General features: G+C 38.8%; 1 protein-coding gene and 1 non-coding gene across 3 annotated transcripts; one reads left to right on the top strand and one right to left on the bottom strand.

The window, feature by feature from the left end:
- Positions 1–12,328: 12,328 nt before the first annotated feature.
- SMIM14 (small integral membrane protein 14) lies at positions 12,329–117,078 on the bottom strand. 2 transcript variants are annotated; one of them, XM_004475461.5, is made up of 5 exons: positions 116,730–117,078; positions 74,683–74,792; positions 36,219–36,267; positions 17,708–17,850; positions 12,329–15,669 (listed from the first exon to the last, which is right to left on the bottom strand). In XM_004475461.5, the coding sequence occupies exons 2-5, from the start codon at positions 74,755–74,757 to the stop codon at positions 15,637–15,639; spliced, it is 300 nt and encodes a 99-aa protein (XP_004475518.1). In that variant the 5' UTR covers positions 74,758–74,792; positions 116,730–117,078; the 3' UTR covers positions 12,329–15,636. The 2 variants fall into 2 exon arrangements, with proteins under 2 accessions (XP_004475518.1, XP_004475519.1); XM_004475462.5 differs by having other exon boundaries at positions 116,614–116,990.
- On the top strand, positions 33,066–33,195 carry LOC131279965 (small nucleolar RNA SNORA70). Its single transcript, XR_009187480.1, has one exon. It is a non-coding gene; the product is annotated as a small nucleolar RNA SNORA70 (small nucleolar RNA).
- Positions 117,079–123,239: the final 6,161 nt, after the last annotated feature.

Genomic DNA, 123,239 nt, shown 5'->3' with positions numbered 1-123,239 from the left:
TGAGGAGCCACCAAATTGTACCACTTTACATTCCCACTAACAGTACACTAGAATTCCAATTTCTTCGCATCCTCTCTGCCACTTATTATTATTTTTAAAGATTTATTTTTTATTTATTTATTTCCCCTTCCCTCCCCAGTTGTCTGCTCTCTGTGTCCATTCACTGTGTGTTCTTCTGTGACCGCTTCTATCCTTATCAGCGGCACCGGGAATCTGTGTTTCTTTTTGCTGTGTCATCTTGCTGCGTCAGCTCTCTGTGTATGTGGCGCCATTCTTGGGCAGGCTACTCTTTCTTTTGTGCTGGGCAGTTCTCCTTACAGGGCGCACTCCTTGCACGTGGGACTCCCCTACATGGGGGACACCCCTGTGTGGCATGGCACTCCTTGTACACATCAGAACTGCACATGGGCCAGCTCCACACGGGTAAAGGAGGCCTGGGGTTTGAACTGTGGACCTCCCATGTGGTAGGCGGACGCCCTATCCATTGGGTCAAGTCCGCTTCCCTCTGCCACTTATTAATTTTAATAATAACCATCCTAGTGGGTATAAAGTGGTATCTCATTATAGTTTTGATAAGCATTTCTCTGATGGCTAATTATAATAAACATCTTTTCATATTCTTATTGGCCATGTGTATATCTTTGGAGAAATGTCTATTCAAATCTTTGGCCCATTTTTCAATGGGTTTTTTTTTTTACACTTTATTTAAAAAAATGTATGGGGGGAGGCGGACTTGGCTCAATGGATAGAGTGTCTGCCTGCCACATGGGAGGTCTGTGGTTCAAATCCAGGACCTCTTTGACCCATGTGGAGCTAACCCATACGCAGTGCTGATGTGTACAAGGAGTGTATGCCATGCAGGGGTGTCCCCCACGTAGGGGAGCTCCACGTGCAAGGAGTGCGCCCCATAAGGAGAGCCGCCCAGCATGAAAGAAAGTCCAGCCTGCCCAGGAGTGGCCCTGCACACACGGAGAGCTGATGCAGCAAGATGACACAACAAAAAGAGACTCAGATTCCCGGTGCCACTGACAAGAATAGAAGCGGACCCAGAACAACACACAGGGAATGGACACAGAGAACAGACAACTGGGGGGGGGGGCGGGGAGAGAAAACAATAAGAAAATAAATCTTAAAAAAAAATTTATGGGGAAGTTGTAGGTTTACAGAAAACCCATGCGTAACAGAATTCTCATATGCTACCCCATTATCACTACCTTTCATTAGCATGCTGCATTTGACAAAAGAACATTTTTATAATTGTCCTATCAACTATAGTCCATGGTTTACTCTTGGGTTCATTGTGTTGTGCAATCTTATGCATATTATTATTTTTTAAAATTTATTGAACTTTTTCAGTCATACATAAACATACATAAACAATAAGTGTATAGTAATAGTTGTGAACTTACTAAACAAACATAAATAACATCATAAAGGGCTCTCATAGCTCACCCTACCACCAATACTTTGCATTGTTGTGAAACATTTTTAACTAATTATGAAAGTGCATCCTCAAAATATTACTGCTAACCAAATCACATTATTATTATTATTATTATTATTATTGTTTTCCTATCTGGTTGCATCATCATCTTTTTGGTGCATTGCTTTGCCATGTGGGGCCTGTGCCTCTCTGTGCTGCGTGGGGGCCTATGCCTCATCATGCAGGTCTGGGACACCTTTTTTCTTTTTTCACCAGGAGGTCCTGAAGATCAAAACCAGGTCCTCCATATGGTAATTTATTTATTTAATTTACTTCTCCCTCACTTCCTTTCCCCCCATTGTTTGCTCTCTGTGTCCATTCACTGTGTGTTCTTCTCTGTCTGCTTGTGTTCTCCTTAGGCGGCTCTGGGAACTGATCCCAGGACCTTCCAGAGTGGGAGAGAGGTGATTACTGTCTTGCACCACATCAACTCCCCTGCTCCATATGGTAATTGGGAACTCTATTGCTTGAGCCACAGCTGCTTCTGTATAATTCTTTTATATAATTTATACACGAACATACATAAACAATAAGTGTATAATAAGAGTTGTGAACTTACAAAGCAAACATGAATAACATCATACAGGGGTCCCATACATCAACCCACTACCAACACCTTGCATTGTTGTGAGGCATTTATTACAAATTATGAAAAAATATTGTCAAAATCTTACTACTAACTATAGTCCTTATCTTAAATTTGGTGTATTTCTCCCCCAATCCACCCTATTATTATTATTTTAAATATATTTATGACAGAAGTTGTAAACTTACAAAACAATCATGCACATATGCAAAATTCCCATACAACACCACTCTATCAACACAGCACACCATGGTAGAACATTTGTTACAGATTATGAGATAATATCATCAGATTATTACCAGGTCCATAGTGTACATTTGGCACAATTTTTCCATACTGCCCCATTATCAACACAGTACATCTTTGACATAGATGCATGAATATTACATTATTACTGTTAACAACAGTCCATAGGTCATTCCAGTTGTATTTTTTCCCATGTTTCTGCACATTCCCAACACTCTGCAATAGTGATGTACATCTACTCTAGCTCACAAAGGACACTCTTGAATCTGTACCATCAACCACAATTCTCATCCACCTCTGGGTTTACTGTGCTATTCAGTTTCCTAGATTATTCTCTAGCTTTCTGTCAATTGGCATTTAAATCACTAGACTACCATTTTCAGCCACATCCCATTTATAAACCAGCTGTTACTCACTATAATATGTTATCCTCCACTCTGTACATCTCTACACTTTTACAGTAAAGCTAATTAAAACTTTTACTCTATTAAACGTCAGTAGTCCATCTCAAATCCTTCAAGAATCCACCACCTACTATCAGGTCTTGAAAATATTTTCGTACATTTTCTTCTGGAAGCTTTATGCTTCTTGCTTTTATACTTAGGTTTTTGTTACATTTTGAGTTAATTTTTGGCTAAGGTGTGAGATAGGGTCCTCTTTCCTTCTTTTGGCTATGGATATCCAGTTCTATCAGCACGATTTGTTGAATGGAATGTTCTGCCTAAGCTGGGTGGGTTTGACAGGCTAGTCAAAAATCACTTGACCATACTTGTGAGGGTCTGTTTCTGAACTATCAATTTTGTTCCATTGGTCTATGTGTCTTTCTTTATGCCAGTACCATGCTGTTTTTACTACTGTAGCTAGGTATTATGATTTAAAGTCTGGAAATCAGAGTCCTCCAACTTTGCTTTTTCCTTTTTAAGATGTTTCTGGCTATTCAGGACCCCTTACATTTCCAAATAAATTTGATAATCATGTTTTCCATTTATTTTTAAAATGCTAATGGAATTTTTATTGGGATTGCATTGAATCTGTATTTTTGAGTAGAATTGACTTCTTAATGATACTTAGTCTTCCAAACCATGGGCATGGAATTTTTTTCCAATTATTTAGGTCTTTTTAAATTTCTTTTAACAATGAGTTGTAATTTCCTGAATACAAGTGCTTTACATCATTAAGTTTATTCCTGAATATTTGGGTTTTATCTATCATATTTTATTTTCACCACTCGTTTGACACTTTCAGTTATTTTTATTGATATAATCTTCCTTTCTACACTCTCTTCCAGGGCTCTCTTTCCTGTCTTTTCTTTTCAGGCTATAGCACACCCTTTAATATTTTCGGCAAAGCTGGTCTCTTGGTTACAGACTCTCTCAGTTTCTGTTTATCTGTGCATATTCTAAACTTGCTCTCATTTTTGAAAGACAGTCTTGCTGGATATAAGATTCTTGGCTGGAAATTTTCTCTTGCAGTTTCTTAAATATATGATACCACTGTCTTCTTGCCTCCATGGTTTCTGATGAGAATTCGGCACTTAATTTTATTGGTTATCCCTAATATGTTATGTAATGCTTTTCTCCTGCTGCTCTCAGAATTCTCTCTTTGTCTTTGGTATTTGACATTCTGATTAGTATGTGTCTTGGAGTTGGTCTATTCAGATTTATTTGAATATGTTGTGCTTCTTGGACATGGATATCTATGTCTTTCAATAGGGTTGGGAAATTTTCTACCATTCCTTCTGCCCCTTTTCTATTCTCTTCTTCTTCTGGGACACCCATGACACATATGTTTGCACATCTCTTGGTTCATTCAGTTCCAAGACCTTGTTCAATTTTTTCCATTCTTTTCTTCATCTGTTCTTTTCCATGTCTGCTTTCAGAGGTCATTTCTTCAATTTCACCATTCCTTTTTTCTGCCTCCTCAAGTATTTTTATTTATTGCATCTTTCATGCCCATAAGATCTGCTATTTTTCTACATATGGTTTCAAATTCTTCTTTGTGCTCATCTAATGTCTTCTTAAAATGCTTAATCTCTTCAGCCATCTCATTGAATTTATTAAGATTTGTTTGAACATTTCTGGTTAGTTGTCTCAACTCCTTTATGTCAACTGGGGCCTTATCTTGTTCCTTTAATTGGGCCATATCTTCCTGTTTCTTGGTGTGGACCATAATTTTTGGTTGGTGTCTTGGCATCTGGCTTAATAGAGTATTTAATAGAGTATTTATTCTGTGTGCAGTTTCTCTCTTTAGTTTGGGGCTTTCTTGCCCTTTCTCCCTTGCTGGTTGTGTGTAGGAGCCAAGGATGTTGTTGGTGCTTAAGTTGTGGAGGCGCAAGCTGTCTGCATTGCCCCAGGGGCTGATGACGCTTCTTCCAACTTTCTTCTTTGCAAGAGGTCTGGACAGAGCCACAGCTGTGTGTAATAATCCAAGTTGTGCTGGCCTAGACTGTAGTTGCCCAGAGACTGATGAAGCTTCACACCCTTTTCTTCCCTGCCTAGGGCCTGAATGGAGCTGCTGGTGTGAGAGGTAGTCTATTCTGTGCAGGCCCAATGTGACCACAGTTGCCCAGGTAGACTTCCAACTATTCAGTCTGTGCCATCTGAATGTACCTGCAGTTACCCAGAGAGGCTGGTGCAGGGCCCACCTGCCTCCTCCCTGCTAGACGTGGGGCTGAATCCTAGGTGAGGGCTGCAGGCTGATCTGGGTGGAAGAAACCGGTCCCCATTGACACTGTGATTTTCAGTCAGCCCAGCTTCCCCTCATGAGGGGGGTGAAGTTAAAATGGCAGTTACTGGCCTCTTTCTAACTTGGACAGATTCGAACTTCACCTGTTCTTAGGGTTATACCGTAGCCAGCCAAATTTACCAATCAGTAGCTGAAATCAGTGGCCAACTGTCTTTTCCTCCCGTTTTTGGGAAATGGAGCTTTCAATATCAGCCACAGAATAGCTCCTGGGGCGGCTTGTGCCACCAAAAATAGGATGATCACTGGCCTATGTGGTGTGTTGTGTATATTCCCAGAGATGCTGGTGCTGGTTCTCCCAGCTTCCTGCCAGAGATTGGGCTTGGGCTTATGCTAGAGCTGCAATCAGATCTGGATGGAACGAAGCCAGTCCCCACAGCACTATGATTTTCAGTCCACTCCCTCCCTTTGTGCCAGGGGCAGAGTTAAAATGGCAGCCATCAGCCTCTTTCTGTATTGAACAGGTTCAAACTTTAGCTGTTCTTATGATTACACTTTAGCCCACCAAATTTACTAATCAGTAGCTGAAGTTGATGCTCAACTGTCTCTTCCTTTCCCATTTTTGGGAAGTGGAGCTTCCAACTCCAGCTGTGGAATAGCTCCCAAGGCAGCTTGTGCCATTAGCAGAGGATAGGCACTGACCTCTGGGGGGTGGAGTGCTCTACTTAAGAATATTCTCTACAGTTGGGCAGTCTCCTTCTATTCTTTCAGGGTTATTGCAGGATGCTCTTCTGGCTTCCTGGAGTCCCAAAACAGGTGCTTTAGTTAGCTCTGGGTGTTACTAACTGCCCTGTAGCACAAGCTGACTCTAGGAGCTCCTTACTCTGTTGCCTTCTTGCTGGTTGTCTCTCAATTGTTTTTTTTGTCTTTCTGTTTCAAATCATATAATGAGCTATACTTCCCACTCTAGTGTTCATCTTATAAAATGTTTAATATTTTCTATTTTTCCTTAACAAAATTAAACTTACTTAGGAACATTTTAAATGTCAACTTAAAATGTACCAGGCATTGGCTGAAGTCAGAGTCATTCTCTAAATTTTCCATATTTTGGAACTTTGGACTGCAGGTGGACTTGTAGAAATCTTTATGATTTTAACTATCAAGTTTTGATAGTTTCATAGTCTCTGACTTTTGATATTGCCATCACTAGTGGCTTTATCCAAAGACTATATTAAAACAAATGGAGTTTTGAATCTGGAGTAGAGATTTCACTTGTTTGCTCACAGATCAAGCCAAGTAAGTTCAGGTGGAAAGGTAAGAGTCAAGGCTTTGCACTTATAAAAGGAAAAAACAATGTGCAAGGCAGTATGGAACTTTAAAAATTATTTTATTCATGTGACAGCAAAATACATTTGAAATTACAGGTCTAGAATAGACTAGTAAATCAAAGATTGCATTTGCATAAAGGACAAGATCATGAGAAAAAAGTAGGTCAAGGAACTGAATTTGGAAGGATTGTTTACTTGGATATTGGTATCATCAAGAGCCATGATAGGAAGAGTGTTGAGAGGCAGAGTCCAGTGCTAAAATCTCCATGGAATGTGGGGAGTAACCATGGGTCTATAGATAACTGTCAAAAGATAGGGTATCATGTTGAATACTCTGATTGCATGAGCTTCAAAAGATTTTGAGGATTTTAGGGAAGAGAGAGGAATAAATGGAGACTGGAGACCAAACTGAGAAACTGGGCCGATGCACATTCTACCTCTATGCTCTTTGATTATAGGGCCTGGAAAATAAAACAGCTCCCATTTGAAAGGACAACAGGGGGAGTCAGTGCCTTCAGGAAATGCCAGATTTGAGAGGAAGTAATGTTCAGAGAACAGGTTGAAGATATGAAGCTTTTATTAATGATGGCCCATGACTCTAGGAGGTTTAGGGCAATGGGGAGAAGTGTGAGATTGAATCAGTTTAGGACCTTATGGAAAGGCTGAGTGAAGAGTAATGACCTAGATTTGGACTTTCAGTGGATTGTGATATAAACAAGGGTATAGGATGTGATAGGATTAATCCTGATAAGCCTCTATATCAGACTGTCAGTGAGGTCTTATGTATAGGGGGAAGGTAGGAGTGTGAGCATGAGGGAGCCTTGGCAAGACATACAGATCTCAGTGGGTCTTCCCCTCAGACATGATGGTGGTTGTTCTGAGCCCATCACTGTGGGCAACAGGGGAGGGCACTGGCAGACACTCTTACCTTCCTTCCATCTTAATAAAACAAAAACTTCTCCCTATCTCCCTAGACCTGACATCCCACTCAAGTTACTACCCCATTACTTGGCTCCCAATTACTCGAATTGCTTGTGCTGTCTCTTCTTCCTTACCCCAATTCTTTCCTTATCTATTTCAGCTGGGCTTTCATACCCTTTACTCCAGTAACACATCTCAACTTCACCAGTGGATCTCTCTCTCTCTCTGTACTGGGGCCAGGGATTGAACCCAGGACCTTGTATGTATGAAGTTGGTGCTCAATCACTGAGCCATATTGGCTCCCAAGAGTTGGCTTTTTCATTTGTTTGCTTGTTGTTCAAAGCCAGGGCCTCCCATGTGGGAAGCAGGCACTCAATTGCTTGAGCCACATCCGCTCCCCTTACTCTCTTAAGTGATTTCATCCCATCCCATCCCAAAGTCTCAAATACCATCTATAGTCTTTTCACGCTCAATTTATTTCACTTTATACAAATCTTAACTCCCCACATCTCTATCCAATTTCTTATTCACAATCTCCACTTTTTTGTCTAGCAGGTACATCAAAATCATCATAGCCAATACTGAATTAATGCATTTCTCCTCTGTGGCAGTGACTGACACTTGTCCCCAATAAGCACACTGTCCATTAGTAGTAGAATCTTCAAATTTTAGCTTCATTTAGCCAGAATGAAGACCACAATTGACCAGCCTGCTTTGGGTATGGTCATGTGACTAAGTTCTGGTCAAGGGGATATGAGTGGAAGTGATTGTACAACTTCCAGGACAAACAGTTAATCAAGACATAGGCCCACCTTATGCTTCCTCCCCAATGGCTGGAAAGCTGACCCAATGGATGTTGTGGTATGTCTTCTTTGACTATGCAGAGAAGGGCAACACTGGGTGGGTCCAAGACCAACAGTCTGAGAAGCACTGTTCTAGGGGTCAGTGGAGCAAAAAGAAATAGTCTGGTCTACGGCCATACCACCGTGAACGTGCCGGATCTCGTCTGATCTCGGAAGCTAAGCAGGGTGGGGCCTGGTTAGTACTTGGATGGGAGAAATAGTCTGGGTTCTAACTACCTGAAGCCAGCATTTCAGTCCTACACTTCTAATATGCGGGACTATTACCTAAAGGAGAACTTAACATGTATCTTGTTTAAGCCACTGGGGTCTCTTTGTTCTAGCAACCTAAGCTGTATCCTAACTAATATTTACTCCCAATCTTCTCCTTCTCACTCATTATTCCTCTTACCATAAACTTTTCCCATCTCAATTTGTATCATTCATGTTTTCTCTCTTCCTTCTCATTCATATCCAAGCCATCACTGTGGCCTATTGGCTCTACCTCCAAAATACACCCCAAAATTGATCTCTTTTTGTAAGTCACACATAGCACACATAGCAGCCAGAGACAGAGGCTGTAAATCATAATTCAGATCATATAACTACTGCCTCCCCCCAAATAACTTTCTATTATACTCAAGAATAAAATTTAAAGGCTTTATTTTGACTTCCAAGATCCTACAGGATCTAGACCTTACCTCTCAACTTGGCTTATACCAGTCAGTCATTTGACCTTATTCTACTCCTGTGAAAATGTCAAGTATAGAACTACCATGTGACCTGGCAATCCCACTAGTAGGTATATACCCTGAAGAACTGAAAGCAGGAACCCAAACAGATATTTGCACACCAATGTTCATAGTGGCTTCATCCATAATTGCCAAAAAGATGGGAGCAATACAAGTGTCCATCAACCAATGAATGGATAAATAAAACGTGGTTTTATTTACAATATGGAATATTATTCAGCTGTAAAAAGAAAGTCCTGATACATGCAACATGAATAAACCTTGAAGACATCACGTTGAGTGAAATAAGCCATACACAAAAGGACAATTGTTGTATGATCTCACTGATACGAAAGAATTAGAATAAACACACTCTTCGTGTCAGAATCTAGAATATAGGTTATCAGGGGATAGGTTGGGGATAGGGAATGGGAAATTAAGGCTTAAAATGTACAGGATTCCTATTTGGAATGATGAGTAATGTTCTGGTAATGGATGGTGGTTTTGTGAACAACACTGAATACAATTAGCATTGAAATATGTACCTTGGGGAGTGGGTATAGCTCAGTGGTTGAGTACTTGCTTCCCATGTACAAGGTCCTAGGTTTAATCCCCGGTACCTCCTAAAAAAAAAAAAAAAGAAAAAAAGAAAAAAAATCTTGAAATATGTACCTGAATATGATTAAAAGGGGAAATGTTAGATTTTCTATATATGATCACCAAATAACACTTAAAAAAAAATACATGGAACTACACTACACAAACAGGGGACCCTAAGCTAAATAGTTCAATTATAAAACTGTGCTATCATCAATTGTAACAAATGTTCCTTATCAATGCAAGGTGTTAATAACAGGGAGGTATATGGGAAATCTGTATTTTATGCATGATTTTTCTGTAAACCTATAACTTGACTAATGAAGAAAAAAGTATTTTAAAATGTATTCAGTTTAACTTTTGAGATGCTATGAAAATTTCAGCATAATTGATAAAAAATATCAATCATTAACCATATTTCTTCAAAAAAAAAAAACCCCTTTGAATATCTTTGTTTCCTGAGATTGGCATTAGTAACTATTGCTACAACAGGGCAAAAGGAATAAAACCTTAACTGTTGCTGGTTGACACTGTAGATGCCTATCTATGTGAATCAGAGTTTTTGAAATATTGTAACACAGTGAACAGGTCCTTGGATGTTGTGGAGAGAGAAAACTTTAAGTGCTATCCATCTTTAATTGAGCAATGATAATTTTCTGTATTATTTTGTTTAGTTCGAGATTTGCTTAAGTCCTGTCTGTCCTGATTTTAGCTCTGATTAATAGAATCATGCTTGAAGCCTGACATTTCAAAAGGCAGTTGCTGGTGATACATCTCTGAAAAGATAGAAGGATGTTGACACAGGTGCAAAGTGAGACAAAAAGTAAAATATAGCCTTTTAGAAAGGCTTGTTAGATAAAAATGAAGGCTAAAAACATTTGTAGGATATAAATCTTAACCCATTTAGGCTCATGTTAAATTTACACCTATTCTATATCTTGTAAACATGAAATTGTCCTTGCTGGATTAATTGTAAAGAATCTGCTTTAATATATCCAGACCTCCAAGTTCAATATTTACATACTAATTAGTTGTCATGGAAAGCTGCATTCAGACAGGGGTCTGTGATGGCTTTCATAGAAATCATCTCTCCCTTTGGCACTGACTGAATTAATGAATGACTATAGAACAGATTCAATTCTTTAAAACCAATGAGAGTATTTTCAAAGCCAGTAGAAACAATGAAATTCAAACCCATGATCATCAAGATACAGCCAGAGTGTGGAAGGCTATAAATAGTATAGTACTAGACATTTAAGAGGCAAAGCCTCTGAGATCACAGGGACTTGACTGCAATTTTTTCTAAATCCTAAATTTCCTAGAAAAAATTTTGTTCAAGAGAATGATACCCCTCCTTTTAAATGTACTGATATTCTTCTTAAAACTACACATACTGTTTTTCACATCTACAAATTTCCTGCCTCCCAGACATTGTACCTTCCCCTCCTGCCTTTTGGTTTTAACTCTTTGATGGCTTAAAATAGCTTCTGTAATGTAATCCTTAATAACACCCATTTAAAAGCATAAATAAAGTTAAATAAGCAAATACAAAAACTCGTTGAAATGTTTACTGAACACAGTTCATTTGTTTGGGAAAAGATATGCAAACTAAAATTCCCTCCAATAAGCTAATGGGAAAAGATTGTACTGATAAATCTAGTTTATAAAATATTTGAGCGTGAGAGATATTAATAGTTGGCGCTTTGGGAACTGTTTTGTGGAAAAAATAAGCTACAAATTGAGAACCTGAACTGAGAAAACCACGAGATGAAATGGGCAGGAAGCAAAGAAACTTATTAGAATTCCTAATTCTGGGAGGAAACTAGAATTGCAGATCTATTTAATGAAAACTTGTGGTTTCACTGGGTATTAAGCTATCCATACACATGTACATAGCATATCACAAACTTTAGATTGAAATCCTTAATTTGTCTCCAAGAAATTACGTTTTTCACAAACTCTATTTTGAATAATACTTAAGTATTACACAGATATTGACATCATGATCACACCAGAGAAACTTTACCAGTTTTACACATATGGGTATAATGAACTTGAGTGTCGGGATGGATATATTCCAGGTCATAGAGCAAAAGCAAATATCCACTTTTATATATTTTCAGTACAGTTTCCAGGTTCAGCTCCTTTTGGGTAATATATGTCTGCTCAAATAAATTAACATTAATGGATCTGATTTCCTCAAAACAAATGTCTGTTTGCCCCCCATATTCTAGAGAGGAAAAAAAGGAATAAACAAAGAAGTGTAATTACAATCTAATTTCCTAAGGTTTACAATCTCTATTTTTGAAAATCTGGTTCCATGCTTGATTATACAAATGTTTTTTTCTTACAACTTAAAGTTTTCTTTATGGAATCGCTTTAGTAAAGGCTAAGAAATCTTACAAGGAAACAGCTAAAAAAAGAATGTTTGCATTTTACTAAGCGAAAGATGTTTGCTTCTCGGGAAGAAGATGTGGCTCAAATGACTAGGCTCCTATCCACCAAATGGAGGTCCAGGGTTTGATTACTGGGGCCTCCTGGTGAAGGCAAGCTGGCCCTTGCAGTGAGCTGGCCCACCCAGGAGTCCCGGCTCATGTGGCAAGCTGGCCTGAGTGGAGAACTGGCGCAGCAAGATGACACAACAAAAAGAGACACAGAGGAGAGACAACATAGAGACACAACAGACCAGGGAGCTGAAGTGGTGCAAGAGATTGAGCACCTCTCTCCCACTCCGGAACGTCCCAGGATTGGTTCCCAGTGCCTCCTAAAGAGAAGACAAGCAGACACAGAAGAACGCCCAGTGAATGGACACAGAGCAAACAATGGGGATGGGAATAAATAAACAAATCTTTAAAAAATAAAAATAAAAAAAGATGTTTGCTTCTCTTCCCACAAAAGCCAAATAGAAAACAAAGTGTTACTAACATTTTCTATTTATTTCATTAATAAAAAGTGCATAGTACAAGCCCTTTATCCCAATCCAAGTACTCAGTAAAAGATTAACAATAAACCCTGGATGGCACAGACATGATTTGTTTGGCATGATTTAAACATTTAAAAACAGCAATTAACATTTAGTACATCACATGACCACTTTTGCTTTTAACAAAGTAATCATCAGACATAGTAACAAATACTTTGTTTTTCATTTAGAAATATTATAATGTTAAGACTAAACCTACTATTGCAAAAAAAATTTAATTCTTTAACCGCAAACTCTCTTCATTTTTCTTTCTTCAAGTTACTGTGTTGTATAGTAAGCTGAACTAGTCAAATTTTAGCACAATATTCATTTAGAGTGAGAGACTTTCATTTAGATTGATAGACTTCCACAGTTCCTTTGAAAATGTAAGATATCTATAATTTCATAAACACTATCACATCACATACCATAAAGATACTAAAAGTAATCATGGAATAAAACTGTACTAAAAAATATGACCTACTGACCATAGGATCATGGTTGGATAGATACATGATAAAATAGTTTACTATAAACATATCCAATGTTAACTTTTTCCATATAGAAAGCAAAAAAGAAAAGTTATTTTGCATAAAAGAACATTAAATGACTCAAAAGCATAGTAAACTCTAAATGGCATTTGTGCAATGTTTAAGAGCCATGATGAGTTTTAAAATGTGGAGCTTTATTTTTTCCAGATTATCTTCAAAGGATTTAGCACAGTTCAGGTGAATGTTTACAAAGCCAAGTAATGATTTAATAGAGTTCTCAATAAAAAGGCCACATGTAGAAGCTTTAAGAATTAAATAGAATAATATAAATTACTAGTTAGATTAACAAGAATATTTTATGAGCAGCATACCATCTTTTCAGAAACACAGAAATTTTACAAACACAAAAAAAACAACACTCTGATAATAACTTTTATTACTAATTAAGTAGATGGTCCATAAAATTAAGGGGATTCTAAAATCCTAGAATACCAATTAAGTATATGTGACAGAGATGAAGGACTAGAAATAAGTGTGCAGATTTCCAAGTCTCTAGCTAACACTACACATTCTGTTTCCACATTATAGTCATTTCTTAAACCAAAATCAATTCTCAATTATTTGTGAGCCATACAGTCAGTGTATACATTGGTATATTGGTCAAAGATTTGGCTTTCAGGCCGTTTAGAGAACAGACTGTTAAAATAAAGGGGCAAGCCTTCAAAGTTCAGGGGATAAGGCAGAAAAAGGGAATGCTATTGGATTTTGCTCCATTATAAGCTATTTCTACCTTTTCTGCCTTAAATACTTTACCAGCTCCAGAGCTGGGAAGGCTTCCAGTAGGTCTTAGCAAGAGGAAAAACCTTTTATCTTGGGAAAAGACAGACAACAAACACCTCCATTTTGCCAAGATTAAATGATGATTTAAAAAGCTTGCCACACTGTATAGAAATCAACATTCCCATAATTCTGTGCATCTGGGACTATAGAAATGTCTCCTGTGCCCCCAGATCTTCAAATTAATATTCTCAGGTCACAACAATAAGTCTTCCCAAAGGGGACTTTCCAAAAAAACAATTTCCTCGGCTCATATTTCCTTCTTTTTCTTATACAGGATTTGACTTACCTGTGTTATGGCACCCTTCTATTAGTACAAATAATTAAGAGTGGGTTATTTCAAGAAGTTCAGCACAAAGCCAAGATGCACAAGGAGGAATGCAAGCAGTTAATATTGAAGTATGTAATGAAATGATGTCATTACAATGTTTTTGGTCTATAGTGTAATCATAGTAAAGGAAAAAAAAACCCTCCATGAGTGTCACACAACTGTATTAGAGACTATTGAACAGTACAATGATATAGAGAACTTTATTCAATTCATAAAAGTAATTTTTCAGACCTATACAATGAAAAGCTAGACTGATCTAGGGGGAAAAATCCTTATATCGATAGCAAAATATCTTTTACCCCCATAACTCACCTGCAATCACTAGCTAGGAAAAAATTCCATAACCATATAGGTCGTGCAGGCATATTTTTTCAAACTGAGCAAAATAATGCAACTTTCACTATTTCTTATATTTCAAAACTATTTATATTAATTCTCCTTCCCACCCTAATCCATCCCATTATCAAGACAGGAATGAGATAAGGGAATGAGAAAAAGAACCTTGATTGTTTCTCATTTTCCTCCTTCGCTATTGGAGTAAATTAAGAATTCATTTCAAAAAATTTTTAAGTCAGAAAGGTAACAAGAGACTCAAATTTTTTTCTGCAAAATAAAGAGAGTAAATAAGTAAATAGACACTTAGATGTCAGTAATCAAGCAGCCCCATACAGTTTCTTTTTTCCCCCATATAGTTTTAACATAATTTCATTTTAACAGGGAAGTATAAGAATAGAAAAGCAGCTTCCTGAGAGGCACTCATTTTAAACAATAAATTATAGCTTAAATTATTGTATTGAATATACCCAGCAAAGGCAGAGTTAGTTTTTTCTTCATTTCATGAACCCTTGTAAGGCTAAAATACAGTGGCTTATAAATGTCATATAATGGACTGGTAAACATCCACCATATCAATCAATCATGTTTATTTAAAGGTTTCTTAACATTAGACATTTTTAAATGGGTATAAAAAAACTTAGTAAACAACCATTTCATTTCTTCTCTCCTCCTATCCTAATCACATAAGCCAGTTCTAATAGATGATACAGACTTCACCTGTAATTTATAAAATATTCAAGGGTTGCCACAGTCCCAAAAATAAGAGAAAACTTGCACCCACAAATAAACTATCAAGGTAAATGTAAATACATTGCGGTTCTAATTTTCATTCATACAATCTCAGACAAGTCCAAATCACTTTATAAACATCTTATGCGAAAAAGCAAGTTTTAAACCTACCAAAACTATTTGAAATATTTAATTGCAAAGATTTCAAATTTCCTTCAATCAGGCCAGAAATCATCCCAAAAATTATGATCACAGTTACAAATAGAATGAATGGAATGTTTCAGTTTAGGACAACCAAAAAAAGCCCCATGTAACTTTTTTTAATATCATTTACTCAAATATACTGTAAATAGGAATGGTGATAACACAGGAAGCAAAAATAAGCTTGCAAGTGAAATTTCTAGAAGCTCATGGAAACAATACCATCCCATATTGCAGATGCAAAAGGAAAAAGAGTTATAATGGGGTTAAGAGTACTCTGGTCATCTTCGTTCATTTGGTCGTGCAAGGTATATTTTCACTTCCCATATCACAAAGTTAGTCCACAGGAGGGGCTGGTGGATCTTGTTCCTGGCGTTAAAAAGAGATAAATGATTGAAACTAATTTCTTAAATCCCAATGCAACCAATCTACCATATATATGAGCAGAAAAATACATGAAGAGCAATGCCCTCTGTGCTCCCATCTGAAAGCATATACTTATTTGGACTTTTCATACGTTTTTACACAGAGGAACGGTGGATTAACACCATGATTCTCTAACTTTTGTCCCATTCCTACCTGTGGTATAGAAAAAAAGGTCACTGTGATATGACCTGGGTGAGACTACTTTCTCTGACAGCTCTAGGGATGGTCTTTAAACCAATAAAGGTATTTCATTCCCCTTGCTAAAATGAATGAATCCTTGACCACAGACCAATCTCAGTGAAGCTAGGGACTTTTGTTTTTCACTACAAAATGTGGATGAGGAAGCATGTGGCTCCAGTAAGAACTAATTTCTTAGGTTTTACCACCATACTGAAGTTACAAGGGGAGAATAAAACTGATAGTGTGAGGAAAGAAACTGGGTCTTTGATGACACTGTTAAACTTACTGAACCAATAATTTCATACAACTACCCTACACCTCTGGATTTTTTGATTGCATAAACTAATATAATAAAGCCACTTATTGTTTAAATGTTTTGAGTTGATTTCTGTTGTTTGTGATAGAAAGCATCTGAACTATAAAGGAAAAAGATCAGACTATATCGGAATCTTCTGGAAGATTCCATTTATTTACCTTCACATTCTATATGTTGCTCTAGTAGAGGGTGATCAATTTTTCTACTTGGAATTAGAGTCTATAAATTTTCTTGCCTATTCCTAAAGCCTTGGGTCTACTATTTCTAGAACCGCTGGCCAATAATGAACTAAGTTATGGTCTAGGAAACTGTTAATTTGCATTTCTGTCATCTAGAAGAGTTTCTAAGTCAGTTTAAGTTTAGCTCCAAACACTGGAGAAGATGCTCTTTGATATGAAAATAATAAAGCTGCACAAAGCAAGTAAGAGAAAAGGCTAAGGAAGAAACACTTTATCAAGACAAGTTCTGTCAAGTGCCTGGACAGAACTTTTTAGGAGTAATGCTCCTATAATTTGTTGAGCTGCCTTTTTCTGCTATTTGTTTTGAATTTGTTTTTTAAAAAAGAAATTAATCTAACTTTCTATACCAACAACACAAGGTTGGGTAAAGGAAGCAATTACTTAAAAAATTCGACATGAAGAAGGTTGTCAAGAGAATTAGTGGGATAATTTTGAATTCAACAAGTTAATCTATCATGGAAAGATTTTTAAAGAGAAGATATCCAAATCAATGGAAAAGAAAAAAATATAAATAAATACTGGCTATGAAAGGACTAAAATGACTCATTTAACAGCTGTTTCATTAAAAATGGTACTAAAAACTCCCTGTGGGATTGTTTTATTATGTTCTATTTAGAAGGTTCTAAAAATGGTTATAATCTTGATTATCAAGATTTATCAACATGAATAATTCCTTCTGCCAGCTCAGCTGATCTACAGAGAATACAGAACTTAAAGAAATGGTGTGAAAGAAATAAGATGGGAAATACAAGAAGAAAACAGGATTTATCCCAGACAGGCTTTGTGGCTCTATTGTATTTAAAAATAGCTGGGACAAGAAGGGAAAGAAAAGAGGGGAAAAAAAACCACATTTGAGCTAGTGCTTAATTAAGAGAGTTTAGGGGATTGGAGGCATAAGAGGCAAGGCTCAACTGTGAGGTAGACAGCACTAGGGAGAAGATAACTGGGATTTGAAATATATTGTTGTGGATTATGAACAGGATCATTTTTTATATTTCTCATTTGAGTAAAGACTGGAATTCATTTTAAAATTATTTTGAGCTTCTGGTCTGTGCATCTACATATAACTTCATGCAGACTAAGCCACTGGAGGCTCCAAGATTTACTAGGGACTGCACAGGGAAAGCTTCTTTCATGAGTTAAATCTTCTGCTAATTTTGATATTTTTATCAAAACAAACTCCTTCCTCTCCCCAAGCCACAACACTCTCCCCATCCAGAAAGGATTTATAAACCACAACACTTACATTATGAGGACTGGTTGGTTTTCCAGGTAGGTTGGATCCTCTTAGATTTGGAGGTCTCAGTAAGAACAAGATCACTGCAATAACCATCCAGGCCATCAAGATCATAGTAATACTGATGCCATTATCACCAGAAGGTCCTGGTACTAAAGGCAAACAAAATGTCTTTATAATAAAAACTGTAGCATGATTATAATAGTGTTCAGTAACATAAAAATAAATTACAATGTTTAAAATGTCTACTTGAAAAACTGTATTAATAATTTAAAGTAGTACACTTATGAAGTATTACATCTTCAATTTCCCTTTCCTCCAGTAAGAAAACCTAAACGGTAAATGATGTTAAGCAGTCATAAACTAGAATAAGCCCAAGTCTATTAAATGAAAATTTTCATAGTATAGTAGTTCTTAATATTTTTTGGGTATGTAACATAACGTTTTGAGAATCTAATAAAAATTACGGACTCTTCTCAATATAAGAATCCATGTATACACATTCACGAAATTTTGTGGAACGTTCATGAATCCACAAAGCCATCGATCAATCCAGAGATTTACTAAGATCTACAAAACCCGGTTAAGATCCCCTGAAATACAGTAAAGGTGCTTTTCTTCAGAAAAAAATTCTGTACCTTAATAATAGAAGTAGTAAGAACAAATATAAAAGGATGTAAGGAAAAAAGAACATTTGGGTTGTACAAGATATAAATGAAAAGATTTCTTTAGTGATATTTTCAGTCAAGGTGATATTAATTTGGTTTTGTCTTTTACAAAAAAAGGTAGATTCAGATCTAGGTATTTTTAAAGTCTTTGTATTTACCAAGAGAAAAAAAGTCAGGGGTGTATGTGTGTGTCTGTGTCTATACACACATGTGTATGCAAGGAGGTATTAGTTTTTCTCAAGCTTCTGGAGGCAGCCATGTCTTATTTAATTTTGAATAACAAGTTCCTGGGCCTGGCCCATGACATAAGCTTACAAACATCTAATAAATAAAACACAGGTTTTGTTTTATGTTTATTGGACAACTCAATTGTCAGAAATGAAAATCATAGAAGATGAGATTTCTAGAGAAAAACATAGTATCTCTAGGTGGTTACTAAAACAGCCTGTCAGGAAGCAGACTTGGTCCAGTGGTTAGGGCGTCCGTCTACCACATGGGAGGTCTGCGGTTCAAGCCCTGGGCCTCCTTGACCCATGTGGAGCTGGCCCATGAGCGATGCTGATGCACGCAAGGGGTGCCCTGCCACGCAGGGGTGTCCCCCGCGTGGGGGAGCCCCATGCGCAGAGAGTATGCCCCGTACTCTCTGAGAGAGCCGCCCAGTGTGAGGGAAAGTGCAGCCTGCCCAGGAATGGCGCCGCCCATGCAGAGAGCTGACACAAGATGACGCAGTCAAAAGAGGCACGGATTCCCATGCCGCTGACAACAGAAGTGCAAAGAAGAGGGCTCAGCAAGTAGACACAGAGAGCAGACAACTGGGGCGGCGGGGGTGGGGGAAGGGGAGAGGGAAGAGAAATAAATAAATAAATAAATCTTAAAAAAAAAAAAAAGAACTTGAAATTAAAGAAAAAAAAAACAATTCACACACACACACAAACTAAAACAACCTGTCAAGACAACAGCTATTTGAAACTGGGAAATGTTATGCTGTCTATTATGTTACCACAATAAAACTTTAAACAAAAATAAAAAATAAGCGTATGGAGGTCAAAAGGTAAAATATCAATGAATATATACGAGTGAATTCCAGGGTCTTTCAAAAACAATTTAAAAAAAATTTTTTTTAGGAGGTACCAGGATTGAACGTAGGACTTCATGTATGGAAGCAGGCACTTAACCAGTGAGCTATAGCCACACCCCAATGAAAGCTGTTTTTTTTTTTTTTTGGAAGTATTGGGGATTGAACCCAGGACCTCAGACATGAAAAGTGGGCTCTCAACTACTTGAGTGACACCCATTCCCCTGAATTCTTTTTTGTAAAGATTTATTTTATTTCTCTCTCCCTACCCCTCCCTTTCTTGTTTGTACTTGCTGTGTCTGCTCGTCTTCCCTGTCTCTTTAGGAGGGGCTGGGAACCGAACCTAGGACCTCAGATGTGGGAGGGAGGTGCCTAATCACTTAAGCCACCTCCATTCCCTGCTTTGTTGTGTCTCTGGTTATGTTTCTCTTCGTGTGTCTCTTGTTATGTCATCATGCCACCTCGCCGTCCTGCTCATCTTCTTTACGAGGCACTGGGAACCTCTGCTCCCTGTTTTGTTGTGTTTCTCATGTTCATCTTCTTGTTCTCATTTGTGTCATCTTGTTGTGTCAGCTTGCTGTCTTCTTTAGGCGGCCCCGGGAACCGAACCATGGACCTCCTGTGTGGTAGGTAGGATCCCAATCACTTGAGCCACATCTGCTTCCCTCCCGTAAATTTTTAAAAAGTACTTATTGTTTCAAAATTTAAATAAAGTATATTTTTCCTTTTTACAAATTATCAAATTTTACTGTCTTTACAATGATCAATGGAATAAAGTGTTTTCTAAAGGCACTTTAGGTAGCTATTCTTAAAATATATTTCTACTACAGTGAATATCATTTACACTATCTACCCTGAGAGCACTGATGTAATTTTTCAATTGGCTTTCCTTTAAAGAAAATATTCTGCATGATATTTTGTATTAATAGAAATTCCTAAGTGTGTGAACTGGATTAACTACTGCCAAAATAATTATAAAATTGACGATTATTCACATAATAAGCTAAATTGTGAAATATAATTAGAAACTTAAGAGATTGACGGGCCAAAAAGAATTCCTAAAGTTAATGAATAAGGATTTGATTATTAAAGAAGAAATACAGTATAATTAAATTTTAAATTTTCATTCAAATACTAATATTGCTCATGTTTTCTTGAAACTTTTTTTTTTTAAAGATTTATTTTATTTATTTATGCCCCTTGCCCCCCCGCACCTTGCTGCTTGTGCTTGCTGTCTGCTGTACGTTCTTTTGTGTCTACTTGTCTTCTCTTTAGGAGGTACTGGGAACTGATTCCGGGACCTTCTGATTGGGAGAGAGGCGCTCAATCGCTTGGGCCACCCCAGCTCCCTGGTTTGATGTATCTCTCATTGTCTTCCTCTGTGTCTCTCTCTTTCTGTTTTTGTTTGGTGCGTCATCTTGTTGCATCAGCTCTCCACATGAGCCCCAGGAATCAAACCCTGGACCTCCGATACGGTAGATGGGAGCCCAATTGCTTGAGCCACATCTGCTTCCCTTGAAACTTGTGAATAGGAAATTTTTGGATAATTATGGACAAAACAAAGAAAAAAAATATACGGAAAATTTGCTATTTTTGCCTTTAAAAGATAACAAAGTGTGACTATATTCAACAGACGAAAAAACACAAAAGACTATACAACTATTTGGTTTTTGGTCTCCATACCTCAAGAAAAAGTAATAGAAAATCCAGATAAGATGTTGAAAATAAGATGATGCCTTGCACTGGGGTCTATGGACCCATGGCTCATTCCCAAAAGAAGGAAGGGATAGGTGGCATTGCTTGGGCCAACGGGCTAGTGAACAAAGGAGACAAAATCAAATTAAGAGCTGAGCTGGCCCAAGAGTAGGCTAGATAAGAATGCAGTCTCTATTCCAAAACCAGTCACTTCCCCATTAATAGTTAAAGCAGTACTTAGGAGGACTCAAATTGCATTACATAGAGCACCAGTGCATCAACATTCCATTTTCTCTATATCCATTATACATCCTTTCTTTGTTCCCTCCTGTTATAAGAAATGCTCTCCCTTTTGTAATTAAGAACAGTTTTTCCACTTGAATTTTGGATTTCATCACTCTTGCAGGCATGCTATCCATTATCCTCTCTCCTATTGCTGAACTTCCCCTTCTCCATTGGAATCATTCCATAAGTATTTAAACATGATCGAGTTTCTCCTATTTTTGAAAAAACAAAAATCCTTCCCTCAATTCCATTCCCTCATCTGTTTACTCATTGTTTGTGCTCATTGCTTGTTGTCTGTGTTTTTTCTTTAGGAGGCACTGGGAACTGAATCCAGGACCTCCCACGTGGGAGATGGGTACTCAACTGCTTGAGCCACATCCACTCCCTGCTTGTTTTTGCTCATTGTCTCTTTGATGATCTTGCTTGTGGTCTGCTTGTTGTTTGTCTTATTTAGGAGACACCGGATCCTACACTCTGGTTTACTGGACTTACCCCACTCAGCTAACATGGAGTTGAAGAAGGTCAACCACCACACCATGGAACCAAGAGTGCCTACAACTGAAAGCAGGAGGATTGCATCCAGCATCCATGTGGAATCTAAGGCCCCTCTTGATATAGATGTGGAGTGGACACAACCATTCTAAGGTCCACAGGATGGAGGAATGGAGTATGGATTAGAGTGGACTTACTGATAATCTATTCATGAACAATTGTGATTAGTAATCGAAGAAAATGTGGCATTGGTGTGGAGAAAGTGGCCGTGGGGGCTGCTGGGGGTAGGGAATGGGAGGAAAAGATGAGATGTGGAGGCGTTTTCGGGACTTGGAGTTGTCCTGGGTAATGCTGCAGGGACAGTTACTGGACATTGTATGTCCTCCCATGGACCACTGGGTGGGACGTGGGACAGTGTGGGCTATGATGTGGACCATTGACCATGAGGTGCAGCAGTGCTCAGAGATGTATTCACAAATGCAATGAATGTCTCATGATGATGGAGGAGACTGTTGTTATGGAGGGAGGAGTGGGGTGAAGAGGGTGGGGGTATATAGGGACCTCATATTTTTTGAATGTAATATTAAAAAAATAAAGACAAAAAAAAGAGAGATTTTGAATACACACACAAAAGTATATTTCACTGATGTAAAAACACTTTCAAAAATTAGCAAATTGAATCTAACTGTGCAATAAAATACATTATTGCCATGTTGACTTTATTTCAGGAATGCACAATTAATACATTCAATTGGTCAATACTCTTTAAAAGTTTCAAGATCATTGTGTTGCTTAACTTCATAAGTAATCTTGGCTAGGTTGTGGTGTCCAGTTGTTTGGTCAAGCAAGCATCCGCTTGATTGTTACTGTGTGGGTATTTCATGGACTTAAACTATTGGTCAGTTAATTTTATCTATGGCTCATTATATCTGCAAATAAACAAGGTAAATTGCCTTCAACAATTAAATGAGCCATCTCATTCAATAAGCATAAGATAAGGACTATGATTACTGGTAAGATTTTGACAATATTCTTTCATAATTTTTAACAAATATCTCATGACAATGCAAGTCGTTGCTGGAGGGTTGATGTATGGAACCCCTGTATGATGTTATGAATGTTTGCTTTGTAAGTTCACAACTTTTACTATACACTTAATTGTTTATGTATATTCATATATAAATAATATAAAAATAATAGGGTTTGTTGGGGGAAAATACTTTGTTTGGTAGTAATATTTTGACAATGCTCTTTAATCATTAGTTAAAAAGGTTCAACAACAATGCAAGTTAATGGTGGCAGGGTGAGTTATGAAAGTCCTGTATGATGTTATATATGTTTGTCTTGTAAGTTTGTAACCTATTATTATACACTTATTGCTTACGTATGTTTATGTATGAGTGATATACTTCAATAAATTAATTAAAAAAAAAAAGAATCGAGGAGTTGTGTTCTTTTAAAATATATGTTCCAGATTAAAGAGGCTAAAGAGACATGACAATTGAATGGAATACCTTACTCTATACTTGTTCCTATATTGTAGGAGGAAAAATGTTATATAGGATATTACTGGGTCGAATGGCAAAATAGAATATGAGTGATAGACTATATAAAGTATTGTATCAAAGATAAATTTACTGAAGTTGATAGCTGTACTGTGGTTGTGTGAGAGAATCTCCCTATTCTTAGGGAAAAGACACTGAGTTATTTATTGGTAGGGCCATGGTGTACATAAATTATCCCCAAATGGTTGAGAAAGAGAGCATACAAGCAAATGATAAAGCACATGTGGTCCAATGTTAATAACGGGTGAATCTGTATAATGGATAAACATTCCTTGTATTAGTTTTATTTTGCACCATCTTCTGTGGATTTGAAATAATTTCCAAATAAATTTTTTTGAAAAAACTCCAAAAAAAAAAAAAAAAAAAAAAAAAAAGGAGGCACTGGAAACTGAACTTGGGACCTCTGATGTGAGAGGTGGGTGCTCAACTGCTTGAACCACATCTGCTCCAAATGGGTAATTTTTAGTTCTTGTTTTCCATGACCATTCTCTTTTGAAACACTTTCTTTTGTCTATGACATTCACATTGCCTGGCTTTCTTTCAAACACTTGGCCTTTGCATGCTCACTTTCCTCTTCCTGGCCTTTAAATTCTGGAATTCCTCATGGTCAATTTTAGGTTCCCTTCTCTTTTTGCTCTATGTACTCTTATCCTCACCTGAGGTTTAAAATACCTTCTGATGAAGCGGACTTGGCCCAGTGGATAGGGTGTCCGTCTACCACATGGGAGGTCCGCAGTTCAAACCCCGGGCCTCCTTGACCTGTGTGGAGCTGGCCCATGCACAGTGCTGATGCGTGCAAGGAGTGCCATGCCACGCAGGGGTGTCCGCTGCGTAGGGGAGCCCCACGCGCAAGGAGTGCGCCCCATAAGGAGAGCTGCCCAGCACGAAAGAAAGTGCAGCCTGCCCAGGAATGGCGCCACACAGACGGAGAGTTGACGCAGCAAGATGATGCAACAAAAAGAAACAAAGATTCCTGTGCTGCTGACAACAGAAGTGGACAAAAAGAGGAACACGCAACAAATGGACACAGAGAACAGACAACTGCGGGGGGGGGGGGGAGAAATAAATAAAATAAATCTGTATGTAGACTTCACCTACATTAATACCTACCCCAGAGTCCTCTGAACTTTAGACTCAAATATCTAACTGTGACTACATCAATAGTTCTCTTTTTTTCCCCTTGATGTTAATAATTCTTAAAATATGATGTGCATCAGTCATTTGGCAGCTTCTTAAAAATGCAAATGCCTAAAACCCACCTCAAACTTAAAAGAAATAATCTTGAACAGTGGCCCCAATCAAGATAGTGGAGTAGATGCTCTAAGGCTTGCCACCTCCCCACCCAGAAAATTTTAATAACTAGCAAGAACTAGCAGAAACATCTTCTCAAAGCTCCAGAAAACAATAAAAAGATTTAAGTGACAAGGCAAGTGTCTAATCAAGGGCAACTTAAAAATGGTATGACTGAGTGGACAACAGTCCCAATCAAGATGGTAGGGTGAGAAGCTTCAGGACTCCATCCCTGCATAGAAGCTTTGAACAACCAGCAAGACTTGGCAGAAACATCTTTCTCAAAGCTCCAGAAAACAGTTGACGGACTGCAGGAATAGGATGCACCCAAAATCAAGAAAATCGCTACTTAAAAGTGGTAGAATTTTGTAGAGTCCTGGATGACCCCTCCTCCACCCCCACCAGCAAGGCCAGGGGCAACCCACACTCCCAGTGAAGATTCCTGGTCTTGGTTCTGGAGGGAGGGGAATAATCGAGTACCGTACTGGCATCATATATGTTTGGTCCAAACTGTCTGATAGTGGCCTAAAGAACCCGCCCTTGTAGAACTTGCCCTGTGTTTAGAAGGCAGCACACAGAATTCACCTACAGAACACTGTGGGAGAGCAGTCAAGTCATTCTGCCTGACAAGGGATTGCTGGCAGGGATTGCCTGACCTGGGACCGGAGGAAACTGTTTCCTGGGGAAGAGGGGATATTCTAATCTAAGGAAGAGGGGATATTCTAATCTGCGTGATGAATCTGGGATTCTGGGGAGGTGGGGTATGTTGGAGTTTTCTGCATGGGGTTAGTATTATTTTCATAAATGTCTTCTAAGTTTTTTTTTTTTTTTTTTCAAAAGAGGAAGGGGGAGGAGAAGGAGAAGGGAGGGGAGAGAAGAGAAAGAGGTAGAAGGGGAATGTGGGAGAAGGGGGAGAGAAAAAGTTAAAATTAGAAAATACAGATTTAAAAAGGATTTTTGATAAACAAAACTAGTTGTTAAATAAAACTAGGTTACTTAAAATTTGACAAAGAAAGATAGCTGTGTCTTCTACATACTATCAAACCTATATATAGTACCCCCTCTCTCAGAAATAAAATGATTTATTAGCTGTAAAGACCAGAAGTGTAACCCCAACATCAAATCTTAGGATACTCAATTTGGAGAGTGAATCCCTTATTTTTTGATACTCTGTGCAAATAAAAGATTCTTAAGCTTCAGAGAGCCAAACTTCTGAAGTTCCCAGATTTACTAACTCATATTTCTAGACAAAGCAACCCTGACAAAATGCCCATTCTTTTTTAAAAGTTTCATAGTGATAATATGACTCCATTCCCTGCAGCTGTCTCCAAGCTTGGTTCCTTTTGCAACCTTTCCTTTGCATTTTGCTGCCAGAAGAGAGCTCACCTAAAACGTTACTCTCTTAACACATCTATCTGCTGGGCAACCTGGTGACTCGCTCTCCACTGCCCACTGCTTCAGCTCTGAACTCCTTAGTCTGGCTCTTCCACTCATCTAATCTTAGTTCTTACACTTATCAGAAAATGCATCCTCTACTTTAATCACACCCAACATCCTCCTCCTTTAGCCAATAATGGCTCCCTGACATGGTTGAGCATCAAAGTAGCCTAAAACAAGATCAACAACACAGAATCTAAAGCCCTACTTCAGACCATGTAAAAAAAGGAGCTTAGCAGTGGGGTTAGGAATCACCAATATTTGTTAAAGCTTTCCAAATAAATCTGATGCAGTAGTTAACTACTAGCTGAGTTGGCAGCATTTGCCAACTACTCAAACTTAGTCCTTTTTCTGGGATACTCATTATATTCCCCGGTCTGAAATGCTCTTACACCACTTATTCATTATATCCTACTTCCTTCTCTCTTCTATTAAAATCTTCTCCATCCTCCAGGTCAACCTTTCCTTCTCTGGACTAGTGCAACATTTCTAGCTTGAAGGAATGGTTTCCTCTCTCTTCTAAATAGGTCATTAATTTGTCCAGAACAGGGACCATTTGCATAGCTGTTTTACTCTACCACTTCTTAGCTGTAACATCTCTGTGCCTCAATTTCCATAGCTATGAAATGGAAATATTACCATCTTCTCACAGAGTTGCTGTGGGGATTAAAATAGTCATTACATAAAAAGCAGTTACACGATGCAAGTGTAGCAGTTTGAAATTGCTTATGAATTCCAAAAAAAGATATTGGATGATATTTGTGAACTGGTCTGGGCATATTAGATTGTATTGGATTCAGAGGTTTCACTTTTACTTGATCAAATAATTACCGGGGCTTTGATTGGGCCATGTCAATAGGATGTTGAGTTCCTGTCCGCTTGGTGGGTGATGATTCACAGAGAAAATGACAAGGTCCTGGAGTTTGTTAAGTTTTGAGTTGGAGCATGGGAAGTAAGCACACAGAGGAGAAAGCAGCTGACCCAGAGAGAAAAAAGCCCCAGGAAGAGAGGAACCCAGGAAGCCTGAACTCTTGGCAGATGTTGGCAGCCATCTTGCTCCAATGCATGGCAACAGACTTTGGTGAGGGAAGTAAATTATGGTTTATGGCCTGGTAACTGTAAGCTTCTAGTCCAAATAAATATCTGTTGTAAGAGTCAGCCAAAGGGGTGCTGATGCAAGATATCAGAAATTGGTTGGTTTTTATAAAGGGTATTTATTTGGGGTAGGAGCTTACAGATACCAGGCCATAAAGCATAAGTTACTTCCCTCACCAAAGTCTATTTTCATGTTTGGAGCAAGATGGCTGCCGACATCTGTGAGGGTTCATGTTTCCTGGGGTCCTCTGGGCTTAGCGCCTCTGTTTTCTCCACAAGGTCAGCTGTAGACTATAAGGCTTTCTAGGCTTTCCCTCTCTCCATAGGGTCAGCTGTAGACTATCAGGTGAATGGCTCTGTCTTTCTCTTCCTGGGGCTCCAGCTTCAGCATCAAACTCCAACATCAAAAGTCCAACATTAAAAGCCCTCAACTCTGTCCTTTGCCATGCCTTTTATCTGTGAGTCCCCATCCTTTTGTGGGGACTACCAGCCCTACTAGCACAAGAGGTTTACATGATTACATAAACAAGGAAACTTATGAATTCAATATAATCAAATATGCCCAGAGAAAAAGATCAGTTTACAAACATAATCCAATATTTCTTTTTGGATTCATCAATAATATCAAACTGCTACACTCCACCCTCTGAATTTCAAAAAGACATCACAATATTAAAAAAAAAAAAAAAAAAAAAAAAAAAACCCTTAAATCAGTTATAATGCAAGGACTAAATTGTACCACAATAAATTTAAAGAAATACAGTTTGTCCTGGGGCAAAGTTCTGTCTGCTAAACACCTCTGAAATTACAAAACAATTTACCTGCTTCCAATACACAAATGGGCAGACAAAGAATAAACATTTTCATTACAATAAAGAGAAATTGGGAGGGAAACATGAATAATGGGTCCTCTACATTTCAGTAAACCTGCAGAACATCCTCCATTCGATTATTCGATTTTAATCTGAGACTCATTCTTAAGATGATGGTTTCTTCTTCCTGGGGCCATATGGGGACCCACCCTTTCCACTGGTTGCCCAACAGTCATTTTCTTGGCTTCATTCCCATCAAGCATCTGGGTGTCAACCAAGCTCCAGACCTCTCCCTCTAAGAATGTTGGGGTGATTGCCACATCTTACCCAGTCTTTGGGTTAGAGTCTTAACCCCCATAGTACAGTGATGTGAAGACAGTATTCACCTAAACTTTGGCATACAAGCTCAACCCTCTCAGAGCAGTGAATTGACCACCGACCTTCCCTGACCTTTGGGGGCAGGTCCACCCCTCTCAGACCTGTGGGGTGCTGACCTTAACCGCCCTAATTCTTGAGGAATGTGCTCCACCCTCTCTGTACCCTGGGGCAGCAAAACTCTCCCAGAACATCAGACAGGAGCAGCCACACTCTTCAACTGCTGGGGCAAACTCACCCTTTCTGTACACATGGGTGGGGTTCCTCTCTTAGCCCAAGGTGATGTCCTAATTCCAGATCTCAGCTGCCATGGTTTTCCTCTTGAAGTTGTTTCCCCTTCAATTTCTCCTTTCCATGTCCCTTTTATTCCAAGTTGACAGTGGTTTTGCTCATACAGCTCTCTCAAAAACCTTGTTGGTTTAGCACACAGGAAGCAGGGGTCCAAGTCATTAGACAGTAAGACTTTCCACAAGTCTTTCTGAGAGAACTGAATTTTCAATCCTGATTTGCAAGTCCCAAGTTTAGTCAAGTCCTCCAATGGGGCACTTTTATCTGGGAGCTTGATTTCCAGAGGTTTGGAATTTCCAGAATCAATTTCTGTTTTCTTTGTGCCACACAGTTCAGTCCTCAGCATCTCTCTCTCATGTGGCATTTTGCTATAAGCTGCAAGCAGCAGAAGCCAAGCTGCATTCTCCGGGTTTACTTTGAAATTTCTTCAGCTAAATGCTCAGGCTCACCATTTTCAAATTCTGCCTTTCATAAAACACCAGAAGTTAATCTTGCTAAGTTGTCTGTAACTTTAAAACATGGATTATCTTTCCTCCAGTTTCCAATAATAGTTTCATCATTAACTTCTAAGGCATCATAAAAAGTCTCTTTAGCATGTATCTCACAATTATTTTCTTCTAAGGCCTTATCAAAAATAACTTTAGGCTCCATAGTGCTACCAATATTCCCTGCAAAGCAATTTAGGCCTTTCCCATCAAGCATCTCACAATTCCTCCAATAAATATCCCTTACCCATTTCTGAAACTATTCCAGCATTTCGGTAATTGCAAAAGCACTACCCCACTCCTGGTACCAAGCTGTATTAGTCAGGGTTCTCTAGGGAAACAGAATCAACAAGAGATATCTGTCAATAGTATATAATTTTATGAGTCTCTCATGTGACTTTGGGGATGCACAAGTCCAGGTTCCACAGCAGGCTGCAACCAGGGGCTCCAATGAAAGTCCAATGAAGGTTCTCGCCAAGTTCTGGAAGATGTTAGCTGTCCAAAGATGAGATGGGAAATTCTCACTCAATGCTGCAATCACGTCCTCTTTTAAGGCATTCAACTGATTGGATAAAGCATCACTCATTGCTGATGGCAATCTCCCTGATTGATATAATTGTAATCAGCTATTATTTGCCACTGCAGTAAAGTCAATGGTGATTAAAGTCCATAAATGCCCTTGTATTACAGTTAGCCCAGTGCTTGCTTGAGCAAACAATTGGGCACAGTTACCTACCTGGCCGAGTTGACACAATAGCCTAACCATCACAATACCCTTTACAAAAGCCAACAGATTTCTGGTATTTTGCATCAGCAAATACAGCAAGGCACCCAGTAAAATATTCAATAAACATTAGCCATTACCAGTATTAGGATCAATTAGAGGAAAGAAAAGTCTGAGTATGGAAAGGTTCTGTTGAAAATAGCTAGGTTAGATAAGACAGTGAAGTAGGAATGCAAAAGGGACAAATATAAATAGCAGCAAAGATGGAAGAAGCATAATACTTAGTGACTAAGTAGACTGGTAGTGGGAGGAGGAAGAAAAATGAGTTAAAGATGCCTCTAAAAGTTCTGAATGCTGTAGAATTTCTCTACTTAAAAGGCTAAATGGACAGCTTTCCTGACCTTGAACATTTGACAAGATCATTTCTCCCTTAATCTCCAACAATTTAAGGCCCATCTTAGAATAAAGGGTAAAAGAGGAACCAATGAAAGCTGAACCTCTTGGTAGAGGCCACGAAATTACAACTCTCTATAATGTATGATCACATATGCAAACTTATTTTAACAAAAAAACAAACAAACTGGAAACAAACTTAAATGTCTATCAACAGTACCTGATTAATAAATTACGATATATCTGTACAATAGAATACTATGAAGCTATAAACATTTTGAGCAAAGACTCTATGAGGTATACTTTTTTTTTTTGACAGAAAAAAAAAACCAGTTGAACAGTATGTAAAAAGAAAGGGGACATAAATTATATATTTATATTTGCTTGTACATGAGTATCTGGAAAGATACACAGAAACCTAATAATACTGGGTAGGCAGGGGAACATGAGTAGGAAAACTACTTTTCACTGTATACTGTGATGGTAAAGTTCATGTGTCAATTTGACCATGTTATGGTATCTAGCTGTTTGGTCAAGGAATCACTGGCCTCACTGTTACTGTGGGGATATTTCATGGACTTAAATCCTCAGTAAGTTGAGTGCATCTATGGCTGATTATATCTGCAATCAACTGAGGAGACTGCCTTCAGCAATGGAGAAGTCTCATCCAATCAGCTGAAGGCTTTAAAAAGGAGAAGTGGTGAGTTCAGTCATGTGAGACAATTCTTATAAAAATCTCTTAATATTTACATATATGTCCTGTCAGTTTTGTTTCCCTTGAGAACCCTGACTATAACTTACACTGATTAACTTCTTTTTTTTTCTTGAATCTGCACAAGAATAGATACTCGAGCAATTAAAAAAAAAAGTTATTTCTTTCTCCACCCCCTCCTTGTCTGCTCTCTGTATCCATTTGCTGTGTGTTCCTCTTCATCCACTTGTATTCTTGTCAGCGGCAATGGGAATCTGTGTCTCTTTTTGTTGCATCATCTTGCTGCGGCAGTTCTCTGAGTGTGCGGTGCCACTCCTAGGTGGGCTGTGCTTTTTTTGCATGGGGCAGCTCTCCTTGCAGGGTGCACTCCTTGCATGTGGGGCTCCCTTACACAGGGGACACCCCTGCGTGGCAGGCATGGCACTCCTTGCATGCATTAGCACTGCGCGTGGGCCAGCTCACTACACGGGTTAGGAGGCCCTGGGTTTGAACCATGGACCTCCCATATGGTAGGCGGACGCTCTATCAGTTGAGCCAAATCCACTTTCCAACTTCTTGATTTTGAACCATATATTAAATAAATATATTGAATTAAACAATAAAAAAATTAGCTGTAAGATATCTTCAGGTTGAAGATACTGGGGTATCCAAACTGACATACACTCCTCAAAATATTTAGGAACAGGGATGAGTGGGGTCACTGTGGGCTTTCTATTATCACTTGCAGTCCCTACGACATGAGTCCTTACTCATGAAGTCTCAGGACAAAGGAAAACCAGAGTTGGACTGGCCTTGGGAAGTATGCTACTCAACCTCTCTGAATTGCGAACAGTTAATAAATACAAATATTAGTAGTAGCCATTTTAAAGTCAGTATAGAGAAATGAATGGATCTTTTAAAGACCTCATCACTAAATTCTTAAAAATTTATTTTTTCATTAGAGAAGTTGTGAACTTACAAAACAATCATGCATAATGTAGAGAATTCTCATAAAGCACTCCTCTAGCAATACCCTATATTGTTGTGGAACATTCACTACAGATTATGAAAGAACATGATCAGACTACTACCACTATCTATAGTCCATAGCATACACTTCATATATTTTTTTCCATATACCCCCTATAATTAACACTATGTATTCGTATTGTACATTTGTTACAGTTCTTGAGAGAATACTGTCATATTTGTACTGTTAACCACAGTCCATCTTCTACCACATGGTTTACTGCATTATAGTCCTGTGTCTTGTATATTCCACCCAAACCACCAACGAATTTTTCATTGTGATAGCTTTTTGGCACTTAAAAACAACAAAAATACTTGGGGATATAAAATCTGTTCCCTTACCAGGAACTATCTGGAAATTATTTGACTTAAGAAGCTAAGTACTTTAAACTCTATGGTCTGGAAAGATGCCAAATCTTAAAAATGAAAAAGGACTATGAGTATCAAAATACAGTGTTCTCTGTTTTGCTTAAGGATTAAGTCTTTGGTTACAAGCAAATGTGAGTAGAGTTGATGGTGAGGACGTTATAATAAGGTGCCAAATGGATTCACAATGAAGCTTCGTACAGAGCTGTTAACTTAGCTGGACACCAGGAAAATCGAAGAGTAGGAGGCTCTAAGACCTGGCAGATTCGGAGAGATTATATCTATTAATAAAAACTTTTAACACAGGTTTCCAGTGGGAAATGCAAAAATAGAACAGTATTGAAAGTGGACACTGCACCAGTAGGCTTTTTACTGTAATTTTTATCATGCATAGAAATTACATTATCCTCAGTAGAGCTACTGATTTTCAAGCTTATTTATTTCAAAATTAACTTAGCCATAGATTTGGTTTCTATACAATTCTTTATCAGCCAGGCAGTATTTTCAGAAGAGTGAGCAGACCTGCTCTATACTGCTCCAGAGAGCAAAAAATCCCAAATCACAATGAAGTGGGATTTAGCTCAATATAAAAAATAATGCATCTGAAGCCAATTTAACTATCTTTCTTTCCCCATGGGAGCCCAGAATGCAACTGCTGCAGACAACAGCCTTCTTAGTAGTATATGCAGCCTATTGTTATATGGGATGCCCAAAGGGATCCTGGAGACAGCCTTTCCTAGCTGATGTTCATGTCTGACTTTGTGCTGTCCCCAGTCTAGGCTCCAGACACATATGCGAGGTGTCTTTGCAAAGCCCCAGGGAATGGTAGCTAGGATCCACATTGGCCAGGTCATCATGTCCATTTTCACTAAGCTTCAAAAAAAGGAGCATGTTATGGAGGGGCTAGGCAGGACCAAGTTCAATTTCCTTGGTTGCCAGAAGATCCATATCTCCAAGAAGTTGGGCTTTACCAAGTTTAATGCTGATGGATTTGAAGACAAGGTGGCTGAGAAGCACCTCATCCTGGATGGTTGTGGGGTCAAATATGTCCCCAATCATGGCCACCTGGACAAGTGGAAGGTCCTGCACCTGTGAGGACTTTGCCAGTAATGCCCTCACCTGACTTGTGCCCACCAATAAACTAATTTCTGACCATCTAAAAGCAAAACAAAACAAAACAAACCATGCAACAGTGGTGGAACTGCTACCACATGAAGTAATGAGTGCCACATTTAATTAAATAATTTCAAAAGTATTTAATGTACCATAGCAGGCATGATGGGTACAAAGACAAATGCAGGTGAGTCCTCACCTTGAACAAATTCATGGTCTGGAAGGCAGTGATTACAAATGATTGTAACATAATCTGAGCAACGAGCAGAGTCTTGAAGAGCAATTAGGCATTGGTCAGAAAATGTTCAGGGTGGCAGGTTAGATGCGGTGAGGGAAAAGCCATGAGGAAAGGCCTGGGAGCATGGCATATTATGAGAAATGTCAAAAGTACACAGGGTAGATGTGAGAAGCCACAGAGATGAGGATGGGCTGTTAAAGGCTTTAAATGTCATGTTAAATTAAAGTTACCTATACAGGGGCTGGCAGAAGAGGATGACATCAAACATTTTTAACTGAGGAAAGGTCATCCATCATTTGGTCTGAATTTTAGGGAGATAACTATGGTGTCATTGTAGAGAAATGAATTTGGAAGGTAGGAGACCAAGTAAGAGTTTATAATCAAAGCTAAGACAACAGATGAAGAGGACATAAAGTATAACCAGTAGAAGCAGAGACAGAGAGAAAAGTAAAATAGAGATATTATAAACATAAACTTAAAAGGATTTGAAGAATGAGGAGTCAAGGATGATCCCATGGTTCCTTAATGTATGCCTGCTATTTTGCTACTTTCAAATTGTGTTCTTTGGGGGTGACCGAGAGTTTAATGTCAATTTGGTGTTTTTTTATTTTGTTTTGTTTTTTAGGGAAAAAAACAGCCTAAATGAACAGAATGCACTCTTTTGTTTAAAGGGTTCTATTGCACACACACATACAAAAAAGTCTGACTATACTACCAAAGTCTCTTCCAACTTTAAGGTTGTGGAACCCTAAGAGTGCATTTCATATTTACATCACTACAGAGATTTGTGTGGTTAAAGTTTACATATTGCTTATCAAATAAGATACTCGAAATTAATATTGATCCCTACTTGTTTCAATACTTATATATATTTTTAAATAGAAATTATTAATAGAATTTCTAAGCTTATAATTAAGAATTTTAATTTCAGTCTTCTTCTTAAGCCAGTTTTCTGGTCATTACAAAAAATGCTGCTAGGAAGCGAACTTGGCCCAATGGATAGGGCGTCCGCCTACCACATGGGAGGTCCGCGGTTCAAACCCCAGGCCTCCCTGACCCGTGTGGAGCTGGACCATGCACAGTGCTGATGTGCACAAGGAGTGCCCTGCCAAACAGGTGTGTCCCCCGCATAGGGGAGCCCCACGCGCAAGGAGTGCGCCCCATAAGGAGAGCTGCCCAGCATGAAAGAAAGTGCAGCCCGCCCAAGAATGGCACCGCATACACGGAGAGCTGACACAACAAAAAGAAACACAGGTTCCTGGTGCTGCTGCTAAGGATAGAAGCGGTCACAGAAGAACACACAGCGAATGGACACAGAGAGCGGACAACTGGGGTGGGGGTGGGGGAGAGAAATAAATAAATCTTAAAAAAAAATTTATTAAAAACAAAAGATGTTTGTTTCAAGCACTGTTTATAACAGCAAAAATATATTAGCAACCATAGACTCCAACAAAAAGGAATCATTTAAACAATAGTGCATCTCCACAACGGAATATTATTTAGTCATTAAATAGTTTAAAGATAAATATATATAAACACATTCATAATACAGTAGGCAAAATACATATGAAGGATCCCATTTCTGTAAGTGAATATGAGTCTAATTGTGCCAGGCCTCACCATTCTGTGAATGTCATACTTCTCTTCTTACAGTCCAATTAGTATGGCACAAGACTGAACTGGCTTAAATGCTAGTTATTAGTTTCCCTCGAATCTCCCTTGTGTTACTTCTGGGTGTCTTGAAAAAGGGTTCCTCACCTAATGGCCACCAAGTCTGTCAGCTATACTCACCATGCAGGTTCCTTCTTCTTGCTCTAGTTCTCACTTTACCATTACCATTGCTAATAAATCCATGTGAAGAAAACTCCCCACTGCCCTGCCCTCATGGGAATGCTAATGTCAGAACCACAGGAACATCAGAGGTTCCCAAAGCCTTCAAACTTTGGGAAAGAATGACCTTCTCCACCCTCTCAGAAGTCCCTGAACCTGTCAATGGATGCAAACAGATGCCTGAGAAAGGGTGAGAGGTTTGTGCTTGCCACCTTGGTGCTCCAGTGCAGCCAGCCAAAAGTACACTTTTACATATATATTTGCCAAGAAAAAGGCCTCAACAGGGTATACACCAAGTTGTTAACACTAGTTATTTTCACATAATAGTATTCTGGACATTTCTTTTTTCTTATCTGTGATTTTACAATTTTCTTCAAAGAATCATTTATGAGGCAAGACAAAAATTTTTATAATTGAAAAATGAAATATTTATGTGGCAAATACATTACATATATTACTGAGAAACATTTCCAGAAAGAGCAAAATATAAGAATAATTTCTGACAAAGGTTCACAGTTATCTGGCCTAGAATTCTGCCCCTAATATTAAGTTCTCCTGTTCCATCATTACTTACATTCCTGAAGACATTCTGTGTCTGTGCAGTAGGACTGGGACTGTCTCAACTACAATGAATAAGAATAAAGGAAAGTTAGCCATTGGACTTAACCAAAAATGGACAATATTAGATTCATGTTTTGTTTTTTAATAAATGCTACCACAGTATATATATCTTCAAAATCAAATATAGAGTACATCAAGGGGCAGGTCAGTTTGAGGGGACCTTTCTCTACTCAGAATAATTTTGAAATATACTGTATTCTGGTGTAACTCATCCATACAGATTAAGGAATTAAAAAAAAAAAAATCACCAGTGAGAGAAAGTTCCATTGTAAAATATAATTAGGTTTCCCAAAGGAAAAGCATTAAATTATAGAGAAGAGCTACTAGAAAAATAATAAACTTTGTTAGTAAGATTTTCTTCTTGTTGAAAATCAGAGAGAGAAGAAACTAATGCTATTTATAGAAAAAGCACTTTGAAAGGGAGAACTTTTTTCTTACTTTTTTTGGTGGCATATATCTGTATAAAGAAACACTGGTTAGATAAATGACAAACTAACAAAAGTGGTCACCATAGGAGGAGGTGGGGGTAAGATGGAGTGGAGTGGACTCCAGCAGGGGTAGGAGCTAAATTTCTCAATGTAGGAAAGTGGTTGTGGCTCAACTGATAGAGCATCCACCTGCCATATAGGAGGCCCAGGGTTCAGTACCGAGAGCCTCCTGACCCATGTGGTGACCTGGCCCACATATAGTGCTGCTGCGCTTAAGGAGTGCCATGCCATGCAAGGGTGTCCCCTGTGTAGGGGAGCCCCACGTGCAAGTAGTGCACCCCACAAGGAAAGCCACCTCATGTGAAAAAAGCGCACCCTGCCCAGGAGTGGCACCACACACAGAGAGCTGATGTAGCAAGATGACGCAACCAAAAAAGTGACACAGTTTTCTGGTACTGCATGACAAGAATGCAAGCAGACACAGAAGAACACACAGTGAATGGACACAGAGAGCAGACAATGTGGGGAGGGGAGAGAAATAAAATAAATCTTTAAAAAAAATTCTCAACGTATATCTTTTTATATAAATTGATTTTGAAACCATGTGATTATCAACTTTTATTAATAAAATAAAAAGAGAAAAGAAAAACCTATCAATGAACATATGTCATCCTTTTATGAATGTGTACCCCATACTGGGCTGAATGACTGAGGATCATGCAGCCTGTCAAGTCAGTCTCATTACTTTATAATCATACCATCTCTCCTTTAAAGACATAACACATAATTTACAATTCTTTGGGAGAAGCAACTATAGAACAGTAGTACTTAGATAGTTAAGCATGGGTTCTGCAGGAAGACAGACTTAGATGGAAAATCTGGTTCTGCAACTTTTTAGTTTTAAGATGTGGGCAAGTTACTTAATACCTATAAACTTTAGTTTTTTTCATCTGATTAAATGGAGATAATACTATTTCCTATACCTCAGAGTATTAGCGAGGATTAGATTAAAATGCAGAGCATGTGGGGAGCAGAGGTAGCTCAAGTGATTAGGCCCCTCCCTCTCAAGCAGGAGGTCCTGGGTGCCTCCTAAAAAGAAAATGAGCAGACAGGCCAGCGCAAACGACAGGACGACAGGGGTGGGGGTTGGTGGGGAGGAGAGAATAAATAAAATAAATCTTAAAAAAAAACAACATAGCATAGGAAACATCGTAATGACAATAATATCTGTGATTTAAATAACTAACAAATAATCAGTTCTTTGCATAGTTCTTTATGTGATTAAAATACAACTCATAACTTTTGGCTATAGCTCTAAAAAATGTTATTATGTTAGCTAGTATTATCATGTCAAGCAAACTATGACCTCCTCTAAACAATTATTGGAATTAGCAACTAAACCAATCATTTTGTAAATTATACTTTAAGAAGATCAGGTTTGCTTTGGTGTATACCCATAAAAGCAGTTGTCTAGTCTTTTAGATTAGAATGGGAAAGAGACCTATATAATATACAATGTCTGAATATGACAGGACTCAATACAAAAATTCTTACTAAAATTACACAGTTTAAAGAAATTTTAAAAGTGTTATTCACAGACCCATATACCTCTCAATCTGCATATATTTTAAGTTTCATTTATTTGCTTTCTATTACATAGAGGACAAAACTCAAAAGTCCAAAAGGATATCTCCAACTCTATTCTACTCTTCAGCATCTACAGCACTCAGTTTTTTTTTGTGAATCTCTTCTAGAGATGTCCTTACATTTTCATAAACATGTATCTTTTCCTTCCCACTACCTTCTCACCTTCACATAGCATTGTGTATAATGTAAAATAAAAAGGGACTCATTAGTAAAAAGTCCTTGGATCAAACAAGATCTAATCACCTAGATATCAAATAAGGAGTAAAAGTAATTTTTCTGCTTAACTGATTATCCTGGATTTAATCTTTAGGAATGACACATAGCATACTCCAAAATCTACAGCTATGATCTAAATGACCAACAAATTATTAGTTCTTTTGCACATTAAGTGACTGAAATACCAGCCTTGGCTTTTGGCTGTAGCTCTGTTTGAAGTGCTTCCCTTATCTTGAGTGCTTACTTGCTTCAAGTCAGTAGCTCAATCAGATCTATAAATAACATGATTTTCATGTGAAAAGCCCAAGAATCTTTTAGACATCCATTTCCTCACAAATCTACTTCCTTATGCAGTGGTGTCACCAGCTGTAGGTTCTTTCCTAAGGCCTCCTTTAGTCCTATCATCCTTTCCCTGTGTGAATAGAAGTAGGGACCCCTGGGTTTACCAGGTGCTCACTGTGCTCTTTTTCCTCTCTCCTGTGACTATGTAAAGCTTTATTTTAAACCCCCCACCCCCCCACACATACTGTCTGCTCTCTGTGTCCATTTGCTATGTGGTCCTCGGTGTCCGCTTGCATTCTTATCAGAGGCATTGGGAACCTGTGTCTCTTTTGGTCGCGTCATCTTGCTGTGTCAGCTCTCTGTGCGTGCAGCACCACTCCTGGGTGGACTGTATTTCTTTTCACGTGGGGTGGCTCTCCTTGAGGGGCGCACTCCTTGTGCATGGGGCTCCCCTACGTGGGGGACACCCCTGCATGGCACACCACTCCTTGGGCTCATCAGCACTGCGCTGGGCCAGCTCACCACACAGGTCAGGAGGCCCTGGGTTTGAACCCTGCACCTCCCAGGTGGTAGGCAGACACTCTATCAGTTGAGCCAAATCCGCTTCCCATACTGTGACTATCTAGATGTGGGTTTGGCCCCATACTCTTGTAGTTAGTGGCTTTGTGGTCTGCAGCAGGGATCAGAAAACTACAGCCTGAAGACTGGAGACCTGTTTTGGTAAATTAAGTTTTACTGAAGCAGTTATCCCTATTTACTTACATGCTATCTGTAGCTACTTTCACTATAATAGCAGAGTTGAGTAGTTGTGAGAGAAACTGATTGAATGGTCCTCAAATCTAATATATTATTTATTATCTAGCCCTTAAATAAGTGAACACTGCTGACAAATACTGGTTAAAGATAATGAGGATCCTTACCCCTGTGGAATAAGGGGAAAACCATAAATATTTTTGTGTACCTATAGAAAATTTTTCATTTGGAAATGTGAGATGATCATTAATTATGTCTAATTATAATGCAACAATCATTTATTCACTTATTCATTAAAAATATTTGAATGGCAAATATAGTTCTAGGTGCAGGCAAAATAGTATGTACAAGACAAGATTCCGCTATGGTGGAGGAAATCAGACAATTAACAATACCAGTGCCAAACAGACAATGAAAATAGGATGGCATGATAGAGGACAGTCAGTAAACATTTTAAATTAAGGCAGACAGAAGTAGTAACATTTAAGTGGAACTATCTAGATGAAGGTAAAGATCAAGGGGATGACAATTCACAGCCAGTGATCCAGGTACAGGAAACAACTAGCAAAGACCCGAGTTAAAAGGCACCTGGGATTTAATGTTGAAGAACCAAAAAAAGCCAGTGTGGCAGGGGCATATGAATCATATTACTTAGCTGTTGTATTTAGTTAATTTCAAAACCAAATGCTCTATCTATATGCTCAAATTATCACAATTTTCTGTTAATGTCATCTGTCGGAATGCCTTCCACTCTGAGACATACCAATATATAACATGTTTTATCACTGTGGAATAGGAATAATTTCTCACTATATAATATTTGAGATATATTTAAATACAAATGTTCATGCTTAGAAAACAATGTGGATTTACATGCTACCCTAATAAATTATTGTTGCATATTCTTTTATAGCCTTAAAATATACACACTTGAAAGCATTTATTAAAATAGCAAATATTTATTGGGAACTTACTATTGGCAAATATTTGCCAAAATATTGGCAAAATAGCAAATATTACTATTGGGAACTGTACTAAGAAATCATTGTCTAATTTACTCCTCATAACCACCAGCAGAAAGTAGGTACTGTTATTCCTACTTTACTGAATGAAACTGAGTTTAGCTAATTTAAGTCCAGTCTAACTCCCAAGTGTAGGTTCTTAACCAATTTCATTCTGCCTTACAATGTATAAAATTTCTTAAAACATAATTTTAGTTAACTTATTAACATGACATATTCTTGCAACTACAACTTTTGAATGTTTACAAAATATTTCAGTGAGTTGATGTATCATACAACTGAACTGAAATGATTTATAAATTAAGAGTAGGGAAACGGACTTGGTCCAGTGGTTAGGGCATCTGGCTACCACATAGGAGGTCCGCGGTTCAAACCCTGGGCCTCCTTGATCCGTATGGAGCTGGCCCACGCTCAGTGCTGATGTGCGCAAGGAGTGCCGTGCCTCGCAGGGGTGTCCCAGCATAGGGGAGTCCCACGCGCAAGCAGTGCGCCCGTGAGGAGAGCCGCCCAGCGCGAAAGAAAGTGCAGCCTGCCCAGGAATGGCGCCGCACACACGGAGAGCTGACAACAAGATGACACAACAAAAAGAAACACAGATTCCTGTGCTGCTGACAACAGAAGCAGACAAAGAGCACACAGCAAATAGGCACAGAGAACAGACAACTGGGGTAGTGTGGGGGGGAAGGGATAGAAATAAATAAATAAATAAATCTTAAAAAAAAAAAAGAGTAAAGTGAAAATTACTCTGAAGTCATATATAAAGTATAGTTACTCTACAGTCTCTCACTAAGATCAACAAAGCCAGTGTTTTTCTTCAGTACAAAAAGACTTTAGATGCCATCAGAAGGAACAGAAGGCTTCCCTTTTTGGGACTATGCTGGGGAAAAAAAAGTATTGTACAATTTGTCCTGCTACACAAGTGTCTATAAAACCAATAAACTCATACACGATTTGTAACAAGAAATCATGTTCACTTAATGTGGAAGTTGTGTTGGTTCATAAGTGATTTTTTCCTATGGAAGGGGAAAGGAGAGAGAGAATAGTGGGAACCATATGTGGGCTATCTACAGTCAATAGTTGCCAGTCAGGTAAACTTTCATGTTAAAGCTGATTTCAGTAAAGAACTAACAGGGGAATGCAAGACAGATCTCCCTACCTAAAAACCCAGAGTAGTCAGGATAGATTCTTGGAATGAATTAGCTTCAAAATCACAGTAACAGCATAGAATGAGTAGAATAACTATTTCTTCATTTGGGGGAAAGGCAAAAAAGAAAAAGAGCTTAAAAGAATGGAAGAGACTTGGCACAGAGGAATTATGTTAGGAAAAACTGCAGAACCTAAAAGAGTGCATTAGGATATCCAGGACGCATAAGCATAGAATACCCATAATCTTGGCAGCCAGAAGCTTATGGGGAAAATAGATAAAAGGGAAGATTCTACCAACAAAAGTGAATAAATATAGCTTTCATGAGGAAACTTACACCTTAGAGAAATTCTATGGGGAAAAAAATTATGAAGAACAAAAAGATGAACGGATAAACAAACTAGTCTATTCACACAATGGAGTATTATGCAGCTTTAAGAAGAACTGAAGTTGTAAAGCATATGACAACATGGATGAACCTAGGAACATTATGTTGACTAAAGCAAGCCAAGCATAAAAGGACACATACTGTATGATTGCATTACTATGAACCAAAAACATTGTGTAACATACCGTATGATTTTTAAAAAATGTATAGGTATCTAGTACATTTAATTGAGAAATGTATGTTTTTATTCAACTATGCTTTCTTTTTAGTTTTTAATTGTTTATATTTTCAATTATTAAATGTACAAAAATAAATAAGAAAAAGAGTCTATCTGGGGCTATCAAAATGTGCTTAAACAAGACATTGTTATTCTATGTCTTCTCAAGAGCCTCATGTATCATGGAGGTCCCATTTTCCCCATGCATAGGAGCTTCCTATGGATTGGTAAACTGTCATACAGAAGAGTGGTTAAAGAGAGAGACTAAAAAGTCAGTGGTACCTGGGGTTCAAATCCTGTCTGTTACCCTCTGAGGTACAGTCTTTTTTTTTTTTTTTTTTTTTAAAGATTTATTTATTTATTTAATTTCCCCCCCTCCCCTGGTTGTCTGTTCTTGGTGTCTATTTGCTGCGTCTTGTTTCTTTGTCCACTTCTGTTGTCGTCAGCGGCACGGGAAGTGTGGGCGGTGCCATTCCTGGGCAGGCTGCTCTTTCTTTTCACGCTGGGCAGCTCTCCTCACGGGCGCACTCCTTGCGCGTGGGGCCCCACGCGGGGGACACCCTTGCGTGGCACGGCACTCCTTGCGCGCATCAGCACTGCGCATGGCCAGCTCCACACGGGTCAAGGAGGCCCGGGGTTTGAACCGCGGACCTCCCATATGGTAGACGGACGCCCTAACCACTGGGCCAAAGTCCGTTTCCCTGAGGTACAGTCTTAAACGATAAAAGAGATAACCTTAAGATTATAGTGAAGTTTAAATGATATACAGGGAAACGGACTTGGCCCAGTGGTTAGGGCGTCCGTCTACCACATGGGAGGTCCGCGGTTCAAACCCCGGGCCTCCTTGACCCGTGTGGAGCTGGCCCATGAGCAGTGCTGATGCGCACAAGGAGTGCCGTGCCACACAGGGGTGTCCCCCGCGTAGGGGAGCCCCACGCGCAAGGACTGCGCCCCATAAGGAGAGCTGCCCAGCGCAAAAGAAAGTGCAGCCTGCCCAGGAATGGCGCTGCCCACACTTCCCGTGCCACTGACAACAACAGAAGCGGACAAAGAAACAAGACGCAGCAAAAAGACACAGAGAACAGACAACCGGGGGAGGGGGGAAATTAAATAAAAATAAATAAATATTTTTAAAAATAAAATAAATAAATAAATGATATACAGTTTAAATATATACACATACATACACACACATATAAAAATATATATAATGATGGTACATGACAGCATAGGATAAAGTTTTCAGATTAGCAATATTGTAGCTATTATTATGTGCCTAATTAAGAGAGTGTCTTAACAGAAGAACTCCAGTGCTTTCTTTAAAAAATATTTATTTTTATTTCTCTCCCCTTCCCCCCCCCCCCCGTTGTCTGCTCTCTGTGTCCTTTTGTTGTGTGTTCTTCTTTGTCCGCTTCTGTTGTTGACAGTGACATGGGAATCTGTGTTTCTTTTTGTTGCATCATCTTGCGTCATCAGTTCTCCATGTGTATGGCGCCATTCCTGGGCAGGCTGCACTTTCTTTTCCTTACGGGGCACACTCCTTGCACGTGGGCCAGCTCCACACTGGTCAAGGAGGCCCAGGGTTTGAACCACGGACCTCCCATGTGGTAGACGGATGCCCTATCCACTGGGCCAAGTCCGCTTCCCATCCAGTGCTTTCTAATGAACACAATTAACACCCTTCCAAAACTCATCCTTTGATCTTTCTGCTTAGAAGATAAGGCCTTAGGAGGACTTCAGTCCTTTCTATTTTGGATTGTTACCTATATTATAGCATTTTTCTCTCTAGATTATACTATACAATGGGTTTCTAGTGTTTTCATCTCTAATTTTTATGTTCTGCCTCTAAAATTCAAATGTTTAAGCTTTTTTTCCCTATTTAATCAACAGATTTGCCTGTTTAACAAAGGAGTTTAATAAAATTTCTCCCTTCTGTTTTAAACCAAAACCTGAATTAGAGACCTTGGTTTTTTAATATAAAAAAAAAAATTTGCACACTGCTTCATTATCATAATCTTTTATGGTTACCTTTTAGAATATGAAGGTAGGGAAAGACTGGTGACCTCCAAGTTACAATGATCACTCAGAATTTAAAGATGCCACACATACCCCATAAGGTATGCGAGAAGAACAGTAGCCTCTGAGATCTAACGGTTACTCTTATTTTTGCCTACAGTGTCTAGATTGTTCTTGCTTGCCCCAACACTTGCATTTAACTGGCTCCTTCCTTTGCAGCAAAAGTTCATAAAGAACAGAAAAAAAAGGGGGGGGGTGTTTACTTCTCAATATGAAAGGGTCTTATTGACCTGCTATATATTACTGTCATATGTGGTAATGGTCTATCAGTAGATAAATTCTACTTCAATATTCATTTAAATGCTGTTTGTATTTCACTTAAAATTTTTTTTTTTTAACCTCAAAAGAAAAAAAAATCATGAACAATAAAGAATGATTTCATGGCTTCAGTAGGGTTGACTAAATGATTACATTTATTCATCCATATATGAAACATTTTCTTTCTATGGATAGAAAACAAGTCCCAAATGGACTAGATACAGGAAAGAGGGAAACAAAGACACTCTTTCAATATTAAACAGGGTTGCTTGTTTGTGCAAATAAACCTGCTCAAACTTATCACCACTTTTTAAAAAAAAAATGAAATGCCAAACCCAGGAACCAAAAGGACTCTTGATAACCTCTGGACAAACCTCACACTGCTCCTGGTGATAGGCTGGCCTGAACACTTCTGAATGATAAAATTCCTGAGGCTTTGATCAGAACACAAATACAGAAAAGTATTGATTTGACAAATATTTAATGAGTGCTTCTTATGTCCATTTTATTAAAATAAGTTTTTCAAATTTTAGAAGGCAATTTATTTTCTACATTCTTTGTATTGAACTGTATCAACTTGTTTGCAACAGTTTCCTTGCTAGCAGAGAACAAGATCCTGAGAAAAATGAAGTTGGGAAGTTAAGTAGGTTCAGTTTTAAGCATTCTAAGTGATTGTCAGGGTTAGGTTATGGGTTTCAGCTGGAATTTGGAAAACATAGTTACAAAAATAGTGAGGCAATATTATTAATCTGAAAAGCCAGAAAATAGCTGGTGGCAGTTTGAAATTATTTTATGAATCCAAAAAAAGAGAAAGATTATGTTTGCAATCTATTCCTCTGGGTGTGGTTCCCTTTGATTGCATTAAATTAGACTCAGAAGTCTTTAATTAGATTACCTGATAAGATAGATTTAGGGATTTTGATTGGACTCAGGTTGAATCTCTACTCCCTTGGCAGGCCTGCTAAAAATGGAAACACGAAGGAAGATTCACTAAGACAGGCACAGGGAAAAAGAGCTCTACCATTTTTTATCTTCCATGTGACAGAAAGGAGAAGGCCTGGGGAGAGATGAGCCATTTGTCTGATAGCTAGCAGCTGAAATCAGGAGAAAAGCACAGCAAAAGCCCTATGCCTGGTTGCCCTCAGCTGAGCTCCGGGAGATGATACAGCTCAGTGGGGAAGGCAGAGACCAGGCACCACGTGGCAATTGACTTGGATGAGAAAGTGCCTCTTATGGAGCCTTGAGCTGGATTTTTCACAGCCTTGGAACTGTAAGCTTTTACCCCAAATGAATACCCTTTATAAAAAGCCAACATATTTCTGGTATTTTGCACCAGCAGCCCTTTGGCAAACTAAAACATAGCCTAACATAGAAAATATGAGGGTTTACTGGCCCTTCTCTAAAAACAATAAAAACATTACCTGATCAGGACTGTTCTAGCTATTGGGGACAAAGCAGTGAACAAACTGGACAAAATCCAATCATCCTATTAAATGTAACCATTCTATTAACATTTGCCAATATCTTAGTGCGTATATTCCAGAGATACATTTTTGGAATATATATGTATACATAAACTAGGATACTTTCCATGTTATGTGCTATCTTTTTGTCACACTCAACAATTAGTCTCAAATCTTTCAATGCAAAAAAAGAGCTCTATGTAACTTCTAATGCTACACAGTATACCATCTAATTCCATCATTCTGAAATTTTTCTATGAAAGGCAATACTGTGGTAAATGTTCCTATAACTGTTTTTGCACACTTAATTAATGATCTCTTTAGGATAAAGAGTAGAAGAGTCCTAAAATAAAGGAATGCATACTTTCAGTTTTGATCCATATTGCCAGTCCAGGAGGGGAAATTTAAAGAAACACTAAAGTACAAATGTAGTACATTCAGTACAAGTATTACTGTGAATCACACCACTGCAGAATCCAGTATTTCGACTGGAAATTCAAGCTAGAAACTAATACTTTTGATAACATTTAGTCTGTACTGATTAAGTAGCATTACCATGTATTTTCCTACAACAAAAACTTAATTTTGAAGGGCTACTATAATCCATGCACATTAAAACCTCAGTATTGCATACAATTAGGTTAAAGGCAAGTGTTAATATTTTTTTAAAATATATTTTTAAAGTACCGAACACCAATATTTTAGGCTACTTTGCCCAAAAGATATGCTGAGAGTAATTACTCCTCATTTTCTCAAATACTTTCCCTAATCCTACAGAACACCTTCTGAATTTGAGTTTACTTTAATGAATCAAAAGTTATCACACCATTTATGGCCATTAAAGACATGATATTAAAATTTAGATGCAATTTCTTTATAGTACAGTCTATTCTGGTTGTGAGGAACAGTACATAAATGCATAGAAATATGACAGGAAGCCTGCAAACTTAATGTGACTTCTGGCAAGGTGAGCAATGGTGACCATGAGGTGAGATGGATGGGTGGGAAGCAATAAGGATGAGGACTTTTACATTTTGATCTATATGTCTACATTATTCCAAGCTTTCATACTTTAGATATCCACAAATTAACGTTGTCATTAAGAGAAAGACAACATTCCAACACATAATACTGTTAAAAATGAGGTAGACCTTGTTTTGCTAAAAGGAAAAGATGTAGGAAATGAAAAAAAAGTTGAAGAAATTATAAATAATATGATCTTATATAAAACAAAAGGTAAACTATATACATAGATATATGCATGTAAAATTCTTAGAGAGATAAAGGGGGCAGGCTGTATTTTCCCAAATTGGCCATAACAATATTTCTGGTCTCACATACGCTTCCAGAATCTTGCCACTTCCCATGAAGAGCTATAAGCAAGAGTAGAGTGGGGGAAGTGGCTGTGGGAGCTCAAGTAATTGAGTTCTCATCTACCATATGGAGGACCCAGGTTTGATCCCCAGGACCTCCTGGTAAAAAAAGAAAAAAGGTGTCCCAGACCTGAGTGGTGCAGAGAGGCACAGGCCCCCGTGCGGCGAAGAAACATACCAAAAAGATGATGATGCAACCAGAATAGGAAAAAAAAAGTATAGTGGGGAGCAGATGTGGTTCCTTCTGAAGAAGAGCAGTTGCAATGAGCTGTTGCAACAAGCTGACACAATGAACAGGGAGTGGAGTGGCTCAAGTGGTTGGGCACCTGCCTCCCACACTGGAGGTTTGATTCCCAGTACCTCCTAAAGAAGAGCAGCAGACACAATGTGCAGGGAGTGATGTAGCTCAAGCAGCTGGGCACCCACCTCCCATATAGGAGGTCCCACGTTCGGTTCCCAGTGCCTCCTAAAGAAGGTGAGGGAAAGGGATGCGGCTCAAGAAGTTGGGCTCCCATCTACCATATGGGAGGTACAGGGTTTGATACCCAGGATCTCCTGGTGGGGCAAGCTGGCTTGTGCAGTGAGTTGGCTCACATGAAATGCCAGCCCATGTGGAAGTGCTGCCTGGTGCGGGAGTGCCACTCTGTGCAGGAATGCTGCCCTGTGCAGGAGTGTCGGCTGACACGGAGAGCTGGCTCAGCAATAAAAAGATACACAGAGGAGAGACAATAAGAGACGTAGCAGAACAGGGAGCTGAGGTGGCACAAGAGAATGATTGCCTCTCTCCCACTCTGGAAGGTCCCAGGATTGGTTCCCAGAGCTACCTAATGAGAATACAAGCAGACACAGAAGAACACACAGTAAATGGACACAGAGAGCAGAAAATGGGAGGGGGGAAATAAATAAATAAATCTTTTTTTAAAAAAGAGAGGGTAAGCAGATAAGCAGACACAACAAACAAGGTCAACAAGCAGACAATGAGCATACAACAAGCAGTCAGACAAGGGAGTATTGGGTTGGGGGGAATATTAAAAAAAAAAAAAAAGAGTATAGTAGAAGTATTATAGATGACTTCCTAGGCTAGGTCATAAGATGGATATAGTTTCTTCCTGATTCTCTTCCAAACCCCTCTCTTGGGATGAATGTTTGCCCTTGGAAGCTAGCCACCATGCTTGGAGGATGCTCAAGCAGTTACATGAAAAGGCCATATATAGGTGTTCTCGCTGAAAGTACTAGGTAAGGTTTCAGCCATCTGCTAACATCAACCACTGGACAGTGAGTGAATGAACCTTTAGATGCTTCTGCCTCTCTCCTCTTTATTATCTTCCAGCTAAGAGCCCAGACATTTGGAGCAGCCAAGCCGTCCCCATTGTCCCTTGTATGAATTCCTGATACATGGAGATTGTGAGCTTAATAAATGGTTGTTTTAAATTACTAAGATTTGGGGTGTTTGTTACAAGTCATAATAACTGGAACAATACACAAGAAACTTAATAATTCAGTCAAATGGCAGTGAGGGGTTGGAGAACTGGGGAGAGGGGTTAATTTTGCCTTTCTACACCTGATACTGTACATTTCATGCCATGAGGACATGCAATAGTTATTCATCTTTTAAATGAAACATCACCTCACTTTCTAAATATACAGCTCAAAATCACTAACCATAGAAAAGTTTTCTACTCTTCCAGTTTTTGGATGATATTGATAAAAAGCATTAAGAGTTGAAAGAAAGAAGTCCACCAAAATTTTCTTTATTGACTAAAATAAAGCCAAAAGGTTAATCACAGGACTATAAAGTCTTCATAGCAACATGGAAAAATATCAAGTATTATCATTAAATTGGAGAATATATATGTATACCATTATACAAAAAAACAAATTTATTAAGAAAATTTGGAGAAAAAAAAAGAAAATTTGGGAAGATACAGAGCAGATTCATCTAGGGAAGTAGGGAATAAGCCAGGTATGGAAAAGTGAGTGGGGAGTTTAATCTTTTTTTTTTTTAAATGTACTGATTGTTTTAAAAAATGTACTCATGTATTATTTATATAAATAATCAAATATTTTGTGAAAATAAAATAATACATAGGAAGATAAACAGCAGAATATACAATTGCTGGGCAGAAATTTTTCAAGCACACAATTTTTTCTTCCAGGGTAGGGCTAAAAGATCCTTCCCCCCGCACTCCTATCTTTCGAGGTACTGGGAGCTGGGATTGAACCTTGGACATTCAACCATTAAGCCACATTGGCTCCCCTGAGTTGGTTCCCCCCACCCCCATTTGCTTTGCTGCTTGTTGTTGTTGTTTTTTCCCTTTTAGGAGGCATCAGAAATGAACCCAGGACCTCCCATGTGGGAAGCAGGCACTCAGCTGCTTGAGCCACATCCCCTCCCCTCAATAGGTCTTAAAAAAAAAATTTTTTTTTTGAATTATTCTTTTATTTTTTAAAAGATACTTAGAGTACATAAATGTTACATAAAAAATGTAGGGGATTCCCATATGCCCCACTCCCTACCCCTCCCACACGTACCCACATTAATGACATCCTTCATTAGTGTGGTACATTTGTTACAATTGATGAACACATATTGGAGCATTGCCACTAAGTGGTTTATAGTTGACATGACATTACAGTTTAAACATTCTCCCACAAATTTTTGTACCAATAGGTCTTAATGTGACTTATTTAAGTACAGGAGACAACAGTTAAAATTTATAGGATCTTCAAGTCTAAAAAGAGGAATCTGACCAAGGATCTCCCACCTCACATTCTTATCGTACTTTAACACAAAAGCAAATTCAAGTAAATTAAAGATGTAAAAGCTTCAGTTACACTGTTCAGATTAAGAATGAAATACAAAGCTTAACAAAACAATAAAAAAGTAGAATTACCTGCATTCCAAATATTAGATTACAAAAGAGAACAGGAAAAAAATCATAGTTCAAGGTCATTTCTAAACCCATCTGTTCTCTTTTTGGAATTCATATTATTATAGCAAAAACTATATACCAAGAGACAACTATTCAAGGAGGAGCAGCAAGAGAAAGTAGGTGGGGACAGGGACACGGGGTGACGCCAGAATAATTCTGCAACCCACTTAAATGGAAATGGAAAAAAGATCAAAACCTTCCCTAGACTATTATTATGGATGCAAGGAAAGACTGATTTTATAAAAGGAATACTAGATAGCTGTAAGGAAATACCTATGAGTTGGTTTTTATTTTCTGTAAAGAATACCAGATAAATTTAAAAATTTATAATTAGATTGCAATTTTATGCTGGCATTTTTTACAAATGTAGTAGTACTCTGTTACTTTATCACTAAAAATTCACATTTATCACTGGGTATAGTCCCATATTAAATCAAATAATAAAACACAGAGCTCTATGTAACATGATAAAGATTGATCTGATTTTTTTTTTTTAAGATTTATTTATTTATTTATTTAATTCCCCTCCCCTCCCCCGGTTGTCTGTTTTCTGTGTCTTTTTGCTGCGTCTTGTTTCTTTGTCCGCTTCTGTTGTCGTCAGCAGCACGGGAAGTGTGGGCAGCGCCATTCCTCAGCAGGCTGCTCCCTCCTTCGCGCTGGGTGGCTCTCCTTACGGGTGCACTCCTTGCGCGTGGGGTTCCCCTACGCGGGGGACACCCCTGTGTAGCAGGGCACTCCTTGCGCGCATCAGCACTGCGCATGGGCCAGCTGCACCCGGGTCAAGGAGGCCCGGGGCTTGAACCGCGGACCTCCCATGTGGTAGACGGACGCCCTAACCACTGGGCCAAAGTCCGTTTCCCTGATCTGATTTTTAACTGAAAGGGACTCATTGTATATCTATTCACCATCTCGAGCCTTGTTAGCCAATATTTAACAAGTAAACCATTAAATCAATATTTGACTGGGAGAGAAAAATGTCTGGGGATAATACCTCCATTTTTTAATGTTTCTGAAAGTTCCTGAGACATACAGAAACATATATACATCTGGCAAAATACAACTGAATTAAGAAGTCTGATAATACTTGTAGGCTGAGTTATGTACCCTAACAAAGACATGTTCTTAATCTTAATTGGAGAATTGTACTCTGTGTTCTTGTGGGAGTGAATCCGTTTGTGAATAGGACTCTTTGAAGATGTATTATCAGTTAAAATGTGGACTCATTTCTGAATCAGATCTGCTAAAATCTCTATTTAGGAAAGCGGATGTGCCTCAACCAGTTGGGTCCTGCCTACCACATGGGAAGTCCTGGGTTTGGGTTCTGGTGCCTCCTAAAGGTGAGCAGACACCTGCAACAATGGGTGCCTAAATGAGCAGATGCCACAAACCAGCAAATGCCGCAGCCTGCAAGGAACAGATGTGGCTCAAGCAGTTGGGTATTTGCCTTCCATGTGGGAGGTCCCAGGTTCAATTCCCTGTGCCTCCTGGAGAAAGCATGCAAACAATGAGCAGACAGATGAGAGAATGATCTGGGAGACAGAGGGGATAAATAAAGTAAATAAATAATATTATTTTTAAAAATCCTATTTAGGTGTGGCCCAACTGAATCAGGATGTACCTTAATCAGATTACTGGTGATTTTATAAAGAGAATGTTTCAGGGAGGAGCCAGAAGCAGAAAGTCAGTGGAAACAACAAGCCACTGGAAGAAACCAAGGGCATTGCCATAGGATGGAAGCCAAGCTAAGGAACCCCAAGGATTGTAGCAAGTCAGCACCAGAACGCTATAGACTCAGGGTGAAAACATGGATTTGCCAATACCATTATTTTGGATTTCTAACCTCTGAAACCATGAACTTATTCATGTTTGTTATTTAAGCCAACTCCTTGTATGGTGTATGTTATAGAAGCTTGGCAAACTAAGACACCTGTGTGTAACTTGATGATGTAACTAAATCATAGGAAGGAGATGTGCCAAGAGTAGGGAAGGCTTTGTCATGAGCACCCCAAAATGGGCATTCTTTGTACTGCAACCATATCAGCCTCGAATGTAAACATTATTTTATGGTCAGAGAGACAGTCATTTGCTTCACATTCCACATGACAGAGAGACAATAAAATGAACAAGACTCAGATTTAAAATTTTGTAATGGTATGGCTTAGCAATTATGCAATCAAAACTTATATAACCACTGATGAGGCAGTAGTTTGAATTGCTGTTTGTGTCCTCTGGAGACATACAAGTATTTCCCATTTTCATGTATTTTTAAAATCCAAATGAACAAAATCCCACCAATTTAGAAATCAAAGAGGATGAGAAGAAAGTCTTGTTAGAATTAATGAAAAGCTAAAAATTATAAAATCTATTTTCTTTTCCAATCACACAACTCCAGTACATGAAAAAAATTTTTTTTCAGTGGATAGTTTTCTGTATTTACTAAGGTTTGTATTTATCTGTATTGCTTATACTACCTTTGAAAATGCTTATAAACTTTTGTTTTTAAGTTAATGATTTGAGTATGTAATGGAGTTGTCCTGGGTGGTACTGTAGGGACAGATGCTGGACATTGTATGTCCTGCCATGGCCCACTGGGTGGACTGGTGGAGTGTAAACTACAATGTAAACCATTATCCATATGGTGCAGCAATGCTCCAAAATGTATTCACCAAATGCAATGAATGTCCCACGATGATGAAAGAGGTTGTTCATGTGGGAGGAGTGGGGTGAGGGGCGTGGGGGGTATATGGGGACCTCATATTTTTTAATGTAACATTAAAAAAAAAATAAAGAGAGGAAAAAAAATGTAAGAAATACAGTGAAAAGTCTCCTTCCCTTCTTCCCTTGATCATGCACAGCATGTTTGTGATGTTTTTTAAGGTCCTTAAGGAAGACATCAGCAGGTGGAGCACAGGGCCTGGAGCTAGTATGCCAGGGTCAAATGTGCCTCTGCCACTTACTTTTCAGCTCTAATGCCTGGGAAAAGTGATTTAACTTCTCTGTACCTAGTCTCCTCATCTGTAAAATGGAAATCCTAGTACCTTAATCAGTGTCATTCTATTGACTTGAAATAATGCTTAGGCCCCCTTCAAAGTCACCATCATGCATCCACTGTTATGAATCTGAGGCATATTCCTTCAAACCTCTTCTATGTATGTACAAACATCACATGGACCTACCTATAAACACTAACCCACAAAGGCATCTCTATGACTTTCATTAGCACTTTTCTCATTACTGATGAAATATCAGTTTCTCCTTATAGTTTCAATAGGTTTTGCATTCTCTGTTGTGTTCAGGGTGTGAAGGTTCTTATCTTCTTGACAGAGTCTATTTTTTTGTCAATATTTTCCTGTGTTTCATATAATTGTTTTGGTTTTGAATTTTATTTTGTCTGAGACTAAGGATGTCATATTCTTCTAGATAGCTTTTGCCCCATCTCTTATTGATCATTTTTCTATGATATTTTGTTTTCAGTGTCTGTCTCCCTTGGAGAAAGCATTTAAAAACTCCAACCTGTCTCTTTTGATAGGGAAGTATAGTCTGCTCACATGTGCCATCTTACTTTATGATATTAGCCATGCTTTTCTTTCTTCTTCCTTGTCTTATTTTGGTTTCCTTTATTTAGCCCTAATTCTCCTCCATAAAAGGTTCCCAGATGGGTGGTACTACCCACTAGAGCATTCTGGATATCTGAGAGGGAGATTTTGGTTGTTGTGATTGGCTTGCATCCCAAGACTTGCAAATGTCCTGCCACAAATTCCTATATGTAAAAAATCTAAGCCTGCAATCTAACTCCATTACAGAGATAAAATATTTTTTAAATGGTTTTATTCTTCAATGAATTTTCTAGAAATTTAACTGGACTTAAAACAAATCAAGGGAAGACTGAACATAGTTTTTGTTTACAATTTTATCAAAATTATCTGTCTTTTCAGAAAATCATGCCACTCATGGTATCTGAGACCAACACAACATAGTTGTATGAGCCTGCATTTGTCACCATAATATTCATCATTTTTCATAACAATTTCATTTTGTCTTCTAGTGCAGTTGTTCCTAACCACATCTGGATCCTGTTTTATCTTGTTTCCAACAGCCTTGCTTGCTTTTAAGTTCATATTTATTAATGAAGGGCTAGGTCAGTGGGCTGTTAGGGTATACACACAAAACACAGCTTCGCTTGTCAAGGGTACACGGCCAGGGGGCAAACAAGCAAGCAGGCTTGAGAACCTCTTAAATCTCAAAGTAAAGAAGGCTTCATTCTAAGGCTTTATAGTATAACTCATTCCTGAACGAAGAATTCTTTCTTTTCCTTCCTACTTTAAATCCACTGTATAGGTTTGGGGTTGCCTTGGCTTCCTTCTTAACATCCAACTAAAAGCCTTCATTAAGCATATCTACCACTTTTCTTAGAAATCAGATTTTAATAAATCCCGGCTTTAGCTTGGTAGCAAAGGCCCCAGCCAGTACTTTATATGCCATGAGTGATATAGATATATAACAGATCCGACTATTCAACAGACTTACACATCTTCTTATACTCACTCAACTTTGGAGGGCTTTTGCTTTTTGCTTGGTTTGGTTTTTTAGTTTTGATTTTATTAATTATTTGTGTACTCAGTTAAGTCTAGTAGTTGGATTTTTGGGAAGATGGTGGTTGATGAAAACACAGGACTCTTCTCTCCTAAAAAGAATACCTAGATGACAGGATGAAATGTCCTGGAAAAAAATCTTCTAGGGTTTAGGACACCAGGGGAAGGCTGGATAATGCCCAGAAATGAGAGAGGGACAAAGGAAAGTAAAGGTGACGGCAAAACTGTGAGTTAAAGCAGCATCTGCAACTGCTGGCATCCTCCCCCTACTCTAGAGACACTTTGGTTTTTTAAAAAAATATTTATATAAGGCATATAATCATTGTGGCAGTTTGAAGCTGCATGACCCCAGAAAAACATGTTCTTAAATCTAATCCATTCTTGTCAGATCCCCTGAGTTGGTTCTTTTGCCTGCTTGCCTGTTGTTTGTTTTTTTTAAACGCCACCAGGGACGGACCCTGGTATCTCCCATGTGGGAAGCTGGTGCTCAACTGCTTGACCCATATCTGCTCCCCTCTATAGACACTTTTTTTTTTTAAAAAAAGATTTATTTATTTATTTAATTTCCCCCCCTCTCCCGGTTGTCTGTTCTTGGTGTCTATTTGCTGCGTCTTGTTTCTTTGTCCGCTTCTGTTGTCGTCAGCCGCACGGGAAGTGTGGGCGGCGCCATTCCTGGGCAGGCTGCTCTTTCTTTTCACCCTGGGCGGCTTTCCTCACGGGCGCACTCCTTGCGCGTGGGGCTCCCCCACGCGGGGGACACCCTTGCGTGGCACGGCACTCCTTGCGCGCATCAGCACTGCGCATGGCCAGCTCCACACGGGTCAAGGAGGCCCGGGGTTTGAACCGCGGACCTCCCATGTGGTAGACGGACGCCCTAACCACTGGGCCAAAGTCCGTTTCCCCTCTATAGACACTTTTTAAGCCTCAGGTCCACTGTAGACAAAGGGGGCCTCCAAGGATTCACCTCCCCAGGAAATGGGAGAAAAAGGGACACAGGCTAAAGCTGACTCAACTTTTAACCCACAAATTTGGTCTGCTGTATCCCACAAGCCCTTCCAAGCCAGGTGGGGCTGTGCCATTTTTTGCCTTGGGAGCCAGAAAAGGACTAAACAGATCCAATCATCTCAATCTCCCCCTCTACTGATGGAGACTGGTGGTTGAAAACGCTGAGGGGGGTGGAATTATTTCCCACCTGGCAAAATGGAGGGGACTGCCAGCAAAGTTTGAGAACTGCCTCAAAGAGTGTAAATTACAAAGCTCTTAGCCTCAAGGCAGGCCTCCTCTATAACAATGATCTGGCACTGTTGCAGCAAACACTCTGACCTAGCTTTCTTCTGAGAGAACTGCCAAAGAGAGCCATCTGTGGGCTGACCAGAGAAGTACATGTGAGGAAATTTAAAGTAAATAAGTAAGATAGGCTTTTTCCCGGCCTTTACAGCCTCCTTCCCAAGGCCCTAGGAAGCAGCTCTGCAACCCATTACTGGGTCCAGGGCTCAGATTTGAGCAACTAACAGGGACAATCCTAAAGAGCCAGAACAGGTTGAACCAAGAATCAAAGAGTAGCAGTAACACATAGCCTCCTGCCACTAAAACCCTACAAAAGGGAGAGAAATCAGGCATCTGAGTAAATTTACCACCCTAATCAGGTGCCTAGACAGCGATAAAAAATTACAAGCCATACTAAAAAAATGGAAGAAATGGCTCAAGAAAAGGAACATATCAAAGCCCTAGATAAGACATAAGATTTGAAACAACTAACGGAGAGCCACACAAATTTCCAAAATCAAATTAATGAGTTGAAAGACAATATGGCTAAAGAGATAAAGGACATCAAGAAGATAAAGCATGAGCATAAAGAAGAATTTGAAAACCTGAATTGAAAAGTAACAGAGCTCATGGGAATGAAAAACATGATTGGTGAGACAAAAACAAAACAAAACAAATTAAAAGTATACAACAGCAGACTTGAAATGACAGAATAAAGCATAAGTGATATCAGAGACAGAACAGTTAAAATTGAAAAGAGAAAAGGAGAGCATTTTAAAGAATGGAAAAAATTGAGCAGAGGCTCAGGGAGTTGAATGGTAATTCAATAATATATGTGTCATGGGAATTCCAGAAGGAGAAGTGTACTAGTCAGCCAAAGGGGTGCTGATGCAAAATACCAGAAATTGGTTGTTTTTTTATAAAGGGTATTTGGGGTAGGAGCTTACAGATATCAGGCCATAAAGCATAAGTTACTTCCCTCACCAAAGTCTATTTTCACATGTTGGAGCAAGATGGCTGCCAACATCTGTGAGAGTTCAGGCTTCCTAGGTTCCTCCCTTCTTGGGCTTGCCTCTCTTTCCTCTGTGTGCTTACTTTCTGGGGTTCCAGCTTAGGGCTTCAAAATCAAACTCTAACATAAAAACCCTCAACTCTGTCCTTTGCCATGCCTTTTATCTCTGAGTTCCCACCCACCAAAGGGTGGGGACTCAACACCCTACTGGCACAAAAAGGTTTACATAATTACTTAATCAAGGGAACATATGAATCCAATATAATCTAATACACCTAGAGGAAAAGATCAATTTACAAACATAATCCAATATTTGTTTTTGGAATTTATCAATAATATCAAACTGCTACAAGAAGAGAAGGGAAAAGGGACAGAAAGAGTATTTGAGCAAATAATGGCTGAGGATCTCCTAACTCCCATGAAAGAAATGGACTAGGGAGGACTAATGCCATCAAAAAAGAGGGAACTGTATCTCTCGAGAGAAAGGATGGCTCCCAGGGCATTAGAGCAGTTGAGCAAGTCAGGCTCTGAACACTGTTGCAAGTATCTCTGGACGTGGCTCCTCGGGAAATGGAGATTGGCTGTCGCTGGGCCCAAGGGGAGGGGAAAATGGATGTTAAATGGATGGAACCAAGGTAAACGTGGGGGTAAGAGAGGAGTTTCGCGAGAGTACACAAGGATGGATATAAAACATGTAATATTACACCAAACATACAGGGGATGACAGACTAATAATGCAAACCATAACGTAAAACATAGGATAACTAAAAATTTAGAAAACTGTATATCCTAAAGTATGGACCACAATGTAAGCACAGATGTCACCTTGTTTGAAAGCTATTGTCTCAGAGTCTGTATATCAGTTTAAGTAAATATGATATGAATAAGTTATAAGAATATCGCTGTGGAAGGGAAAAGGTTTTATGGTGGATGTGTGGGAGTACTGTATATTGTATATATGAATTAATGTGATCTAGGGCTCTTGTGAAGAGAAGCTCAATAATTAGGAAAAAAGAAAAGAAAAAGATAGGATGTAGAATTTTTCCAAATCAATACATATTCTATATCTAACCTTTAAACCCATCGTTATATTCCATTTTACTAGTAAGGGATCCTGATATTATATTGGGCTTCACTTTTCAGGAAGTTTTGGATCACAGAGTGGTTCAACAATGGCAGCAGAGGAATACTGGTATGGGATGTTATGGCTGACAGGGAGTTATACAGGGCATATGTCCAGGGTGCATGGTAATGTTTGGATATACTCATAGCGACAACAATTAAAAACAACAGCTGGGGGGGGGTACTGGGTTCCTGGCCGGGGGGGGCTCTGTCATGGTCCCTAGGGGAGCAGCGGCAGTCCCCCAGGTGCAACGGTAAGGACCAGGAAGGAATGAGGGTCCAACGGTGAGCCCCTGATACTAATGACTATGCTTGTGAGCCTATACACCTGAAATAAGAACAAGGCCTAGAGCAGCACTGTGCCTAGGAGTTTCCTCCTGATAGCCTTCATGTTACTCAAATGAGGCCAGTCTCAAAGCCAAACTCAGCATATAAATGCAATGCATTCCCCACAGCGTGGGACATGACACCCGGGGATGAGCCTCCCTGGCACCGAGGGATCACTACCAAGTACCAGTTGATGATGCAACTAGAAAATGACCTTGAATTAAAGGTTCAACGTGGACCAGCAGAATATCCCTGTCTACATATAATAACAGGAGTTTAAAATGCTGTTTGACCTAATGTAAGGGAGAAATGGAAAGGAGAAATGAGTTTATATGGCTATGAGTCTCTAAAAAAAGAGTCTGGAGGATGTCAGAAGGATTGCCCTTCTGCACACCTGAGCAGAGTCTCAGAGACAGATAAAGTAGATATAACCCCAGGTATTGGTTCTTTTGAGGGCTAAAGAGACCCACGGGTTCTATGGTCATGGCAGATGCGATTCACTGCCATGTCAGTTGGCCCTTCTTGAAGCTGGTGTTTCTGCATGATGGAGCTGGACACAGATGGGATCTCTTTTCACAAGACTTTCATGCTACTTTACTGGAATTGTAGTTGGTGCTGGGATTTAAGATATATCTAGGGGATTTGAATCTCTGGACTGACAATATGATAGCCAGGCCCTGAGCCTCAACAGACTTCAACTCCTATACTCTGATTTATTGGACTTACCCCACTCAGCTAACATGGAGTTGAGGAATGTCAACCACCACACCATGGAGCTTAGAGTGCCTACAACTGAAAGCAAGAGGATTGCATCCAGTATCCATGTGGAATCTAAGCCTCCTCTTGACAAAGATGTGCAATGGACACAACCAATCCAAGGTCCACAGAGAAAATGTGGCATTGGTGTGGGAAAAGTGGCCATGGTGGCTGCTGGGTACGGGGAATGGGAGGAAGAGATGAGATGCTGAGGTGTTTTCGGGACTTGGAGTTGTCCTGGGTGGTGCTTCAGGGACAATTACCGGACATTGTAGATCCTCCCAGGGCCCACTGGATGGAACGTGGGAGAGTATGGGCTATGATGTGGACCACTGACCACGAGGTGCAGCGATGCCCAGAGATATACTTACCAAATGCAATGGATATGTCATGATGATGGGAGAGAGTGTTGCTGTGGGGGGAGTGGTGGGATGGGGGCGGTGGGGTTGAATGGGACCTCATATTTTTTGAATGTAATATTTTTTAAAAATGAATTAAAAAATTAAAAAAAAAAAAGAAAGAAACGGACCTACATGTCCAAGAAGTGAAGCATACCCCAATCCAAAAAATTCAAATAGATTTATTACATAACACATATTGCTCAGAATGTCAAATATCAAAGATAAAGAAAAATTCTTAAAGCAGCAAGGGAAAAGCAAACCATCATGTACAAGGGATGCCTAGTAAGACTTAGTGTGGATTTCTCATCAGAAACCATGGAGTTGAGAAGACAAAGGTATGATACAATTAGAATACTGAAAGAAAAACTGCCAGCCAACAATTCTTTATCCAGCAAAATTGTCCTTCAAATATGAAGGTGAAGTATTCACAAATGAACAGAAACTAAGAGAATTCATAAAAAAGAATACACCTTTGCAGGAAATATTAAAGGGAACCTTACAGTCTGAAAAAAAAAGACAGTAGAGAGACTTGGTGGAGAATAGAGAAGATAATAGCAGAAGGGATAGCCAAAAGAGTGAAAAGACAGATGGAAATGAGATATGTCATATGAAAACCAAAGAATAAAATGGTGGAAGTAAATAATGCATTTAAAGTAATATCATTGTGAATGGATTAAACTCCCCAATCAAAAAATATAGGCTGACACAATGAATAAAAAACACATGAGCCAGGGAAGCAGATGTGTCTCAAGTGATAAGAGCTTCCGCCTACCATATGGGAGGACGTGGGTTCGATCCCTGGGGCCTCCTGGTGAAAAAGAAGAGAAAAAGCATGTCTGTGTGGCAAGCCAGTGCCTGTACAAGTGCCTACATGGTGAGCCAGTGCCCATGCAAGTGAATCATGCAGCAAGATGATGATGATGCAACAAAAGAGAGACAGGGGAAGAGTGAAGGTGATGTGCAGCAGAAACCAGGAACTGAGCTGGCTCAATTGATAGGGAACCTCTCTCCCCATCAGAGGTCTCCAGGATCAAATCCCGGTGAATCCTAGAGGAGAGAAAATGAGAAGACAACACAGATAGCAAAAATAGCAGCGCAGGAGGAGGGGAAGGGGGGAAATAAATAAATCTTTAAAACAAACAAACAAACAAACAAAAAGAACCCATGAGTCATCCATATGCTGCCTACAAAAGTCTCACCTTTGACCCAGGAATACAAACCAGCTGAAAGTGAAAGATTAGAAATTGATACTCCACACAAACAGAAACCAAAAAAAAGGAGGGGTAGCTACATTAATATTATATTAATTGCAAAAAAGTTATGAGATATAAAAGGTTATTATATATTAATAACAGAGACAATCCACTAGGAAGAAATAGTCATAAATATCAGTGCACCTATCCAGGGTGTCAAAATATACATGACGCAAACTCTGGCAAAACTGAAGGGAGACACAGACATCTCTACAGTAATCCTTGGAGACGTCAACTCACCACTCGAATCATTAGACAGAATAACTACACAGAAGAACAACAAGGAAACAAAGAACTTGAACAGTATGATAAACGAGCTAGACCTAACAGACATACATAGAACATAGTACACAAACTCAGTGGGTTATACATTCTTCTCAAGCACTCATGGATCTTTCTCCTGGAGAGAATAAATGTTAGGCAGATCTCAACAAACATAAAAAGATAGAAATTATACAAAGCACCTTCTCAGATCATAATGGAATGAAATTGGAAATCAATAACAGATGGAAGGAGGTAAAATCGCAAATGTTTGGAGGCTGAACAACACACTCCTTAATAATCTGTGGGTCAAAGAAGAAATTGTAAGTGAAATTAGCAAATATATTGAGACAAATGAAAGCAAGAATGCCAACTTATCAAAACTTACAGGATACAGCAAAGGCACTGCTGAGAGGGAAATTTACAACCCTAAACACCTATATTAAAAAAGAAGGAAGTTAAAATCAAAGATCTAACTGAGGAACTGGAGAAATGAGAAACAGAATTGAAACGATTCCCAAAGCAAGCAGAAAGAAAGAAATAATATACATTAGAGCAGAAATAAATGAAATTGAGAACAAAAAAAAAAAAAAGAAAAAAATCAATGAAAGCAAAAGCTGTTCTTTCGACGATCCATAAAATTGACAAACCCTAAGCTAGACTAACAAAGAAAAAAGAGAAAAGATGTACATAAAATAAAATAAGAAGTAAAAGCGGGAAGTTACAACTGACGCCACAGAAATTATAAGGATCCTAAGAGGCTATTATGAGAAACTGCATACCAACAAACTAGAAAAATTCCTAGAAATGCACAAACGACCTACATTTCTGCTACAAGAAATACCAGAACCTAACTAACCAATCACATTTAAAGAAATGGAATCAATCATCAAAAATCTCAAAAACAAAGTAAAATCCAGGAAAAGATGGCTCCACGGGTGAATTCTACCAAGCATTTCAAGAATTAACACAAATCCTGTTTAAACTGCTCCAAAAAATTGAAGAGGGAAAATGACCTAACACATTTTATGAAGTCAACATCACCCTAATATCAAAACCAGATAAAGATATTACAAGAAAAGAAAATCACTGGCCAATCTCTCTAATGAATATAGATGCAAAAATTCTCAACAAAATACTTGCAAATCCAACAACATATCAAAAAAGCCTTAAACACCAAGACCAAGTGGGATTTATTCCTGGTATGCAAGGGTGGTTCAACATAAGAAAATCAATCACGTTAATACAACACATTAACAAACTGAAGGGGAAAAAAACACAACACGGTCATCTTGATGGATGCAGAAAAGGCATTCAACAAAATCCAGCATCCTTTCTTGATAAAAACACTTCAAAAGATAAAAATAGAAGTAAAATTCCTCAATATGATAAAGGGCATACATGAAAAACCCACAGCCAACATCATACTCAATGGGGAGAGATTGAAAGCTTTTCCTTTAAGATTGGGAAAAAGACAAGGACTGTCACCACTGTTATTCAACGTTACTCAACATTGTGCTGGAAGTTCTAGCTAGAGCAATTAGACAAGGAAAAAAAAGAGCATCCAAATAGGAAAAGAGGAAGTAAAAGTCTCACTATTCATAGATGACATGATCATATATTTAGAAAATTCTGCAATGTCTACAACAAAGCCACTTAGGCTAATAAATGAGTTCAGCAAAGTGGGAGGATACAACATCAACATGCAAAAATCAGTAATGTTTCTGTACACCAGTACTGAACAAACTGAGGAGGAAATCAGGAAAAAAATTCCATTTATAACAGCAACAAAAAGACTCAAATACCTAGGAATCAATTTAGCCAAAGCAGTATAGGATCTATATGTAGAAAACTATAAAATAATGCTAAAAGAAACCAATGAAAGGGAAGCAGACGTGGCTCAACTGATAGAGTGTCAGTCTACAATAAGGAGGGTCCAGGGTTTGATCCCCAGGGCCTCCTGACCCATGTGGTAAGCTGGCCCACGTGCAGTGCTGCCCTGCGCTAGGAGCGTCATGTGATGCAGCGGTGCCCCCGTGTAGGGATGCCCCATGCTCAAGGAGTATGCACCACAAGGAGAGCCGCCCCATGTGAAAAAAGTGCAGCCAGTCCAGGAGTGGCACCACACACACGGAGTGCTGATGCAGCAAGATGAAGCAACAAAAAAGAGATGCAGTTTCCCAGTGCCACTGGATAATGCAAACAAATGCAGAAGAACACACAGCAAATGAATACAGAGAGCAGACAATGGGGGGAAGGGGAGAGGAATAAAAAAAAAATAATTCTAAAAAAAAAAAGGCAGAAAAAAGAGAAATCAATGAAATTAACTAAAAAAAAAAAACAAATGAATGAAAAAAAGAAAAAAACCAAATCAATGAAGACCTAAACAAATGGAAAGACATTCCGTGTTCATGGATTAGAAGAACATGTCAATCCTACCCAAACTGATTTATAGATTCAATGCAATATCAATCAAAATTCCAACAGCTTACTTTACAGAAATAGAAAAGGCAGTTTCCAAATTCATTTGGATGGGAAACTGCACCTGAATAGCCAAAAGCATTCTAAAAAAGAAGAGTGATGTGGGAGGATCTTGAAACATATTACAAACCTACAGTGGTTAAAACAGGATGGTACTGACATAAAGATAAACACATCGATCAGGGGAATAGAACTGAGAGTCCCGAAATAAACCCTTCCCTCTATGGCCAACTGGTTTTGTTTTTGTTTTAAAATTTTATTTATTTCTCCCCACCCTCTTGTTGTTTTGAACTTGCTGTGTCTGTTTGTCTTCCTTGTTCCTTTGAGAGGCACTGGGAACAGAAATTGGGACCTCTGATGTGGGAGAGAGGCGCCTAATTGCTTGAGCCACCTCTACTCCCTGCTTTGTTGTGTCTTTCATCATGTTTCTCTCCATGTATCTCTTGTTGCATCATCTTGTTCCATCAGCCTGCTGCTCCTGCCTGTTGCACCAACTCGCTGTCTTCTTTAGGAGGCACCAGTAACTGAACCAAGGACCTCCATGTGGTAGGCAAGTTCAATTGCTTGAGCCACATCCACTTCCCCCAACTGGTTTTTTTTTTTTAAAGATATTTATTTATTTACTCCCCCCACCCCTTGCTGTCTGCTCTCTGCGTTCATTTGCTGTGCATTCTTCTGTGTCTGCTTTTCTCCTCTTTAGGCAGCACTGGAATGGATCCTGGGGCTTTCCGGAGTGGGAGAGAGGTGCTCAATCTCTTTTACCATCTCAGCTCCCTGGTCTGCTGCATCTCTTACTGTCTCTCCTCTGTGTCTCTTTTTTTGGGGGGTCATTTTGCTGTGCCAGCTCTCTGCTCAGGCCAGCTCGCTGCGTGGGCAAGGGTGTCTTTACCAGAAGGCCCTGGGAATCGAAACCTGGACTTCCCATATGGTAGACAAGAGCCCAATCGCTTAAGCCACACCCACTTCCCCCAACAGTTTTTTTTTAAAGATTTATCTATCTATCTATCTATCTATCTATCTATCTATCTATCTATCTATCTATCTATCCTCTCTCACCCCCCTGCTTGCTTGCTGTCTGCCCTCTGTGTCCATTTGCCTCACATTCTTCTGTGTCTGCTTCTCTCCCTTTGTTGTGTCATCTTGCTGTGCCAGCTCTCCTCGGGCGTGGGACAGCTTGTCTTCACATGGAGGCCCTGGGATGCAAACCCAGGGCCTCCCATATGGTAGACGGGAGCCCAATCTATTGAGCCACATCTGCCTCCCCGCCCCAACTGGTTTTTGAGAAACCTACCAAGTCCATGCTGATGGGACAAAACAGTTTCTTCAACAAATAGTGCTGGGAAAACGCCTATCTATAAGCAAAAGAATGAAAGAGGAGCCCTATATTACTCCCTATACAAAATCAACTCAAAAAGTTTCAAAATCCTAAATATAAAATCTAGGACCATAAAACTACCAGAAGAAAATGTAGGGAAACATAAAGACCTGGTGGTAGGTGGTGGTTTCTTGGACCTTACAGTCAAAGCATGAACAACATAGATAAATGGTACCGCCTCAAAATTAAACACTTTTGCATCCCACAGGACTTTGTCAAAAGGGTGGAAAGGCAGCCAACTCAATGGAAGTACATATTTGGAAATCACATATCCAATAAGGGTTTAGTATCCATGATATATAAAGAGATGCTACTACTATTCAGCAATAAAAAGAAAAATAACTGAATCAAAAAAAAAATGGGCAAAAAAATAGACATTTGTCCAAAGAAGAAATACAAATGGCAAAGAATGTATGGGATTGAATCCTCTCTCTCAAATAAAGGTGGAGTGGGTATCACTACCCCAGATTCCTCAGGACTGGGAAATAAACTATGGACTAAAGTAGATTTACTAGTATTCTACTACAGACGTATAGTGATTCTAACAATGGAAAAAATATCATTGATGTGGAGGCAGTGGCCACTGGAGGTTCTGAGGGTAGAGAGAGGGAAAAACAGGTAAAACACGAGGGAATTTTCAGAACTTGGGAATCATCCTAAATGACATTACAGCAAAAGTACAGGGCACTACATATCTTGCCATAACCTACAGAACTGAGTGGGAGAGATTGTAAACAACAATGTAAACTATAATCCATGCTTAGTGGCAATGCTCCAAAATGTGTTTATCAATTGCAATGAATGTACCACAATAATGAAAGATATTGCTAATGTTGGGAAACGTTGGAGATGTGGGGAATGCGGGCATATGGGAATCCCCTATATGTTCTCTCTAACATTTATGTAATCTTTTGAAAACAAAAAAACAAATGGCAAAGAAAACACATGAAAAATGTTCAATATCCCTAGCAATTAGAGAAATACAAATCAAAGCTACAAGGAAATAGCAAATCTATTAGAATGGCCATTATTAAAAAGACAGAGAACTACAAGTGTTGGATAGGATGTGGAGAGATAGAAAGAGTTTTTCACTGTTGGGAATGTAGAATGGTACAGCCACTGTGGAGGACTGTTTGGCAGTTCCTAAGTTGAATATAGATTTCTCACATGACCTGGCAATACCCCTACTGGGTATATACCCAGAAGAACTGAGAGCAGTGACATGAATAGACATCTTCACCATGATTTTCACAGCAGTGTTATTCAGGATTGCCAAAAGATGGAAACTACCAGGCGTCCTCAACCGATGACACTGTATACAAACTGTGGTATAAACACATGATGAAATATTATGCAGCTATAAGAAGAAATGAAGTTGTAAAATCATATGACACGGATGAACCCAATGGACACTATGCTGAGTGAAGCAAGCCAGACACCAAAGGACTGTGTTACTATGAACTGATTATATTATCTAATCTCATAGAGTTAATCACTTGACAGAAAATAGAATGAGGTTAGAGAATGGAAAGCTGAGGATTAACTCGTTAGAACTGGTAAAAGGATGTGTGTTAATCTTTGAAAATGAACAGAAAAGATGAAAACACAACATAATGTTTGTAACTAGCAGTACTATTATATGGGTTTGATGGCTGTTTAAAGGGAAAGTCTAAGGTCATGTGTATTACTAAAAGGAAAGCTAAAAAATGTAACATGGGAATATAGTGCATAATAATACCGCAAGTGAAATATGAATTTGGGTAAAAACGCATATATAAGTCTGTTTTTCTTTGAAACTGAACTAATATATGTAATACCACAAGATGTTAATGAGACAAAAAAAATGTTAAGTGAAAGAAACCAGACACAAAGTACTACTTATATTATGATTCTATTTATATAAAATGTAAATATAAATCAATTTAAAAGATTAAATTAGATCAGTGTAAGGCTGGGGAGGATAGAGGGATAGAGAGGTGACTGCCAAAGAGGTGGGGTTTTCTTCATGAAGTAATGAAATTGTTCTAAAATCTTTTATGGTGATGAATGCACAACACTGTGATTATACTAAAAGCCACTGATATACACTTTGGATAGATCATATGGCACATGAATATATCTCAATAAAATTGCTTAAATGTGCAAGAAGAGCCAGAAATAGCAGTTATGTATGGGAGGGGAACAGAGAGAGACTGAAAGATGAGAATTTTTTTGTCTTTTTTTTGGTCTGTTGTTTATTATTATTGAAATAACGAAAATGCTCTAACAATGACTGAAGTGATGAATGCAATTATGTGTGATTATACCAAATACCACTGATTGTACAGTTTAGATGAACTGTATGCTTTATTAATATGTATCAATAAAATTGATCTGTTTAAAAAACAAGCAAACACAGAGACACACACAGAGTCTAATAGTTTTGCAAGGTTTGTTCCAAAATATATTCATTCCTCATCCCTTCTCACCCATTTCCCCCTCCACTGAGACAGCCATCTTCATCTCTTGGCTTATTATTTTAGTATTTATCTCCATGTGTTTAGAAATGTGCATTATTGCTACTTTTTGATTTTTCAATTTTAGGCAATAACCATCTCTTCACCAGGATGGAATATAAGGACCTAGCTTTTTTTCCTTTCCTGACCCTCCCTCACAAGTACTCTTCTCATCTCTTACTAGCAATATCATCAATTTGTTCAGTTCAGTACTAAGTTTTCAGAGTAATCCAACTATACAAATGCTCTTCACAGTTGAGCCTTGTAGTAAACTAATTATTTTCTCTTTTCTTTAATATTTTCTATGTTTCCTTAAAGTTAGTAATATTCTATTAACTTGTTTATCTTTGACTTTTCACAACTTGTTTCCAGTTATCTAGATCATAAAAGGTCTAGACTTATCAGGTAGCTTATCAGTTCATTTCCCTGAAAAGACCTCTCCCAGAACTATGTGACACCCTCCCAAGTAAGTCAGCTGCCCTGTAGTTTAGGTACAGAACTATCACCCTGAGTTCTCCCTTCACCATTAACCTGGGATTATTACTTTTGCCTCTCTCCTGATTTCTATACCCCAAATCTTAGTCATCTTCTTTCTTAGGTTATGTGTTCATTTTGGTGGGAAACACTTTACCCTCTAATAACTTCCTAAGAAAGGGTACATAAGGTAAACTTTTTTGAAGAACCTCCTACTTGAATCATAGTTTAGACACAGAATGCTAGACTAGTAATAATTTTCCTTCATAATTTTGAAGTCATTGTGCCAATGCCTTCTAGTTTCCAGTTTTGTTGTTCAGAAGTTGAAAGTAATTTGGACGCTTGATTGTATATGATCTGTATTTTCCAGCAAAAGTAGAGCTAGAACTGTTAGAATAAAGTAAGCAAAGTTGAAAAGTGGAATGGACAAGGACAAGATCATGTAAAAGACATGTAAGTTTTGTTTTTGCACTTTGAGTATCATGAGGAGCTACTGTAGGATTTTGAGCAAAGGAGTAACATTATCTGACTTAGTTGCAGTGGACCACTTCAGCTGCTGTGGTGTGACTACACTTGAAGAGAGTAGGGCATCGCATGAGAGTAGAAGCAAGGAGAGTCATAAGAAGGCTAACTGTAGTGATCCAGGCAAGAGATCGTGGCAGATTAGACCACAATGTTATTGCACTAGAGGCATGAGAAATGGTTGGATTTGGGGTATATTATTAAGGCAGAGTCAAAATTATTTGTTTCTGCAATAGATGTGGGGTTTCAAGAATACAGTTAAAGATGACCCAGAAGTTTTTGCCTGAGCAACCATAATAAGGGAGTGAATAGGGAAGACTGAGAGAAGCCTACACTTGAGGGGCAAGATCAGAAGTTCAGTTATGCACATGTCAAGTTTGAGATGCTAAGTTGTCCAAATGGAAATAGTACATCAACAGCTGGATATACGAAAGTCTAGAGTTCAGGAATAGTAGTATCTTGGCTGGATTAATTTTGGGGAATGAAATTAGCTCCTGTTTTGGCCACTTATCCTCCCTATGATCTTAACCATTTTCCATGCCAGGTTCTCTATTGCAAGCTACATATCCTTTTAATAGGTCCTTTTCTCCTTCTTTTTAAATTTTTTTTTTAAAGATTTATTTATTTCTCTCTCCTCCCCCTCCCATCCCTGTTGTCTGTTCTCTGTGTCTATTTGCTGCGTTTTCGTCTTTTTCCGCTTCTGTTGTTGTCAGCGGCACAGGAATCTGTGTTTCTTTTTGTTGTGTCATCTTGTTGTGTCAGCTCTCCATGTGTGCGGCACAATTCCTGGGCAGGCTGCACTTTCTTTTGCGCTGGGCGGCTCTCCTTATGGGGCAAACTCCTTGCGCGTGGGGCTCCCCTACGCGGCACGGCACTCCTGTGCCCATCAGCACTGTGCATGGGCCAGCTCCACACAGGTCAAGGAGGCCTGGGGTTTGAACTGCAGACCTCCCATGTGGTAGATGGACGCCCTAACCACTGGGCCAAGTCCACTTTCCCCTTTTCTTCATAAATCAGTTAGAACTTCTATTTCTTATAATGAAGAATCTTAACTGATATCTTTACTAAATCAAGAAGCTACTTTTTAAGTGTGAATGAACACAGCTTTACTAAAATGAAAAAGAACTAAGGATAAACATCTTAACTGTGCCTAAGTTGTATCCCTTAGCAAAGCCTATCCATTTCTACAGAAAAGGCAAAGCTAAACTGCAGCCCGACATACAACTAATGAGCTAACCACAAAAAATCTTTAAAACCCCTGATATTCTGACCTCTAAGAAAATCCAATTTTTTTTTGCATGAGATGAAAAATAACAAAAATTCCAAATATTACATGAAAATTAATGAAATGTTACTCTATCACAAGGATGAAATAAATATGTACTTTTAGAAAAAGTTTCTGTTCTTTCATCAAACTCAGTGGAACAATCATTAATACATGTATGTATTTCCTTAGCATGTAGCCACCTAAATTCTGGCAGGTATAACTAATATAGAAAAACTATACCCTCAGATAAATTCATTTTAAAATATAAGTTGGAGAGTTAGATTAAGAGTTCCACAGAAGAACAACAGGTACTGAGAAAAAAGGTCCTCTGAAGTGAAAGAGTAGAAGATAATAGATACATAAGAGCTAGAAAAGCCCTATTATAAAAGAATATTGATTGCTAACATTAAATGAAAAAAAATTGAGTTTTTATTAAATAACCTTTTTCTGATTATAAAGTGATCACAAAAACCAAGAAATTATATGAGAGAGCTCTCCCTCCAAATTCTACCATCAAGAACTAAGTACTGTTAATAATTTGGTATGTTTTCTTCCAGTCTTTTTTCCTATATATGATATATACATGTGTGTGTATGTACATACAAAAGCAAGACCATACTAAAATGCCATTTTTATAGCTTGCTTTTTCATTTCACATAATATATGCATTTCACTTCCTCAAAGACATGATATTTAAAAACACCTGTATAAAATTCCATCATATGAAGGTGTTGCCCTAGTGGTGGCATTTGGGTTCTTTGTATTTAGAGATCCTATTTCAAAATACATATTCTGAGAAAAAAATGTTCAGAAAGCACTGAAATATCAGCAAAGCACAGATGGCTCAATCATGCTGTTTGATTATGAATTTAAATAAAATAAGAAGAAATATGCATGAAATGAAAATTACAACGCCCAATTCAATTCAAACAAATGTTTATCAATGCTAATCAACAATTTTCCTTAATTAATTAAATGAGTTTCTTGTCCCTTCTGGAAATACTTATCAGCATGTTATACAAGCTTATCAGCTTGTTATACAAGAAGGGAATACCCATCAGTAATCTATATTGTACATTGTTAAGTGTGAAAATATCCAACACAGATTGAAAAGTATGGATTTTTAAACAATAAAGTCTAAAATCTATATTCCTATCATTACAAATTACTTCAAACCAGGATTGACATAAAAAATGCATCAAATGTGAAGTAATGCAAATTGCTGTGCCCATTAAAAAAACAAAAGAAAGCAAGCTAAACATGGCTTTCCTGACAGTCTACTAAAGAGAAGAGAGGGAAGGGGATATGGCTCTAGCGACTGGGCTCCCATCTACCATAGAGGAGGCCCAGGATTTGATTCCCAGAGCCTCCTGGAGAAAGGCAAGCTGGCCTGCGGGGCAAGCTGGCCTGCATAGAGTGCTGGCCCGCACAGCACGCTGGCCCATGAGGGAGTGCTGGCTGGCACAGAGAGCAGGCGCAGCAAGATGACACAACAAAAAGAGACACAGAGGAGAGAAAATAAGAGATGGAGCAGACGAGGGAGATGAGGTTGCACAAGAGATTTAGCACCTCTCTCCCGCTCTGGAAGGTCCAAGGATCAGTTCCCAGTGCTGCCTAAAGACAAGACAAGCAGACACAGAAGAACACACAGTGAATGAACACAGAGAGCAGAAAGTGAGTAAAACAACTGGGGTGGGGGGTGGGGGGTGGGGGTGGAGGGTGGGGATAAATAAATTAATCTTTACAAAAATAAATAAAAATAAAGAAAATAGAAATGTATGTGGGGCTTAGTTTTAACCATGCAGCAGAGCTAACAGAAAAAAAGCACAACACTATACTTAAGATGAAAAGAACACCAAGACAAAAAAGAGGCAGTTATTAAAACTGATCCCCTAAGTTTATAACAGTTAAATTATAAGATTTTTTTGTTCCCAATCTCCAAAGTAATATGAAAAAATTGGGGGCCTTATCTTGATTAAACTTAGACATAAAACTATCAACTCTTTACTTCATAAGTAGGAGAAAAAAGTTTTAAAAACAGTCCCTCCTTGACAGAATGAGGGGTGAAAAGGGGCAGGTGATGCTTAATGTATGTAGAAGTTTTAATAAGGTTGGTTGTAAAGGTATGGAAATGGATAGAGTTGATGGTAACACATTATAGTGACTAAAACATGCTGATTTATAAATGTGAATGTGACGGAAAGGGTAGTCTAGGGATATAAATGTCAATTGAAAGAAAGCTAAAGGATAATCTAGGGACTATACAACATAGTGAACCCTTTGGTGGGTAAGGATTGTTGTTAATAGTACAAATACAAGAACGTTCTTCTATGAACTAGAACAAGTGTATATCACTATTACAAAATGGTAAGAATATGGTGATTCATGGGAAAAATAAAACCAACGTAACTTATGGATGACAGTTAACAGTAATATTGTAATATTTTTTGCATCAATAGCAAGTAAGGTACTATATATCAATGCTAAGAGTCAACAATAGGGGGGTATATGGGTGTATGGGATTTTTTCCTTTTGGAACTAGAAAACATTATAAAAGTGATGAAGGGAAGCAGACTTGGCCCGGTGAATAAGTTGTCCATCTACACATGGGAGTTCCACAGTTCAAACCCTTTGCGCACTCCTTGCATGTGGGGCTCCCCTACACAGGGGACACCCCTGCGTGGCACAGCACTCCTTGCGCGCAACAGCACTGCGCATGGGCCAGCTCCACACGGGTCAAGGAGGCCCGGGGTTTGAACCCCGGATCTCCCATGTGGTAGGCGGATGCCCTATCCACTGGGCCAAGTTCGCTTCCCACGATTGTTTTTTATTTTTTATTTTTTTAATTTATTTTTTTAAAGATTTATTATTTATTTATTTAATTCCCCTCCCCTCCCCCGGTTGTCTGTTTTCTGTGTCTTTTTGTTGCGTCTTGTTTCTTTGTCCGCTTCTGTTGTCGTCAGCGGCACGGGAAGTGTGGGTGGCGCCATTCCTCGGCAGGCTGCTCCCTCCTTCGCACTGGGCGGCTCTCCTTATGGGTGCACTCCTTGCAGGTGGGGCTCCCCTACGCGGGGGACACCCCTGTGTAGCAGGGCACTCCTTGCGCGCATCAGCACTGCACTTGGGCCAGCTCCACACGGGTCAAGGAGGCCCGGGGCTTGAACCGCGGACCTCCCATATGGTAGACGGACGCCCTAACCACTGGGCCAAAGTCCGTTTCCCGCCCCCACGATTGTTTTTTAAACTCACAACTTTCCTAATTAAAAAAAAATTTCCGCCTGGGCTCTGATTTTACATCAAGTTATAAGAGATAAGGCATTCCCAATATGTTTCTATACCCACAAGAGTCTGATTTAATTTGAAGTTCTTATTTCTTTTCCTCTCAGGCATACTGAAGGATCATAAGTTCTAGCACATGCTGACCTTAAAAGGTATGTCGTTCACAAGAAAAACATTTCTAATCACTATACAGAGACACCAAATCAGTATATAAAACCTGCTTATTAACTACCAATTCAAATATTTGAGCAAGTATTTCTATCTGTCTTTATTACTGGCCCATGAGAATATACCCCTGTACAAGATATTTAAAAAGAACAAAATATTTGTACTTTTTATGCATGGATGGAGAAATCTGACCATTACTGATGAAGAAGTATAATATCAACATCCGAAGATTATAGACTAGGAAAGTCTTTAAAACCCTCCAATTCAAAGTTCACTAAAGTCAAATCCATGAGACTACACAAATCCCATTATTTAGAAATCTGCCTCTATCAAATAATTGAGATTTGGAAATGTTTTATATAAGGACTTTTATTGCTACATCATATATATGTTGAAACAGAATCTGAACTATATCATAATAGGAACTGTGACTTCTAAGCAGTTTATTTATTTATTTTTAAATATTTATTTATTTATTTCTCTCCCCTTCCCCCCCACCTCGGTTGTCTGTTCTCTGTGTCTATTTGCTGTGTCTTCTTTGTCCACTTCTGTTGTTTCTTTTTGTTGTGTCATCTTGTTGTGTCAGTTCTCCGTGTGTGCGGTGCCATTCCCGGGCAGGCTGCACTTTCTTTCACGCTGGGTGGCTCTCCTTACAGGGCGCACTCCTTGCACGTGGGGCTCCCCTACATGAGGACACCCCTGCGTGGCAGGGCACTCCTTGCGCGCATCAGCACTGTGCGTGGGCCAGCTCCACATGGGTCAAGGAGGCCCAGGGTTTGAACCACTGACCTCCCATGTGGTAGACGGACACCCTAACCACTGGGCCAAGTCCTCTTCCCTCTAAGCAGTTTAACAGGCAAACAAGCCACGTGTTAATACAAAGCAGGAAATGCTACATACACTAATGTTTGATGATGATGATCAATTTCACCAGTTTAAGTCTACAAGAAATGAAGACAGTAATCTGGTTTTGGGGTTTTTTTCTGTAATAAAAGAATTGCAAGCAAACATTTTAACCATTATGACTTAAAACACTGTGGAATTTCAATTTTGAAATAGTTTTTAGTGACCACCAGATGAAAATCCCATGATAACCAATATTCTCACAAAAACAGGATAGAAGGAGTACAGTTCAGTACTGTATAGGACTGTCCTGTTCATCTCACCAGATTGATCAGCCTTCTCATTGCATGTTCATGAGAGCAAACACATTCACAGGGATCGAATCCACCTTCTGCCATGATTAGTCAGCTTGATTTAACTTGACTGTTTAAATCTAAAAGGAAGGAAAAAATATTATAAGACTACTATTCTGAGTTACTCTTTTCTCGTTATATGAATTATGAATCTATACAAGTAATTGGCTGCCCCTTCTGCCATCAGACTGATTCTCTACAAATGAGAAGGTATTTAGGTGCTCCACATTGGCCCCACCTCTGGAACTGCTGTTGCTAAACTACTTAATTTTTTTTTCTTCCAGTACCGGGGTTCATGAACTGAACCTACAACTTTGTATTTTGGAAGCCAGCACTCAACTACTGAGCTACACCTGGCAATCCTGAATTGGCTTTTCATTTTGTTTTTGCTTTTTTTTCCTTCCAGGAGGGACCAGGAAGCAAACCAAGGACCTCTCATGTGCAGGTGCTCAACTGCCTGAGCCATATCCACTCCCAGCTAATTGCTCAATTAATTCTTTAAGTTCATTAACTCCAATATGTGAACTCTTTTGTTTTTTCATTTTAAAAACAATTTGTTGAAGTATATCATTCATACATGAACATACAGAAACAATAAATATATAGTGAAAGTTGTTAACTTACAAGCAAACATGCATAATATCATACAGGGCTTCAATATATCACCCTGTCACATATACTTTGTATTGTTGTGAAACATTTGTAACAAATTATGAAAAAGCACCATCAAAGTATTACTAACTACAGTCTGTATCTTACATTGGGTATATTTTTCCTCCAACCAACCCTATTTTTTTTTTGCTCATGAAATATATAATTCATCTGAAGTGTACAATCAATAGCATTTGGTATAATCACCAAGTTGCAAATTCATCTCTTCAATCAATAGTAGAGCATTTTCATTACTCAAAAAAAAACAAAAAAAACCACTATCTTACCCATATGTTAGCACTACTAATAATTATAAATCCTATGATGTACTTTCACTAATTCTATTCATTTCCAAACAACTTTTTATCATTTCTGCACAGATTAGACCTGAGCTTTCCATCTCTAACCACATTCTTTTCTCTGGTGACTTATATTCTAGCTATTACCTTCATGTGCAATACTCAAAACTCTTTAAGCAGCCACTCCACCAGTGAGAAAGCCATCTGAAAAGCAAATGTGATATCTAAAATGATATTAAGTTTATCTGGGAAAATTAACATGACAACAACCAGGAAAAAGCAAGAGTAGAGTCTGAAAAATAGAGATCAATGTGGAGTTAGCAGTGACCAGATCTATCTTTTTGCCTAAAACAACTCAAAAAACAGCACAAAATACATAAAACAATGTTTTTTCCAGACATTGGACATCAAGCAGTAGAAACTGCCATCCCTGACAGATGAAAAACAAATGAGTAGGGAAGCGGAGGTGGCTCAAGCAGTTGCCACCTGCCCACCACATGGGAGGTCCCGGATTTGGTTTCCGGTAGCTCCTAAAGAAGCTCCGAAAGCAAGACTGAGATGACACGACAGGCTGAGGTGGCAAGATGATGCAACAAGATGATGCAATGAAGAGACCCAATAAGCAGGGAGCAGAGGTGGCTCAAGTGACTGGGCATCTCCCTCCCACATGGGAGGTCCCGAGTTTGGTTTCCAATTACTCCTAATAAAAGAACACGCACAGAAAGTGAAAACAGTGTGTGTGTGTGTGTGTGTGTGTGTGTGTGTGTAGAAATAAATAAATCTTTTAAAAAACAGCAACAACAAAAAACAAATGAGGAGCCCTATGATTGCCCAGTATATTACCTGGAGGTAGTTTTCAGGTCACACTGCAGGGAGGTGAAAGGAACCAGCCAGAACTCTGTGCTATTCCTGAGTTTGGGAGAAGGAGCTCAAGGATTGATTATCTTAAGTAGAGAAATGAAAGACGTAAAAACACAGAAATTGAACTCAGAGATAAATACTAAAATGCCCGAGACAAACAGTTCATTAGGGGAAGTGGACTTGGCCCAATGGATAGGGCGTCCGCCTACCACTTGGGAGGTCCACGGTTCAAACCCTGGGCCTCTTTGACCCATGCAGAGCTGGCCCACGCGCAGTGCTGATGCACGCATGAAAGGAGTGACATGCCACGCAAGGGTGTCCCCCGTGTAGGGGAGCCCCATATGCAAGGAGTGCACCCTGTAAGGAGAGCCGCCCAGCGCAAAAGGAAGTGCAGCCTACCCAAGAATGGCGCTGCACACTCAGAGAGTTGACACAACAAGATGACACAACAAAAAGAAACACAGATTCCCGGTGCCGCTGATAAGGATAGAAGCAGTCACAGAAGAACACAGCAAATGGACATAGAGAGCAGACAACTGGGGGAGAGGGGAGAGAAATAAATAAATAAATCTTTTTTTTAAAAAAAGTACATTAGATGGGCATAACAGCAATTAGATATTTGAGAAGAAAAGATTACTGAATTTCAAGACATAACAATAAAAACTATCCAAAACAAAATAATACAAGGGAAAAACACCAATTTAAAAAATGAACAGATGGGAAGCAGATTTAGCCCAATGGATAGGGCATCCGCCTACCACAGGGGAGGCCCAAGGTTCAAACCCAGAGCCTTCTGACCGCTGTGGTGAGCTGGCCCACGCACAATGCTGATGTGCGCTAGGAGTGCTATGCCACGCAGGGGTGTCCCCTGTGTAGGGGAGCCCTTCGCGCTAGGAGTGTGCCCCGTAAGGAGAGCCACCCAGCACGAAAAAGTGCAGCATGCCCAGGAATGGTGCCGTACACACAGAGAGATGACACAGCAAGATGATGCAACAAAACGAGACACAGATTCCGGGTGCTGCTGACAAGAATACAAGTGGACACGAGATCACACAGCGAATGGACACAGAAAGCAGACAACTGGTGGGGGTGGGGGGGAAAGAAAAAAAATAAAAATAAAAAATGAAGAGAGGAGCAGATGTAGCCCAAGTGCTTGAGCACTGCTTCCCATGTATGAGGCCCCAGGTTTCAGCCCTGGTGCCTCCTAAAACCAACCAACCATCTGAACAAACAAACTAAAAAACCAACACTCCTTGAGAAGCAGATGCAGCTCAGTGGTAGAGTGCCTGCTACCCATATACAAGGTCCTGGGTTCAATCCCTGGTACCTTCTTCAAAGAAGAAAGGAAAAAGCACTAGTAATGAGCAATCTGAGGAGGAAGTCAGGGAAAAAATTCCATTTACAATAGCAACTGAAAGAATAAAACTGTTAAGAATAAACTTAACCAATGATGTAAAAGACCTATATTAAGAAATCTACAATGCATTCATTCTTAAAAAAAATCAAGGAAGACCTAAATAAATTGAAGAACATTCTATGTTCATGGATTGCAAGACTATCATTAAGATATCAATTCTACTCAAACTGATATACAGATTCACTACAATACCAATAAAAATTCCAACAGCCTTTTTAAAAAGTAATGGAAAAGCCAATTCTCAAATTTACTTGGAAGGGTAAGGGGTCCCAAAGAGCCAGAAACATCTTCAAAAGAATGAAGTTGGAGTACTCTCAGTTCTGGACTATAAACTATATTACTTAGCTACAGTGTTAAAAACAGCACGTAACTGGCATAAAGACAGTCAGACAGACCAATGGAACTGAACCGATAGTTCACAACAGACCCTCACACATCTATAGTTAGGTGATTTTTGACAAGGCTGTCAAGCCCACCCTCTGGGGCAGAACAGTCTACTCAACAAATGGTACTGGGAGAACTGAATATCCACAGCTAAAAGAATGAAAGAAGACTTCTATCTCAAACCCTTATACAAAAATTAATTCAAAATGGATCAAAGACCTAAATATAAAGAACCATAAAACTCTCGGAAGAAAATATGTAAACAGCTTCAAGACCTGGTGGTAGGTGGTGGTTTCTTAAGTCTTACACAGAAAGCACAAGCAACAAAAGAAAACATGGATAAATGGGACCCTTTCAAACGTAAACACTTTTGTGTGTCAAAGGACTTTGACAAGAAGATGAAAAGGCAGCCCACTCAAAAGAAGAAATAAAAATGGCAAAAAAGCACAGGAAAAAATGTTCACTATCTATTAGGGAAATGTAAATCAAAACTACAATGAGACATCATCTCACACCTCAAAGAATGGCCACTATTAAAAAAATAGAAAAGCGCTGGAGAGGATGTGGAGAAATCGGAACACTCCTTCACTGATGGTGGGATGCAGAATGGTGTAGTCTCTGTGGAAGACAGTTCGGTGGTTCCTCAGGAAGTTAAATTCAGAACTGCCATATGATTTGGCAATCCCTCTGCTAGGAATATATCCAGAAGAACTGAAACCATTGATGTAAACAGACATTTGCATACCTGTGTTCACAGTGAAACTAGTCACAATTGACAAAATATGAAAGCAAGCCAAGTGTCCATCAACTGATGAACGGATCAACAAATTGTGGTATATGCATACAATGGAATACTACGCTGCTCTAAGAAGAAACGAAATTGGGACACGTATGATAGCATGTATGAATTTAAAAGACATTCTGAGTGAAATAAGCCAGATACAAAAGGACAAATATGGTATGGTCTCACTAATATGAAAGGATTATGAAGAATATTAAACACATGGAATTAAAATCTAGAGTTCGGGTTACTAGGAGATAGAATGAGGGCTGAGAAGGAGTATGGATGCTTAATGTATGTAGACTCTTTAATTAGCTTGACTGTGTAAGTGTGGAAATGGATAGAGGTGATGGTAACACATTATAGTGAGTATAATTAACAAGGTTGGTTTATAAATGGGATTGTAGCTGAAAAAGGTGGTCTAGAGATGTAAATGTCAATTGAAAGAAAGCTAGGGAATAATCCAGGGACTGAATGTGAACCTGGTAGTGAATGAGAATTGTGGTTAATAAAACAAATACAAGAATGTTCTTCTATAAACTAGAACAAACGCACATCACTATTATAAGTTGCTAAAATTACGGTGATACATAAGAAAAATACAATTAGTCTAACTTTTGACTATAGTTAACAGAAATATTGTAATATTCTTGCATCAATGTCAAAAAAGATACTATATCAACACTAAAGGTCAATAATAGGGGAGGTATGGGATTTTTTCTTTTGGACTAAGGGAAATATTCAAAAATTTACTGAGGCGATGACTGTTCTTTCATAATCCGTAACAAATGTTCCACAACAATGCAAGGTGTTGGTGGTTGGTAGAGGGATGAGGTATGGAAATTTTGCACATCATGCATTATTGTTTTGTAAGCTCACAATTTCATATATATATCCACATACATATATAAAGATAATATTCTGATTGGATAATCAGAACTTATCTAGTGTAGGGAGGGTAAAGCTTTAAAATATGGATGCAGTACGCACATTTTCCTAAGTGAGCTTTTTTTTTAAAGATTTCTTTCTTTCTCTCCCCTTCCCCCTGCCCCCCGTGCCCCAGTTGTCTGTTCACTGTGTCTATTTGCTGCGTGTTCTTCTTTGTCCGCTTCTGTTGTTGTCAGCGGCATAGGAATCTGTGTTTCTTTTTGTTGCGTCATCTTGTTGTATCAGCTCTGTGTGTACAGTGCCATTCCAGGGCAGACTGCACTTTCTTTTGCGCTGGGCGGCTCTCCTTACAGGGCGCACTCCTTGCGCGTGGGGCTCCCCTACACGGGGGACACCCCTGCATGGCATGGCACTCCTTGTGCGTGGGCCAGCTCCACACGGGTCAAGGAGGTCCGGGGTTTGAACCACAGACCTCCCATGTGGTAGACGGACGCCCTAACCCCCGGGCAAGTCCGTTTCCCAAGTGAGTTTTTAAATTATACTTTCTAAGGGCAGGGGGATAACATGGAAACAGATTTCTTTTTTAAATTCAGCCTCTCCCCTCACCCTTAGGTCTATTCTCTAGATGTAACCATTAGTAAGAGTTTCTAGTCATGCCTCCAGAATTTTCTACACGTAGAAGGCATTGTTTTGTAACATATTTGGGATCTATTTTGCAACTTTTTTTAAAAAAAAAAATTTATTTATTTATTTCTCTCCCTTTCCCCCCCACCCGGTTGCCTGTTCTCTGTCTATTTGCTGCGTCTTCTTTGTCCACTTCTGTTGTTGTCAGCGGCATGGGAATCTATGTTTCTTTTTGTTGCATCATCTTGTTGTGTCAGCTCTCTGTGTGTGCAGCGTCAATGGGCAGGCTGCACTTTCTTTCCTGCTGGGCGGCTCTCCTTCCAGGGCACACTCCTTGCGCGTGGGGCTCCCCTACCCAGGGGACACCCCTGCATGGCAGGGAACTCCTTGCACTCTTCAGCACTGCGCATGAGCCAGCTCCACACAGGGTCAAGGAGGCCCGGGGTTTGAACCGCGGATCTCCCATGTGGTAGGTGGATGCCCTATCCATTGGGCCAAGTCCGCTTCCCGGAGAACGTTTTTATAAACAAAGGGAAAAGCAATGCAAAAGCCCTGTAGTGAGTGAGATTATGGCATAGTGGAGGAACTGAAATAAGGTAACAATGAACTGGAATCCAGACAGCAAGAAAAGAGGTATGAAATGAGACCAGAGAGGTCAGAGGGAGCCAGGCCACAGAGGGTCTTACAGGCCATGGTCAGGATTAGGTCTTTATTTAAAAAGCAGTGTATTTGAAAAAATAAATAAAGACCAAAAAAAAAGCGAAAAAAAAAAAAAGCAGTGTGAAGTTCATAAAGGGTTTTATGCTGGTGTGTTTTGAAAAGATCACCTTGGCTGATATGTAGAAAACCAACTAGAGGGAAGAGAAAGTAGATGTAGGGAGTCTAGTAAAATTGTTCTTTCAATAGGTCAGTGATAATGGTGTGACCTATAGAAAGACAGAGGTTTTGATAATGATATATTAAAATCAGTGAGGAGGGACATGGAGTTGCCCTGGATGGTGCTTCAGGGGCAATCACCGGACATTGTAAATCCTCCCAGGGCCCACTGGATGGAACGTGGGAGAGTATGGGCTATGATGTGGACCACTGACCATGAGGTACAGAGATGCCCAGAGATGTACTTACCAAATGCAATGGATGTGTCATGATGAAGGGAGTGAGTGTTGCTGGTGGGGGAGTGGTGGGGTGGGGGTGGTGGGGTTGAATGGGACCTCATATTTTTTTAATGCAATATTTTTACAAAATGAGTAAAATTAAAAAAAAAAAAATCAGTGAGGAGGACAAATTATTCTATAAATGGTATTAGGGACAGCTGGCTCCCTATCTCATTCCTTGTATTGAAATACATTCTAGATACATGAGTGACTTAACTTTTTGAAATGAAACCACACATGGGCAATAGTCAAATAGCGCAATGGGTCAGAAGAGAGTGTCTACAAACTGACCCATGATTTTACTAGAATTTAGAATATGATAAAGGTACCCACCATTTATAATCATGGGCTATTTAATAAATGGCAGGGTAGTTGTCCACAACTTTTGAAATAAACTGAAGTATCATGCACACATAAAGACCTGGAATAGCAGACATCAAACTTAAGTGGTTAGCTCTGGGGAGGAGAATATAATTCTGGAGATAGACTTTAATTCCGTCAATTTTTAAATATTTCTTATAATGGTATGTATTCATATATCAGGACTTTTAAAATACAGGAAATTTTTTAATTAAAAAAAGTCACAGGAAGCAGACGTGGCTCAAGTGGTTGATGACTGCTTCCCACATGGGAGGTCCCGGGTTCAGTTCCCAGTGCCTCTTAAAAACAAACAGGGAAGTGGACTTGGCCCAGTGGTTAGGGTGTCCGTCTACCACATGGGAGGTCCGTGGTTCAAACCCCGGGCCTCCTTGACCCGTGTGGAGCTGGCCCATGCGCAGTGCTGATGCGCGCAAGGAGTGCTGTGCCACGCAGGGTTGTCCCCGGGTAGGGGAGCCCCACGCGCAAGGAGTGCACCCCGCAAGGAGAGCCGCCTAGCGCGAAAGAAAGTGCAGCCTGCCCAGGAATGGCGCCACATGCACAGAGAGCTGACACAACAAGATGACGCAACAAAAAGAAACACAGATTCCCGCGCTGCTGACAACCACAGAAGCGGACAAAGAAGAACACCGCAGTCAATGGACACAGAGAAGGGTGGGAGGGAAGGGGAGAGAAATAAATAAATAAATAAATCTTAAAAACAAAAACAAACAAACAAAAACAAGGAAGCAAATGAAAAATCAACTCAGGGGAACCAATGTGGCTCAGTGGATGAGCACCAGCTTTCCACATACAAGGTCCTGGGTTCAATCCCCAGCCCCGATACCTTAACAACAACAAAAAAGGCCACAACTCTGTAACTAGAAGACCAGTATACACGTACAAGGACAAAAATCATAGAAACCGTAAGGACATGATCAATAATTTTGACAACCAAAATAAAATTTTCTATATACCATAAAATTAAAAAACAAAGAATATATCAGGAAAAATATTTTCAATATATATCAACGCTAATTTCCTTAATTTACAGAGAATTCTGAAAAATCAGTATGAAAATGACAACCTAACAGAAAAATAAGCAAAGATTATTTGCAGCAGTTTACAGGAAGACAAATACAAACAGCCAATAAACAAAAACAAAATAGAAGTACAATTCAAAACAATTATCACTTTCAACCGATTGGAATATTGATAAAAAGTAATTTATCCTAAAGAAATATCTAAACAAGTAGGCAATTTTTATATAAGGATGTCTACTGCAATATTGTTTATAACAGCAAAAAACAGTAATATAAAGTGTTTCAGTGTGGTCCTGACTAAATAAAATATTAATAAAATTCCAATTAAAAGTACAAGTATACAGCTATGAAGCTGTTGAAAAGAATGATGCAGGGAAGCAGATTTGGCTCAACTGATGAGTGTCCACTTACCACATGGGAGGTCCAGGGTTCAAACCCAGGGCCTCCTGACCCATGCAGTGTGCTGGCCGACGCACAGCACTGATGCGCGCTAGGAGTGCCGTTCCACACAGGGATGTCCCCAGTGTAGGGGAGCCCCATGAGCAAGGAGTGCACCCCGTAAAGCGAGCTGCCCCACATGAAAAAAGTGTAGCTTGCCCAGGAGTGGTGCTTCAAACATGGAGAGCTGACGCAGAAAGATGACGCAACAAAAAGAGACACAGATTCCTGGTGCCGCTGACAAGAATGCAAGCGGACACAGAAGAACACATAGCAAATGGACACAGAGAGCAGACAACTGAGGGGGGGGGGCGCGGGGAGTAAGGGGAGTGAAATTAAAAAGAAAAGAATGAGGTAGATTTCTATGTGATGATCTGGGGAAATATTCAAAGATATACTGAGATGAAATGAAGTTACAGAACAGTCAGGGTAAACTTATTTCTCATCTAACATCTCAGATTTGTTTGCCTAAAGTAAGGGGAAGGAGAGTGGAGGCAAGATAGCAGGCAGAGAGCCTGCCTGACTAGAAGGTAGAAAATAACAAATACAAACTGACTAGCTCACAGTTTGAGGCCATCCTACCTCCACCTTTTTTTTTTTTTTTTGACTAGCCTGAACAGTAGAGAAGTGACTATATCCAACACACCCTTAGGGTTGATAAAGTTCACCTTTGAGAACCAATTTCTGAACTGTCTTTTCAAATTGTCCAAAAGGGAAGGGCTCAGACTGTGCTAGTATGGATATAGCAAGGGTCCACTTAAAAACATTGGTTCTTCCGTCCTATCTGTAACGCCCAAGACTTATAAGACATTATTTAGAATTAAAGGATATTCTGCTAGATTTTTAAAAATACTTGTTTTTTTCTATTCCATTACTAAGATTTTTAAAAAATAAATTCAAATACTAAAACGTCTAATACCTATCCAGCTCTGTAGCCTCTGAACAAGTAAATCCTAGAAAAGCACTAGCACACTGGCTTTTATTTAAAAAGTGAGGCTTATTTTTATCACTGTACTATCAAAATTGTAAAACAGCTAGTTTTATGTCTCTTTTTTAATTCATTTGATTAACAAAATTAGATTCCATTCCCACCCCAGCCAACAACAAAAAAACTCCAAAAGCAGCTTCTTGAAGGGAGGAACCATGTCTTAGCCATCATTCTGTCTCTAAAAACCTCCCTTATTTCTTAAGCCACAGCACTTAACTGAATAAAATTTACTGAATTCTTAATGGCTTATTTTCCCCATATCTATAAATGTCAGGAACATGTGAATCAACTACAATTTAAAATTTTACTTCAGCTTTCACTAGCCTCCAGTAAAACCAGAAACTATATTTATGAATAGTGTATTTCTCAAGAGTGTTATGCTTCTGTGTTAATGTAAACTTGATCTTTACTTAAAGAACAATTCATTCAATTTCCACTACAAGTCTCCACTTTAATATCACTTGCTATTTTGAAAACAGGATGGATACAGAATTCTTTCCATTAGGATCTAAAAACAAGTGTCAGTGCAAACCAGCCCCTAAACACTTAAGAGCAGAAAACCTAACCTATTCCACCCCACTTTCAAATACCTTCAGCTCCAGACTTTAAAACTTTTAACACTTAAACACAAAGCAAGTTTACCAAATCAGAATTCTGGTAAATCAGTCTCTATCTAAAAAGTCTGTATAAGTCAGGGTTCTCCAGGCAGATCACAGGAGATATTTATTTATTTGTAAATATCACAAAATTTACTACAGGAATTGGCTCTTATGACTGGAGACTGGTGAGTCTGAATTCTGTAGGGCAGGTGAGAAGCTGGGAACTCTGATTCTGATGAAATTTTTGATGAATTCCCCAGGAGAAGCTAGGTGGCTGAAGTAGAGACAAAAGTTCTCACAGCAGAAATCATCAATTCTTCCTTTAAGGCCTTCAACTAATTGGATGACACTTCTCTCTTGCTGAAGCCAATCTCCTTTGTTGATTGTAGATGTAATTAGCTGTAGATGCAATGAACTGACTAAAACCCATGAAATAACGGTAAGAATAGCCCAGTGCTTCCTTGAACAAACAACTAAACACCATAACCTAGCCAAGCTGACACATGAACATCCACCCCTTGTCAACTTGTCAACCATACAAATCTCCTTAAACCAGGAGTTCTTAACAAGGGGTCCATGAGCTTGAACTGAAATTAATAAAAACATCATTCTCGTGGGGATGTGTTGGTGCAGGTGTGATATATTTATTAAATAATACACAGTATAGTGTGGACTTAATAATGGGTCTGTAATTTTCACTTACCTGGCAAAGGGGTTCATGGAACAAAAATGGTTGACTCCTACCTTAAACCATAATTAATCTCTAAACAATAACAATTATACTTTCATCTACCATAATTCAACTCTCTGGCATAAACCAGAAATACACAAACCCTTTTCCAGAAGAAGATACAAGTCCTTAGATACTAATGCTGTTAAATGTGATACCCTATAACTTAAAATATCATGACATAAAGTTAATAAACTAATATTATATGATCAGAGGATAAGAGAAGGAAGAAAACAGATATTTGCTTTATGCATATATAAATATATATAATAAAACAAGGAAGAAATATCCATAATCATTACAGTCTTTGTATCTATAACTTGTCATGTGGCCACAGTTCATATTTATAACTAACGTCTTCCATTACTCATTCTCTATTCCCTTTACTCTCGGCAAGCAATGCAGCTGGTCATACATTCTGCACCTGGTGAGGTGACCCAAACTTTCATTCCTGAAGGTTCTGGGCCATTAGTAGTTCTGCCTGGATTGGGTTTACAGTTTTCCATTAACTAATCACAGGGTATGGGAGTACAAAGAGTCACCTTAAGGGATCTCCTCTATTCTAGGCAAACACTTCTTTACCTCCATTGTGTAGCTACAGTCCTATTTCCCTTGAAACTTAGGCTCAATCACCTCAACCAGTTCAGTAATTTACTTCTTTGATGATTCAGAGGCATGAAGAGGCCAAGTGGCCAGGTGGTAGTATCACTGTTGTGTCTCCTGGTGGAAGTACTCCTCCTTTTGGAACTAAGAGACCTGTAGTCCAGCAGAGCTTAAGGTTGTAGGAAAATGGAGCAAAGTTTTTTCTATTGGATCAATAGGATTAACTCCCATATCCACCCCTTGATTCTTAGACCCATGAATCCTGGCTATGGGAGAAACAGCACATAGAGAGGATGCTGATTTAGAGTATATACAGTCTACTGCAGAACACTGCCCCAGCCCTGCAAAGTATTACCACCCAGTTGACACTGTACTTGAGTCTTTAGGGCGGCGGACTTGGTCCAATGGTTAGGGTGTCCGTCTACCACATGGGAGGTCCACAGTTCAAACCCCGGGCCTCCTGGACCCATGTGGAGCTGGCCCATGCGCAGGGCTGATGTGCGCAAGGAGTGCCGTGCCACGCAGGGGTGTCCCCCGCGTAGGAGAGCCCCACATGCAAGGAGTGCGCCCCGTAAGGAGAGCTGCCCAGCGTGAAAGAAAGTGCAGCCTGCCCAGGAATGGTGCCACACACACGGAGAGCTGACACAACAAGATGACGCAACAAAAAGAAACACAGATTCCTGTGCTGCTGACAACAACAGAAGCAGACAAAGAAGATGCAGCAGACACAGAGAACAGACAACCGGGTTGGGGGTGGGGGAAGGGGAGAGAAATAAATGAATGAATGAATGAATGAATGAATGAATGAATGAATGAACTAATAAAAGAGTCTTTAAAAGGTTATTCCACCCTCTATCAATCTAGCTGCCTCAAGATGATAAAGAGCATGTTAAGACCAGTGAATTCTATGAGCATGTGCCCATTCCTGTACTTCATTTATGAAAGGGGTACCTTGATCAGAAGCAATGCTGTGTGGAACAACTTGATGGACAAGGCATTCTTTAAGTCCACAAATTCTGGTTTTGGCGTAAGTACTGAGGGCTAGGAAGACAAATCAGTATCTGTAGGTTGCACCTATTCCAGTTAGAACAAAACACTGCCACTTCCACGATGTGATCAACCTGACTGACACCAGGTAGCAAGCTTAGGGAATGGTGCCATATGGGGGCAGAGTATGGGTCTCTGCTGCTAGCTAACAGGGTACTCGGCAGTGGCTTTAGCCAGGTCAGGGAAGTCCACTTTGCTGTGCCCATGCATAACCTTCATCCCTCCCACCATGGCCACTTTGTTCATGAGACCATTGGGCAATGACAGGAGTGGCTAGACAAAGAGGCTGAATGATATTCACAGAAATGGCTATCTTTCCACTTAATTAATCAAGATCCTCTTCTGCTAAAGTCACTCTCTGGTGAGCAGTCACATGGGACACAAATACCTTCATGATTTTTTGTCCATTCAGAAAGGTCTATCCACATACCTCTTTTCCAGGCCTTTTTGTAACCAATTTTCCAATCATGTTCCTTTCAATACCCTGACCATATAGCCAAACCACTGCTGACAGTCCATGAATCAGTACACAAATGCACCTCTAATCATTTCTTCCTCCAAACAAAATGAACAAGCAGTTACACTAAAAGCTCTGCCCACTGGGAGGATTTTCCTTCACCACTGTCATTCTGAGATGTCCCAGAAACTGGCTATAATGCTGCTGCTGTCTGTCTTTGGGTGGTACATGTATATGGTACAGAACTATCTGTAAACAATGCTTGAGTTTTCTCTTCCTCAATTGATTGAAAGGAACTCCCCCCAAGGCCATAGACTGCATGCTAAGAAAGAAAAGGCAATGGGGCAGAAGTGAGGGTCATCAACATTTGGGCCACTTCCTCATGTACCTTACTTTTGTCTTCCGGACCTGCTTGACCTGGAATCTGCGTATACCCCTTTCATCTGATGATGGAGTACTGCTATGCAAGCTCAACTTTATAGCTTGGTGGTAAAACAATACCTGATTCATGACAGGCAACTCAAGTCTCATGATAACTTAGATGCCTAGTTAAGCATTGATTCTCTACTTAAAGACCCAGTAGCAGTCCAAAAGCTGTTTCTCAAAGAGAGTATTTACCTGTAGAGGATGGCAGGGCTTTACTCGAAAATCCTAAGGGTCTGTATTGTGATTCTCCTATAGGGCCTGCCAAAGACTCCATATGCGTCTCCATTTGCCCCTGAAAATTTTGAGCACCATTAGATCTGCTAGATCATATGGCCCAAGTGGCAGAACACCTTGAACAGCAGCCTGGATCTGTTACAAAGCCTCCTCTTGTCCCCATTCAAAACTAGCAGTTTTTTGAGCCACTCAGTAAATGGGCCAAAGCAGAACATCCAAATGAGGAATACACTGTCTCCAAAATCCAAAAAGGCAAACTAGGGAAATGGACTTGGCCCAGTGGTTAGGGCGTCCGTCTACCACATGGGAGGTCCACGGTTCAAATCCCGGGCCTCCTTGACCTGTGTGGAGCTGGCCCATGCGCAGTACTGATGCGTGCAAGGAGTGCCATGCCACGCAAGGGTGTCCCCTGTGTAGGGGAGCTCCACGCGCAAGGAGTGCACCCGTGAGGAGAGCCGCCCAGCGTGAAAAGAAAGTGCAGCCTGCCGAGGAATAGCGCCGCCCACACTTCCCGTGCCACTGACGACAATAGAAGCGGACAAAGAAACAAGACGCAGCAAATAGACACAGAGAACAGACAACCGGGGGGGGGGGGTGCGGGGGGGGAATTAAATAACTAAATAAATCTTTAAAAAAAAACAAAAAAACAAAAAAAGGCAAACTAGGCACTGGCCTCTTTTTTGGATATAGGAAGGGCCAGATGCAAACCTTAGAAGGGATATCTTGACATGCCCCCATAGCACTAGATGCCTAAAAATTTCACTGAGGTGGAAGGCCCATGAATTTGTCAGATTTATCTCCCACACTCTATAAATGCCTTACCAATAAGTTAGGCAGCTGCTATTTCTTGCTCACCGGGACCAATCAGCATATCATCAATATAGTAGACAAGTGTGAAGATATCACACAAGATATGTGGAAGGGAGAGGTGATCAACGTCTTTGCAGACCAGGTTATGACAAAGGGTTGGAGAGATGATATACCAATAAGGTAGGACAATGAAGCTAGATTATTGGCCTTGTCAGATGAAAGCAAACTGCTTGTGGTGGTTTTTACTATAAGCAACTGATGAAAAAAAAAGCATTTGCCAGATCATACCAAGTATCAGGGGATATGCTGATTTGCTCAAGGAATACCATATCTAGATCAGCAGCTGCAACTGGAGTCACCATTTGGTTAAGTTTACAATAATCCATTGTCATCCCCCAAAATCCACCTGTTTTCTGCACAGGATATTGAATAGAGATGTGGTGGGAATCACTACCCCTGCCTCCTTCAAGTCTTTGATGGTGGCACTAATCTCTGAAATCCCTCCAGGAATGTGATACTGCTTTTATTATTTTGCTAGGTAAAGGCAGTACTATTGGAGTTTCATTGATTTCCACTTCTATTATTGCCTTTCTTACCATAACAGCTCTCACTCCACATGTCAGAGAAAATTGGGGATTTTGCCAATTGCTGAGCACATCTATCCCAATTATGCATTCCAGAACTGCAGAAATAACCATAAAATGTGTCAGAGACCCATTGGACTCAGAGACACACTTGAGCTAAAACTTCACTGATTACCTGACAACCATAAGCCCTACTCTGACTGGTGGACCACAGTAACATTTTGGGTCTCCTGGAATTAATGTTTCACACAGTGTCTAATAATCCCTGAAATGTCTGATCATTTTCTTTTCCCTAATGCAGTTACCCTAGCAAAAGGTCCTATGTTCTTTTGGGGAAGGCTGGGAGGATGATTAACAGTATAGATTCTTGGAAGTATAACAAGGTCCTTTCCCAAAGAGACTTGGCCTTCTGTTCTTTCAAGGGTGTTTGAGTCCATAAATCATCTGAAGTCTAGGAATTGACTGAGAGGCTGTGACTCTGATTTTGTGAAGCAAGGTAGACTTTTTATACAGATCAAGTAAGAATTTAGTACACTGCCCATCTATTTCACTTCTAGGTGCCCTACCATCATCTAGCAAATGCTGTAAGTATATATGAGTCAGACTCTTTTGATTACTATTTCGACTCTGCTATCCACTATGGCAGCCATGCCCACCTTATCTTTAGTGATTAATTACTGCCACTTAGCTCCTGCCAACCTGGGATCTGATCATCCTCACTGTATTTAAGGCTCCCAAAATAGTGGTACCTACAGAGTGACCTACAGAGAAGAACAACTGCAGAGCCTGTCAGGAATAATGGAGCTGCTCTCACAAATTTTTTTCGTAACAATCCTGGTGAAAGGTGTGTCCTCTGGACATTCCTTGTGTGGTTGAGTAGGTCTTAAAAGATAAAGCCACCTTAACTTTCCAATCTAAGCCTTTGGATCCCCTCATTTACATAATACCAGGATAGTTTTGGCATTTCAACTTCAGGCAATGTAGACCACCCCTTTGTTCCATGCTCAGCTAACCACACTTCTGAACCCCGCGAATTACATACTGAGTCCAGAATCTCTGCTTAATGGGCAGACACAATAAATTAAGCCTGATCCAACTTTATATTCCTTCCACCATTATCCTTCACCCTTAATAAGCACTCCCACACAGATTCCCTTGATTTCTGTCTATATAAATTGGAAAACTCATGCAGTTCTTCTGGGATGTAGCATACCTCCTCATCAATCACACTTTGTACCTCACCTTTCAGGTCTGTTGGGACTGTAGTTATAGGTTTGGAAGAAAATAGGGTGGTGGGGGAAGGTCATGAGAGAAATTAGCAGTATCATACATGCCAACTACTTCAGGGTATTGTTGGAATTTCATTGTGGAAGAGGATTAATCTCATCAGAAAGAGATGTGAGGTATGCAGTTACAGGTTTATCAGGCACAACAGGCTTAATCTGCTCAGGTGGAAATTGGATGGTTGATTCTTCAAGGCACACTCGTGGTTGAGTGGCTGATTCCTCAGGGCAGAACATGACAGGTTTATAAGCCAAAGGCTGAGCAGAATCTAGGATTTCAATGTTCTCACCACCACCACCATCATCATCCCATATGTCCCCATTCCAATTTTTAGTATTTCAGTCCCTTCCAATCAATACCCTCACTTTAACAGCAGATACCCTGCAAAGTTGGGAATTTAATTTATTTTGTAATTCAGTTACCTGCACAATGAGACTCTGGGTCTGGTTTTCAGAAATCTCAAGTCTGCAGTTACAAGAAATGAGTTTCTTTCAAGGCACAAATAGAAACTTTCATGTTCTTCATGCAGTGCTTGAATTGGGAATTTGAAGACTTTAACTCATCCCTTTAACAACACTACCTACCAAATTTAGTAACAATCAGCCAACATCATATTTTTAACTCCACAAAACTCTGTTAAGGTATTGGATACACTGTCACTCAGAACCAGCTTCTTACATGAATTTGAATTGCAATATTCAACAAACTCAAATTCATGTCAATTTCTATTGCCAACTCATGACACAGACTATCAGTGCCATCCTGATCATTGGAAATAGTCATTAGTCTCTTTGAATCTAATCACTTAGAGGACCAATTCCTAAGAACTCCAGAACTAATTCAGAAATCTCATCCTTAAGATTCTGTTTCTCGTCCTCAAGATGGAGGAATGAACAAAGACGGGGGGGGGGGGGCTGTAACTATGAACTAAAGTGTACTTATTATTATTCTAGCAATGGAAGAACTTATAACTTTGGTATAAAGGCAATGATCACCAGAGGTTCTGAGAGGAGAGGGAAAAGTAGGTGTAACATGAGGTATTTTTGGGACAATGGAACTGTTCTGAATAACATTGCAATTACAGATACAGGCTGTTATATATTTTGTCAAATCCTATAAAAATGTGCAGGGCAAAGTGTATTCTATAATGTAAACTATAGACCATCATTAGTAGCAATGCTTCAATATAAGGCCATTAATTGTAACAAATGTATCACACTAATGGAAGATGTTGTTAATGGAGAAAATTATAGTGGGGAGGTGTTGGGGTATATTGGAAACCCCCTATATTTTCAATGTATCTTTTATGTAATCTAAAGATTCTTTAAAAATAAAATAAAATATAAACTAGGCAAAGAAAAAAGAAAAAAATAGTGAAAAAAAAAAAAAAAGCTGTTTCTCAAGAACCACTCTCAATACCAAATCTGTATCAGTAAGGTTCTTCAGGGAATCAGAACTGACAGGAAATATTTATAAATATATAAATAAGTAAACATTATGAGATTATAGGAATTGGCTCACGCAACTGTAGGGACTGGTAAACCTGAAGTCTGTAGGGCAGGCTGCAAGCTGGGAACGCCAATGAAGGCTGAGATAAATTCCCCAGGAGAAGCTGGCTGGCTTAAGCAGAGATAGAAATAACTCTTCCTGACTGCTGAAATCAAGTCTCCATTTAAGCCCTTCAACTGATTGGATGACACTTCTCTCACTGCTGAAGGTTATCTTCTTTGTTGACTGTAGATGTAATCAGCCACAGATACAATCAACTGACTGATGACTGAAATCCATGAAATATCCTCCCAGTAACAACCATCCTAGTGCTTGTTTGACCAAACAACTGGATACCATAACCTAGCCAGATTAGCACATGAACTTAACCATCACAAGGCCTTTGACAGTAAGTAATTTAAAACAGTGTCTTTGCCTTTTCATGTTTCATAGAGTTGTTCACCTCCTCAATGTATCACTAATGCTTAAAATAACCCAGGAGAAGGGAAGGCTGTGGATACAGGCATAGATGAAATAAAACTGGTTGTGATAAAAAATTATTGATGTTGAGTGATGGTTATTGAGGAGCTCATTATACTATGTTTTAAATATTTAAAAAATTTTCCACAATAAAGTGTTTTAATTTCTATATTATTTTTCTATAATTAATATTTAATTATTAATTCATTAAATATTAGAGTCAAAGAGCAGTCTAAGTCTAGGTTAAGAAACAAACAGCTTACAAGTGACTTTTTATGAAGCACCAGAGACAAAACAATTACACGTATCTGAAACTCTCATACCATCTACTCCTAAACAATTCTTAGCACAGAAGAGCATTAAAACAATGTACTTTTTCAGTTGAAAAAGCAAAAGCAATTTCCTCCATCTCACAGCCTTTCCTGGTAGAGTTTAGCACTAAGTCGTTGAGTCATCTGGTTTCTCTATGTGCTAAGGAAATTTTCCCATGCTGTAGAATCTTAAGCACTCCAGCTCATGCTGGGTGGGTTTAATTTCCCTATTTCACCTTTGGGGAGTCCAATTTAATTGTCTGCTTACAACTTTGGAAAAGGTAAATACTGTAGTTTCACTGCAATGTGTTTTCTAAAATTATGCTGTGGCGCTGTATGCTTAAAAATAGCATTGATTCCTCATGAAATAAACTTCTTAAAAGTGGTTCATAATTAGGCCAAACACTGTTAGTAGTAAATTTTAATAGCAAAGTTATCAATGTTATACATTTCTGTCAGATGAGTCTAATTAGTGGGTCCCAATCTGGCTCCACATAAGAGCCATCTGCAGAACTTGTTGAAAACTAATATTTCCTAGATTTCCCCCCAGGGTGAATTTTCAGCCTGGGAATAGGATTGGGAACCAGGAACCAAAGCATTAGGGAAAAATGCTAAATAATACCAAATCATGGGCTTGATCCTTGAAGACAACCAGCTTCACAACTTTTCTAAAAAATGTACAATAGGTCACAAAAGTCCTAAGTCATGAATATGCGATTAGTACACTGAAAAAAGTTCTATTATCACTATTTAAAGATAAAACAACAGCATATGCTTTCTTGATGGTATTTCACACCATTGTGCTCATATTTTCTTCTACTAGATATTCAGTTAGGCATTCTTTTCTAATCTAACTACACTGACTTTTACATTCCTATGCATTAAAAGAAAACAATAAATAGGAATACCCAAATTCTTGCTTCCTGAAAAAACAAGAATTCATACACAGAAGTACCTAGAATAAAATGTAAAATGTCAACCTTCCCACTCATCTCTCCCCAATTCCTCCACCTTTCTCCAGAGGTAACAGGATTAACACTCTGATATGATTATTCCCAAGTCTTTTTATATGTGTTTACATCTTTATGAACATATAGACACATGTATCATTTTGGTGAGTCTTATGGGATCATATTATACATGTTCTACAACTTATTTTTGTAAAATAAATGTAAGGCTCGTAGACCTTTCCAGTATAAAAAAACTCTACTTCATTGTTTTTAATGACCACATAAATACTCCCAAACATGAAGGCACAATTTAAGAATTCCTCTGCTAAAAAATACTTAGGTTCTTTCCAATGTTTTTGCTAATATAATGATGCAATAAACATCTTTGTGCCCATATTTCTGTAGGACAGGATCTTAAAAATGAAATTTCTAGGTCCAAGTACATGCACAAAAAAGCTTTACCAATTTTAAGTCCATCAATAGGATAAAGTACATATTAATTATACATAATTACATAGATTACTATTACTAGTACAGTAATATATGGATATAATCAATTTTAAAAATTTTGCCACAATTTCAGGTCCCTAAAATATATCTCATGTCTTTATTTCCTAATTCTAATGAGGAGGAACATTTTAAAAATGTTTACTGGCATTGATCCTTCTTCTTTTTCAAATTCTTTTTGACTTATTGGTTTTAGGGGTACTCAATGACTCTTCCTACTTTTAAGATGGACAATTTTTTAATATGTTATTTGCTCCCACTTCCTTCAAGGTGACTCCAAAAACCAATTTAATAAGGACCTATTTTTACATATTTCTATTTAGATATTTATCTAAAACTGTTAGCTGAAGAGTTCATAAAATTGCAAACCAAAGAAAAAAATAATAGATATAAAATCCCAAGATAGCAACTGAAAATAATACCCAGTGATAATATGAACTATTTGGGAGTATTTTTATTTTCATTAATGTTTTATCATATTGATTTTTTCCAGAGTCATGCTTAAAGAGTAAGAATAAACCCTGGATTATCTTCTGACAATTCTACTTCTGCTCTTTTATTTTGGAGATATTTTTTACTGCCATAATGTTTGAGGACTCACATAAGGGAAAAGGAAACATGTCTTTCAAGCTACTAAAGATTTAAGGGGGAAAATGGTTGTAAGTGTAAGTTCATTCTAATTCCATTTACTAAAGACAATACCTGGTTTGGGACATATTCCTTTAAGGAGCTATATAGTCTATGTTTTTTAAGGAAGGTATTTTACAAATATCTGGGGGTGACAAAAATTCCCAAATATAGTAAAACATCAAGACAGATTTCAAGATTATAAAAGTAATTTTCATATGGGTTAGCTATTTTTGTAACAATGCAAAATATTTTTTAAACTCTTTTAAAATAAAATGCTTGAGAGAATCAGTCATGAATTTTCTAAGCAAATAATTCAGTCATAGCTTAGATTAATACACAATAATTCTCACATTAATTTGGAATGGAATTATATTACATGATTTTACCTAAAATGGCCTGAGTTTTTTTCTTGCTTTAACAATGGCTAGCATTATCTTACCAGTAGGTAAATGTGACAGAGCCAGGAAAAAAATGTTGAAGAACACAAAATACTAAGAAAGATATAAACAAAAGACAAAATCCTGAAGACTTGTTAAAAATTAAGCACAAGTAAGTAAAACGGTAAATCTCTTCAGTCTTTAAGAGACAGAAGAGTTAAAAAAGCTAAGGGGAAAAAAAAAAAAAGCCAACAGTCTCCAAAAACCTTTCGGAAATAGGTAAAACCCTAAGGAAAACACTATTCCCAAAAGAGGCAACAGCAAATTAACAAACATAAAAAACAACAAACTAAGTCATCCTATAAATATAAATTAAAATGTGAATTTTCACCTAAAAACAAAAGTAAAAAAGCACAGTAAAAGTTTAGTCATACATTGCTAGCCCTATAGTAAACTTCCACAACCCTTCTGGAATGTAATTCAACAATAATATGTATAAAGAATTTTAAAATGTTCATATCAATGATATGTTACCTGAGATTTGCTTCCAATTAATCCAACAGAGAAGGGAAAAGGAGAAGAGGTGGTGGAAAAAGGGGCAAATTTTCCTTACAGAAGAATCCCAAATACTATATATAGATATTCCCTCCCTCCAGGAAGTGAAGCCTAATCTTCCCCACACCCTTGAGTATGGGTTGGACTTAGTGGCTCCTTTCCAAAGAACAGAATACAAAAGGAAAGCTAACATTAGAGTGGAGAAACTTAGCAAACATAACCTTAACCAAATGATTAAGGCAAACATAATCAGTCAACATCAGTCATGTTGCCATCATGTAACCTATAACCCCTGATATGATATGATGAGAAGGGCACTTCACCTAAGTGGACCTCTTCAACAAAATTCATTAACCCCAGTCTAACCATGAGAAACCATCAGACAAACTAACCCAAATTGAGGGGCATTCTATAAAGTATCTGATCAGTACTCCACAAAACTGCAATGAAACTGAAAATGTCACAGATCAGAGGAGACTCAGGAGGCATGATGACTAAATGTAATGTGTTATTTTAGATGAGATCCTGAAGCAGAAAAAGGACATGGGTGGAAAATAGTGAAATAAAGTCTGGAGTTTGGGGAAGCAGACTTGGCCCAGTGGTTAGGGCGACCGTCTACCACATGGGAGGTCCGCGGTTCAAACCCCAGGCCTCCTTGACCCGTGTGAAGCTGGCCCATGCGCAGTGCTGATGCGCGCAAGGAGTGCTGTGCCACGCAGGGGTGTCCCCTGCATAGGGGAGCCCCACACGCAAGGAGTGTGCCCCGTAAGGAGAGCCGCCCAGCGTGAAAGAAAGTGCAGCCAGCCCAGGAACGGTGCCGCACACACAGAGAGCTGACACAAGATGACACAACAAAAAGAAACACAGATTCCTGAGCCGCTGAGAACAACAGAAGCGGACAAAGAACACACAGCAAATAGACACAGAGAACAGACAACCGGGGTGGGGGGGGGAGGGAAGGGCAGATAAATAAATAAATAAACAAACAAACAAATAAATAAATCTTAAAAAAAAAAGTCTGGAGTTTAGTTATTAGTAATATACCAGTGTTGGCTTCTTAGTTTTAGCAAATGCAACATTGCAATGAATGTAAGATATAACATTTGGGGAAGATGGGTGAAGGGTATATAGGAACTCTGTTATCTTTGAAATTTTCTGTAAATCTATAATTATTACAAAATAAAAATGTTTATCACAAAAAGAATGGAGGCAGTGGACTTGGCCCAGTGGTTAGGGCGTCTGTCTACTAGTGGTTAGGGCGTCTGTCTACTACATGGGAGGTCTGCGGTTCAAACCCCAGACCTCCTCCACCCATGTGGAGCTGGCCCATGCGCAGTGCTGATGCGCGCAAGGACTGCCATGCCACGCAGGGGTGTCCCCTGTGTAGGGGAGCCCCACGCGCAAGGAGTGCGCCTGTGAGGAGAGCCGCCCAGCGCGAAAGAGAGTGCAGCCTGCCCAGGAATGGCGCCCCCCACACTTCCTGTGCTGCTGACGACAACAGAAACGGACAAAGAAACAAGATGCAGCAAAATAGACACAGAGAACAGACAACCGGGGGAGGGGTGGGAATTAAATAAATAAATAAATCTTAAAAAAAAAAAAAAGAATGGGAATAAAATGAAATGACTGGTCAGGTGTTAAAAATTATTAAAATTGGATCATGAATATCTGGGGGTTGATTATAAGAGTCTATTACTTTTTAAAGTGTGTATTTAAAAATTCTATGGTAAAAATGTTTTTAAAATGCTTTATCCTTAAGAATTATATTACTATCAATTTGTACTAAGGAAATACCTGAATTGTGGATTACTAAAAATCCAGAAAATTATAAAAACTCAAATGTGCAGTAATAGTTAGCAAATAGATAGTTATGGTACATTCAAACAATGGAACATCATACTACATAATAACATTGGCGTAGCCAGCAAAACTAATCTCTTGCTAATGGTATCTCTGGAATACTTTTGGCTTGTTCTGATATGCTATCCTGTTGAAGACACAGGAAAGGGACATCCCTGAAAGGAATGAATATTCCCAGTCCTAATCCCTAGGGAAACTGGCCTTAGAAGGCAAGGTAAGGGACCATGAAAGGGAAGAGGGATGGTCTCTGGACTCAGAGTCTATGTGTGACAGAATAGGTAGAGTCTCTGCGTATGCCTAAAGGGCTCCAATCACACATTTTTTAATCAGTCATTTATGAGAACTAAACAACTAGGCAACAAAAATTAACAAATGACCATATAGTAGAACCCAGCAAAGAAGACCAAACATGTCCTCTTCCTGCTAGATCTCAGAATGAAAAATTTTTATATAATTTAGGTATAAACAGATTTTCTCATAATCAGTATCTTTCCTAAACTATGAGTGAATATTTATTACAACTGAATTTTAAAGTGAATTGTTTTTATAACCATGAAAACTGAACTATTAGCTGTATAATACAGTCTGTGTCTTTATTTACAAACTGGCATGCATGTTAAAATTCATTTTGAAAGCACAGCATTAAAAAAAAAAAAGGCAGGAAGGAATCATATATTAACCAAGAGTTTATTTGTGTTCATGAAAAACAGCATGATAGGAAACTGAGTTGAGGGATTAGAAAAATTACAGGAAAGTAGGGTTATATAGGTGATTCTAGGAAAGTCTTTCCAAAATGAAAAAAAGAAAATGGTTGTTACTGACATTTAACTTGGCCTAATTGAGTAATAATAGGTAATATACTATTAATTCCACAATTACCTGCTGTTCTTTTGAAACTTTTTGGTCTTTCCCTTCTTACAATTCTAAGAGGCTTATAATTAATATATATTAATATAAATTAGAAATTTTTGTTCATACAGGCAAGCACTCAATTTTTTTACATTTTATGACTTGGCATCTATGACCACTGGTTCTCAGGCTCCCTTGTGTCCCAGACATAATGTGAAAACATGACTTGGAAAGTTCTTTTCCCTCCCTTGTCTTTTAAAACAAATCCTCCCTGGGACCCACATCAAAATAGAATAGTGCAACCTGACTTTCAAGGTGTACATCTTAGTTCCATCTGTATATAAAAAAAGGAAAAATTTAAAAAGCAGTCAGTTTTCCAGGACCCAGAATTAGTGTAACTTGATTTTTTTCACTTTTCTCAAAATGCCTGGCTAAAAGGGAATGCTTAAGTTAATATGCTGTGGAGCATTAAGCAATTAAGATCAAATGTTTTATTTTCTTTAATAATGACGGTGAAATTATCACACACTGATATAAGCTATGGGTGGGAGTTGTTCCTCTCTTCGTAGATAACCTAAATTGTGTGTGTCCAACAGTGAGAGCTGCAGCCCTGCCCTTGGTAACCATGGCAACAACTCTAGTCCCGGAAGAACAATTAAGCAATGTAAACTCTATAAACTTTAAATATTCAGGGAAAATGCAAACCAGATGTGTTAAAAGCTTACATGGGATGTATGAAGTTCATGCTAAAAGCTTACCTGGAATTTATAAAGTTCATGCTAAAAGCTTACCTAGAATGTGGGGGATATATGTTAATTCAAATTTACTGAGCACTAAAACAAAGGACTATTTAATATTTAACTCTTCCTCTGTATAAAAAGAACTCAAAAATCTTATCTGGAGCTTCGCTTTTGAACAGAAAGGTCCCAAGCCCGGCCGGTTGTAAATAAATTCTTTTCCTTTCCAAAAATCATTACTGAGTTCTGGCCTTTCCATACGCAAATAATTGAACCTCTCTCGACATCTACAACAACACAATATTCAAGTTTTTGAAATAGGATATGAAAATCAGCAAAGCAAATACACATATTTTTTAAAGTATTGGGGTTCCTCAAAAAGGTGAACACAGAATTACCATATGACCCTGCAGTGCCACTTCTAGGTATATACCCCAAAGCAGGGGCTCAAACAAACACTTGTATAACAATGTTACTGACAGCATTATTCACAAATGCTGAAGGGTGGAAACAACCTAAATATACATCAAAAGATGAATGGATAAATTAAATGTGGTATAGACACACAGTGGAATTATTATTCAGCAAGGTAAAGGAATGAAGTTTCTACAACAAGAATGAATCTTAAAAATATTATGATAATTGAAATAAGCCAGTAATATAAGGGCAAATATAGTATGATTCCACTTACACTTTACCTACAATAAACAAATTCATAGGGATCAGGAGTTAAGGGAACAATGGAATTGATGCTTAATGGGCACCGAGTTTCTGTCTACGGTGATGAAAAGTTTTTAATAATGGATGGTGGTGATGGTAGTACATTATAAATGTAATTAATGCCACTGAATTGTACACTTAAAAAATGGTGAAAATGGCAAATTTTATGTTAGATGTCATTACAATAAAAATTAAAAATTAAAAAAATTTTAAGTATATGACTACACATAAATACAAAATCACATGAAAAGTTTAAGGAAAGTATACTACTATTTTAACATAGGTTATCTCTGGGTGGCAAGATTTTACTTTTTACTTTGTACTTTATTTTGCAAATATCATACAATGATCATTAACTCTTGTAAACAGGAAATAAGTTTGGATGCAGTAGTTAAATCCAGGAAAGCTATCTCAGGTTCCTCAAAAAATAAACAGCAAAAACAAACAAAACTTTAAAAGATAGAAGGGGAATTGTAAAGGATTAAAAACAATTTAAGGGAAGCAGAGTTGGCCCAGTGGTTAGGGCGTCCGTCTACCACATGGGAGGTCCACGGTTCAAACCCCAGGCCTCCTTGACCTGTGTGGAGCCGGCCCATGCGCAGTACTGATGCACGCAAGGAGTGCCATGCCATGCAGGGATGTCCCCCGTGTAGGGGAGCCCCACGTGCAAGGAGTGTGCCCTGTAAGGAGAGCCACCCAGCGCGAAAGAAAGTGCAGCCTGCCCAAGAATGGCGCCACACACACGGAGAGCTGACACAGCAAGATGACGCAACAACAACAAAAAAGAACACAGATTCCCGGTGCCGCTGATAAGGACAGAAGCAGTCACAGAAGAACATACAGCGAATGGACACAGAGAGCAGACAACTGGAGGGGTGGGGAGCGGAGAGAAGTAAAAAATAAATCTTAAAAAAAAAAATTTAAGAGGTACTATTAACCAATATATTGTGTACTACTGTATGCTTCAAAAAAAGTTTATATGTATCCAGAGCCAGAAGAACATGGAACAGCATCAAGGGAAGAGTGGGAAGAGGAAGCTGATAAATTACAGTAAAGAACTGTAAATTATTTCCTTTTTGGGCAGGACCAGTGCCCATACCCCACTCTCACAGCAGACCATCATGGGATGCCATCCTTGGCTAGCTCACAGGTGACAGAAAGGGACACAAAAATCCTCTTCCCCAAAACTAGGAGTGGGCACGGCCAATCACTTATCATGGTTTTTGATTAGTGAATTCAGATTGCTGGTGGTCCAGCTCTGAGGGCAGCTACAACCTGTCTTCCCAGAAAGGGGCAGAGGTGGTGGAGATTAAAAGACATAGCACAAGGTGAAGATGATCAACCACCACACCAGAGAGTCAAGATTGCCTACAACTGCAGGCAGAGGAATTGCATCCATCATTCATGTGGAATCTACACGCTCTCTTGATCTAGAGCTGGAGAGGGCATCACCATACCAGGGTCCACAGAATGAAGGAATAAAATATGGACTAGAGTGGACTTACTGTTATTCTACGACAAAACTATTGTTACGAGTAATAGAAGAAATTCTAGCATCGAGGTGGAGAAAGTGGCTACAGTTGCTGAGGGCAGGGAGAGGATAGAAAAGATGTGATGTGGGGGCATTTTTGGGATTTTGAGTTGTTCTAAATGATATTTCAGGGTCAGATGCTGGACTTTACATATCCTGCCATAACCCACTGAATGTACTGGGGTAGAGCATGAACTACAGAGTAAACTATTATCTATGTAGTGCAGCAGTGCCCCAAAATGTGATGAGTGTGCCTCAATGATGGGGGAGATGGTTGGGGTGGGAGGAGCGGGATGGGGAGGTGGTGGGTATACGGGAACCTCTTATATTTTTAAATGTAACATTTTATTGTGATGTATATATCTTCAAAAAAATACAATTTACAAAAATGATGAGGTGGGGAGGTGGGGAGTGGGTTATATGGGAAACTCTTGTTTTTTTATGTTTTTTTAATGTAATATTCCTTGTGATCTATTAACTTTAATAAAAACTTTAAAAATTTAAAAAATAAAAAAAAAAATAAAGACACAGCACACCCTCAGCATTGCAGAAGACAGCTGAAGGGCTGCATCTCCTAGGCAGGCCAGGAAAGTATAGCTTTGGGGAGCCATTGGAGAAGCTCTCGGTGCCCTTTCTGTTTCCACCCTCAGGACACTTTGGAGCCATTCTGCACACCCTTCGTGGGTTCCTAGCACCGATTCAGCTAGGAAAGGCAAGCTTTGAAAAGTACTCTCCAGTATCCCCCTCTTCCCAGAATTTGCCCTTCAGGCAAAAACAGTTTGAGATACTTAAAGGAATGCAAGAAACTATACAGGCAGACAGTATGCAGCAAAGGTTTGCTGACTTCAACAAACACCTAGGGAAGGGGGTTGGTCTCCTGGGAAAAAGAGGGGAAAACCAAATTCCTATGAACGAGAGAACTCCAAAACAACTAACAAGCAAAAACCCAGGATAAGACAGAGGCCCAGAAAGACAGGGCAAACCCTGTGCAATGCATTCACATCGGGCAGACCTTCCTGATAAGTGGGCTGAAGCACAAGAGACTCTTTGCCTATCACCAGCTCGTTACAAAACTAAGAAACAGACATTTTAGGGAATATTTCCCAGAATTAACATGTTAAAACATTAAAATGTACGGTGTGCAACAAAAGGGTACAAAACAGAGACTGAAAATAACGATCCATCTAATGGAAGATTCAAGGCAATGGCAATCAAAATTCCAACAACCTTCTTTGCAGAAATGAAAAGCCAATCATCAAATTTATATGGAAGGGTAAGAGACCTCAAATAGGTAAAGCCATCTTGTAAAAGAAAAGTTGGAGGACTCACACTTCCTGATCTTAAAGCTAATTACAAAGCCACAGCAATCAAAACACGATGGTACTATCACAACGAAAGATGTATAGATGAATGGAATTGAATTGAGAGCTCAAAAATCAATGCTCCGATTTATGGCCAACTGATTTTTTTCCAATCCAATTTTTAAAAAATAATTTGTTAGAGAAATTTTAATTTTTTTATTAGAAACAATCATGCATATGTGCAGAATCCCCATACATCACCCTTCCACCAATACCTGACATTGTTTTGAAACATTTGTTACAGATTATAAAACAATTTGATCAGACTATTATCTCTATGGTCCATAGCATACAATTGGTATAGGTATATTTTTTCCATATATCCCTTACGATTAACACTATGTACTAGTATTGCACATTTGTTATGGTTTATGAGAGAAATTTGTATTGTTACCCACAGACCATCTTCCCATGGCCAACTGATTTTTGACAAGGGTGCAAAACTACTCAATTGGGTAAAAATAGTCTCTTCAATAAATGGTGCTGGGAAAACTGGATTCCATTTGCAAAAATAAGGAGGACCCATACACTACAACATATACCAAAATCTACTCTAAATGGACCAAAGACCTTAATATAAGAGCTAGAACTATCAACCCCCTAGAACAAAACATAGGGAAACTCTTTAGAACCTTGTGTTAGGTAATGGCTTCTTGAACTTTATACCCAAGTACAAGCAAGAAAAGAAAAAAATAGATACCTGGGACCTCATTAAATTTAAAACTTTTGAGCCTTATAGGATTTTATCATGATAGTAAAACAACTCCTCCATAATGGCAGATAATATTTGGAAACCACATTCCTGATAAAGTTTTACTATCCAGAATATATAAAGAAATCCTTCAACTTAACAACAAAAAGAAAAATAGCCCAATTTTTAAAATGGGCAAAAGACATGTATAGATATCTCTCCAAAGAAGATATACAAATGACCAGAAAGCACGAGAAAAGATGCTTAACATCATTAGCCATCAGGGAAATGCAAATCAAAACCACAATGAAATACCATTTCAAACCCATTAGAATGGTTGCTATTAAAAAACAGAAAATAACAATGTTGGAGAGGATGTGGAGAAATAGGAACACTCATTCATTGCTGGAAGCAATGCAGAATTATGCAGCCTCTGTGAAGACAGTTTGGCAGTTCCTCACTAAGCTAAGTACAAGACTCCCACATGACCCAGCAATCCCACTATGAGGTATATACCCAAAAGATTTGAAACAGGGACTTGAACAGGTATTTTCACACTGATGTTTACAGCAGCATTACTCACAACTGTCAAAAGATGGTAGCAACCCCAGCATCAATCAACCAATGAATGGATAAACAAAATGTGATTGATACGTACAATGGGGTATTATTCAGCATAAAAGGGAATGAAGTCCTGATAGATGTGACAACATGATAAACCTTGGAAACATTACGTTGAATGAAATAAGCCAGGCACAAAAGGACAAATATTTTAAGATCTCAATGATTTGAAACAATTAGACAAGCAAACTCAGAGTCAGAATCTAGAAGATGGGTTACCAGGGGATAGGGTTGGGAAGTTAAGACTTAAAATGTTCAGGGTTCCTATATGAAATGACAGATGGTGGTGATGATAGCACAACATTGTAAATGCAATTAGCACTGAAATATATATCTGAATATGATCAAAAGGGGAAATGTTAGATTATACATAGCATCAATAAATTTTTTTTAATGTCCATGGACCTATAGGACATAAACAGTGAAACTTAAGTTACACCATGGCCTTTAATTAATAGTACAATTATGGGGGAACAGATGTAGCTCAAGTGGTTGAGCACCTGCTCCCCATGTACAAGGTCCTGGGTTTCATCCCAGGTGTCTCCTAAAAACAAAACAAACAAACAAATAAACCAACTCTCATTGGGAAGCGGATGTAGCTCAGTGATTGGGTGCCTACTTCCCATGTATGAGATCCTTGGTTCAAAAAGTATCTTCAAAAAAAAAAGTGTGTGCTATCATCAGTTGCAACAAATGTTCCACACCAATGCAAGGTGGTGTTGGTGAGGTGGTATACAGGAATCCGGTATTTTATACATGATTGTTCTGTAAACACAACTTCTCTAATAAAGAAAAAAATAAAATTTAAGAGCTATCAATCAAATGCCACATATGGACCCTGTTTGATTCAAACAAACTTAGTGAAAGGACATTTATAGGACAATCAGTGAACTCTGAATACAGACCACATTGATGACACTTAGAAATTTTTTAAAACATAATGTTAATTATCACACTGAAAAGAGTCCTTATCTCTTAGAGATTCTACTAAGTATAAATAAAGTGATATAATGCCTGAGATCTAGTTGAAAGCAATCCTGCAAGTAGAGAAATATAGCTGAAATAAGAGAAATGCATGTTGAATAATTGTTAAAGCTGGGTGATGGGTACGTAGGGATTAATTATAATATTCTTTTAGAATTACACATTTCAAACATACAGAAAAGTTTATTAAAAATATATAGAAAAAGCAAAAAACTCTTTCCTCTTTCCCCCACACCATGCAAACTTAAGGCTCTTCCTGAGAAGACAAGATTGCATTGAATCTGGAGATTCTCAACTTTGCTTCCTAAACTATGCCCAGGGACTTAAAAAAAAAAAAACCGATTTAAGGTCAAATGGTAAAAACTCTATTTCATGATGATAAGAAGGTGTTTATGATGAAATCAAATAGCCAGCAGAATATTTACAGTAATCAAAGATTCAAAAATTGTTTCAGTTATTAATAATAAAAAGTTAAAACCCACAGCAAGGGTAAAATACAAAGTAACCACTTAGAATGCATACAATTTGTTTTTATAAGACAGAATATGGAGATACGAGTCAATAAATGGGGGAACTCAGAAGCAGCTTTCTATACATATTTATCTCTAAAAAGCATCAATCCTCTTTTAAAAAGCTCCTTATAGTTATTAAACTAAGAAAGTATAACCTATATTCAAAACTGCTGAGACTGCAGTGAGCCTACATTTCAGTTTGTTCCTCTCTATTCTTAACCTTATTCCCAATTATTTCACAGAGGAAATCACTCACCTCTAAAAATATTTTTTCCCTAGAAATATCTTTCTGACGCCAAGCCTCATACCCCAGAGGTTTTAACCCAGTAGCTAATTAGAAAAATGATCAACCAAATGTGCAGAGATATTGCAAAATATTAAAGATATTTTTCATATTAAACAGGAAGAACAAAGTATTTGTCTACCAATTATACTAAGACATTACTATACTACAAACACTATTATAATAATTAGTTGGGATGAATTACCCACATCTCAATGTAATGAGATGTTCAAACCCACATATATACAATACTTTTTACAATATATCCAAAATCAATTGCTTTATTCCTTTATCAGAAATGTCTCATACATAGCCATACCTAAAAATAGGTCAATTTGCCTACATTAATTCCAGCTTTATTCCAACTGTTTTCACATCCCAACAACAGTTATAACAGAGTCAAAGCAGGAAAATTACCCATTTTTAAAATAATAGAAATAAGTTCAGAAGAATCTAGAACTACATAGCTCTAGTGACAGACTTTGGACAGGAAATTACATTGCAAAAAAAAAATTTTTTTTGGAGGTACAGGGGTTTGAACCCAGGACCTCATATATGCCAAGCAAGCACTGAACCACTGACCTACACCCACTCCCACACTGCAAATTCTTGATGGGATTCATTCAACATCAGCCAGTTATAACCAATCATACTAAGCATATTTTTTTTACTTTTATGAAGACAAATTTAGAGCCATAAAAATTAGAAAACTATCAAGTAACTTCCTCTTACTTTTTACTAATGACATACTTTCCACTTTCTTAAACTATATTTGCATCTCTGAAGGGAAGTGGGCAAGAAAAGGATATAAACAAATTTCTATCAGTCAAGTATTTGTTAAAAATTGTGCTAAAGCCTATGTCTGCGAAAAAGCTGAAAGAATCCCAAATATCACAATTCTCTGTGCTTAGAAATTAAAATTCCCTGAATTCTATCGTGCTCAACTTTTAAATCCAAATGAATGACCAAGCAATTAATAGTTACAAATTTCTTATGATTCTCTGTATGCTAATCCTACAGGATGACTCTATATTCTTCTCTATCTAGAAGTACCTATTTACAAAAATAAAGTACAATAAAAACTACCCCTAATGGGAAGCGGACTTGGCCCAATGGATAAGGCATCCACCTACCACATGGGAGGTCCATGGTTCATATCCTGGGCTTCCTTGACCCATGTGGAGCTGGCCCATGCACAGTGCTGATGCACACAAGGAATGCCGTGCCACGCAGGAGTGTCCCCCGAGTAGGGGAGCCCCACGCGCAAGGAGCGGACCCCGTAAGGAGAGCCGCCCCGCGCAAAAGGAAGTGCAGCCTACCCAAGAATGGCACCGCACACTCGGAGAGCTGACACAAGATGACACAACAAAAAGAAACACAGATTCCCCGTGCCGCTGATAAGGATAGAAGCGGTTACAGAAGAACACACAGCGAATGGACACAGAGAGCAGACAACTGGGGGGGAGGGGAGAGAAATTTAAAAAATAAATTAATTAAAAACAAAGCAAAACAAAAAACCTACCCCTAAAATTCTTTTTTTTTTTTTAAAGATTTATTTTTATTTATTTAATTCCCCTCCCCTCCCCCGGTTGTCTGTTTTCTGTGTCTTTTTGCTGCGTCTTGTTTCTTTGTCCGCTTCTGTTGTCGTCAGCGGCACGGGTGGGTGGTGTCATTCCTGGGCAGGCTGCACTTTCTCTCACGCTGGGCGGCTCTCCTTACGGGGTGCACTCCTTGCGCGTGGGGCTCCCCTACGCGGGGGACACCCCTGCGTGGCACGGCACTCCTTGCGCGCATCAGCACTGCGCATGGGCCAGCTCCACACGGGTCGAGGAGGCCCGGGGTTTGAACCGCAGACCTCCCATGTGGTAGACAGACGCCTTAACCACTGGGCCAAAGTCCGTTTCCCTACCCCTAAAATTCTTATCATAAAATAAATTTTTCACAAGACAAGAGAAAGCCTAGAGCCACCCATCCAGAAGCCCTACTTCTCAAAAGGAAGGGAAAAGAGCAGGCTGGAAAGTATGACAACAAAATCTGTTTCCACAGAGTGGGGTGGGAAAGTATAGAAATGACACAGTGTGGGGTGCCTGTGTAAGATATCACTATAAATCAGGATACATTAGAGGATGCCAATTCTTCATTTATTCATCTTTGCAACTTCACAATGGGTACTATTATAACTTTGGATATGAAATTGTCCCTGCCAGGTCATTTAAAGAAGAAGGAAATGAGGCCCAAAGAACTTCAGTGACTTACCCAAAGTCACACACCAATTCATAGGCAAAGATGGCATTCAAATCCATGTCTTTTGACTCTTCTCCTTTCCCTAAAATAATATACATAACAAGTCCTCAGAGAACTAAACAGGCAAAAGAATTCAGAGGAAGATACAGAAGGGAAAAAAGGCAGCCCTACATCCAAGAGCTTGTGCTCAAGTTATTAACTATAATAATAATAAACAAGTTACCTACCAGTATATAATTAACAGCCAAAAAAATGATGTGGACAAATGACTTCTGTGGTTACCCCTCTAGAGAAAGTTCAAAAATTGAAGAAAAGGAGAACTCCTTTACACCAAAACCTTTCTACGAAAAGTGTAAACCCTAAAGATCACCAAGAATTTCCTTAATTCCTCCATTTCTCTGCAGCACATAATTCTATTAAAGCCTATCCTCATTTCCAGGATGCCACCCCTTTTCCGGAAATTCTCCATTACTATTACCCTATTTTCCTATCTCATCATAGACATTATCTGTTCTTTCTTCAGTGATCCTTTTTTCCCTTGCTTATATTTTTAAACACACTCCAGGAATCACCTTAGGCAATAGTGAGCTATTCTGCAATAGCAGAAAGAATATCTTAGATATTAACTCAAGTTACAGCACTACTTAGAAATGGATAAATTACTTAGCCTCTCCATGACTTCAGCTTCTTTATCTATAAAATGGGGGTAATAACGGAAAACATTCTTTTTTTTTTAAGTCAAAGGGATACAGTTAATCTTTTAATTAATTTATTTTTAATGTTACACAAAATATTCATTTTAAAGGGCTGTTGGGAAGAGGATCAAGTGAGAGTACTTTATAAACTATAAAATGCAGTGGGCCGATTCAAGTCTAAAGTATCTTAAATCCTCAACCCAAAGGTCATCCCTGCATATTGCCCTGGAATATAGACTGTTTTGTTCTCCAGGGTCACAGCTATCGCTCTTCTGCATAAAAGGGAAAGGGAAGAAAATCTTCTATTCTGAATAATCTTGGTTCTTTCCCTACTAATTTTCTGTCCTTCCCTGGCAGTACCATCCTGCCCTACAATTCAAAAGAATCTCTCTGTACTTGTTAAGGTCCTGGGGTAAAATTTGTCATAAATAGTTAAGGACAGTTTTTCAATCAAATCATTGCTGTTTATATTCAATATCATAAAAAAACTTCATATTCTGAAAATGTTTTCTAAAATTTCTACTAAAAAATACTTATTAGTTATATTCTGAACTAGAAATAAAATTTTTAAACTCAGAAAAAAGGTTATAATTTTCATAAGTTATAAATAGAAAAGCTCAACATATAAAAAAATTCCATACTAAGTAATCACAAATCAAAGTCGATATAAGTTATTTATAAATGATAAGGAAGCAGTTTTCAACAGCTGTATTACAAAATAATGTGTTCTGAAATTATAAGGTATATCACAAGTAATTTTACTAGTTTGTGAATAATATTCAGCATTTAAAAAATTAGAAGGGAATCCAGGTTTTTTCCTTGACGTCTTCCCTCTCATTTACTTGCTTGCTTATATGAACATGATTTTTTGGCTGCAAAGCAACAGTCAAGCCTACTGCTTTCTGAACTCATGTAGCTCACATCCTCTTTCATCTATGCTACAGCCTAGATAACATATCTACACAAATGCACATAAACGCCATTCATCATGACAGGAAGAATGCTGAGAACCACTGTGGCAAAGAAAGGTTATTAATAAATGAAATTTGAGTGAACACCACAGATTTTTTTAAGTCTGTTCAAAATTTCAAGCTAATCAGTTTTTTCTATCTTTGCTACAAGTAGGAAAGCAACAAAATACACACTATGTAAAAAATAAACTTGGTTTATATTCAATATCATAAAAAAAAACTATGTTGTAAGATAAAACATGATAGCAGTCAGAATACTGACCACTAAGTCTGGTGTATATGCCATGAAGATGCTTACTGCATGCATTCCTCAACTTTATTTGAAGCTTCATTATTAGTTATTAAATTTTAATATCTCTGCATCTGTAATACTTGTCAATGAGTGCAGTCATGCATAAACCAGTTTCATTCTGTATTTTTACACAGCTGAAACTCATCTGTTTTGGCCCTACAGACAAAAAAAAAAAAAAAAACGAAGTGAAAACGCAATATGAAAATAAGCAAAGAAAAGGTAACTTTTTCCAAAACATGAGAACTGAAGTTTAAACAACATATAAGCTCCACTATAAACCTAAAAGAAAAATGGTTTTAGTTTAGAAAAATACACTTTTCCAAAGAATTGAATTTTTTTATTTTTAAAAGCAATACACATTATGGTTAAAAATTCAAATAAAGGAAAGTTTAAAAAATACTCTTTTCTCATCAGAGGTAACCTCTATTAACTTTCATATAAGCTTTCCAGTCATTTGCAAGTATGCATGTTGTAATAATACTTGATGAAATACTAAAATCCCTGAACTTAAAATCATTAAAATATCTTTAATATGACTTATTTTAAAATCAGACAGATTACTCAAATTATTCAGAGTTTGTGTTAAATATTTAAAGTTATCATTCATCACAATATTATTTATTATGGTAAAAAACTGGAATCTACATTCATGTAACAATCTATAAGAAGTGTTAAATGAACACTTAATATAAATCAGTTTATTTAAAATATAATATGCAGCCAGTTAAAATCACTTTTAGAAAGTGTCTAAGGAGAAGTGGATTTGGTTTAATGGATAAAGCGTCAACCTACCACTTGGGAGGTCCTGGGTTCAAACTCAGGGCCTCCTAACCTGTGTGATGAGCTGGCCCGCGCACAGTGTTAACATGAGCAAGGAGCCCCATGCGCAAGGAGTGTGCCCCGTAAGGAGAGCCATTCCGCGCAAAAAAAGTGCAGCCCGCCCAGAAGTGGCACCACACACATGGAGAGCTGACACAGCAAGATGATGCAACGAAGAGAGACACAGATTCCCAGTGCCGCTGACAAGAATACAAGTGGACACAGAAGAACACACAGTGAATGGACACAAGAGAGCAGATGGAGATATTGTTGTTATTGGCTTCTTATTTACTATCTTTTGCAACTGTTCAATAATAAATATATCTTACTTCAAAAATAAAAAAATAGAGGGGCATATTTTTCAGACAAATGGAAAACACAATTATCAAATTTATTTGGAAGGGCAAGGGCCCCCAAATAGGCAGAACATCTTAAAAAAGAAAATCAAAGTTAAAGACTTTTACTTCTGGACTTTAAATCATATTACATAGCTACAGTGGCAAAAACAGCATGACACTGGCATAAAGATAGACACATAGACCAATGGAACCAAACTGATGTTTCAGAAACAGACCCTTACATCTACAGTCAAATGATTTTTGACAAGGCTGCCAAACCTAGCCAGTGGGGTAAGACCAGTCTATTCAACAAATGGTGCTGCAGAACTGGATATCCACAGCCAAAAGAAAGAAAGAGGACCCTTATCTCATACCTTTATACAATAATTAACTCAAAATGGATCAAAAACCTAAATAGAAGCCAGAACCATAAAACTCCTAGAAGAAAACGTAGGGAAACATCTTCAATACCTGGTGGGAGGTGGTACATTCTTAAATCTTACACTGAAAGCATGAGCAACGAAAGAAAACATGGATGAATGGGATCTTCTCAAACTTAAAACACTGCTGTGATTCAAAGGACTTTGTCAAGAAGGTTAAAAAGGGAGCCCACTAGATGGGAGAAAATATTTGGAAACCACTTGTCCAATAAGGGGTTTGATTTCCATTCTATATAAAGAGATCATACAACTCAACAATAAAAGAGCAAGCAATCCAATATAAAAATGGGCAAAAGACTTAGACATTTCACCAAAGAGGAAATACAAATGGCCAAAAAGCAAATGAAAAGATGTTTAATATCACAAGCTATTAAGAAAATGCAAACCAAAAAGACAACGAGATATCACTGCACACCACACAGAATGCCATGTGACCCTGTAATACCAATACTGGGTATATACCCAGAAGAACTGATAACAGTGACAGGAATAGACATCTGCACACCTATGTTCATAGTGGTGTTATTCACAATCACCAAAAAAGATGGAAACAACCCAGGTGCCCATCAGCTGATGAATGGATAAGCAAACCGTGGTATATTCACACAATAATGCTATGCATCCATGACAACATGGATGAACCTGGAGACATTATGTTGAGTGAAGACAGCACCATTTGATTGCATTACAATACCGTTTGATTGCGTTACAATAAACTTAAAATGTAACTATAAATCAGTTTAAACCCATTCATAAAGAGGTAAGAAAAAGTAATTGCGCAAGAATAGCCAGAAATGGGAGCTGTAGACAGCAGGGGAAGTACAGAGACATAGAGAGATGATGGATTTTCTTGTTTGTTTGACTTTTATTATTATTAAAATAATGAAATGCTCTAATGATGATTGAGGCGATAAATGCAAAACTATGTGACTGTGCTGAATACCACTGATTGTGCACTTTGGATGAACTGTATGCTTTGTTGATATGTACCAATAAAATTGATTTGATTAAAAAAAAAGATGAGGCAGATCTAGATTTATTGAAATGGCAAGATGTTCACAGTAAGAAGAGTAGGTTTTAAAACGTTCTGCATTAAATAAAAATAAACAAAAAGAAAACAAAAAATTAAATAAAGTAAAACATTCTGTATTATATGATCCTACTAAAACATATGTGCATAGGAAAGGCAGCTTGTCCAGGAAAATATTAGCAGGGTCTCTCTCAAAAAGATTTGGGTTTTTCTATTCTGCAGCCTTTGGTACTTTTTTAATTTTTGCAATGAACATATATTACTTTTGTAATAATTTTTTAAAAACCTAATATAAGTCACAATGTTACCGAACAGTTGGGATTACTTGTCTGCAAAATCTTTACAAGACACACACTAATATCACTGTCATCACCAATTACAGACAATTTAATTTTGCTTCTTATATTGGTTTTTGTTTTAAGTTTTAAATAATTTACATGGAAAAAGAATTACAAATAGTTCATTTTAGCAATGTCCTGTTCTTCATAGATAGAGATTAAACTTGAGACTTCCATTTTTTTATTCTATCAATAAGCCTAAGTGGTCCTCCCTGCCCTCAAAGGCCTCCTAATCTAATAGGCTAGACAGTCACAGATAATTAAATATAGAAATGGGGCTTGATGGGAGATACACATGGCTGTTTACAAAAGTCAAGGGGGTGGGTAAGGAAAGCTCTGGAAAAGATCATGTGTGACACTTCAGTCTTCAGGTTAAAAGACTAGGAAAAAAGAAGGATAACCAGTATTTCTCTAGATGAAAGACCGCCAAAATCAATGTAACAGTTAAGATTAACGTTAAAACTCATCCAAAAAGGAGGCAGAGAGAAATATCTGAGGTTTATGATGATCCAAAAGTAGTCCAACAGTAAAACACCCAAATCAATGGAGAAAGCACAGGGAAAACTAAAAGAGCAGGTAGAAAGTGATAGGTAGGTTTTGGGTATAGGAAACAAAAGTAATGCACAAGGAGAAAATACTTTAAATCTATTTTAAAACCTAGTAGACTGAGTACATGAATCAACAAAGACGTGGGAATCTTTGTCGAACATTGTCATGCATCTTGAGGCAAAAAGGCCAAAAATGGACTTTATTAAGGACAGGCTGGAAATGGGACAAAAAACACCTTAGCCTTAACAAGAACATGGCCTATCATAACTAAAGTACTGTGTATGGTTATGAACAAAGGAGTTCAGAGGCAGTAAGGTATAGTGATTAAGGAAACAGTTTATGGTACAAATCCAAGTTCTGTCACTTCCTATGCCTCAGTTCCATCATTTGTAAAATGAGAATATCTACATCTCAGAGTTGTTCTGTCATTAAATGACAATGAGTTAATAATTCAAAAATTAGGGTCAAAAAGTACATATCAGCAAAACTTTAAATTTTGATATTTGAGAAATACTATTAGGTGAAAAATCAGGTTACAGAAAAGCATATGTGGTATGATACCATTTTATATAAAATATATAACTGCAAACAAAGTCTGGTAGTATATAAATCACTGTCAATATTTGGGTGATCTCTGGGTGGCAGGATTCTTATTTTCTTCTGCTTTTATCTGAATTTTCTCCAATGATCACAAATTATTTCATGCAAGCAAAAATATTCAGTTATAGGTCGGCATTAAAGGGGGAAAACCTAAAAAGACAAACCTCAAGAAACAATTCCTTTAACCACATCAGCAGTATTCCAACTGTGGTTTTATGAAAAAAAGGTCAGAACGGCATACACAAGAGGAAGAAATTAAACAAAGAAGTCCAGAAAGTCATACTTTAAAGAACTAGTCTAAATCATAAGAGTTCTTCCTGGATTCGTTTAGTGACAGTTATCAAACACTTGTTTTTCTTCCTAGTCTTTACAACAGAAACACCTCGACTAATGAGTTCTCTGGGAAAAGTGTTCTTTTTTTTTTTTAAACCAAGATAGGACACAAAGGAAGTTTGGCCTTCTGGTGTTCTTTTAATGCTGTCAAGTGGCGAGGATGGTGGCAGAGCTCCGGAGCAGTTTATACAAGAATCTGCGTGGCTAGTCACCTGAAGTGGAAAGGAACACAAGTTTTCTGCAACCTCCTCAGTCCTGGGCAGCAAGAACCTAAGCGTCTAAGACTAGAACACCTGGTAGGCCTTTGGCCTTTCAAATTATTGTTTTTACAGTTGTAAACGGCTTCTGACAATAAAACACAAAACCTGTAAGGTCTCCTCTACAAATAGTTATTACGTACGTAAAGCTCATCCGACCCTCTGTACAGCAAAGCCAAGACATTCTATTCTCACTGCTCATATTCACGAATTTGCAAACTGAAGCAACTGAAAACAAATTCCAACTCTCGTCAGCTAACAAATATATTGGTTAACATCGTAAAACACATATAAAAAGTCACTTTGGAAAAATCTTGGGCTTTAAACAGCAATATGGGACTTCAGGTACAGTTAAGCAGTTTATCGCACATTTATCTACACCAGTAAGCAAGCGTGCAACCTCTACGTTCAGCCCTGGTTCCACTCACGGAACAAACGAAACAAAAAAGTGAATCCTTTATATTCACACCACAATAGGGGCTAAAAAAGCTCCCTCTTTCAGGATGGACGCTTTCTTGTTACCATCAATCACAACAAAACACGCATCCTAGTGACTTCATCATATCGAGAAAGGGCTGAGAATCAGGACGTAAATGTTACAGAGTGGATTTCAGGGTTTGGGAATATTTTTCGTCCAGTTTCGACTCTCCCTTCTCTTCTTTTTACTCCATTATAAACCTCCCCCCAAGCTATCTTGCGCTGAAAATAAAAACCACCCATGGCTACCATCGACTTTCCTGCCAAGCCCCGACTCTGGCTTCCTGCAGAGAAAGCCAAAATTGCAAGCTCTGCCTCATTTTTCGCCAAAAGACGCACACTCGGCAACACCGGGCTTCTCCGGGTGCAGAACCGCCCGGCCGAGGAACCACCGAGCCAGAGAAGCAGTCACCTTCTGCTGCAGCAGCCGCAGTACTCGGGAGCCTGAGGAACCAGCCCCCGAGGAAAAGCCGGGGTAGGGAGGAAGGTGGGCTGGTAAACCGCGGTGTGAGAGGGGGAGACACTCACCCGCCCAGACAACCGACGGGGCGGGGAGGTTGGGAGCCAGGACCAAGGCTCGGCAGAAGGACCGCTACGCGCCTCCGCCGTTCCCGAAGCCGCTGCCGCTGCTTCTCGGCGCTGCCGGCTTCCTCCCCCTCCTCTGTTTTGATTCGACTGACCACGTCACTCCTAGCCACGAGACCCGGATCTTCCCTCTCCCGCGGGCGACAGCGCTACAGATCGCAGCGGCTCCAGATCGCAGCGGCTCCAGACCCACTCAGCCCTTCTGCCGAGCATGCGCGAGCCCCGCGCCTGCCCACTGGGTCCGGGAGGCGGGGCCAGCGGGAGCTGCTTCGGCACTCGCGGCACGCTGTACGTAGGGGCACAGAGCACTGGGGTTTTAGTTCCGGGAGTGAAGGGGTGGGGCCGAGGACTGTGAGGGCAGGAGGGTGAGGCGCGCGTAAGTTGAACCGGTCCGCGTAAGTATCCTCTGTTTCGTCTAGGTGGACAATGTCTTTTGACGTGCGTCTCGCTGTGCCTTATCTGATGGCTTTCCTTGACTGTACTCTTCAAAGTGAAATGCCGGGGTGAATGTGGAGGCGGGCACCAACTGATGTCTGCTGAGACAGGGTATCTCTGTAGAGATTGTGTTCTTGATCAGTCAGGCTCAGTTGACAATTGGCTATCGGACATTTATCTGTGCCCAAAAGTGGATCGCTGCGGCTGCTATTGATCCCACTTACTTTCCCTAATATTTTTGCACTTGGAAAGCTGGCTAAATTTAAACTAGAGTATTAATGGGAAGGTGTACCAAAGATGACTTGCTGGCCAGGATACTGGTGAAGGGGGAGGGGAATGCTGTTGTCAGGTAGCCAGCCCAAGGCTCTGTTGCTTTGGTCTTATGGATGGAATCAGGATGCTGTTGGTGGGATAAGAATCTCACTTATTCTTAGACCAAGGTGATGCTTCCCACTTCCCCATTCTGGCCTCTTGGTCTCCCCTGCTAGACTTTCGGGGCCCAAAAAAATGTCCATTTTGGCAAAGCTTGTGTTTTTTAGGTCCATGAAGAGAAAAACTTTAATTAAATGGCTCCAGGGATTAACTAAAAGTGTAAGTCTTGACGATTTCACAATTTGGCTATCCTGCAAAAGAGGTGAAAGTTAACTGTAAGAAGCTGTCTTCCTTACTCTGACTTGATCTTTTCACCTACCCGGATTTCTACCTCAACTATTTGGTTAACAAACTGAGTCACCTTCAGCAAAGTAGTGTAATTTGAGAGGGTTTTTAATTAAAGTTGATATTGAACACACGTTGCTAGAAAATTTAAGGTTTCTAATAAAACTTGAAGTGTTTCCTAGTTAATTAAATGTCATACATAGGTAGAAAAAAGTCAAACTTCCTCGCCCTCAATCTGCAGTTTTGGACTCTACTTGTTCAAAATAAAAGTGGTTGAGATGGAATCTAGAGCCCTAATGAAGTTCATGAACAATGAACCTTTAGCAGATGGTGGTCTTTAATTTGGCTTTAAACAGAATATCTATGTATAACACTGGTTGTTTGAGAACACAGCTACTGTTTAAGAGAACAGAATGATACAAAACTAGAAATGTATGGGCGATTGTAGAATTACCAGAACTTGCTTTATAAAGTAAGCTCAGGAAAATCAAGATATTAGGAGCCTTGATAGAGAGCCTCCAAGATGACTCTAGCTTTTTAGTATCTAGCCCTTATATAGTCTCTTCCCACTTTAAATCAGAGCTAGTCTATATGAACAATAGAACACAGTGGAAATGAAGGTGTGTGGTTTCTGAGTCTAGGTCATAAAGGCACTGGCTGCAGAATTCCACCTCAGTCTCTTGGATTGCTTATACTGGGGGGAAAGATTCTCCAAGTTATTCCATTCAACCCTATGAAGAAGCCCATATGGAGAGTAAGGAAGTTGTCAACCAACCTGCTAGCTATGTGAGTGAACTACCTTGATCAGGCTGATCCTGCAGCCCTGCCCAACATCTGATTGCAATCTCATGATAGCTAGGAATGCTTGGCCAAGTCACTTTTGATTCCTGACCCACAGATATTGTGATACAGGATCTTATATGGTTTCTTGGCACCAGTCTTTACATTCAACATTTCTGTGTGTATGTATGATACTTTATATAAAATAATTTTAAAAGGAACAGTTCCTACCACATTACCAAGACCATAGTAGACACTGAATAAATATTTGTTGAATGGACAAACTTGTCTTTAGTTTCCAGGCTGCTGTGACAAATATCACACAATGGGTCGGTTTAACTGGAATTTATTGGCTCACAGTTTCAGAGGGTAGGTGGCCTGCTTCTTCACAGGATCAGTAGCATTTTGGCTGGGTGACAGGTGGTCTTTGGGTCCCTGGCTTTCCCATCATGTGGTGATAACTCTCATTTTTCTTCCAGGTTCTGTTGACTTATGGCTTCCTGCTCCTCCCTGTGACTTTTTCTCTATAGCCTTCTCTATAAGGCTTCCAGTAATATGATTAAGACCCATCCTGATTCAGTTGGCCACATCTTAACTGAAAATAACATCTAAAGGGCCTGTTTACAATGGGTTCACAGTACAGGAATGGATTAAGAAAATGTTTTCCCCCCTAGGTTACATAATTCAATCTGCCACATGGCGGCAGACTTGGCCCAGTGATTAGGGCGTCCGTCTACCACATGGGAGGTCCGCGGTTCAAACCCCGGGCCTCCTTGACCCGTGTGCAGCTGGCCCATGTGCAGTGCTGATGCACGCAAGGAGTGCCCTGCCACGCAAGGGTGTCCCCAGCGTAGGGGAGCCCCACGCGCAAGGAGTGCGCCCCATAAGGAGAGCCGCCCAGCACGAAAGGAAGTGCAACCTGCCCAGGAATGGCTCCGCACACACGGAGAGCTGACACAAGATGACGCAGCAAAAAGAAACACAGATTCCCATGCTGCTGACAACAACAGAAGCGGACAAAGAAGATGCAGCAAAAAGACACAGAGAACAGACAACCGGGGTGGGAAGGGGAGAGAAATAAATAAATCTTAAAAAATAAATAAGTAAATATCAGTATTCTAAGGGCATTGGATTTTGTTCTTAAAAAAATTTTTTAGGTTTATTTATTTATTTATTTCTCTCCCCTTCCCCCCCGCCCCAGTTGTCTGTTCTCTGTGTCTATTTGCTGCGTGTTCTTCTTTGTCCGCTTCTGTTGTTGTCAGTGGCATAGGAATTTCTTTTTGTTGCATCATCTTGTGTCAGCTCTCCATGTGTGTGGCACCATTCCAGGGCAGGATGAACTTTCTTTTGCGCTAGGCAGTTCTCCTTACAGGGCGCACTCCTTGCGCTCGGGGCTCCCCTACACGGGGACACCCCTGCGTGGCGCGGCATTCCTTGCACGCATCAGCAATGAGCATGGGCCAGCGCCACTCGGGTCAAGGAGGCCTGTTGTTTGAACCGCGGACCTCCCATATGGTAGACGGATGCCCTAACCACTGGGCCAAGTCCGCTTCCCTTGTTCTTAAAATTAATCCCATCAGCTCCAAACAACATTTGAGACTGATATTTTATATAAGACCTAAAGGTTTTACATCCATTAAAATAGCTTTGCAAAAGATGTCTTGGAAGTTCAAAGATGTTCATGTTTTAGCAATTTGCATGAAATATTTATTCGTAAAGATACCAAGCTTCATCTCTTGCTTCTCTCTCAAACCAGGAGCCAATTAAGTCCTGTTAAGTCAATTCATTGTGTGGTATTTATTTTAGCAGCCTGGAAACAAAGACACAACAGAAATTGGAGGCATGGAGTAGGAATGGGCTAAGATTTACTCTAAAACAACTGGGCAAAATTACCAGGACGATTTGGTGCATTAGCCTAACCATCACACTTCCACTGGCTTTAATAACCCTGCTTTCTCTCATGACTAACCAGGTGTGGACTCAAGTTACCTACTGCCAGCAAGAACCCAAGTGGGACCCCATGACCTTTGAGGCAATCGCTGCCCCATGGAATCCTCGACCCTTGGGGTTGGTCATCCACTCTTCCAGTCCAGTGGTCACCAGAGTCCTTTTATCTCTGGGGAATGGGAGACTCTCCCATCCTGAGCATCAAGGATCCTGAAAGCAACAGGTCAGGAGAGAAACTAGTTTTTCCCTGACACTTCACTGACCTCAGTGAGCATATACTAGAATTGATATTACTCATCTAAGGTCTGTCAGGGTCGAAAAGGGAAATAAGCAGAGCTCTGAAGTAAAGGAAAATGTTGTAGATTGTATTTTAAAGCAATTGAGAACAATTTGGTTATAAGTCAATAACTAAAAAGAATGAAATTCTTGTGTAAAACTGCATGGTCACAGTGCAGATAAGAATAATCAGAAATAGCCTTCAAAGAGAGCTTTTGAATATAATATTTTACGGTTAAACTTATTTTATAAGAGAATGAAAATTATAAGTAACATTAGTGAGTTTGTGTCTAAACCTCTATTTGTGTTTACCTATTTGCTCAGTGTATATTTTCATATCTCAAGATGGTAATATCAAATTAACAAATGAAAATTCTTAAAAGAACTCTATTCAAATTGTTAAAAATTAAATAAGTGCTTATATATGTAAATGAATATTCCTGGAGCCCAAATTATAGAAACAAAGCAGAATGGAAAGGTCATATAGAAATCTGAATATAGAAACTATTGGGAGAGGGAAAAAGGTTTTCCTACGCTCCTTGACTTACTCTGCCCCTCAAGGCCTCTGTCTCTTTGCAAGAGCTATAAGAGAAGGGGTAGGTGTGACAAGATAGGAAAATATAAGTTTAGCTTAAAACTATCTTTAGACTGGGCAATTAAGAATCATAGTTTGTCCTTTAGTTCCCCAAATGAAACCTTTTAACAGCCTTAAAATGAGAGTAAGAATCCAATTACCAAATTTTAGTAAGTAAAGAAAAAGTCCTCAAAACTATGGAAAGATTTTTCTAAATTATTAAATTAAAATGAATTAAACAATTATAATATATTCTAGAACCTGACAGACAATATGCTTTTAAGGTTATTCAAGAGTTTCAAAAAAAATTTTTAAAGAGGTTTTAGCCTCCTGTAGAGGAAGGAAAAAAGAACATTTCTTGCATTAACTATAATTCTTTCAATTTTATTTGGTTTAGGTATAATCTCCCCAAGTTAATAGGCTACTAATAAAATAAATTAACATGGTATGTATTAAATCTTTGAGATGATGAAAATTTTAAATTTCTGTTTAATAAAATTAAGTTAAAGGGGGGAAAAAAATGTAGATCTATCCTAAAGTGAAATGAGTAGTTTTCAACAAACAGAATGAAGGATATAAGACAAAACTTAAATGGATGAAAGTAAATTTCATTGGTTGCTAATTGTAATGTAATAAACTTATTTAAAGGTAAAGTAACTAGTCTATGTGGTTATGGTTGGGGAGGTTTGCAAAAGCATTTTCTAAAGTGAAATATTTTAATGGCTAATCCCTGGAAGCCATCATTAAATAGGAACCTGAATTGATATTGATAACAAAAAGTAATTTCATAACTGAGAAACCTGTCAGAGACCGCCTCAATCTGCATGTTAAGGTGGTGGTAGGGGCAAGGTAATCTTGATTTCATTGGAAATTTTAGATTTTCATAAAATAATGGGCAAAGTAGTTCTTTCCTGTACTGCTAAAGTAAAATACCTGTTAATTCAATGTCATCATGGTAAAGGTGTAAAGTAAAAAAGTAGTACTTAAAATAGTTACATTCATTTAATATGTTATAAACTGCATTGGAAATATTTAGAAAGTGTATAAAAATTGAAAGGGATAGATTTCTGTATTGTCACCCTCTCTTATGCATTCAAACCAAGGCCCCCAATACCCTGCATGGTGCCTCCCCATTTGAGTTACTGGCTAGGTTGGTCACTGTGACCCCTACAACAATAAAACTATCTACCACATCTCTGGTCATGCTCCTAAAGTAGATAGAAAGTACATTGCTATTTCAGACTCCTGTAGCAGCCAGCGATGGCTTGATATCACTAGATTTGCATGGACATTGCCTCCAGACTAGCTCTGTTTCATAGTGCTAGAGGGTGATATGCACCACACCAGTGAAACACTGGAGCCTTTCTCCATGACCAGCAGTGATACAGCATGCTGGCTGTGTGAAGAATATACCAAGTAGAACAATAATTACCAATAATGTGAGTAGAACTTAAACACAATTGACATTATGGCTTGCTCCCATGGAGAGACAACATATATGGTATTGAAAACCTGGAGCTTAGATATATTGACTGCAGCTCAAAGAGGAATTTGTGCAATGATTAGTATTAAGTACTGTAACCTATATACCTGATGAACATATAATATCTCTTCTAGATCATGCAGAGCAATATTGAACATTTAAAAAGTCTTAGCAAACCTAATTTCATTTTCCAAGTAATTAATAAACATGCCTATAAGATAAAAGAATGGCTCTTAGGTACTGTCTTTATTTTGCTTGCCATATGCTTATCTTGTTTCCTATATTGTCTTTGTAAGTATTT

This window comes from Dasypus novemcinctus, chromosome 1 (assembly GCF_030445035.2).
Source record: "Dasypus novemcinctus isolate mDasNov1 chromosome 1, mDasNov1.1.hap2, whole genome shotgun sequence".
NCBI classification, from domain to species: Eukaryota; Metazoa; Chordata; class Mammalia; order Cingulata; family Dasypodidae; genus Dasypus; species Dasypus novemcinctus.
This window is presented reverse-complemented; position numbering and strand designations above follow the sequence as displayed.

Bases quoted from the DNA above. Each gene is read 5' to 3' on its own strand.
- SMIM14 (XM_004475461.5), bottom strand. From the start codon at position 74,757: ATGGCAGAAGGTGGATTCGATCCCTGTGAATGTGTTTGCTCTCATGAA. The intron at 36,268-74,682 runs GTGAGATGAACA...TATTCATTGTAG, and splicing joins TGAGAAGGCTGATCAATCTG to TTGAGACAGTCCCAGTCCTA. The intron at 17,851-36,218 runs GTAAGTAATGAT...GTTTGCCTTTAG, and splicing joins CACAGAATGTCTTCAGGAAT to TACCAGGACCTTCTGGTGAT.